This window comes from Ochotona curzoniae, unplaced genomic scaffold, assembly GCF_017591425.1.
Source record: "Ochotona curzoniae isolate NIBS_2020 unplaced genomic scaffold, NIBS_Ocur_1.0 contig_523, whole genome shotgun sequence".
Taxonomy (NCBI): domain Eukaryota; kingdom Metazoa; phylum Chordata; class Mammalia; order Lagomorpha; family Ochotonidae; genus Ochotona; species Ochotona curzoniae.
This window is the reverse complement of record NW_024466459.1, coordinates 6,765,660-6,908,943: the sequence shown is the minus strand read 5'-3', so window position 1 is coordinate 6,908,943 and position 143,284 is coordinate 6,765,660. Positions and strand designations below refer to the sequence as shown.

The window sequence follows — 143,284 nt, the reverse complement described above, 5'->3', positions numbered from 1 at the left end:
CTGAGAAGTTGAGGAATCTTGGTGATGGCAGAATGAGCAAGCAAGTGGTCCATGTGGGTGGGGCCATGTTGGGAGGGCGGGGCTGTTTCATTTCTAGAATGAGGAGCAACATTCCTGTCTGTGTCAGCGTGGTTTCTGTGGCTCTCGTTGCGGCTCTCTGCAGCTTCTGTCCCCATCTAAAGGCCCCAGATGTAGTCACTGGGTCATTTTGTCTCCTCTCCAGCCTGTGGGCATATCCATCCCAGGAAGGGATCATTTTGGTTTTGTTCAATGTTGCATTTCCAATTCCTGGGACACACCTAGCCAGAGCAACCTCCCTCTGGTTGGCCAAAGGACACAGTCCATAGTACCCTGATGAAGACTTTTCTCTTTTTCTCTCCAAAATTATCCCAACAATGACAAGGAACCTGAGGTTTCCAGGGGACACCTCCTGATGAAGCTGGGAGGTGGGTAAGGATTGGAGAAGGCTGGGGGCCTGGATCACATGACCCCGAGAGCACGCACCTCCTGTCGCTGGAGCTTTGGGCATCTCATCAGCCTGTCTGGCCAAGCACCTGTAGGTTCAGAGTTCGTGGTTACTGAATAGGGCTGACCCTGACATAGAGGTTTTCCATCCCACCCAGCACACACATGTTCATATGAATTCACGCACACCCACACACGCACCTGCACACTCACCCACACACACATTCACACACACTTGTACATATCGACATGAATGCCTAGGAATGTGCACACCCACGTGCTCACACATGCGCATTCACCACCAGCACACATTCATATGCATGCGTTCACGCACACTCGGAGACACACACACACAAACATGTTCAAGGACTCGTCAGAAAGACTGGGGAGAAAGGAGATTAAGAGAGAAGCTTATGTTGGTGCAGTTTTGGAAGCTGGTCCTACATTTCTGCTGAAATTTCTCAATTCCCTCATTAGATTGCAAAAGTGGCCATAGACAAATTTATAAACAACAGGTGTGGCTGTGTTCCAATAAAACTTGATTTACAAAGTCAGGCAGTGGGCTGGACTTGGCCTGTGAGCTGTCATTTGCCAGTCTGTTCTCAACAATTCTAATCCCTAACACATGTGGTCAAAAATCACCTGAAACATATCATTTTTACTTTATTTTATGTGTTCAAAAGACTGAGAGGGGGGTCTGACATGGAAGCCTAGAGGCTAAAGTCTTCGCCTTGCAGGCACTGGGATCCCATATGGGTGCTGGTTTTTATGCCAGCTGCTTCCTTCCCCTTCTGGCTCCCTACTTGTGGCCTGGGAAAGTAGTCAAGGATTAGCCCAAAGTCTTTGGACCCTGTACCTGCATGGGAGACCTGGAAGAAGCTCCTGGCTCCTGGCTTCAGATTGGTTCAACTCCAGCTGTTGCAGTCACTTGGGGAGTTGGGGAGTGAATCATCGGATGGAAGATCTTCCTCTCTGTCTCTCCTCCTCTCTGTAAATCTGCCTTTCCAATAAAACAATTCTCTCTCTCTCTCTCTCTTTAAAGACAGAAGAGGGACAGAGAGAGATCTCTTATTCATGGATTCTATTACAGCCAGGGCTGGCTGAGTCAAGCCAAAGCCAGGAGTCGGCAACTCTGTCTCGTCTCCCATGTGGTAGCAGGGACCCAGACACCTGAACCATCACCTGCTGCCTCCCAGGGTGCGCATTAGCAGGAAGCTGGAATAAGGAGCAGAGCCAGGACTTGAACCAAGAACCTTTGATAAGGGAAGTGGTATCCAGGAAGACCTGAGCCACTGGGACAAACACCTGTGTCCTGAGGAGGATCATAAAAATGCTGATTTCTTGGCTTTTGCAGGCAGTTTTTCCCAAGTCTGAGTGGAGGCCTCATAATCCGTATGCGTGAGAGCATCCAGAATCCAGGGCTCTTCTATGGTGGGGACCAAGGCACCGCGTGATGAGACCTCCCAGGCTTCTGGCTCATCCACGGAGAGCCTGCTTCTTCTTCGTGCTTCTGCCTGCTAGGCACCTGCCAGCTCTTGCAGGCCTGCCCAAGCCCCATTCTGTCTCCATCCTGTCTGTTCCCCTGTCTTTCTGACTCTGCTAGTCTTTCTGAGACAGTGCTGAGCAAGTCTCAAGCCTTTCAACTGTGGGGTAGCAGTGGGATGGAGAGGCAAAGGGGCAGGCAAGTCCCTTCTGGGCAGCAGGAGCGTGGCTGTGGCCAGGCTGCTTGGAGTTTTGGGCCTCCTCTCTTCTCATCAGCCACAGGCTCAGCTCTGTCCCCTGCTAAGCCCCCACCTCTCTGCTTGTGGTGGCCCTGGCGGGTCTTGCTGGCCTTGTTGTCACAGGGGAGCAGTGTGCTGTTCTCCCTACTTTCTGTTCTGCCAAGAGATGCTTATCACCTGGGCCCTCTCCAGGTTCAGGGGTGATGGCCCCTGCAGGGACCTTGGCTTCTGCAGGGTTGTTCTTAATTAAGTTTCAAATCAACTTGGACAAGAGGGCTTTGGGAGCTTGGTGGGCTGCGGGCCAAGGTCCTGAGCAACTGCCACAGACTAGCACCACCTCCCACAGCCCTGATCCCCTGACATGTGTGCAGATTACAGAGAAATCCCTGCACACGAGGTGGTGTTAACTCTTTAGCTGGGGTGCTAGATTTCAAATGCAATGCCATGTCTGGGACCGGGGAACCTGGCTTTTCTTGCTGGGAGTGTGGAGTTAAAGATGATGGAGGGAAATTAGGATCAGGATGCCCCAGGACTCTAGGCTGGGCAGGGGAGAGTGGTGTCTGATGGTCTCCAAGTTCTGAGCATGATTCCTGCCCTCTTCCTCCAAACTCCCAGCTATGTTTCCCCACCCTTGGTCTTGAGATTCCTAGGAAGTTATATATATTCAAAATAGAAAGTTTGGGGTATAGAGAAAGGGAATGGAGTCTGGTGATGGGGGCTCCCTGCCTCCATGGGATTGAGCTGAGTTTGGCCAGCCCCTGCTTAGACACCACCCATGGGATGCATGCTTTGAGCACCTGCGTGCTACGGGGTGTTTGTCATTTATTGTACACAGTCAAAGCTGTGCATTGCAGAGTGGTAGATGATGGCCCATATTGAAAGTGCACACACTGTCATGTGTTCTTAAGTCATTGCAACAATAGTGAGCATTGCCATATCTCTATGAAAGAGAAAAGACTGCGGCTCCCTGAAGTCAGGCAGTATGCTTCAGGCCATCTGGGTGGTAGGTGACCGAACAAAACTGAGGTCCCAAATCTGTCTAACAGCAGAAGAATTTGCCACATGTTACAGAGGCTGTCACTGTGATATAGAGGGTTAAACGGCTGCCTGCAGTGGCACTGGCTCATGTCCTGGCTGTACCACTTCTGATCTGGTTCCCTGCTAATGGCCTGGGAAAAGCATTGGAGGATGACCAGAGTGTTAGGGCTCTTGCCTCCCATGTGGGCGACCTAGATGAAATTCCTGCCTCCGGCCAGACCTATCTTTGGCCATTGTGGCCATTTGGGGAGTGAATGGAAGATCTTTCTCATTCTCTCTCTCTCTCTCTCTCTCTGTGTGTAATTCTGACTTTAAAATAAATACATCCTTTAGAAAAGGTGACAGGACACATGCCTTGAAGTAACCAGAAGCTGTTTTTGAGATCACCAAAGAGTAAAGGCAGTTTTGCATAGTTGGCTTTAGGGGGTGGTAGATAAGTCAGGCAGCAGATTATTGAGCGCTTGAGGGAGCAACGTGCATGAACAGGAAGCTGGATTGGAAGTGGAGTAGCAAAGCAGACACTCTGATATGAATGGAGACATTCCAATCAGTGGTTCACCTGTTGCGTCACAATGTTTGACCCTGCTGTGCTTTTAAAGGCACATAGACAGTGGGGCAGTGTTTAAATCAGTGATAACTCCTTTTTTCTTTCTCCAAGAAGGAGCCAGAAGATTGACCAGCCTCATGGTGTGTCATTGAAAAACTTCCTTTTTCAGAAAAGTGTGTGAATGAGCGCATGAATTTCCTTAATTTTCTAAGGAGCAAGACTTTGTATGATAATGAATCCTAAGCTCTAACTCAAAAATGTAGGCATCTGAGATTGCCACAGTGGTCCCCTGGAGTCCACCATGCAGTCCCAGGTGGCAAACAGGTGGTGGCCTATAGTGAGTTAGGGCCACATGGGGTTTTGTTCTTATGCATTCATGCACTTGTTCCCTCATGCTGTCTTGGTACTTTGTCCTGGGTGCTAAAGGGAGGTCTTGCTACTCAACCAGGGTGCTGTGTGTTGTAGACAAACCTTAACCCTCTCTAAGCCCTGGTTTGCTCATCTGCAAACCAGCAATTCCTAAGAGCATTGGCAGTGTGTGCACTGGGTGCTGCTGCTGAAGCCAGGTTCTAACCCTTGCTGCATGGTCAATGTATAACCACTTACCTGCTGCTTGCCATCCCGGAATCCAGAAGAGTTCCTAGCGCAGAGAAAGCACCAGTGGCTCTCTGCAAATGTCTCTTGAGTTCTCAGACTTGCCCACTCTGCATCTGGCGTATTTCTGAAATAACTAAGTAGGCTGGAAAGAAGGTGGCTGGAGACGGTGGTGTTTTCTTGTTGGGGATCTCCCTCTGTCTTCAGCCCATCCAGCTGCTGGTACCCTGTGCCAGGGACTTGGAGCCAATTCCCCTCCCACTTCTTCTGACTCACATCTTTTCATCGTGTCTCTGGAGAGTCGATCTGTCACTGCCTTCTCCTGGAGAAGGGGAGGACTGTGGGCAGAATCTCAGCCATGACTTGGAGTGGCCAAAGCTGGGCATGCTCCTTGGGTGATTTGCAGCACTGGGAGGTCAGCTTCTCATAGGGGAGCTGTGCTCATGTGGGTGGGGGTGCTTCCTTCCTTTTTCAGCCAGGCTCCATCTTTGCTTCTGTTGTGAAACAGAAGAAAACATTCTTGTTTCCTTTGCCTCTCCCTTCTTGAGTTTTGATTTTGAAGGGTATTTGGGCAATTTGTTTAGTAAGGAATTCTGTATAGTTTTGCTGGCAGCCAAGAGGTGGGTGCACTGAGGCCTGGCCTGAAGCTGGAACCACTGGGATCTTGTCTTTGTATGCAACTCTGATCCTCTTGCTGCAAAATCTCCAGAACCTGACTTTGCTAAGAAGCCAAGTAGAACCATTGCCAATGGGTTTTGGAGAATAGAACTCACACAGGCTTGCTAGTGCCTTCCTATGATTGCAGCTTGATCCAAGTGGTGAAAATGAGGAAGCCAGGACAATTGCTCCCTACATGCACCCCAAGAGATAGGGAGAGACTCCACTCAAGCCGTGTCAACATAGGAGTTAGGGAAAGAAATGCATTTCCCTGGTCTTGAGGGCAAGATGTGGTGCTGAGAACCAAAGGTAAGGCTTAGAATTTGGCGAGCCAACACTCAACCTTGTTGGCTAGACATGTCAATTCATATTGACATGTGAATTTCCCCAAATCTTACTCATTTCTCAGTGTTTATGTAGCTCAGTGTGTGCCAAACATTGTCCAAAACACTCTCCATGTATTAACTTATTTAATTAAATTTCCACTGAGTTTCACAGTTTCTAGATTTATGGAATTTTCACCCAAAGACTTTTAGTAAAATCTACGGTCATGCCTCACCCCCGCAAAGCTCTTGGAACTGTGACAGATCAGTTCAAAGTCCAACCCACACTTTCCTTTGTAAGCACCTGCGTCTATGTGGCCTGCCCTCTCCACCGGTCCTGGGGCTGCTGAGCAGCGTGTCAGCCTAGCAGGACAGGAGCTGGTGGAGTAGGAGAATGGCCACCTAGAGTGGAGAGTTGGGAGCAATTATTGGGACCTGAAAGCACACTCAGAGGGCGGCAGCTCCTGGCACATGGCAGGCTGTTTTTCACAAGGGCTGCCATGGAAGTGGAAGGAGATCTGTTCAAACGGGTGAGATGGTCTGGCCATGAGCTTCTGACTCAGCCCCTCCTTTCCCTGAGCTCATTCTCTGCAATCTCATGGCAAGGCAGGAACAAGGAGGTGCTGATGAGCTCATGCTCACAGGAACGTGAGGTAGGAGGGGGTTCATCTGCTCTGCCAGGGCCTTACCCCACTCCTGGAAGGGTAGGGTTGATTTGGAAGAAGGACCCAGATCAGCAAGATCAGAACAGATGCAAGAAAAAAAAAATTGGAGCCTGTGTTGCCTGTGCTTTTATGCTGTGGCACATGCCTGTTTATCCCAGAACTGCCTTCCTGTCTCTCCTGCTCCACGTGGCATCATTGGTACATTTGCAGTGCTGGGTAGCAAGGTGACAGTGACATTCCTGATCTCTTTTGACATTCTTCCCGTGAGTCCACTGGTGCAATGGTCGCATTAGTCCTTCTGCTCTTGGGGAGGGTTGGGTTCGAGGGGTCTGGAGCTGATGCAGACCCAGGGAGGAAGTGGCTATGACTCAGCTAGCCGGACTCCTGCCACCTGTGTACGAGATCTGGATGTAGTTTGTCACTCGCAGTCCTAGCTTCTTTGTTAGTGGAAAGGCAGATACATAAAGAGAGGGAGAGACAGAGGGGAATGTTTTCTGTCTGCTGATTCACTCTCCTAGTGGCCGCAATGGCCAGAGCTGAGCCTATTTGAAGCCAGGAGCTTCTTCTGGGTCTCCCATGCGGGTGCAGGGTCCCAAGGCTTTGGGCCATTCTCTACTGCTTTCCTAGGCCACAAGCAGGGAGCCAGATGAGAAGCTGGGCCACTGGGACATGAACCAGGGCTCATATGGGACCTTGGCCTGTGCAAGGTGGGGACTTTAGCCACTTGGCTACTGTCTCGGGCCCAATATATAGCTTTTGTACTGACCCAGTAATCTCCAGGTCCTGGATCTGTAGATCTGTACTGGTTTGCTTGACACATGCACACACGTGCACTACTGTTTGGGAAGAAGGAAAAACCCAGCTGTCAATTTGATGATTTGATAAAATCTTCTCCAAGACAATGACCCTTGACTTTGGCTGTCTTCTCATAGTGGCTTGCTGTAGAAACTGAGGGGTTAATGAAAAGGCCTCTGGAGTCTCTGTTTTTAGCTATTAGGACTCCTGGATGGGCATGGGGAGTTGGAACAGGGGCAGGGTGTGAAGAGGTTCAAGGGTATTCATGGACAGATCCTCTCCAGGAAGTCATCCTACATCCAGCGTTCCTCACCTCAAGCCCAGAACAAATGCCGTAAAATGGTCTAAAAGTTTTTAGGAGCCCTGACTCTATCTTAAGCAACAGCATGGTCGGGTTCTGCTCTTTCAAAGCCACTTCTTTTTTCCACCCTTTTCCCTTTGGCTTCATTCGCACAAGCATTGCTCATCTGAAGGCTTGAGGACAGCAGAATAAGCTCAGAGGCTTGAAAACCAAACTGGAATCAGGGTACAGCCCTTTGCGGCTTTCCCAGCCCGGGCCTGGCTTGTTGCCAAATCACATGCCCAAGAAACTGTAGGCAAGAGGAGCTGAACTGGCTACCCGGAGCCCCAGCTCCCATCTCCACGGGACTGAGCCACTTGCTGACTACTGCCAAGACCAACAGAGAGCTGCAGTGGAAGGCGATTTCAAAGGATCTGGCCAAGGAGCATAGGAAGATGGCTCATCTGCTGTCTGCGGGACAGACTTGCCATCTCCAGGAGCCGGATGTCCAAAGGGGAAGGTCAGAGGTCATTGGTCTTAGCATACACTGGGAGTACTCCGCGGGTTTGGAGGATGCTTTAACATCAGCAATGCTAATGGACAGTGAGGGCTTCTCCACTGACACTGATACATCTTAGAGGATCCAGTCTATAATTTTCCCAGATAAAATCGCCCCTCTTTGGGCTTGGCTGTTCCTATGAATATCACAGGTTTTTTTTTTTTTCCTCTTCTGTTGGCACATTTGTTTCCAGTTGTGTATTTTTAAAAAATAAAGTCTGGAAGTGGTGTTCCTTTTTTTTTTTTTAAATTCTATTCATCTATGACACTCACTGTGCCTGTATCTATGGCCCTGGGAATATAAAAATGAAAGAAAATGATTTCTCCCTTGGAGAAAGAAAGGAACAGGTGAACAGTCCTACCACAAGCATGATGTCTTGAAACGAGGAGCTCCACGGTCTTGCTGCATGGTCATGGGAGACTTCTCAGGGGGAGACATGTTGGAGCTATGGCGCTCATGGCAGGCAAGAGGGCAGGAGAAAAGGCATGCGTGGGAGCTTTTTATTTTACACAGGTGCAAGGCCACACCTTAAGGCACTGAGATCATCAAGCAGAAGATAAAAAGAAACACATACCATCAAGGAAGGATGCATCTTATCCAACTAACAGTAGGCACTCAAAAAGATTTTCAGATATATGGAATGAGATAGTTAGAGGTTAGAAAGCTGCCTTTGGAGGCCCACGGTCCCTGAAACATGCATGTAGGAAAGCAGCAGAATATGGCCCAAGTGTTTGGGTTCCTGAACCCATGAGGGCGACCAAGATGGAGTTCTTTGCCCGCTGTCTTGGACCTAACCAGATCCTGTCTATTGTGACCATTTGGAAAGTACCCAATGGTCTCTCTCTCTCTCTCTCTCTCTCTTTCTCTCTCTCTCTCTCCCTTCCTCCCTTTCAAATAAATAAGGTGAAAATTTTTAAAAAGAGAGAAAGAAAGATGCCGCAGTATCATGCACACAGGATGTAATACAGAGACTTGGGCTGGAGCTAGAAGGATCAGCTTAAAAGGGCATTGTGCTTGAGAGCACTGTGCAAAATTTCAGGCAAAGAAGTTGAGAGCAGTAGCGTGCAAAGGTAATGGAAAGAGAGGAGATGACTTGAGAGATCTTCTGGAGCTGAGATCAACCAGATACAATTTTTAATTACCTATTAGGGGAGAGAAAGGGGACCATTTGAGATGGCCCTTGTTCTGACTTGGACCAAAAGTGGCTGATGGCTCAGATCTCTAATACAGAGAGATTAGAAAGCACATAGTTGGGAAGGTGAGTAGAGAAGCCTTGGGCTTGCCTAGAGTAGCATGCTCAGGGGAGGCCCACAGGTAGATGTCTAGCAGGAAGCTGTGTCTTTTGAATGTGAAAAGCAGGAGGGGAGAGTAGGCTGAAGTATCATTGAGAAGTCATTAGCCCATGGATGATGAAGGCTTTGTGTGGTTGAGATTGTCATGAAAAGGGATGAGAGAGAGAACTGAATCTTGGGAATGCCCATGTCTGAGATAAGAGCCACAGAGGAGCACTTGGAGGACAAGAGAATTTGGTATGCATGGGGAGGGTGCAATATGGAAAATATGAAGTAGGAGAACATTCTGTTGATAGTATAACAATTGTAGCAGAAATAACAAATAAGGGGGATGATGTTGTGATGTAACTGGTGGCTTGGGATGTCTGTATTATATATTAAAATGCTGGTTCAAGTCCTATAAACTCCACTTTCAATCCAACTCCCTACTAACACACCTGCAAAACAAAGGATGATGCTCCAAGCGCTTGGACCACTGCTCCCCATGAGGGAGCCCTCGATGGAGTTCCTGGCTCCTAACTGTAGCCTGGCTCAGTCCCAGTTGTTGTGGCCATTGGGAGAGTCAATGTGCGATGCAAAGTCTCTTGGCTCTTTGTGTATCCCTCTCTGTCACTCTGCCTTTCAAATAAGTAAATTTTAGAAACTCAAAAAAAAAAAAAAAACAGGGGGATGAGGGACCAATAAAACTTGTATTTGAGAACTGGAAGGTCATTGTGACACTGGGGAGAACTATTTTATACAAAGGAGACGAACAAATCCAGTAAAAAGAGAAGTCATTGAGAGAGGAAAAAATAGAGATACAGATTACACTTAACAAAAACTTGATAGTATAATTGGAGTGGCGAGGAAGCAGAGAGGGGGAGAGAGTGGAGGTAGGGAGAGAAAGAATATGAGAATGTTGTTTAGAGGAAATGTAAGTTAATAAACTCGAGATAATAGAACAGTTAAGGATATTGTTAAGAGAATGAGAGACAGAAAAGAGAGAAGGAAAGAAAGAAAGGAAGATTGGGATCAATTGTTTATAGGAATTTATTGCAGAAACAGGCAAGAGTGTATGGATTGTTCCTGGACACTAGGAGTGGTGCAATTTGTGTTAGAGGCTGGGGAAGGAGGCAAGCAGGCAGGGCTGGGCACTGGGTGGAGGGAGTGCCCATCTGAATGTCTGGTTTTCTTTTATTCAGTGTCCTGTATTTTGAGTAATAACAGAAGGGGCTTGCAGGCCTAGCATTGCTACTGAGAAGAATGTGGAATGGAGAGGACCAGGAGGATTACAAAGCATCACGAGAAGCCCACGTAAGGCTGGATGTTGGTACTCTGTAGCTTGCTGGCGTGGGGCCTGAAGGCCATTCTTTGGGGTCAGGGGTAGTGGAGTGGGGAGCATGATCATTGGGAAATATGGAGTCAAATCATCCTGTGTTTGGCCTGGTCTGTGAAAGGGGTTGGATGTGGAAAAAGAAGCAGCATTGTCAATGTTTTTTGGCACAAGAGCAGCCATGGCCAACTGAGCTGAGCTGGAAAGAAAATGGCACCAGGAGCGAGGTGACACGCTGGCGGGAAAGGGAGGAGTTCAGAGTCTGGGGATCATGATGAGGTGAGAGAATGGGCAAGGAGAAAGAACTGGAAAGATAGGGCATTGTGTCAGAGGCCTCAGGTTTTAAAATGTCAGTGGTGGGATCATTTTGGGTGGTGGCAAGTCCGAGATGTGGCCATGAGAGTTGGTGAAGAATGCAGACAACAAAAAGCATTCCAATCAGTCAAGACAGCAGACAGCTTCAGTATTTATGGCACACTGATCTTCTCTTGGATGCAGGTAGGGTGGATGTGGAAAAAAGCCAGGAGATGGTAAGTCTGAGATGTCACAGCCCACGTGCACATCATCCTGTGTTAGCAGAGATGTCCCTAACTCTCAAGGCAGGATGTAGTCTCCTACTGAACACAGGTGAGGGGCAGGGAGAACCCACGCCTTTCTTTCCTTGCTCAGTTTCTGCTCAGAGGTGCCTGAATCTGGGCGACTCTGGCCTGTTGCAGTAGGGCAGGGACAAAGCTCATTAGTCTCAGCATACAGAGAAGTGGAAACTTCACCAAGAAGAGCGTCAGTGACACCAGCGAGGTGCTGACCTCAGTCTGTCACTTCATCTCCCTGTTCCTGGCCTGGCTTCTTTGCTCACCACGAGCTTACAGCTGCAGAGCCAGCATGTTGCAGCCTCTTCATTGCGTGCCCCATGGAGCTTGAGCATTTAGGTTTGATATAGGGATGTGGAGGGGAATTTTCCTACATGGCAATGTGTATGAAAATAAGAAGGGGATGTTTTGCCTACACAGCAACAAGAGGTATCAAATCATTCCTTCTTGCTTATCCTGTCCAACTCTGTGTCTATTTATGCAGGTTGAACAGCTCCAAGCTCAGGCGCTTTTGCTTGGAAAGGGTCTTCTCTTACCTAAACTCCAAGAATTTGCAGTAATTTTTCACTTCAGATAACATACCTTGCTTGGTTTCCTTTCTGCTTTTTTTAAAAAAAATGAATATGTATGCATTTACCTTGCACCAACCGAAACCCTACCCAACTGGGAGATCTTTGATGATCGGGAACTCTGTTGTGCCTTATTGACTATATGATCCTCCAAACTGGGCATGGGGAACCTTTATTTGGATATTCATGACATTCATTGGCCACACAAGATTATTAATTTTGATAATTAAAAAAAATCACCTGTTACAGTTAATTGAATTTCAAGTCTCAGCTGCTGTTGCTTTGGTGAGACCAGAGCAAATGAGCTCAGGCCCTTCTGCCTACTACAGGGTGGATGTTCTTCACTCTGCAACCTTGGCAATTCTCAGCACATGGCAAAAGTGTTTGTTGAATGAATGCATGGAATCCATTGTAAGGCTGAGTCCTCCACTCTGACCATTGCCACCTCAGATGGCAAAAGGGAAAAGCATCTGGACCCAGAACACCTGAGTTCAGTCCTGGCTTTCCCACCAGCTGTGCAGCCTGCAGAAAAGTCCACAAACCTTCCTGATTCTCATTTTCCTTGTGCTCACATCAAGAGTGATCACACCTCCTTTGTTTGATGGTGAGGCAGATTAACATGATTGATGACTTGTAGCCAGGTAACTACAATTTTGAAACTAACCCATTGAGGAAAGAGTCTGGTTTGGACTGCCATCTGAAGGTCACTGAATCACCCAAGACCTTGGGCGTGTGTCTCAGAAAGTGTGAATGGACGCAGAGTGTCTCCTAAAAGTTGGGAAACTGCTCTGTACGAAAGCATTGAGGAATTGATCTCACGGGCAGAACTCAGCACAAGTTCTGATGGTGAACTAAAAGCTGATGAGAGAAGCTTGCCTCTAAATAACAGTCCATCCTGTTACTAAGACAGCAGTCTGGCCAAAAAACATGAGGGATGCTGCTTTCCTGAAAGAGGGCTGAAGGGGAGCCATGGTGATGGCTAGGAGCCCTGGATGTCAGGAACAGAGAAGGAAGACAAAGTTTTCAACACTCACGGTGTTCCCAGGTTCTGTGCTAGTTGTTTTCCATTTGCAAACATCTTTTTGATTATTTAATAAGACTCCTTGCAGGAAACAGAAAACACAGAAACCTGTAAAACACCATCTTTAAAACTAGACTGTGTTTCAAAGAATGAGTGTAGAGTGACATGCTCAAAGCTGCTTTTACACAAACAGAACTGAAAATCACTGGGGCCGTCGTGGAGGGAAGCGTGCAGGACAGTAATCTAGGAGCTGTGTGCGGGTAACATGAGATCCGTGCTTAGCAGTGATAGGTGCTTCATGCAGGACTATGGAGCTGTGATGGCCATTTTGTGATCATGAAGGAAAACAAAGAGAATTTCAGGGAAGGTTCCCCAGATACCCACTGTATTTGAATTGCTGAATTAGTCTGTCCTGAGACCACCTGCTTTCAGATTTCTGGTTCTATAGCAGAATAAGCTTTATTTTACAGCCAGAAGCATCTTAACTAACCCAGTAGCCAAGTGTGAGCTTGGGCTTCATTTCAGAGTAGTCATACCCTTCCACAGAGAAGCACCTTATGCGACTGAAGACAGGTGCCTATTTCTTGGGGTAATCAGTCCCAATTTTTGGGGGCCCGTGGGTTGTTCTTCCCAACTTTTAAGCAAACTCAAACATTACATATTAGAGTTGAATTTCCAGCAGCGTGGGTGGCAGGGAAGGAACCTGGCAGTTTCGTGTTTGGCTTGTCAGGGTGCCATGTGGCATTGGGTGCCAAGGCCATGGTATGTGATCTGAGCCACCTTGCTGACCTACCCACAATTTCTACTTTTCCTTCTTCTGGAGAGTTTGATGAAGAATAACACCTGAACAGGTCCACTAGACATTCTCCCCCTTCCTTTTGCTTTTTCCAACTTAAACTAGCAGGCAGAGGGATACCACTGTGTCCTGTGGTTTCCTTGACTACTAAGCCTAGAGGAACATGCCTTGGATGAGTACATGTTGAGTGGAGACCTCCAGGAGGGTTTGTGACGTGGGGATGTGTTCATCTGTGTTTCATGCAGATTCAGTCACTCAGCTGCATTCTTCATACATACATACATTACCTTGACATGAGCTGGCTGCAGCCTACACACTGGACCCCTCCTGAGGGGACCCCAGACAGGAGGGATGAAGTGATTGTGCAATGAGACTTCCTCCTGGGAGAGGCAGTTGTTCCATTCAGGGTGGGCGAGTATGAGCCACATTTCCAAGAGTTCTGCAGGTGGGAGAGGAAGAGAAATGCGATGCCCATGTGTGCAGCCTGGCTGGAGTGATGGAAGGAAAGAGACGAAGTCTTTCTCATACCAACTAACAAGGTAGGGTGAAGTCTGGCGTCCCGGGGAAGAAGCACATTCAAGTGAAGCCAGCACCTGGGAGGCTGTTCTCACACCATGACTTGTCAATCATCACAGACTTCTTGGGAGGGGAGGAGCTGGGGGTCCCCTGGGACCTTCTGTGTCTTGAAGTTGCATTGTTAAGTCTGGAGATCTTATTTGAAGTTTGGGCCTGGTTGACGGTCATTAGTCTTCTAGTCTTGGTGAAATCTTGACACCCAGTTTCCCTTCTTACCTGTAAAGATCTAAAGATCTGCATTGTGTCAACCTACCCAATCTGTTGTAGTTGTTTTTGTTGTTGTTTATTCGGGTTTTTTTTGGTTGTTGTTTGTATGTCTGAAAGTAGTCTCAGATTTTTAGGAGATCTGTTATACAAAGAACTGTTTTCTCTGGGCCATTCGGGAGTAAAGTGCCAAGACACTGCTCCAGCACTGTGAAAACCTGTCTGTCACTGTAGCCATGCCCCGCTTCCCTATAGCGACTACAACCTATGTTGATGTCTGGCCACAGTGGGATATTAGTTGAGATATCACCACCACCTGATTCTCAGAGTCCATCATGCTTACCAAATGAGCATCTTTTATGGAAAAGGGAACAAATGATCATTTACTCATCGTGGCCCCCTTAGGTCCTTGGAATCACCACAGTTGCTCTGTCTACATTTTTGGACATCAACAGTTTAAAAAAAATATTTATTTACTTAAAAGCCAGAGTTTCAGAGAGTGAAAGAAAGAAATCTTCTATCTGCTAGTTCATTCCCCAGATGGCTTTAGCAGAAAGCCAGAAGGCCAGAAGCCCATCTGGATCTCACCAGTGGGCAATAGGGGTCCAAGGTCTTGGATCATTTCCCTCTTCCTTCCATAGCACACTAACAAGGAGCTGAATCACAAGTGGAACAGCCAGGATTTGAACCAGTACTCATATAGGATGCCAGTGTCACAGGCAGTGGCTTAACCTGCTCTGCCACAGCACAGGCCCCAACATCAACAGCTTTGAGGACCATGAGACAGCTACTTTTAGACTGTCTCTCATCTATAGTTGTCTAATGATTCCCAAGGACTCAATTTAGGAGGCATATCTTTGGCAAGGTTATAGCACAATGCCATGTCCTCCTCGTCACATGCCGACGTGGGGCACACAACTTCAAAAACTTGATTAAAGTATGTCTGCCAAGCTACCCCATCATAAAACTGTGCCTTTCCACTATGTCATTAATAAACATTGTGTGTGTGTGGTGGGAAGGTATTTTAAGACTATGCAAACGTTCTGTTTCTCATTAAACTCTCAACTTATTGGTTTATATCTATGTGAGGACCCAAGGATTCCTATTTCCTTCATGAGTCATAAGCTGTTACTTCAATATTTATTGTGTTGCTACCAAATGATCCCATATTTGGCAAGTGGGAGCTTCTTGGAGCTGACTTTTGTGCCCCTTTGACATGGCTTCCTCAGTTTCTGAGCATCTCCTTGATTTACGGAACCATACAACATCCAGGCTCATCTTATCCACTTCCTGGCCCATCCCTGATATCTGCCACTTCTCCAAGGAGCCTGGTTCCTTCTTTTAGTGGGGGAATACTGTGTGGAAGGCCGAGCTGGGCACCGAGTGTGCTGTGTTACTGTGGGGTGGCAGAGCTCCCGGGCCTTCTCTGTGCAAATGCCTGTGTGGATTTCTATGGGAGGGGCTTCAGCACACACCCCCACCCACAGTGCTGAGACTTCTGTGTGACCTGTGTGCTCTGACAACCAGGACACCTCGCCATCCCTCCCAGGCGTATTGTTTCCATCTCTTTTTGCTCAGACATCTTGTGCCCAAGCCCACAGACTGCACTGCTGTTTGGCAAATTTATGGGGAGGGGACAGAGAAGGTGTCTCTTCAGGGTGCAGAGCAGGCAGGAGAGATGCACAAACAGGAAGCAGAGATGCCCAAGAAATTTGATGATTCCATCCCCAGGGCGTCACATGGAAGCTGAGCTGAGGGTTTGGTTTATGTGCCCCCCTGGGTCTTCTTAGCTCGGACTTGGAAAGTTGAGAACAGCTGATTTAGTTCTGGCAGGGGTGGGGGTCAATGGAGAAGAGGGCTCCCTGGTGTGTTTCTGGGCACCAGCTAGAGGCCTCCGAGAAGGGCGGCGTGGGGAAGTGAAGGATAACTACCTTTCCATCTCTGGCCCATCACCCGCTTTTCCTGCTCCAAGATTCTTGAAGGAAGCGAGTCCTTCCCCAGAGAGCACCTTGGCATGATCATAACTTGTTAAAGACCGTAATTAAAATAGTTCTCTTATTAAGTTCATGATAAGACTTTTTTTTTCCTCCCCTGAAATTGCATGTTACCATTTTGTTAATTAAATTTCCAGTCCCAACAGAACTTCCATGGGTTCACAGGGGGCCTCTGGGGAGAGGAGCTGGTGGGGGGAGGGAAGGCTGCTCAGCAGGTCCAACAGGTTCTCATCTTTCTGGGCCAAATGCCTCTTCCCTGCAGAAAGATTGAAAGGAAAACAGAAGCCTCTTGATGGACTGCCTTTACAAAAGTAAGCAGAGGTAGCCAATAAAAACCAAGGGCACTCAGTTAGATTTGAATGTCAGAGACATGATCAATCTTTTTATAGTGTACCTTAAAAATTATGTGGAGCATACTTAGAGCAAAAAAAAAAAATTGATGGGGCGTTCTCTGAACTGCAAACTTAGCATGGCATCCTGTATTTTCTTAGGCAACCTCACACCTACACATATAAACTTTGGCTCACAGCTCCAAAGAAAAGAGGTTTTCTATTCTTTCAACATATAATGATTCCCTAATTATTGAATTAGCATTGGAGGTTGTTTTATTGTTTTGGTCAGCACCTTATTCCCATAATTGTAGATGACTTTACAATTATGTTTTATGAATTCTGTAGCATTGACTAATGTGGGTCCATTGATCTCCTAATCATTTAAATACTGTCTAGGACACTCCAGATGCTGCATGAAAAGCTAGAAGTACAAAGGTTAGCAAGACACAGATCTGTTCCTCAGGGAACTGATTTCATAGAGCAGGGATCTTGTGGTTCTCCAGATAACCTTGCAGGTAAAATTTCCCACATGGAAATCCCACATGGGTGCAGGGTCCCAAAGCTTTGGGCTGTCCTCGACTGCTTTCCTGGGCCACAAGCAGCGAGCTGGATGGGAAGTGGAGCTGCCGGGATTAGAACCGGCGCCCATATGGGATCCTGGTGCGTTCAAGGCGAGGACTTAGCCACTTAGGCCACGCCACCGGGTCCCCTGCCTATTGTCTTTCAACTCCATTTACTGAGTTGAACAGCTGTAACAAGGACTGTGTGGTTCTAGGAACCCAAAGCACTTAGTTTCTGACCCTAACAGGAAAAGTTTGCTCATTCTTGAGCTAGAAAACCAGTCAACCAAGTAAACAGGACCCACGTCAGTGAGAGGGAAACACGAGAAGAGGGGACCTAGTTGTGTTTCTGCAAAGGAACACGGCGGTGCTGACACCAGAGCTACATTTTAGAAATGTATGCAAGGGTGGGAAGTTTTGAATTCCAAGCACACGGGGCAGCATGTGCCAAGGCACAGTGGCTGGTTTAGAGCTATGTCCTGGGGGTATGGAAGGCTGTGCAGGGTGAAGGATGAGAGAACATCACATCTTGAAGGTCTCCATACGCTGATTATTTAATGTGTTGACATAGGTAATGCATGCAACAGATACTGAGGCTGAAATTGGCATTTGCCTTTTATTCAAGAGTAACTGAAGGCCCAGAGACTGTTAATTAGAATGTTCAAAGTCCCAGTGAAAGAAACAGAAGAGTCAGGTTGGTAACTAGTCAAGAGCCTAGTTGCCTGCAGAATTCAACTCCAATTTGCATCCTTAGCAGCCTAGAGTGCATTGTGATGAGCTGGTCACATCTGATAAGCTGTGGGCTCCTGGAGGACGAGGAGCCCGCATCACTCCAGAGCCGTGATTCTCAGCTGCAGCTGAATTCCTCTGAAGGAGGTGGACAAGTGTCCGGGAATGTTTTTGGTTGTCACAATTTTGGTGGGGCTGGGGGGTTGGGGAACATCTGGCATCTCGTGGGTAGAAGCGAGGAATACTGGGATGCACAAAGACAGCTCTCACAGTAAGAATGATCTGCGTCCATGATTGAGAAATCATGATGTACATTCACATGCCCAACACAGATGAATCCATGTTGGTTGGACTGAAAACAAAAATTGCTGTATTAGGTAATGGGTAAAGCTTAGAGTCATTAACAAATAGGGTGCACTGAGGGAAGATGGCGCAAGAATATAAATCGGAATTGGGTGGCAGGAGTGTTAATTTATTCAGCAGGCTTTGGAATATCAGGGAGGTGTTTTTTAGTTTAGGAGAGTGTCATGATTCAGTGTGTTTGTTGGAAAGGAACAGCGACTAAAGGTAAAGATAAAGAAGAGATTCCAGTAGGGACATCTATCAGGTACCCTCGACGAACGCAGAGCCAGTGCGAAAAGACAGGCAAGGCAATTTGGTGAGAGGCTAGAGAAGGTCGACTCAGCAGGTTTGGGTGTGTGAGGCGAGGAGGGGTCATGATAATACTTGTTTGAACAATTAGAACACTGACTGAGGTAAGGCAGACAGGAGGGCAGCCCAGGTGTGTGTGCATAGGTGAGTATGGAAGTGGGAGGCATGGTAATGTCAGATTTGCTAACTTGGACTTGGCTACTGCATTCCCTTTTCCCATGTGGCAATCTCCAGTAAGCCACTGGAAATTTGAAGCTGGAATTTTGAAAACAAGGCAAGAGTGAAGGCAGCAGATTATGCATGTCTGGTGTTTTTTTTTTTTTTTTTTTCTATTCTCACCAGCCTGGATCAGAGATGGCATAGAGGTTCCAAGCTCAGACAGGACTATCTTTGAGTTATGGTCCCCTTATGTCCTGGTTTTGTAGCTTTGGGATCCATTTTACTTATAAAATTTGATCAACTGTAAGATGGGGGACAACACTGCTTACCTGAAATGGTAGAGGTTTTAGCTACAAAGCATGCAGATGCCTCCGAAGAAGGTAGAAACTTAGTCTCTCAGCATCTTTCTCTCCAGGTCCAGCATGCATTTATGTACGCATACACAACCTGGCACAGGATTCTGAAAAGGTGTGAGGTTGTCCTAGATGCTAATTGTGTTTCCTTAACAAACAAAAATAGAAAAATTCATTACAAGGATTCATGCATTCTACGCATTGCTTTTCCAAATGCTTTTTTTTTTCAACATGAGATTCAAAAATGGAGAAAAGCAGGCATAAGGAGGGTATTACCCATTGTATTTTTCCTATGTTTGGGTCTAGCACACCATTATCAAAATTCCTCTTTGATGCTCTACTCCAATCTCACCTTCTCTTCAGTATGTTTTTCTTAAGGAAAGCCGACCTTGAGTAAACATTGTTTGGTCGCTTAGGCCTAATAAGACCTTTCTTAGATAATAAAACATCCTTGGTATATCAAAATATGTTCATACTTTTGTTTATTCGTGATTACTGAGATGTTCAATGGGAGGTGAGATGGTCAATTCAGTTTTTGATACTGGCTGGATCAATAGATTAATTGTCGTTTGAAATTCAACCCATGACTGGGCATTTGGCTTGAGACATCTGCATTTCATACTGCAGGGCTTGGATTCAAGTCCCAATTCCATACCCAATTCCAACTTCTTCCCTAACACACACCCTTGGTGGTGGCTTATATAATTGGGTCCCTGATGTCCGTATGGGAGACCTGGGTTGAATTTCCAATTCCTAGCTTTGGCCTGGCCCGGTTTCCAGATGAAACAGGCATTTAGGGAGTGAAGCAGCAGATGGAGGAACTCTCTCTATTTCTCTCTCTCTCTCCTCACAACGTACAAACTGGATAATGACAGTTCCAGCTGAAGTTAAGTGACACATTTAAGCATATGCATTTTGCAGCAGGCATAGCTAGACACCCATCCAGTAGTCTTAGCAGCAGCAGTGAGAGAATGAACTGTCTGATGTTTGCCATCAGTGGAAGATTTGGCAGAACCAATCTGCTTTGAAGGCACACTCCTGATTGCATATTTTAACTTGAGCAAAAGAGATCAGTTAGAGTGTTTTAAGTCTGTCCCACCTGGACGGCGAGAGACAAGTCTGAAAGGCTCAACTCCTTCCAAGGTAAGCAAGAATCAATAGGGTCTCATCTTGGCTCAGCCTTGGCCATTTCCAAGGCTGGCCTGTTGCAACTCTGGACTCCTGGAAGCTTCCCGAAGCTATGTCCCTGTCTGAACTGCCTTGGAACACACATTGCTCACCCTGTATGTCCACTTTTCTGGACTGCTTCCTCTGGCTCGCTTCTTCTCAGCCTGAGCACTGTCCTTACAGCAAGCTTATGCCATACACTTTATGGGTGTGTGAGGTGACCCCACGAACACTTCGTCCTGACATCCTGATTAAACCGACAAGGTAAATATGGTGGTGCAGCTGTAACAGTCACTCTAGGATAACTTTCAAAGCCCAGCTGAAGCCAATTTCTAATCATCTACCCATTGCTGTTGTTGATTTTCTCTTTGGTATATGATTGTACAATCCAGGAAGGAGATAGAAACAGTGCCTTTTTCCATAAACCAACAATGACTATATGCCGGGCACGGAATAGGCGCTTCCCTTGGGAGTTTCAGGAAGCAGCTCAGGTATCTGTCTTCTCCCTGATATTTCAAAGAGACGTGGCACATTGTCTGAGGAAGATCACGCTGTGGGGAAGCTATCCATGTTCTGCACTCTGCCTTGGGGAGTTCCTAAGACCTATGTTGAATTCTCCAGTCTCCTGGACTTTCAGGAAGATCCACCTAAGAAGGCAGAGCACTGTTGGGTTTTAGGTCTTCCATGTGATGTCTACTCAAGCTAGGCGGCTCTTCTCTAAGCCTGCAGGCTCCTTGTTGTCTGACCTGAGCCTTCTACACTTGCTTCAAATTATAGGTAGGACTAGAAACCAAGAGTCAGCCAAATGCACCATGGTTCTTACTGAGGGGATAAACCACGCTGCCAGCCAATAGGCTTGGCTAGGAAAGCCCAAGAAACAGCAAGCTTATCCCAAGAAGGCGTGTTTGTTTCTAGCTGCAGCTGTGCTCTCTGCAGAAGCTGCACATCTCGGGACAGGCATTTGGTGCAATAGTTCTGACCCCGTTTGGATGCAGGCATCCTGTATCGGAGTGTCTGGGTTTGATTTGCAGTTTCTGCTTTAGATCCAGCTTCCTGCTAATGTGCATCCTGGGAAGCAACAGGTGACAGCTCAAGTATTTAGGGCTCTGCCACTCATGGATTTCAGCTTGGCCTAGCCCTGACTGTTGCAGGCATTTGTGGGAGTGAACCAATGGTTCAAAGATCTCTCTTGTCAAATACATAAAAAGCATTTAAATAAAAAGAAAAGAAAAGCCATATAGCTCTTCCTACTGCTTTTCCATTTGGAAGTGGATGGTACTGTTGTGGATGCCAGTGAGGGCAGGTGACTAACGTGGCCTGCAACTAGGAAATGAGCTGACTTCAGTGACAATTCACATATGACCAGTGGCTTGATCTCCATTGGGTTCTGATAAGCCTGGCCCCATCCTGGAGCCTCTTATACTGCTGATCCAAGGTGGCTTCTCACAATCGAGTCTTCTTTGTCTAGAACGGAAGAACTAAGTAGAGGGGAGCATCATGGTGGCATTCACAACTTTACACACAAAGTCTGTGAACATGCTCCCAGTTCATACCATCCCATGCACACTTGGCCTACACTTTGTCAGTGACTCCATGTTGTTTAACAGGCAGGGGAGGAACTCCTCCAGGAGAAGCTGCTAGAGTTTCATCTCAGCGTAGGTGGGGAGGTCTGGAGACCCTGGAGAAGATTGGCTCTGGGCACCTGAGAACCTGGGAAAACTCTTGGATGCTGAAATTGTTGTGATGTGGTATATTTTAGAACCCAGAAATTCCAGCAAGAAAGAGCTGCCCATCCCATCCATCCATCCATCCATCCATCCATCCATCCATCCACCCACCTAGCATTTATTGTGCTTCTCCACATGGGGCAGGCACCAGGCTCCTGAATAAAGGCAATTGGCTTCTCAGGTAGGCTGGAGAAGGGTGATGGGCACATCTATAAAAAAGCCCTGGGCTGGAAGTCAGGAGACAAAATCAGCCTTGAATCTGTCTTGTACTTTACTGGTGATCTGGCGCAGGTATCTTCCCAAGCCAGGGCTTCAGGCTCATCCGCTGAACTTCCTTACAGACCCGAGGCTCTGTGCCTCTTCCTGATAAAGTAGCGAGGCTCCAGGCTGCTGTGTAGGGACAAGCCTCCCTCTCCCTGTGCTCCTGGCCAGATCTGGGCGGGTAGTTGGGAGTTCCACTCCCTTCTGGCCAGATCCCCAGGTTTTCTCTCTCTCTTTCTCTCCCTGGAGAGGTGAAGTACAGATGAACAGAAGAAGAGGGATGCAGACAGCAAGAAAAAGCCCCACAAGTCTGAAGGTTTCCTGTAGCAGGCAAGGAATATCAAATTTCAACCTAAACAAGAACATGCCTCTGTCCTCCCCTGCTATTGCTCGAGTTCAGAGCCCAGTGGTGCTCTCTGTCAAGTCAGAAGCTGTGGTTCAGAGAAGACCGACTTACATACACATCACCATGGCAACGTTTAGGCAGACTGGCTTGGAGGCTCTGGGCTGGGTATTATGGGATAGATTTCTTTTTCTTTCTTTTTTTCTTTCTTCTCTTAACACTAGCCTAAGGTAAAGAGCGGCTGAGCTGGATTAATTAAATCCTTTTTGGACATCTTTTACCTTTGAATATACTTGACACGGAAATAGACAGTGAATGCTCAGCCAAGATGACAGCCTGAGATGTTCTAGAGTCCTTGTGCCTTATTGATAACGAGGCTGTGATGGATGGTGGCAATTGTACATGACAGATAAGGTCACTGGAGAGGGAAGGGTCCTGTGTGCTTGTGTGTGTGTGCAGTGGAGTAGGGGTGCTGACAGAAACTCAGATTTGGCCATCCACATTTTCCAATCAGATGTCTTCTACCTGTCCTGGACTGCCTCAGTGATGGTCACATCCAGTGACACCAACTAGTCCCAGTTTGAGTCATTATGTTTTTATTAAATGCTTGATAACCAAGTGTATTTCTTTTTCTGTCTCTGGTTGACTTGGAAGGGAGTGTCACCCATGGAACAGGCTAAACAGACAAAGGGTTCGACTGGGAAAACCTCAGAATAAGCAAAAATGGTCTCTGGTTCCCTCCACCTTTCCCTGGAGATCCACTTAGCATATCCAAGTGGCCTGAATTTCTCTAGGCTGGCTTTCATAGTGGCTCAGGTCACATTTATTCTTTAGGAATGAAGTGCCTTTGCCAGAAGCACGCTCATTTTCACTAATTTAGGAGCTTCTAGGGTACAGAGATTCCTAAGAAACCAGGCCTTCTATCATCAAGTGCACAGCCTTTTGACCCCTATTCCCTTGAGAATGTGGATTTTTTTTCCCCCTCTCTAATAGTAAAACCCATTTTGGATTCAGGCTATCTGGTGAGCAGCCTTGATAGGAAGCGATAGGAACTAACCTGAAGAAAACTGCAGGGATCCTGGGCAGAGATGGAATCCATCCCAGAAGGCTTTGTGTCTCGGGGTTTGAGTCCTTACAGAACATCCAGGATATTCCCAATCTTTAATGGATAGTGACACTTTTCTTCTGGTCTTTCCTGGGCTCCAACCCATTTAAAGACAACTCCATTCTTGGCAATACAGTCTTGGAAGCCCAAAGTGGACTCTTGAATAGTCCAATCCTTAGGGAAACTGGAGCAAATCAGGCTGCTTATTTAGAGAAACAAAAACAAAACACCACACACACACACAACAGGGTGAGGTTCCCTGGGATGTGGTACAAGGATTGTACTAGAGAAGGAAGGACATGGTCCAAGCAAACACTGCTAAGGAGAAGTCTTCCAGCTGGACAGGGCTCCAGATAGCTTCTCTGGGCAAAGGGGAGATCCACTCTCAGATAAAGAGCAGCTCATCACCCTCTGAGCCACAGCTGGGCAGGTGGCCAGGCAGGGAGAACAATGATTTCCTCGCTTTGCGATGGGATGATTAGTTCATATTTATTGGAAGGCTCTGATGATGCACTTAGCTTGGTAGCCAGCATGCAAGGGGAGGCCGCCTGATGGGACTCATTGTTTCCTATTAGCTTGTCCCACTTTTCATCAACTCAGCAGCTCACCAGTAAAGGGGTGCAGAGTCCAATGTCGGAGCATCATCCTAGAGGAGCTGAAGTGGTTCTCATGGCCTGCAGTCCCCCAGACAAGCCCCCCAGGTTCCAGCAGGCTTATGCATGTGCTACCCCCACCCACCACCCTTTCCTCTATCAGTATCCATGAGGTGCAAAAGTGCTATTCTCCAAATGCCTCCAGGATTGAAGATTTAGTTATTCCCTGCAAAGCCACAGCTGTAGTGTTTAATATGCTGCTTTAACTAGCTTCAGGGATAGAAGGGGGGCGGCGGGAGAGAAGGTGTCAGGGTAAGGGACATTTTTGTTTCCTATTTGCTTTCCGGATTTATTGAGTGTTACTGTCTGTTTGATGAATTCTCTCGCTCAGTCCTCATAGCCTTCTTACGAGAGGGAGGCTTCTTATTGGCTTCAGGCGGCCAACATGAAAACCAAGGCCAAGAGATCTGAGAAATGTTGAGGCCTGGAAATGAGCACACTGTCTCCCCACTGGAGTCTCAGGAGGAACCTCCTGGCATGTGGGCAACGTAGCCTCAGTCTCTGGCGAAAACAAGGTAACCTCAAAGTTGAATGCTGGAGAAAAGCTAAATGGCATTTCCATGGTTCCTCTAGGAAACAGATTGGGAAACTGAATATAAAGTTCAGGTTTGTAGAAATCTTGATAATTAGAGGTCTGACTTTAGGGTTTCTTGAAGCTTGAAGCATCCATTCAAGAATGCATGCTTGTGCTTGAATTTGCTCCTGAGACCAAACTACAGCTCTCTTATTTTCAAACTGTGCTCTTCAGTGGTGCGTTCAAAAGCCAGCTTGTCACAGGGTAAACTCAACCTGCTGTGCAGCCAGAAATACAGTGCTTGCCCACTTGTTGAGGATTAGCTGGGGGCTATCCGAAGGCCGGGCAGTATTTCTGAGTCTATCCATGGGGGGACACGATGGAGACCTTGCCCAAGAGTTACTGGTTCTGATGTTACCTGAAATGGACTCTAATGGGGGATTGTTTTGACTTTTCTGTTTTGCCTATTAAATGAGCCTTGGTTGAAATGATTTGGATATGAGTAAGTGCTACAAGGGGTACGTGAGCGAGGCCAAGATTTTTGCAACACACTGATGTTTTTCTTTCTTCTGGGGATACAGTGAGTTGTGGTTTACAGCCAGGTGCAGGGTAGGGTATAGTCTGCCAGGAGGAATGGTTGCCAAGAGGGAGAGGGAGCTGGCGGCAATAAACAGTATCCTCTGGAGCGCTTCGCGGATGGCTCAAGGATGTTCTCAAGAAAGTCCAAGTCGAATGCAATTAAATCAAGTTTCCACATAAATCACTCTGAATCTAGAAGAGCTTTATTCTCTTAGCAGATTAATTAAAAACATGACTGGGTCCTTGGCTTAGTCGTGGACTTTCACTGGGATCTTACTGGAAGATAGAATTAAATATTTTCTCCAGGAGCTGGGTTTTTCTTAGATAGCTGGCTTTGGGTGGCTGCTGTGTGATATGGATGGAGTTATGAGTGCCCAGAAGGTCACTAGAGGTGATCCTTTCTCAAACAGCCCCTCAATGCATCATGCGAGAGTTGTGAGGTTCAAACCAAGAGCCTAAGCAATCCAGAGCCCTGGTGTGCTGATTCTGGCCAGTCAAGCAGAAGCTTCACCCCTGATTAGAAAATCTCTGTAGAAAGTTTCACAATGGTGAAGCTGATGGGGGAAAAAATGGAGAAGTACATGCCAGCTGCCATCAGCAGGGTCAAGTCTAAGATTGCCCTGCGGGCATTGAACTGGCTCTGATGAACTCTGTCTATCTCTGAAGTTGCTTAGGTTCAGCTGGGACAGGTCAGAGATTCATGAAGCGTTTCTTTTTGTAAACCTGAAGCCCCAATTGTCTATCCCAAATCCCTTTTTTATGCCATAAAACTTAAGACTGTGAAGTCTTGTATTGATACTTCCTACTGAACCTAGCAGGAAAGGCCATAAAGAATGAGGGTAAGATCGAGGTTACCGGTAGCTTGAGAATTTTCTTCTACGTGAACCATCCCTCTGTAAATCCTCTTGTCGCTGACCTTGCACTCACACATAGGAAGCAGCATTCTAGGAGTCTTGCTTTGATAGATAATCAGTAATAGTCCCAGTTCCACACAGTCTAAGAGAAGTTATCCAATTTCTTTAATTTTATGTTTCTGGTTGGTGCAAGAAGAACCTCAGAGCTGATTTTCATCGCATGGTCATTGGTTCCTAGCCCTTTCTGTGCATAATCCTCCTGCTTATGACCACCATATGCGCTTGTGCTCATCCAATGGCTTTTTCTCTTCAGGTCCATTTCCCAATCTTTTCTCCCCAACTCTGAGTCCCAGGAGGCTGATTGTAGGGACATCATCAATTGGCAGCATGGCTGGCCTTTGGGCCCCTAGCTGGATTTAGCCAATGAGTTAGAGGGAGCAATTGGGTTGAGGATTTTGTCCACTGAGCCTTGCCTTGTTGGGTTCCCTTGGATGAACTGCATGTCTCTGTCAGACCTTACGGCTCCTGTTTAATACTTCCAGCATGGTTTCTGAGCTCTTGTCACCTAGTACTGGGTAATGCACCTATGGTCCCTGCAGCTTCTACCCAAGGGCCCTGCACCGTCTGTCTACATTGTGGCCATTCATTTGTTAGCAGTTACTTCATTAATCTCCCCTTAAATGACCTACTTCTGGTACACTGTCTATTCCTTCCACAATGTTGACTGGTACATAGAAGTTACTAACAGGCAAGGAAATTTGGACTCAGATTGGGCAGCTAGGATAAGGGACCATACCTATTAAGATGGAGAAGAGAAATTCAGATCCAGTTGTTTCTGACCTCGGAGCCTAATGGCTGAGGACTGCATCTATAGGTTCCTTGCTGTATTGGTGGACTCTGAAAAGAAGCCACCGATACTTCTTGACCCTGAGCATTGACTGTTCTTAAGGGCTTTCTTGCTATGTAAGCTGTGTTTAAAAAGATGAAGCTGTGCAGACCTACTTTCCCCCTTCCCTCATCATCATCAGGACAAGGATATGAGCCTGCCTGGGGACATAGTGGATGAGATGCTGACTACACAGCAACATCAAGGAGCCATTCGATGAGACGAAACTCAGCTTCATTGTACTGAGAGCTCTGTGAGTCGAAGGAATGATGGAGAGCTGCTCCCTTGGCATGGGGTCCATTTCTGGGGGCAGAGATTGACTTTTGGGAGGCACAAGGAGTTGGCTCAAGCCCCATCCTGCTCAGCTTCATAACCAAGTCATAGGAAATGCAAGTCCGTGCAACTGAGAGGCTGCCAGGCACACACCTGATTTCCATCATTTTCATCATGCTTTCTCTTCCAATGGTGCTGTGATGCTAAGGGATATCGTTTAGTTGGTGAATGTGCCTGAAAAGTATCCTTTGAAAGAATGAACAAATAGACAAAATGATCGTACTTTGAGAATTCTAAGAAAGCAGGGAAAAGTGCTTATAAAATCATTTGATCACTTCTCCACACAGATTAAGGTCACAGCTGGCAGAAGAAATTGACTGCTAAGGAAATGAAGAGCAGCACTAGCTGTCATTCTGAGCATGTGCTTTGTCCCAGGCACCCAGCATGCATTGCCACTTTGAACATTGCAACTATGCAATGATGGGATTATCCCCACTTCACAGATGAGAAAGCCAAGTCCCCACGAGGCGATTCATGTGACACCCAAACCGACATTTCTGTCATGTGGCACGATGTTCAGGAAGAGCCAAATTGCCTTCACAGCTCAGAATTTTGGTTAATTACTCAATACCATGAGTTGGAAACCCGGTATTTATGGGCTGCCAGTTGGATCAGGGTTGTGTGAAGAGGACCGTAACATGTCTACAACCTCACCACACAAGGACTTCTCCCTGTAGGATTCCTTCTCATCTGGTCCTGCCTCTCTGGGGATTTCTTGTCGGTTTCCTCTTCAATCCGTTGTGAAACGGTTTTTCTCTCTGTTGCTGCCTGTCCCAGCCCTTAGGCGGGAGGCACTGAAATGGATTCACTTGCGTTTGTCCTGACCTGTCTGTCGCTCATCTCACACACCGCACGGGGTGATGCTGTGCCTCGCCGCAGCTTTATTAATCATTTCAACTTGACGTTGTGTGTGCTTTATGGCCTTTACTTCCGCCCTTCACTGCCCCCATCCAAATGTTTACCTTTCAAAGCAACCCTAGAAGCGAAAAGCTGTTTCTCCTGCCAGATGTTAAAAAAAAAAAGAAGAGAAAAATACCTCCTTTTTTTTTTTCCTTCCCACCACACACATTTCTGTCTCCACTTTTTCTTCTGAAACAAACACAGATACAGTGAAGATTAGCGATGCTGTACTCAGAGGTGAGGACCCACCAAAGCAGCATTTAATGCACCCACCTATGGAGACTTCCAGGCCATGTGAAAATATAGGTTCTGATTCAGTAGGACTGAATTGAACTTGAGATGCTGTGTTTCATGCCAGTGAGTTCCAAAGTGATGCTCTCAGAGGAACACCAAGGGCTTCCCTGCCTCCCTCTCCTCCTTCCCCTGTGTTCCTGATGGAACCAGCTCATCGTAGGACTTGTGCCCTTGACTCCAAATCTCTTCTGGCCTCCATCGCCCATAAATGCTGCGGCTGGTTCATAGCCTTTTATGGTTTAGGACCTTGTATGGTTTAGGCTGGAGACTGTCTGCTAAGCCCAGGCAAGGGTAACAGTTAGTTATGCCTGGCTAGGAGACAAAAGAAGTGCATTTTGTCAGAGCCAGTTTTCCCCGAAACACTAATGGTACCTTTATCTTGGGGGTAATTAAAGCTCTGGCTGATGAATGCGTAATTACGCATAAGCCCAACCAAAATGATCGCTTTGCTCTCTCATGTGTAGCTGACTTCATTTACAGTGGTTACCATCTTAGACATGCTGTACAGAATCGAGGTGTCTGTGTTGGGTGGAGTCACTTGGGGGCTGGTCACCTCCACAATTGTGGGTGGTGGTGGGGTGTGAGTGTGTGTGAAGCCTGAAGCAGTCTCTGTCTGCGTGAAGTAGAACTTTAGTAGCAGACAGGCATGGGGGAAAAGTCATAAAAGTTAGCAGGATTTGCCAGTCTGGATGCCAAAGCTGATCACGATCCTGAATCTAACTGTGAGCACTGCTGGATAACCTGGATGACAGGGTTCTGCTCTTGAGCCACTCTCTGGGAACAGGTGCATTCCTCAAGCTTGCTGCCCTTGACCCTGGCTATGCTGTGTCCTGTCATCCTGTGACCCTCTCACCTCTAAGTCAGAATTATCTTCAGGTCTCCATCTTCCTGGGCAGGTGCTCATAAGAACTCTCAGAAAGATTTCTCATCTTCAAAACACTCGCACAGAAAGAGACCAGCAGAGTGGTGGTTGAACCCAGAGCTTCTAGGTGCTGATGAGCTCCATGCCCGCCTGTCCCTCATGTTCGGTCTGCAGTAGAGGACCCTGTTAAACTCTTCTGAGCTGTGGTCCTTTCACATGTCAAGTAACACTGTCTTCATAGGATGGAGTAAGTGAAATAGATGTCTAGAGACAGGCTGTGGTCTGGCTCTAAATGCTTGGCAGCTCCTCTTGCGGGAGAGGACCCTTTCACATTCTCTGGGCGTGTGGACCGATGGAAGCCAGCCCTTGGGAGTGTTCTCTTCTTCCCTGACTTGTCGAAAACACAGCTGTGGAATCTGAAACCCCGTGGCATGCCAAGGAACTAATAGTTTCTTAAATCATGGGAAGGAACTTACTGTGAACTCTCATTTGATCTCCTCAAATACAGGGACAGTCACTCAAGGGGCAATTAGCTAGGCATAAAAACACAGCACAGAAAGGGAGAAATAAAGAGAGGTTGGGTGGGTTACTACTAGCTGCCAGGCAGTGTCTAGGTATTGCCAAGCACAGGAATGTGTCTTTGCCATCATCCTACATGGGAGATGAAAAGCTTCATCTGACATACAAGGAAACTCAGGCTTGTGTGTGTGTGTGTGGGAGGGTGTGTGGCTCCCCTTGCTTCCCATCCTGTCCAGAACTGTCTTATTCCCATAAAGATACAGACATTATGTCCTCTTACACTAGTTTTCTGGTTCTTTGTTTTTTCTTTCTTCAATGCATACCCAAGTTTCTCAAATGTACCTCCCTGCCCCTTCAGTCTTCTGAAATTAAGTTTCCTCTCTCAGCTCTCACGTGACATCATCACTCAGATTTCATCAAATGTCACTAATGACCTGTGTCACCATTGCCCTGAGTCCTTTTTTGTTTTTTTTTTTTTTTTTTGCTTTCTGGTATGTCTCACTATTGATGGAAGTCCATTCCCTTAACCTGCAAGACAGCATTCGGTACTGACATACCTTTTTCCTCTTGGTTTAGCCTTTCGCCTTTCGCCATCATCCGTTGCCTCTTTTCCATTATTGTGCTTACAAATTGAATTTTATCCTTTAGGATGTTTTAAATTTTGAAAAAAAAAAAAACTTGAGAGATAGAGAGACTTAGAGAGAAAACACAGAGTTCTTATTCACTAATTCACTCTATGGATACCTGAAATGGCTGGTACTGAGCTGGGATGAGAGATGGGAATTGGGAATTTAATCTAGGTGTGCCTATGTGTGTGGCAGGAACCAAATGACTTGAGCATCCTTCTTCCCAGGGGCTGCATTAGCAAACAACAGGAAGCAAATCCGGGCATTGTGATGTGGGTTGCAGGCATCTTGACTGGTGAGCTTATAGCCATTTGCTATACCACCTGCTCTATCTGCCTTTCTTGGAGAAACTCATCTAGTGGCACAATTCCTGCTCTTTCCTTGATGCTTGACATTTTCTAACCATGTACTAGGCACCTAACCGACTTCAGGCATATATGCCCTGGCTGTCCTCTCTCTCAGAATAGCTTACCACTACCATCTAGTTTCACAAGTCTAAAATAGAAGTCTGTGCCCTCTTGAGATTTCTCTCACTTTATCATATCTCAGTTTTTGCCAAAGTATTGAGGTTTGACAAGGAGAAGTCTCAGTTACGTTAGGCCACTTCGTACTCTGACCTTTATTATTGATGTCGTATTCAAAACTACACCTTGAGCTTCTGATCTCTCTGTGCTGGCTACTTTGTGAGGATCGCAATGCTTTTACTTTCTTCATTAGCTCTTTGGACTGAGACACCACACACCAGGCAGCCAGAGTACTCTGGAAATGCCATTTGCATTTGTTGTTGTCTTCCCAGAAAGCCTGCAAAGTGACACATGCCTCGACTTGACTTGAGAAGTTCTCCATGATTTCCATATCTTTCCAACCTGTTTTCCCACTGATCACTTACAGAAGCTCTTGGCTCAAGTCAACTTCAGCTATGTGCTAATTAGGATTAGGTTCAATTGCCAGTAACAGCAGAACCCAAAATAACAGTGACTTAAACTCCATGGAAGCTGATTTCCCCCTCATTTCAAACACCAAGGCAGCTCAGGACATGAGTGATGACTCTAGCCTACCAAGTGCCCAGAGTCCTGGGTTCCTCGTCTGGGTTTTGCTCTATTTCGTGTGGCCTCTGTCCTTGAGGTCACCCATGGGAGGGACTGACTTCTTCTGATCCAGAAAGAAGGAGCAAGCAGTGATGAAGAGCACAGTCCTGTTCCCTCTCAAGGGTGTTTCCTGCTGGAAGTTGGATACGTGGCTTCATTTAGTCACATGATCACCTGCAGGTACAAAGGAGGCTGGGAAGGCCACGCCTCTGCCTTGCTAAGAGTCAGGGTTTTATTACTAAAGCAGCGGTATTAGGGTATTAAGAGCAAATAGGCAACTCTTTCTTTATCCTCATAGGCTGTGGAGGTGGATGCGTTTGGTCACCAGGGTGTATATCCATCTCTTTGACCTGACATAGTCCTACTCATCCAACTTTGCTCATCAGAAAGAAGGTGTCATGGACTTGAACAAACAATGACCTTGAAGTCACATAGTGGGCTTCACCATCTGCAACTTGGCTGAGATCTCAAACTTGCTGAACATCTCTGAACCTGCCTTCTCCTCTGTAAAATGGCGTAACAAAATCCAAGTCATGGGTTTACCATGAAGATCACTTGGAGTGTCTTAGATGAAGCAGATAGCACAGTATTTGATAGAAATTAAAGTCACTTACCCATCAATAACCACGGTGAACACTGTACTCCCATTCTCTTAACAAGCTCAAGTTTTTTCTTTAATAGATAACTTTCTATCTGTTCTAGTTTAAGACAACTCTTCCTTATTTTGAAACCTTAGAATAACAGAAATACTATTTGAGACGGGTTGAGATAATGAATACATCCTGCTTGTGACATCTTTTCCTTTCTGAACTTTTTTTAAACCTCAGAAAAGTTGAAATAGTGCTTTGATTCTTCTCAGATTGTTACTTTAAGTGATTATCTCTTCCAGTACAAATGCCCAGTTTTCTCAACCATCTCTTGAAGGCACCGACCGTGTATTAAATAGGAAGTTTCTTTTGTTTTCAATCCTTTGCTTTTGTATTCTCTTAGTACCCCCAACGCTGCTTAATAAAAGGGGGGCTTTTCATCCCTGCCTGTCTTCCTTTGTCTTTGATGATTCCCATAGATATCCAAATAGCTAAAGGCAACAATGAATATGCAGGATGAGATTTCAGAAACTTGGCACAATTGTCCATGTTTGCTCGAGAATGGGCCCTGGTAGATGTGCCCTTCTCCAACTTCTTCAAATGCGAACTACTAGTGGTAATCTACTGTGTGTTGGATGCAGACACTGCCTCCATCCTTCATGAAACCTCTAAGGTAGAGATCGCTAGCCCAGAACCAGAGATGTTCTGACTACTCCAAGGGGCAAGAGGCAAGATTCGAACCCAGGTTTGTCTACTTCCAGATCGTTCTCCTACTCTACTGTGGAAGCCTCTCCGTAACTCTCTACTTATTCAAATAGGTTTTCCAAAACCCCAAGGTTGTTTATACAAAAGTAAGCAAGTTTGCTCTAGCAGGTGTGAGAACAGGAAGTGGACATGTAGCCATGTTACACTTCAGCTGTGTTTGGTTGCTGTACTGGCCCAGCTCTTGACCCTCAATATCCAGTGAAAGCTTTTTGCTGTTCTTTGTCCAGACTCCGGAAGGTAGAAATTAACACAGCCACTTATTACAACTTTTGCAATTATTTTTCCTTAGTGAAACGGCCTCTTTACAAAAAGTCACTGCTTGTCTTGGGAGGATAATCATAATTTGGTGCCGAAAGACAAAGCAAACTCTCACAGAGTTGGAAGCCCTTGTGTTCTCCTCTCTTTCAGGCACATATTACCCGTATTTTATAGTCAGTAATATACACGTAGACGTATGACACACACACATAATAAGCCGAACAGATATAGCACATTATTATGCCTTGTCTAAATCACCAAATAACGTGCCGGCTGAACAAAGACTTCCCGCAGAGAGATTGCAGAAAGTGGCTTCTCTTTTGTCTGCCTATCCGCTCCTCATTCCCTCCTTGTTACTCACGGCCCTCCACCTGCCCCTCCTTGTGCAGGGCTCAAAGCTCTCCGTGAAGGCCACAAAGCATCCCACTCCTCAACAGGTTTAATCTCCGCCACATTCCGGCAGGCGAATGATTAAGAGGAGGGCTGTGGAGAGCTGTGAGGGCGACTAGATGGGGACTTTTCCTGGATAAAGAGCCCTTGCCTGGGATTATCTTGACTTCATTTGTAGTAATCCCACCTGCCCCCTTAACTGAGTTTGCTGTTCTGGAGGCCCGGGTGGGGTGGGGGCAGGTGCACTGGTATGATTGCGAAGAGCTCCCCAGACAACTGGAGGGGGAGGAGGACAGCTGAAAAGAGTCATCCAGAAAAGAGGCTAAGAATTCTGCTGTGTAGAAAAAGGATAGACTTGGAGCAAGTCCCTGCTGCTGAGGCAGCCAGGCAAAGGAAAGGGCTTTCTTTAGGTTTCTTTAGTTTTCTTTTCTTTCCTTTCCTTTCCATTTCTTTCTTTCTTTCTTTCTTTCTTTCTTTCTTTCTTTCTTTCTTTCTTTCTTTCTTTCTTTCTTTCTTTCTTTCTTTCTTTCTTTCTTTCTTTTCCTTCCTTCCTTCCTTCTTTCTTTTAAAGACTTATTTATTCTCATTGGAAAGGTGGATTTACAGAGAGGAGAGACAGAAAGATATTCCTTCTGCTGCTTTACTTCCCAAATGGTCACAAAAGCTGGAGCTGGGCTGTTCCAAAGCCAGGAGCTGGGAGCTTTTTCCAGGTCTCCCATGTGGGTGGGGTCCCAAGGACTTGGATTGTCTTCCTCTGCTTTCTCAGGCTATAAGCAGGGAGCTGGATGAGTATGGAGCAGCCGGTCATGAACTGGTACCCATATAGGATCCCAGAACTTGCGAAGAGATGATTAGCTTGTTGAATCACTGCACTGGGCCCTGATTCACTTCTTTAGCATGCAAAAAAGAGGCCAAGCCATCCATGTGACTTGGAGCATGGCATTGACTGAGATCCAATGCACCAATAGCCAGTGCCCATATCCTTAAGCAAGCAATTGCCTCTTCCCTCCCTCATTTTGAATTATTTCCATCTTTTTTTTTGCTACTTTTATCAAAAAGAGACATGTTTGACTTCTCATATTCTTTTCCCAATTGTTTGATTATGTCCTCGGATGTTCATACAACTACAGACAACAATGTACATGCACACCTACATTTTAAAGCACTTCAAGTATGATTCGTATTTCTTACGAATGGAAAAAACAAGGATTGGAGGTGTAGAGGGAAGGGTTAGTTTCCACTGAAAGGTAGAACAATCACCAGGAAGTTGGGTTGTTATCCAGCACTGAGCAAATAACTGGTAAACTGGCAACACATGAAGTTGCTTGTGAGTGGTGAAGAAGTTGAAGATGTGATGTAGAACATACTGTGAGTGCTAGTTTGGGGCCCTGCTGCTGTGAGTCTGGTCTGGCTTCCTGCCAATGAGCCCGAGAAAGCATTGGGGTAGCTCAAGTGCTTGGGGCCTTGCCACCCATTTGGAAGACCCAGGTGGAATTAGAGACTCTTGGCTATGGTCTGGGCCAGCCTTACCATTTGGGGAGTGAATCAGCAGATGCAAAAGCTCTCTCTCTCTCCACCCCCCCCCCCCGCCGTGTGTATGTATGTATGCTCCTCTGGCTTTGATTAAGTAAATAAATCTTACAAGGACAAATGAAAAGACGATATGCCAAAGAGAATGAGAAGAAGGTAGAAAATCATGGAAAGCCATTTGTTTTAAAAGTGAACTAAAACAGGGATGTTATGAAGGGATGCTGATTTGAATGGTGATGACCTGGACATATTAAGACTCAGAGGAAAGTTTAGAGACTTACAAAAACACTCAACTGGCAGATGGAGTATGAGAACTTTACTCCTAAGTATGGGGCCATCTGTCCAAGGTCATAATTAAAGCTCTAACTAGGAATGAATAACCTCTCGTGGAGCTGGAGAGAAGAAACGTTGTATGAATTAAAGGCTCTCTCCTGAAGCGAGAAAATCAATACAAGCAAATAAAACCAAGAGGTACTCCATACAGCAAGTGTCCTTAGGATGGTGGACCAGATGGTGTCTGGTCAACTTGAAGACATTTCCATGCCCTTGCTGAGTCTAAGACCTGGTGGATTCCAGCACTGCTTCCCCAGAACTGTGGGTGCTTGGTGCAGAGATGGGGTCAGTGCGTTGTGACTTTTCATTGCATCTAATCTCTTTGCTGTCCTAGCGTTTTACAATCCTCATTTCTGCTCCGTGCTGGGACTGGAGACCCTCACTTTTGCAAGTACATGCAGACGCCTTTGGCTCAACTTGTCCTTCTCAGGGTGAAAACTGAAGAAGCGCATAGGGTGAGACGAGAGATCAGTGATGTAATTTTTCTCCGTCCCACTTTTCTTATCTAAACATCAAAGGGATTTTTTTGGAAGGCCTGTCCACCTTTGTTGTCTCACTTCTTATCCGTCTTTACATCTCCCGTTGTCCATCATCTGTAAAGCCACCCAGGAAGTGTTTGTTGAATGATTCATGAAGGTACAAAGGCCAGAGCAAGGTAGCATATAGGTTTACTCCCAGGCTTCAACCATTCTTCCTCCTTTCTTGTTTAGTTCGAGGTTTCCTAACACGTGTTCCTCGGAATCTACTACTGTGCTGTCAGTTCCCAGTGGTGAATGAGAAAGTTGGAGAATGTCTTAGTATGAGGACGCCATCTCCCATGGGAACATCCTGCCTTACTTTGGGAAATTCTTTGGGAATAAACTGGACTGTCTTCTGCAGGACATCTCAGAACCGGAAAGCTCATGGATATCTAATGTGAATTGCTAAAACCACTATTGACTGGGTAACATTTCCCACTTACATTTAATTGTTCAAATGACCCTTTTCCACATTTCCTTTTCAAAGAAGATTTTGAAGAACTCATTTTTATGCCAATTCCACTTTAGGAATCTCTCATTGGTTACTATAAAGTTGGAATTATATTAACAAAAATATGAGTTTACGAACTAAAGTTATTTGTTAAGATCTTTCCGAATGTCTTCTGTTCCCAAAAATGGATTTTGAGAAAAGAAAACTAACAAAGGCCTTTAATGGGTGAGCTATAGCATATTTCAATACTCGGATGTGGATTTTTGCAAACATATTTCATTTCATTTAGAATGGTACTGCAAGTTTTGAGGCTCCTGCAAAGAGATATTAAATCGAACTCTGGCAAACCCTGAGTGCTATAAAATTACTCGTGAAAAACTTGTCAATTAGCAAAGTGAAATAAAAGGGCATATTTTCCTGTTTCTTTATTTAAAAAGCCATTTCCCAACCAAGCAGTTGACACAATTCCATCAAGGACTGAATGGATTGTTTTCCAGCAAAGTTAAACAGGATGCTAAAACTAAGTCCATGGGTGGACTTGGGGCTTAGCTGGCATTGTGGGGGACATAGGGCAGTCCTCCAAGGAGCCCAGGAAGAGAGACTGTGCATATGGCCCCATCACTTCTGTGCGTGGCCAGCTCCCAGAGGCCCCTTGGAAAGCTGCCTTGTTGACCACTGGGGAGATTACTCCTCTTGCAGCCTCACGATGAGTGGGAAGAAGGAAAATCCTTGGGAGTGGAACTGGGATGCTGTTACAGCTCAGTTGAGGGACAAAAGGGAGAATCTCCATAAATCACCACATTTTATAATTTATAAGAGCTGGAAAACGTTTGCATTCACATGTAACAGGGAGCCTTAACCATAAGACTTAAGTTTTGGTTTGGCTGTTTACCCATTTGCGTGTCTTTTCACCCTCAGGCTTGCTTCCCATAGGAGTTGAGACCTACTTGGAGGCTTCCTAGTCACAGCACTTGTGCAGTCTGGGATTCAAGCGGACCCTCGGATCGTCTCAGCTTTTCATCCGGATGAGAAACAGGTCTAGAATTCTCCCTTCTGATGACCTCTTATATCATCTGGCCTCATTTTTTTCATCAGTCTCACCCCTGATGCAGCTCCTTTCCTGGAATATTTCCTCTGTTCTTTGGTGTTTCAGCCAATTTTATTTAACCATGGGAGGCTTCAAGACTCAGCTGATTGAAACAATAAATGCCACCTGATTCTCCTTCCAAACTGGGAGGCACGAACTTCATCAGGCATCACGGATTCTCCCAGTTTTGCTAAGACATCCTTTTCTTCTACTTTCCTCATATATGATTTCTATCTCAACAGCCTGTACTTCCCTCCTCTAGATTGCCTCAAGTCAAACCCTGACATGACTACAAATGCAAACTCTTGAATTAACTGCCTCACGTCCCTTGGGGTTTTGGCTTCCATACTTTGCCTCTCTCCCTTCCAGTTCTCTGAGTTGTCTATCAGCTTTTAATCTTCCATTTTGTTTCGACTGCTTTCCCTCTTCCTGTCTTGGTGTCAGCTCTCAAATCTGTGTGCTAAGAAGAAAAGCAAGAAAGTGAAGAGTCTGAAACATGATGCGCCACAGACCTGTCTAATCCTGTTTCCTGGTGTAGTAGGGGCTGAAAGAGTGATATCCCAGAACAATAACCATTGGACACAAGAAAAAGAGGGGGAGCTGGGCATCCCCTCCTTGTCTTTTATCCTGGCAGATGCTGTCAGCAGGTACAGGGGTGCCTGAGGGTCAGGAGATGAAGGCAATGCCAGATTGTTACTTTCTTTAGTATAATTTGGGAAGAACGTCGGTTGCCCTTGGACTGGAAATGGCCACAAGAATGAGAGTTAAACAGAGTGTTCTGTTCTGGCAGGAGGAAATCAAGTCAGGTTTCAGTGGTGGGACATAGCCTCAATAATGTAAGTGACCATGAAAGAGTCACTTAGTGCTGTTGCTCATTTCATCACAGGACACATGTGGGTAATGAGGACCTCACCGCACACCTCACTTACTGTAAGTTTTAAAAAAAAATGAAAGATGCAAAAGGACTTTAATGGATATATCGTATGAATGATGGCATAGTTATTTGTCTTGCAAGCACCACTTTTGCTGGTGGAGTTCTTCAAAGGGAAGTATTAAATTCCCAGGGATCATCCCCCTGGGCTATATTGTTTTGTGGTTGATTGAAAAGTCTGAACAATTTTGGTTTGCAGCTAATTTATGTAAACCTATTCCTACCTCTTTACAGACGTGAGAACGATCCGTTGGCCACTAATCACAGGGTTTATTTGAATGACCTGGCTGGCTAAACAAGCTTCCCAATCTTTAAAACAAATGTGCATCACTCCCACATCTGTGGGCTCAGCTGAGAAGAGCATTTTGTCCTGTCCAGAGAAGGCCAGTCTTGTGTCCAACTGTGTGAGTAGCTGACCTTTCCTTTCCATTTTTTTCCTTCTTGCTTGCTGTCCATTAGCAGTTTTGCAACATGCAGCACACCGCAGGGGACGCTTTCAGGGTTTATGACTTTGGAATTTAACTAGTATTTCATGTCATCGTCATCGGAAGTTCAAGGCCAGCTTTGTTTACAGAAGGAAGATCCCACAGAGTCACCTGTCGATGATTAGTTTGCAGTGAGGTAAGTGGAGGAGAGATGAGATTGTCAGTGTTGTCGGATTGTGACTGTCACTGCCCACCCCACTTGGATCTGTTTCCTCGGTTCAGCACGTATGCTTCCTGGATGAAAGGAGTCTCTGGAAGGAATCAAGCACAATCTGGGGCTGTCATTTTAGGTTGTTATTTTCAAAAGGGACTAGGAGGAAGGAGCTGTCATCATGTAAAACGGATACGACATCTTTGATAATAAAGTGATATAGATCCTCGCTTCGTGGAGAGCTTACTTCTTAGATAACTTCCAACACTTCTGCTGAAGAAGTTTGAGTAGAAAGGTAAGCTCCCACCATCTTCCCAATTCTTAAAGAACAAAACGAAACGAAAACTGGTATTACTTTCATTTCTCCTTGTACTCAAGTGTCTTTGGGGCCCATTGTTCTTACATAGTAAAAAATGGAAGCTTATCATCTCTCAAATAACTTAGAATTGTGAACACAAACTTCATGTAAATGGACGGCATAAGACATTTGCAGGCATAAATACAATCATTTCTAACACAAGGCCTACAGGGTTCTGGGAGCAAAGCCAGGTGGGAGAGGAGCCTAGGTCCCCTTTAAACTTGCTTTCTGCAGTGTTCCATCAAGCCCCCCTTAGTATTTGATAGAATATTAGTGTTTTGGACCCAGTGCCAGTATCCTAGTGGCTAAAGTCCTCACCTTGAACATGCCTCAGGATCCCATGTGGGTGCCGGTTCTAATCCCAGCAGCTCCACTTCCTATCCAGCTCTCTGCTTGTTGCCTGGGAAAGCAGTCAAGGATGGCCCAAGGCCTTGGGACCCTGCACCTGTGTGGGAGACTTGGAAGAAGTTCCTGGCTCCTGGCTTCGGATTGGTGCAACACTGACTATTGCGGTCACTTGGGGAGTGAATCACTGGATGGAAGATCTTCCTCTCTGTCTTTCCTCCTCTCTGTATATCTGACTTTGCAATAAAAAAATAAATAATTCTTTTTTTTTTTAAAGAATATTAGTGTTTTAAGACCTGGGTAGGGAATAAGTACAAGGCTGCCTCTGAACAAAATGTGTGAGCTGCTGTTTTAATGCATTTCTGCTCCAATAGCAAAGTGGTTGAGGTTGGCTAACTTACAAAGCAGAGATTTATTTAGTGCACAGTTACATAGACTGAAAGCCCGAGCAATACAGCACTGGCTCTCGTGTGGGTCCTCCCTAGCTCTACCGTCTCATGCTGGGCAGCATCAAAAGGATGGGAGCTCACGTGAGACAAGGGACAGGGGACAGGAGCAGGGGAGAGGCAGTGCCCAGATGCCCTTTTCATAATAACCCTCTCATGAACGCTAACCAGGGTCAGTTTCATCCAAGCCACAGCAGCTGCAGGTTCAGGGAATGGTGAGGAAGATGCAGGAACAATGTGTAGGCTAGGTCAGCAGAGAGAGGGCATCCCTCCAGGATCCTTGTGTCCCTAAGCTCTATCGTAGTTCTCAGTACAGTGTGGTCCAAAGGGGTAAGAGAGAAGACCCCTCTCCACATTGCACTTTGAGGTGTTGCTGGCCATGCAATGAGAAGAGGCAGGTGTTCAAGGATACGATTCGGGGAAGACAAGGAAAGCTGTCTACTTCTTGTCAACTTGGGAACTGGCTCCTCCCACACATGGGAACGGAGCGAGCACCGATTCCCATTCGTGTGGCTCACAAGCCAGGTCATCTCAGGATGGCACAAGTTGCTGGAGGGGCCTGCAGACCAGCGGTGGCTTAGGAGAGATATAAACAAATTCCAGACTCATTTCCTTCCCATGGGTGAATGAGGGCTCTGAGAGAGAACCAAGAACCATAATAACCCATGCAGGTTACTCCTGGGTGATATTTCCATGTTGCTTTCTTTCTATTCCTACCCTGACCTCTTTCCATTGCTTCCTGGTCTTTGTCTTTCATTTGGCAGCCAATATATGATTGAGGGCTACACATAGTGCAGACGTATGCCAAAGCAGTTTTACACAGGCAATGACAGCAATTGTAAGCTAAAGCGTAGCCTATTTAGTTCATCTCTAAATGAAAGGTAAGTAGCTCTTTAGAGACTTGTTTCAGGGTAATTGTGTTCAGCTGGATCATCAAGGTACTTCAATCTCTATGGATAAAAATAAAGGCATACTCCTGGGTCTTTTGTTTCTCCAGGGCTCAGTCAGGATTTGCAAAGGCATTGGTGGCAACATCCTTGCCCTGGTCCCTGGGTCTCTAAGTCCTGAGGGCGAGCCATCAGCTGGGCTTCAGTGCTTTATCCAGGAGTTCCCTCTCTTTGCCTTAGGAGATAGGACAGGCTATTACCTTAGGATGGTTGTTGTCGGTTTCTTGAAAACATTTGCAGATTAGAGCTACGGGCCCTGCTAGGTATAGGAAGGGAAGACTTTATGGGGGAGGAGCTCCTGCTGCGTTTAGCATTCATCGTTAATTACCATCTCCTGGTAATGGGTTGCTAATTTGTTATTTCCCTTTATTAGGTCACAGCCTTTTTAGAGCTTGGAGGGCCAGGAGCCTGCATCCTTATCAGTCTTACCTGATTAGGGTGTAGGGAACTGACAGTGGTTTTAAGAGCCACCTCCCCTTGCTTCTCTTTCACTGCCCTAGACCCCTGAGTGGCAGAGTTCACAATTCCCTTCCATCCCATATCCAAACAGAGCTGAAACAATCTCCTCCGAGTTCAAGTAGACGAGAAATGCTGTTCATTATGCAATGTTTTTATTCCCAGAGAGAAATTCATAATTCATTACCATCAACTCACTCGCCAGTCAGTTTTGCATGATGTGGGACCAAGTGGGAAGAAAATGCTGACTCCTGTTGCTTTCACAACGTGCTAGGGTGGAAACTCTGAGAGCCGGACCTGGCATCTGGAGACTGAGCCTCCGAGTCTGGGCGCTGCCACAGATATCTGGGAAAGTCGTTTCGGTTTCCCAAAGCTTGATTTCTTTATCTGTAAAATTAGAGTCATGATTTCTGCCACCACCTGGGAGGGAAGAAAACTAAAATGAAATATTTGCTGAGAAAGAAAGTAAAATGTACACAGCATAGTGGGAGTTTGAATAAACGTAATCCAAATTAAAAATAAAAAGATGCCTTCCCCAACTCACTCCCTAACGTGTCCCCTTATCTGAAGCTACCTTATGGAATGTTGACTATCGAGCCAGGAAATGTGGAAATTTTTCTCTTGGTTTGAAATTTCACACCCTCCGTCCATAAAGGGCTGGATCCACTGCAAGGGCCAATCTCTTGCTGGATGTTTGGGCTACTTCAGTAGACTCGAACATTCCGAGAGCGGGTACATCTCACTGATCTTTTGCTTCAGGGGCTTCAAATGCCCCTAACATGTCACAGCAGAAGTGACTTCCGCCGCTTCATGTTCTAGAAGCTCAAGGCTCCAGCAGTGACTCCGGTGGAAATGGAGGCAGATCTCAACAGGCTGATGAGCGGGCAGGTCCAGCACCAACCACAAGAACACCAGGCCGGTTGCCAAGTTTCATCCAGGAGGGAACATCTCTCCTGGAGTTTATAACCCTGCACAGGAGGGAGCTAATAATGAAAAGCTGCTCCACGCCCTTAATACCACAACATTACTCATGAACACCTTGCTGTTAATTAGCAGCGGTAAATACCACAGTTATTTCATTTTTTTTTTTCCTTACCCCTCTCTCAAGTTGCAACTCTGTGAGCCTCCTGGCAGTGGGATGGAGAGAGGAATTCATCCCCAGGAATTTTCGGAGGTCTTGCTGGAGAACAGAGGGAGCGCCCGTCATTCTGCCAGTCTCCTCATCTAGGGGCCGAATCATTCTGGTTTTCGCTGTCCGTGCTCTTGCACCACAGGTAGGGTGTATGGTCATGACTTCTCTGGAAAGCTCAAGTTAGAACCTGCTGATCTTTGAACACTCCAGCAAGTGCTTATTTGATATAAACAAGTCTCCAATCGCCTGCGAGCCTCCTTGCTTCCTGAGAAGGCCTCCAGAATGATGGGGTAGCTGTTACCCAGTGTTGACACGTGGCCTTCCCCTCGCTCCTCTGCTTGGAAGCTCTGACTCAGGGAGCATTTCCCAACTCTGCCACAGCTTCATTCCCCTCACCTAGAGGTGAGTCTGTGAGAGGTTCAAATTGGACACAGCTTGTAACAGGCTTCCCCCCCGCCCCCATGTTTTCTCCTAAACTCATGCTACATACTAAAGAGATGAGGAGGATAAGTAGGGTCTGAACCTGACCTTCAGCAAGTCTCAGCTGAACAAAGCACATGAGGAACAAGCTCAGCTTCAACGTTAAGCCATGCATGCAGTGATGCTGAGGTCCAGGTGCTGGGATCATCCACTCATAGAGCAGCCTTTGGTTAGAGGGGGCAGCTGTTGTGAGCTTTGGAAGGGAATAGAGGAGGTTTGCCGGTAAAGAGTGAGAGTATGTGTGGAAGATCTCAGGGTGCGGAAGAGCAAAGCACATTCCATACAGTGAGGTCACGGTCATTGTTATGGGTAATTGCTTACCCAGGGTGGGACATTCCCTATGGGTTTGCCTGCTTTTCTGAATCCGGCTTCCCTATAGAATGGCTCCCACATTTTCTGCATCTGATAACTTAATGCGAACACACTGCACATCCTTGAGACATTCTTGGAGATATCGTAGTACAGCAATACTGAACACAGACACTGAGGATTTTAAGTCTTTGATGTTTATGCCTTTTTCTCTTCATCTCCACGGATGTATCTTAGTCTTCCACGGGCTCCTAACAATTTTCACTTATCCAAGATTCATTGCCTTGGAAGGTAGCATGTTCAAATCCTTCTCTTCTAAAATCTGTCTCTGTTCCCAATTCCCTCTTCTTAACTGTTGCTTTGGTGTGTGGCTGGAGGAGAAAGGGATATGGCTCCCAGTGCCTTTTCTCCAGAATTTGTAACATACTTCCTTTCTCAAGTCCTCATGGGACAACTCTGTTTCTTCTGCAGTCACTTCTCCTAGTCTGTGGTCTCCAGTTCCGCTTGCAGCTTCCACAAACTCCACTTCCTGTCCCACCTCCATCCTGCATGGAGAGTCTTTGAGGGGGATCAACACAAGGAGCCTAGGAATGATGAGATTTCTTGGAGAGACCTATGATCAAAGGTGCATGCAGTATTTTTGACTCATTTATTCCTCCATTCATTCCTTCACCCTTCCTTTTTGTACCAGGCACTAAACCATCTGCTAGAGTTGCAGCACTGTGTCTAGCAAATGGCACCTGTCTCCTTGAACTTTGCAGTTACAATCTCTGATCTGTTTCTGCTATGGCTAACCATCATGCTCATCTTTGGAGACCCGATTCCCTAGGTATTTGACATGCATCCAGAAGGGCAGGCATTACACACGACAATACTGAAAAACCGTGCCTCCCTTTGGAGAGGCACAGAAACTACCCTTGATCTGGAGTGGCCGAAAGTTCCAGCAAGACTCCAGGCAGTGAAGGACAAGGTGTTACTGCTGGTTTTGGTTCTAGGCGACTTCACGGTGAATTTTTTTATTTAGGCCAGAGATCTCAAAATCCAACCAGCGTCTGTGTTGTCCTTGGAGATGGCAGTTTTTCAAACTTGGATCCCCTTCATCCACAGGCCTTGAAATGACAGATGTCTAATTCCCAGTAGAAGATCTTGGAGAGGGGACCCATGGAGCAAAGAATAACCTTAGAGCACAATGACTGATCTAGCCTCTGGGCTGGTGCTCTGTCCCTGAGCCTCTTGAAGAAGCACAGGTTCTGGCTCTTTCATCCACTGCCACTTCTCCAGTGCCTAGGAGTCTGTTTGGGACAGTGAGTGCTCAAGACATTTTTGTGGGATGAGTGGTTTGAATAATCATTTTGACCCAGACACAACCACTCAGCTGCCAACATCTTGTGAAAAGGAAGGCGAGGTGCTTGTTCTTCCTTGGCTTAATAACAGTCTACAGGTACTGTTGTCTTTTATATGCCTGCTTAGCTCATTTTGAAGGTCCAATAAATATTAATTGATGGACAAGAAACTCTGGGGTTTGGCTCCAGCCGGATCCAAGGACTATTTTTTTGAGGAAGTTTATAAGAGCAGGGGAATGTAGGATGTTATGTTGTGAGTCTTGAGACTTTTGGGACCCCCTCCTTCTTCTCCCAAACCCAAAGCCTGGGAGAAATGGGTGGGGAGAGAAGGGAAGCACCTCTAATTATATCTTCGGTTATATAATTACACGCTCAGGTTCTCACTGGTGGTGGGTTTTAAAGGAGCTTTGAGTACTTTCAATTTTGAAATGCTTTGTTTTCTCAGGCTTTGCTTGATTCGTCATTCTTGCTCCCTCCCCCAGTGCCTTCCAAGGGAATTTGTTATCTAGACTTGACAAAACTGAGATGCAGGATTTGCTGATGGTGGAACAGCAGGACCCAAATGTCCTGAATCCCCAGCCCCCAAAACCCCTCAGCCTGTGGAAGTACTCTTCATGGAAGGACATCATCAGGCACAAAATAGAGGTTCTCTTCATCTCATTCCCAAATCGGTGGCCTCAGCATCATTTGGGTAGTTTCTGGAAAGGCAGATTCTTGAGCTCCTCCCCGGAACTCCAACACAGGGTGGGACCTAACCATGTTAAGCATCTTCACAAACCCTCCAGCGGTTTCTGACGTGTGTTCAGGTTTGGAAATCCCTGCTCTAGATTTTAGAGTCCAGAACAGTGTTCCCCAGCTGTGGTGACTGTACGTAACAATGACCCCACCCCAGACTTGCTGAATAAGAAGCACCAGACTATTGTTTACCTCTATAATGTGCTCCACGGATGCTAATGCCGTTGCATCCTTGCTGTATACCACTGTATCAGAATGCTGCACTTTGGATTGAACACGTGTTACCAGGAGTGAAACATCGACAGGGAGGCAGATATGGTGGGACATAGGCAGGAACCTCGCACATCCTGTCCAGGAACACAACCAGTTCCTGCTTGTCCCCGTAGGAGTGCAGTGTCAGCCATGCTGCCTGTGGATATGCAGAGGCTGCAGTTTGGTGAAGCCATCATCCCATGGCTTCATGAGCAACTGAAATGGTCCCTGTGACATCTCAAGATATGAAAAGAGACAAGGGATCACCTACTCGGGAGCATACTGGGGGCCAACTGCTGCCATATCGTTCTGCCAAGATCTAGACACTTAAAGCCGTGGACTTTGCAGGGCCGTCTCTGCTGCAACTGCTCAGGAAAGAAAGCCACCGCAGACAGCATGCAACTGGATGCGCATACTTCTGTTTCAACCGAGCTTTATTGATAAAGCCAGAGAGTAGGGCGGTTAGCCCCTGAACCATGAACCACAGTTTCTTCTCTGTCATCGACTGGAGATCTCAACTCCAACCACACATCAGTCACTGGCAGTGGTTGCTGTAAATCAATGTCTGGGCCCTGCTCCCAAAGACTTGGATTGTTCAGAGGTGGAGTCTAGGAATTTTTATTTCCTTGGCTTTTTATGGCTCCCCTCTGACTCTTGTGCATAGCCAGGATCAAGAACCACTACTACATGTATCCATTTGGTAAGAAGTGCTCCGTCATCGTGTTCTTAGAACTTTCAAAGTGTGAGTCAGATCACACAACACTCTCCAGACTTTCGATAGTTGTCATAATAAAATTGACCTCCTTGTCTTGCAGCGTGCTTCAAGATTTTGCCCCTAGAGATCTTTTTCATTTCATTTTCCTGCTGCATATGTCCTCTGGCACCCTTTCCATATCTAGACTATTTCAAACATTATCATGTGCATGGTTTTCACCCTTGTATTCTCCCAGAAAAGCTTCTGTTGGAGTTGCAGCAAACACCTCACTCTGTATCTTTGAAGCAGTAGCAAACCATGAATTGTATTCATGAATCTACAAATTCATCTCTGTTTCACAAAACATAAGCTAGGGCATTTTGGCTAGGGTGAGTTCAGCTAAGCTGCTGGGCAAGAGCCCCATTTCTCTCCACAAAGTCACTTCCAAGAGTTTGAACTTCCTTAAAACATGGCAGCTGAAGACAAGAACAAGTACCCCAACAGAAATGCAAACTGGGAATCTCATCTGGTCTGAGCCCAGAAACTGACAAAGCGTGGATTCTAGTCTAGTCAATTAGCCCTAACAAGCACACAGCCCTCCCAGAAGTCAGAGCAGGGGGCAGAGACCTACTTACTTCTGTCCTCCATTAGAGCAAATATGCACATGGGATGGTACTTCAAAAGTTTGTGGGAAAGGAAAACTGAAAGATAAGTTTATTTTAGTGCAGAAAATTTGAAATCCCATGAATGAAAGGTCTTCAAAAAGTTTGTAGGAAATCCAGTTTAGAAAATAACTATGCGCACATTTCATTTATTTATATTTTCTACGAACTGTCTGAAGTATCCTTATACATTAATGACCCGTACTTCTTTGGGTTCTGTGTTCTGACTTGACTGTATCACCACACCTAGGCAACATCCCCATTTCTCATCGACACTAGTACTGTTGATGCCCTGGCATTGCTTTATGGCTTTCTATAGCCCTTACGAGTAGCAGATACACTGCATATTTGTGTATAATGAAACTGACTGAATTACTCTGTGCTGGGTGCTTCGTGAACTGAAAGAGAAACGCAAAGCCTAGTTCTCACCTCTAGAAGTTGTAGGTATAACAGAAGGTAAAGTATAAGATCCACTTCAGGGATTATGAGAACACTTGGAGTGTCTGGATCTCTATCGGTCCACAGATATTGAATGCTGTGAACGATGTGGGCCCTAGCCGCAGACACTTCACCATGCCACGTGGTATCGATAGTAACACACTGGCAACCGTACACCTCAGCTGGTTTCTTGGGAGACTTTTCTTAAGTGCAACACATGCCATGTTTAAACAAATGAGAACACTTTCTAATCCTAAAGTGTAATCTCACCTATAAGATGATACTCTTCAGAACGTACTCCCTTTTTTAAAAATTTGATTTCATTTTTGCCAAACATGTGCCAGCTGAATCAAGCACATCTTACTGACGAGACATGCCTAATCAACCAACTACGCTGTGACTCACCAGTGGTGGAATGAAATTCACTCCTTGCTTGGCCTTGGATGCCCCCTCCAAAGTTTATGCTGCAATATAATTGCAATATAATTGCCATGGTCAAGGGGAGGATATTGGAAGAAGAGATTAGGCGACCAGGACATTTCTCAATCAGGTCTAGTCCCCAGTGCCACTATTGGTGCAGATTTAGCTGTCACTGGGTGATTTGAGCATAGCTATCAAGACCCAAATGTTGTCCACACAATCCAAGCTTTGGTTGTTCTTGACCTAAAGTAGGTTTTGCATGGATATCCAAATGGTTGCAGTATTCTTTAACTACAATGTTCTTATCGCAACGTGGAGAAGACCTTGGAAGAGTGAGACAGCCCTGGGAAAATCAGAAACTGTTAGAAGTCTACTGCGAATACCCAGGTAGGGAATGGTGAGGACAAGAATCATGGCAGCAGAGTACAGAGAAAAGGACCAAGTCTAGCAAGTGAAGTCAATAGGGAATGCTGAGTGCTCAAATATACAACAGGGAGAAATCATCGCGGATTTCCAGGTTTCTGAGTCCGTGGCCTCTCAGGTGGCATGGGAGGGCTCTGAATGCATGAGAGAATGATTTGTGTGTATGCACTGTGGGGGCTCATTTGAACAGGCTGACTTGGAGGGGTTTCTGGGAGACCCATGGAGAACTGATGGCAGCCAATTAGGCAGGTGTACAAGTCCAAAGTTGGAGGAGAGCTGAGACTTACCACGTGTGCTTTGTAACCAGCAAGTTTTGGCCTGGGGGCTTGGTCAGAGGGGCAGAAGAGACTTGCAGGAGTGTGGACCCAAAGGGAAATGCAAGGGCTGAAAAATGGTGTCCAGAGGCCAAGAAAGCTGAGCTGTCAAGTCTGTGAGAAGTGCCAAGCAGGTCCAATGGGGTAGTCTGAAGAACAATTCCCATGCTGGTCCTTGGGTTAATCATAATGAGTCACCAGCAGCTTCATCGGGGTCATTGCTGTGGGCTCTTGGGGAGAAGCATGGTCCCTATGGATGGAGGGCAGCCTTGGATTTTCCAAGCATGAAACCTGGCCAGTTTGAACCTGGCTTCAACCCAAATGTTTGTCATCTGGTGAGACAGATCATGCCAGTGTCAGCCAGAGGACCTGGTAAACAATAGGTGCTCATAGAGTTGATATTTGTTAAAAGAAACTCCATTTGTGGAAAGTGACTTTGCCTCTCTGAGGAGCATTGTCCTGAACTGGGCTGAGTAGCAGGCTTAGTGTTGGTACGTTGGAGGCTCAGGAAAACATCCGGGGAAGACAGGTGCTAAGTGAGAACAGTGACCTTGAACCCAGGGCTCTCCTTCTTGAGCCTCAGCTTCCCCACCACCAAACGACCATGTAAAATCAGTTTGTTGTTGAGAATGTGGTCAGTTATAAAAAGCAATGATGACCACCACTCTGTGTTGAAATTATCACTGTGGTCAGCGTGGACTGAGAATACCTCATACTCCTCTCGGCATCTCTCCTGCCTCACAGCAGTCCTCTGGAGAAGTGACTAGAATCCTGGTGGTAGACACGAGAAGACAGAGCATGTCAAGGAGGTTCAGTCACGTGCCTCAAGGTCATGCTGCTGCTCAGTTCCCTGGGAATCTTAGTGTGAAGATCTCGGCCATCTGTTTCAAGACCCTGGTATCGCCCTTGTCCCTGAGAAGAGCCTGGAGTCAGAATGCAGCGAAAGTGGTGGATGTTACCCCCATGGTTAGATAATGGAAGAACTGTGATGTCCATCTTGCTTATCCTCTTTTAGTCTTACTGTGTGTGTCAGTCAGGGTGCTTCTCTCTCTCCCTCTCTTTCTCTCTCTCTCTCTCTCTCTCTCTGCAGAAAAAGAGATGAAGAGACAGCCTCCATCTGCTTGATCACTCCCTGGATGCCTGCAATAGTCAATGCTGAGCCAGGCTGAAGCCACAGGCTGCATATATGGGTCTCTCATGTTAGTGACAGGGGCTCAAACACTTAAGCCACCTTCCTCTGCTTTTCCCAGGCCAGTAGCAGGGGATGAATGGGAAGTGGAGCAACCAGGATGCCAAGTGGTGCCCATATGCGGTCTGGCCTTGCAGATGGCAGATTTATGTGCTATGCCACAATGCTGGCCCCCCTGTCCTCCTTTCTAATGGAATGACTCAATCCATGATAAGTTCACTGTTCATTTCCCTCTATGTGTCCACAACCTGGCCAGTTTGAACCTGGTTTCTTGGAGGAGAAATTGAGTTTTGGAACAGTCAGCCCAGAATCAGGGAACTGCAAACAGCACCGTGTTTGGAATCCAGGCCTCTTGGTCCCCACGCTAGAGGCATGGCTTCCCCAAGGTCACCAAGGCCCCTCTGCAGGGGGCATGCTCTCGCATTCCACCCAGCAGAAGACACCAGCAGTGTCTGGGGAAGGAATTCCTTCTGCAGAGCCCTCGGCAGCCAAGTCCTCCCGGCTGTCTGCACATCCACGCTAATAAACGTCTCAGCTCACAGACAGCGCCAATAAGGCGAACCGTGAGGAGAGGTCACGCCTGTCACTTTGGTTTTACCACGACGAGCAGGACCCGTCTGATGAGGCTCCTGGCTTTAGCTGTTGTCCGGAAAAGCAGACAACCCGACAATTTCTCCCTTAAAGACCCAGCCCTTCCCTTCCCAGACATCCTCTTGCCCTCTTTCCACTATTGAAGCATGCCATGGCCCTCTGCATGTGTGTCTGCGTGATTGCCACACGTGTGTGTGTTGTCAAGTAAACTGGAAGCAGTTCGAACTTTCTCTACTTGAAAAATGTTTCCCTAGAAGCAGTCTCATCTGTTATCCTAGGAAGTGAGGAGTGCAGGACAGAAGCAGGCGCTGGAGTACACGGTTAAGTTACCGTGTGGAACACCTGCGTCCCCATAGCGGTGCCGGTTTGAGTCCTGGCGATCTGTGTCTGGTTCAACTTCCTGCTGGTATTAGCACCTTGGAGGTAGCAGGTGGACGGACCAAAAACCCAAGTTCTTGTCAATCTCCTGGGATACAAAGAAGCGGTTTGAGCTCCTGGCTTCGTTCTAGCCCAGTGCTGGTGGTTGTCAGCTTTTGGGATGTGAACTGACAGAGGAAACATATCCATGTGTGGTAGGGGCAGGGGAGTGGCTCTCTCTCTCTGCCTTTTCAATAAACAAATACATACACAAATAAAGTTTGCCATGGGGCAGGGGTTATCTCCTTCATTTTACAGATGGATATAACAAACCCACATGTTACCTCGGTCCCCCAAGGTTATGCTGTGAATGAGGTGCACTTCTCACCCCCTAGGGGTCCAGAATGTTAATCTTTCTGAGACCCTGTCCTCCTGGAGAGTGAGTTGTCTCTTCACATCTTTTTCAAAGACATCCCTCAGGTTTCTCCCAGCTTCTGACTCTCCCCAGAGAAGGAGAACGGAGGAATGCTTCAAGTTTGGCCATTCTCCATGAACCTGTGAAGAAAAGGGAGGCAACGAGGAACAGGTCAAAGTTGCATCAGGGACTGGAGGAAATCTAAGAATCAGTTCGACCAGGCCTTTCCGTGATGAACTGAAACGCAGGTCATCAGGGAGAGATGGGTGCCTGGAGTCAGAGGGCAGGCCATGACAACATGAGCCCAGCTCATAGATCTTGACTTGGCATCATTTTTTTAAAGCAATTTTTTTTTTTATTTGAAGGGCAGAGCTATTTGAAGGATAGACCTTCCATCCACTGGTTCATTCCCCAAATGGCTGCAATGAAGCCTGGATCCATTTGTGCATGGTCCTAAGAACCTGAATCATCCTCTACTGCTTTCCCAGACCACAAGCAGCGAACAGCCAGGAGTGGAACCCATAGGGGATGCTGGCAAAGCTTGGCTTGCTACACCATGGTACTGGCCTCAAATTGGCACCATTTTGCTCCTTGTCACCAAGAGAGTTCTACAGGGCTTTAATGGAATGGCATCTGCCCATCGCGCGTCCCTTCCTGCTTCCTAATCTCGCTTCCCCCAGGAGCTGGTTCTTCCTTAAATTCAGCTAAACCAGATTTTCTCTATCTGCTTCACGGTGATTTTTACCCTCTGTTCTGTCAATCTTCCCCCGCGGCCCTCCCATTACTCCCCTTGCCCACCTCCCTGCTTCCACTCCTGGGGGCTTCACCTGTTGTGCTGCCCTCCCCCACCTCCTCGTCCTCTCCTTTTACCCTGTCAAGCTGTGAGTAATGGGCCCTCTCCTTCAAAGAGGAAACAAGATTGATGACAGAGAAGGAGGCCGCTGAAGATCTCCCCGCTTCCCACTGCTCCTGCAGAAAATGCACTTGTTCCTTGTGGATTTATGAAGTGTTCATGTCTTCCCTTTTGCAGATAAGGCCCAGCCCAGCCTTGCCCACCCAGCACCGCGTTGCCTTGCCTGCAGCTGTGGCAAGAGGGGAAGTCCTCCGAGATGGGTGTGCAAATGGGACCCCCGGCAGGGCGTGGAGGCTGCTTTCTTAGACCAAGGAGAACCCAGGCAATTTCTCAGAAGTCTCCTAGTCCTCCAAGCCAGCAGGAGCTCTGAGTGTGTCTCAGTGGGATTAAGGAGGTGCGGACCTTGATGACGTGAAGTGAGTGTTGCCAAGGAAGACACAGAACATCCAGGTAGGTTCAAAACTAGATAAACAACTGTCAAACGGGACAGGCGTAATGACTCATTTTAATAATACTCATTGGCCTCATTTTTTGATGCCACAAAACAGGATAAACTTTCCAATGAGCCAAGTAGACGAGTCTGGTTTTGTACATGGAAAAGGACTGAAGAAATTAGGAAAAACAACTGAGAAAATAGCTGTCCATTTCAAAGTTATTTTCCTTAGAAGGCAGGGAGAGGTAGAAACACAATAGAAAAACAATCGTTTGGTGAACTTCAAGTTGCCTTTGGCGTGAGGATTCAGGCAGAGGGAACTTCATACTCACTCCCTCTGGAAGTGGCTGGCAGGGGGAACTGGGTTCCAGTGTGTTGGAAAGTCAGAGAAGCGATGTGCTGTTTTGGCATGAGTGATGGTAGCTGGGTCTGCTGGACCTTGGAGTCCAAAGCAGTGCTCTCCTGATACTGCTTACTTTTTTTTTCTGCTCTTTTAACGGTGTGAGTACATACAAATGCTATAGAAAACATTCTTACATGCTGGATCAGGTAACCCTAGAGCTCCGTTGCCTGGATGTGTTTGGTCTTATTCCAAGGATAAATTTAAATGCATTTTCGGAAAATAAATTTCCAGAGGTCAGGAAGAAATGGGCCTTTTTTGCATTTTCTCCTACACCAGGTTCCCATAACCCTTTTCCTCTGCCTGGCAAAGGGAGGCACGAGCCATTGAGTTGGGCTTGCTCAAAGTCAAGGGCAGTGACTTGGGAAGCAGACGGCCTGTTGTTCTGCAATGCAGGTGCCCCAGGGGACACTGGAGACTCTTCTGGCTGTCATAATTGGGCAGTGTGCTACAGGGGTGCTGCTCAGTGCCCTACAAGTGCACACAGAGGCACCCACAAAATCTCTCTCTCTCTCTCCTCTCTCTCTCTCTCTCACACACACACATACCACCTGGCTCCAAGAGAGACAGTGCCACCGTTAAGAAAACCTGGGGTGGACCACATGGAGTGGAGATCTGGCATGAAGGCCTTTTCCCCTATCAGAGTACTGGGGTTCCAGTCCTGGTTCCACTGGCAGCTCTAATATCTTGCTTGCTCCTGCATACCCTGGAAGGCAGCAGGTTCGAGACTCTTGGCTTGAGCATGTTCCAGCCATGTTGCAGGAATTTGGGGGAAAGACCAGCAAATGAAAGACCTCTCTCTGTGTTTTTCAAGTAAAATGAAAATACTTAATTTTTTTAGAAGTGTAACTAAAAGTTTAGTATTTAATTATAAACCTACAACTCTTAAAAGTCTTCCTGGTCACTAGGAATTGGGCCCCGGGAGATGTGGCCCCACCCTCTGCAGGACCCTCCCTCTGATTTCCTCAGATCGCCCCTAGGTACTTGTAGCAGAAGTGAGGCAGGGAGAGCTGCCCCCACCAGGAAAGCTCAGGCCTTTGGCAAACTGTGTGGAGCCGAGCCACTTCTCTTTGGCAGGATTGGGGAGAGAATTGCCAGCCCTGCCCTCCCATTTGCCTCTTCAGCCTTTGCGTTTTCTTACTGGCTCCTCAGCAGAGAGGGAGAGAGCAGAGACCTCACGCAGCTGCAGTGAGCTGGCTCAGGATGGAGACACCGAAACAACCCCCTGGGCTTCTTTGAGAGACCCCACAGGACAGCCAGTGCGCAAGATCCAATCCTCTGTTTAGACTGCAAAGTGAACAAATGGAGCAAGACAGAAACGTAAATAAGCAACAGAATAAGTTGGGGGCTGGGAGGGTGTGTATCTTGCTTCTTAAGTAAAATCAGATGACAAGCAAGTTGGACTTCCTATTCCGAACTGGAAGAGTTAAAGCAATGTTCTGGTCTTATAAATTCGATTTGGCTTCCCACAGACTCCTCCTCCTCCTCCATCTATTGCTGGTCAAAGAAAGTGCATTTTATGTGGCTGTGACTTTCTCTTGCAGCCAGGGACAGAAGTGGCCGCCAGGAGGATTTCAGGTTTCGGTGAAGAAAGTCCTGGGTGGAACTCGGCCCTCCCTCTTCTGACCCCTTTCTCTGTCTGCCGCTCGCTTGGGCTCCCCCCACCCACCCTGCCCTTTCCAAAAGATTTATAGAGCAGAGTGGCTTGAGAACAAATGAGTAGACTCCAGGCTGATGGACTCTGCATACTAATGACCAGACACTGCCTCGGTACCTAAGGGCAAACCCAGGTCAGGCGGGTGGAGCCATAAACTTTATTTATGGGCTTACAACTTTGCAGATTCAGTAGCTGTGCCCCATCTCGGGGGCCGAGGGCTGTTTCCCTGTGGGTTGTTGCATATGTCTTTAAATGAGTTTGAGAATCTAGGGGCAGATGAGGGAAGAGAGCTGGTAACTTTTTTTTTTTTCCAAATCAGGGCAGGTATCCAGTAGAAGCATTTGTAGCTAGCAGCCATGGTATTCTATCTTCTCTGTAATTCAACAGTAGCAATAATGCTTCCTCTTGGCAGGGGCAGACTCTCTCTGGTACTTGAGTGTTTTTCACAAGTTCATTTGCCAATCATGAGCCTCAAGAATTAAGCACCTGCCTCTCCCTGCCGAGGTCCTTCTAGACTGGACCAACTCTAGGGCTTTGGAGAGTTGGTCACTCATGCCTAGATACTAGAAGTGCTGAGCTCAGTGCCTGCCAGCCTTCCTTCCCTCCTCTCTCCTGCATTTTGGTTATGAGAAAGCCCTCAGGACCACAGGGTCCATGGAGGACCAAACTTGACCTCGAAGAAAATGAGCCAAAGGATAGAGATGGAGCAGACTGCCCCGGTCACTCAGTAAGAGGGTATCGGTCACCTGCTAGGTACCAGGTGCTGCACAAAGGCGATGCTGTGGGGGTAGGGTAGAGCATCTTTTCAATAAGTGATACTGAAATAATCAGAGGCTCACTTTGATTTGACATTACACAAGGCATGCATAAATGAAAGTACCATACAAGCCATAAGTATGTATGACTCACATGTCAACATTTTTTAAGTTTTAAAAATTCATACAGTGTTAGCTGAAAATGGAGCATGGTCCTAACTGTGAGATGAAAGCTACTAGATTCCTGAAGAAAATGTAGGAGAAAACATATGTGACCTGCAATCTCTGATGAGTTCTTAACTACAACTCCAGGAGCATAACGCATAGGAAAAAAATGCTGTCAAACTTTATAAACATTGAAAACTTTTGTCGTGCAAAAGACACCCATACGAAAAGAAAAAAAAATTATAGACTTGGAGAAATATATTTGTAGGATGCATAGCCAATAAAAATTTATGTTAAGAAAAAAAAATAGAGCTCTTAAAATTCAATAATAAAGAACTCAGTTAACAACTGGCTTAAAGACATAAACAGAACTCACTGAGAAACACAGACATGGCAAATAGGCATGGCAAAAGACGTTCAGTGTCACACGTTGTTAGGGATTTAAACACCTGCTATTAGATTTAAAGGGCAGAAGTGCCAGTATACTCCTGTGACAGTGACTGAAATCCAGTAACGTATAATACCAGCCTCTGGCCAGGATGTGAGGCAGCCGAGCCGCGCTCATTGCTGTGGCAATGCCAAGACGTCGGACCATTTCAGGAGAGAATCTGATAGTTCCTTATAAAACTTACACGTTTCTCCTAAAATCCAGCAGTCATATCCTAGGTATTTGCCTCAGTGGTTTAAAAACATCTGTCGCCACAAAAACATGCACATGAATACCAGTTTTATTTGTAATTGCTAAAGCTAGAAACAACCAAAGCATATTCTGATAGGTGAGCGAATTAATGAACTATTGTCCATCCATCCAGTAGGAAGAGTATGACCTATTGCATACACATCTTTTTCTTGAATTATTTAGGGCTTTGAGGGATCCCAGGATGGAACTGAGATTGTGAGAAGAGAATGTGAATGTGCTATGAATGTATTAAAGAGCATCAGTGAATGGAATCAGGGAGTCAGGTACGGTGCTGACTGATGCTGGGAATGAGTGGAGACCCCAGCACTAAAGACAGAAGAAACTGCACAGCACTGTGTTGCTAAGGCTTTTTCTCCATGGGGTGGGGGTTAGCGATTCTAAAACCATTGCACAAATACTCTGGACTTGGACAACAAAGCAAATGGATGGATGATAGTGTGATCCAGTGAGAGATAGCAGATAAGCAAGGAAGGACACTGGAACACTCTATGTGGCAATGGGTTAGAGCATTAACTCGTGTTTGTCTTGAATACATTTGGTCCTATGTGATATGAATATGGAAGGAATCGCCCAAAGATTTATTAGAATGTGTGTTCTTTAAAGCTTGTTAGGTATGTATTTATTTGAGAAGAAGAGAGAGGAGAGAGAGAGAGAGAGAGAGAGAGCTCATCCATGCATGGGAACCAAACTCTTAATTCTGGTGTCCCACGAGGGTGGCAGGAAACCAACAACGTGAGTCGCCACTCTTGCCTCTCAGGATCTGATGAATCAGAAGCTGGAGCAAACCATTAGACACAGGTACTCACCAATCCCTGTGTCAACGGCCACATACTTTGACTCTATGTAGCGTTGATAGGATGTGAAAAGAACAATGCCTTATTTCTGTGTTCCTTCTGCCCTAGATGTGTTATCCCAGGCTAATCATGAGAACCAGAAAAAAACGACAATGAAGAGGCATTCAACAAAATGTCTGGCCAATGTTACCCAGAACTGCAGGTCAGAAGAACAGAAGAACAGAAGTCTGGGAAGCTGTCACAACCCAGAGGAGCCTACAGAAGCATGGAGACTCAATGTGCCCTGGGGTTCCCAGGTAGCATCCTGGGACAGGAAAAGGACATTAGGGGTAAAACGAGGAGATACACATCCAGTATGGACTTCGTTAACCCATCAGTGGGCCTGGTGGCGTGGCCTAGCGGCTAAAGTCCTCACCTTGAACGCCCTAGGATCCCATATGGGCACTGGTTCTAGTCCCAGCAGCCCCACTTCCCATCCAGCTCCCTGCTTGTGGCCTGGGAAGGCAGCCGAGGACGGCCCAAAGCTTTGGGAACCTGCACCCGCGTGGGAGACCTGGAAGAGGTTCACCGGCCGTTGCACTCACTTGGGGAGTGAATCATTGGATGGAAGATCTTCCTCTCTGTCTCTCCTCCTCTCTGTATATCTGACTTTGTAATAAAAATAAACAAATCTTAAACAAACAAACCCATCAGTGTCTGTTCGTGAACTGGGACAAATGTGCCATGCCAAACCAAAGAACATGTTCTAGGGAGCAGACAGGAAATAACTATTCCAGATGCTGAATAATTTTGAAAATATAAAATTGACCTAAATATACACTTAAAAAACAAAATTAATAATACAGGTAGCAGTCTAGCCTTGGCTCCCAGGCTGCAATTTGTTGACTCCTAACCTAAGTCAGTGTTTTGTTTTCTTTTTCCCCACACTTTGCTCATGAGATTCACCTGACAAACTTTTCAAGCTCTTGCTTTAAAATTTAGTTTATTTAAAAGGCAAAGTGACAGAGAGAGGGAAAAGCAGAGAGGGTGATTGGGTTGGAGAGATCTTCCATCTGCTGGTTTACCTTTCAAATGGCCACAATGGCCAAGGCTGAGCCAGACTAAAGTCAGATACCTTGAACTCCATCCAGGTTTCTACATAACTAACATGGATCTAAGTAGTGGAACCGCTTTCCACTGCTTTCCTGGGAGCATTCGCAGGGAGCTGATTGGGAAATGCAGCTCCCGTTCAACTAGGACGCTAGCTAGTTGTAGGCAGCCACATAACTTGCTGAGCCAAATCACTGGACACCCCTCCCCCCCCAAGAACTGAATTTTTAAAATAGGTAATTATGGGCCCAGCCTAATAGCGATCATGTAGTGGTTAAAGTCCTTGCCTTGCACACGCCGGGACCCTGTATGATCACCGCTTCTAATCCTGACGGCCCAAGTTCCCATCCAGCTCCCTGCTTGTGGCCTGGGAAAGCAGTCGAGGACGGCCCAGAGGCTTGGGACACTGCACCTGCGTAGGACACCCAGAAGAGCTCCTGGTTCCTGGCTTCGAATTGGCTCAGCTCCAGCCATTGAGGCCGCTTGGGGAGTGAACCATTGCAGAAGATCTTTCTCTCTGTCTCTCCTCTCTGTATATCCTCCATTCCAATAAAAAAAAAATGTTTAAACATAAATAAATAAGGTAGTTATGTTTGAGAAACAAAGACACCAAAAACGTTTTGATTGAACCCGTGACTGTTGGATTTTCTGTGAGTCCCTGATCCCTGTAGTCATTACTTTCTCTATTATTTTCTTCTGTATTTTTCAAGTGTTTCTTTATGCAAACACCACAGCTAGGAAATATATTCTCGATTTTTCTCCCTTTCTTATGCAGACAATAGTTAATATGAGTTTTGCCTATTTCTTTGTATTTCCCTTCTGTATATCCTAAAGATGGTTTAATGTTAGTGTAGTGAAAATTCTCGCTCTTTTTAAACAGATGCATACAATTCAGAGTTTGAACTAGAATTTACTTAGTCTTCAAGGAGTAGATATTTGGTTTGCCCCAGTCTGTGCAATTGCGAATCATACTGTAGTGTGACATTGGGTATGGACTGAATTAGAAGACTGCAGAAGTCCATGTCCAAAGTTGCCTTCCACTTGAAGCAAATCCAATCAGAAATCATGGGCAGACTCTGGACCTGCTTGTTCACTAAAAACAGCAAATAAATAAACGAATAGACCTCCAGATGGTTCTAATGGGCACTGAAGGACGGGCAGCACTGCTCCATGACAAACACATCCTGGACAGGAAGAGGACAAGGACCATTGAGCTGGTGATGACAGTTGACTCAAGTAAGAGCTAGGCAGCAACATCCATGCTTGATGCTCACCTCTGAAAGACCAAAGAAGGAGCAGTGGGGGCAGTCAGTTTTTTTCTTTTTTTAAATTTTCTTACTCGGGTACTTCAAAAAGTTTATGGACAGTAAAGTTAAAAGATAAGTTTATTTTGATGCAAATAAAGAAATGAAACCTAAGTAATCCCTTCCAAGGATTCATAGAATATGTATTGTTATGAAAAACCTGTGCACTGATTTCAAAACCTTGCTCTGCCCAACATAAACTTAGCTTTCAATTCCAATTTCCCATGAACTTTTAGAGAAATGTTCTCTCTTGTGATTCTAAATCAAAGTTTGGGTTGAAAACCAGCACCCTAAGGGAGAGCACATACAGGGCTTTAGAACTGTTTGTTGCTTCTTGCCTTGCGCCTTCTAGCACACTCCCTGCTTCCCTCCCACGCTCTGCCTTGGGAAACCATTTGGAGGTGGATGGGATGGCAGGGTCATGGTCTGTGCCCTCTGTACAAGGGTGGGGTGGTGGGCTTGTCTCAGCCCACAGGCAGCACGAACATGAAGGAATCACCCGCTGTTGGCGGGCACACACCACTGCCCATCCGTGAGCTCCAGATTAATATTTTGCCAGCCCTTCATGAACTCTGCTTTCCTTCCGGCAGTCTCTTTTCCACCGGCAGAGCCCATCCGTGAGCTGTGAGGATGCCTCTGTCCAAACCCCAACCTGTCTTTCTTCATCCTTGGCTTGAACTCTAAGACATGATGCTTTTGGCCATTGCTTTGTCGTTGTGTCGTGGGTAAGAAGCTGAGAAGTCTCTTAATGATTGACATGTGTTGAATGTTTGCTTGCTCATCCTGACTCCGGATGTATGACTCATCCCCACTTTGCCATGAAAATTGAGGCACAGAGAGGTCAAGGAATCTGTCTGAAGTGACATGGCCAGGTGATTCCAAGAGCCTCAGGAATGGTGTCTACCTAGGTCCAGAGAAACCAAGCTCTCTTCTCTACCACCTGTTTTTAATGAAGATTGAGCTTTTTATCCTGATTTCTGTGGATGCCTCAAGCTTACACGTGGGAGCGTGTTCCCCTGTTGATCCATGCCTGATGGGATCCCTCTGAAAGGAGTTTTTGAATTCTCTGCCTTTACTCCAAGATTAACTTGCTGCAGGGGGATAACACCTTGCTTACACCTTCAAGGAAGCCACGGTGCTTTAAACTTTACCCCCGGGGGGTCATCATGGGAGCCAGCTGCTCTAACAGTGGTAGAGTAGCCATTAGAGTCTTCAGGTGCCGGGAAGTGCTATCCCCCTTGCCTCAGTGGGTTCATTCTCTGCTTGTTAGGTAAGCAGACGGCGCTGTGAAGTTCAGTAACTTACCCAAGGCCAGCCAACTAGGAAGTGGTAATGCCAGATTCACATTCTAATTCCACTGGACACCAGTGCTTGTGCACAGATACCGCTGCCCATTTTTGAAGGAAATGTTTTTGGTTTTGTTTTTGTTTTCACTCCCCGGGGAGTCTTTCTACCTTCCCCTGCCTTTTCTTAAAGACATTCAAAACTTTTGAGTCTCTTTTTCATTCTTTCCCTACACAAGCCAGGGAGAATCAGGCCACAGCAGATGGATGGATGGATACACGGAGTTAACCCACGTGTCTTCCCCAACCATGGCCAGAGAAGTTCCAGACATTAGGGCAAGGAGCTCAAGTGAGAAGCCCAGGGTTAATATGGCTATAGTGGGAAAGTTATCTGCTTTGTTATAAAACACAGCTTCCCAGCTCTACAGAAGGGTCTATTAGCATGCAAATGTCTTTTACCTCCTGCTTTTTAATGTTTTACTTCTCTTAATTGCTGGAAACCGGTGGTAATTTCTGAACAGGGCTGGCTCCAGGGAAGTAGTTTCCTTTAAAAGGAACTATCATTGCACCGGGAAAGATTTGAATTCTAATTTTATTAATGGGCAATGCATTTTTTTTTCTTGTACTCTTCAAAGGAGAGACAAAGAGAGAAGTTCAGGTTCGTATTGAAAACCTTCTCCACGTGCCTTAGTGAATCTCTTGATTTTTCCTGAAATCTTTGGTTTGCAACTTGATGTTCTCAGGAGGAGATGGAAAATCAGACAGGTGGTTTGGTAAAGAGAAGAGGTATTTTATGAAAGACTGTGGCTATTGGAGCCTTGGTTGTGAAGTTGCAGTGGAAGACATTTCGGATTTTCTGTTCAATTTATTCTCTCATACCAAAGCTTTCTAGATGAGTACATTTTGGTAAGGTGACTTCTTGTTTTATCATTTATGCCTTTTCCATGAAACATCTACTCTGAGCAGTGGGAGTGGTAGGCAAAAGCAACCTCTGCTGAGATAATTTAAATATTGCTTCTAATACCAAGCAAGCCGTGCTCAGTCGGTGGGAGAAAATAGCCACTTTTCCCCCTAACCACACTGACATCCCAACTGCATTTTTTTTCTCATGAGTTGGTAGTGAAACAGAGACTTGGAAACTCTGCATGGACTTCTAGACCTTACGTATAGATGCCCTTGTTGGTTGGGGCTTGAGACATCATCCATGGAAATTGTCCACCCTACTCCCCGCCCTCTAAACTTGGGTTTAGGTCCGCCTCCTATAGCAGAGGTGTCAGGAACAGCAGTTGCCATGGTGATCCAGACTGTTGATGCCCATGTTCATGTGAGTACAAATTCCACCACCGCAGAGCTCATCCCTACATTTCATCATTGACTGCACAAAAGGATTACGGGTGTCTTGAATCAGACTATTTCTTCTCTACCATCTGTGGGTAGTTCTCCTGTTTGCTGTGGAGCTCTGGGCTTGGGAGATCCAGGGCAAGAAGCAATGACCAAGCACTTGCGCTAGTGACTCTGAGACAGCACAAAGAGCAGGAGGCCCACACCGGCCATGGGTCTGACCCATCCAAGTCTCCACTTTGCACCCTCGGGATACAGCCCGAGGTAAGACCTCACCCACAGAGAGGTCCATGTTAGTCACAGCACGGATAACAAGAACACACAGGGGAACAGAAGTTTCCACGCTGGTTTATTTAGGCACAAGTTCCGGGTGCTGGGTGACAGTGCTTGGAGCCGAAAGAGACCATCCTCCAAGTCAGAGGGTATATACCTCCTCTGGGTCTAGCTCTGCACTGAGCTTCTCAAGGAAGCGAAAGAGAGAAGACTGTAGCTGCCAGTGAGAGTAAAAGGGTGAGCTTCAACAAGTTTGCCTTTTTACATTTCCTCTTAGGGAGCTGGGAATAGGTGCAAGGGCAGTGAGCAAGAAGACCGCCCCTGCCTGCCACTTTCTAAGCGTCCCTTTATGCAGGTGCTTTGCCTTCGATGACCAGGCCTGTGACTCCAGGCATTAGAAAGAACCTAAGGCTCAGAAAGCAAGAGGACACAGCAATTGTCCCAGCGTCCAAATGTTCTTCCTCTACACTGCCCCAGGGGGACCAGTACCTCCCAAGTATCCCAGCAAAGCTGTGGGGGAGGACTGCGGGCGGGGAGGGTTCCTGGAAGGTGGCGTGGCTCTGTCCCCAGCCACCCACTGGTCCTTCCCCTCCCCAGCAATTTCAACTTGTTCCCTTTGGAGGAAACATGACTTTCCCATTGATGGGACTCACCGGCCAACAATGCACCTGGTGCATGCCCCCTACTCCCTCCCTTCCCTGGACCAGGCCTTGACACTGGCTGTTCCCTTTCCCCCCCATCACCACCCCCAACTCCACCCCACCTGCCCTGACCTTGCTTCGGGGGAAACTTTCTGCATAACAATGTGTGGTCCCTGCTGCCCGGAGTTGCCCTTTCACTATTAGCACCTAATGAAAATGTAACCGTATTTAACCCCCCACCGTCCTGGAAGGGCCCCAGAGCCCAAGTGGGTTTGAATTCCTTTGTATGATAAAGCATCCTGCTCTCCACTTGGCCGGTCCATCCCCTTTCTCCCAGGAGAGGTGGCTGAGCTGTGTATGGCTAACTCAGACCTCTCAGCTGTCCCCGGGGAACAATGGGGAAAGTATCTTTTGTGGCATTAACGGCTTTGGGGGAGGGGAGAGGCGAGGGTGTGGGCTGGTGGGGAGGGGGTGCTGTTGAAGAGGAGAACAATGTGTGAGAAGCTGAGGTTGTGGGTTTCCCACACGGAGCAATATGTGCCCCCCACCCCCCTCTGGGAGAGACAGTTCTCCAGCGACCAGCACACAGCTGATCCCGGCTTGATTGGCTTTTTTTTTTTTTTTTCATTGTGCTCTCAAGGGACGAAAATCCTTTTGTGGCGTGAAAGGAGAGGCGTTCCTGCCGTCCCCTCCCTCGAACTGATTGGCTATGTCACAAGATGGCCAAATCCACCCGGATTAATGTGCGGCCGGCCGGGCCGCGGTGTGCGGATGTCTGAGTCCGCCCCTTTGGGCGAGCGTGTCTGCTGCCTTGGGAGCAGATGAGGGGGACATGGAAGCGCAGGCCTCCACTTTCTTCGTATTTATTATTCGCGCCTGCCCCCCACCCTCTAGCTCCACAGGAAAGTTTATTCATGGACCACATCTGCTGGCTGGCAGGCGACACATCTCTTGTTGGAAAGGATGTCTGGGAGTCCCTAAGGACCCAGGAAAGTAGGGCACATTCCTTAGCACCCGTCTTTTGGTGGCTCCTTGACATTTGGGTGCACCTGCTCTGTGAGCCCTTCCAGGGGGCCCAGTCCCTGATCAGAACCCCCAGAACAACTCACCCGGAGATGCTGTCCTCTTTGCTGCAGCCAACACCACCAGGCCTGCACCCTCTCCCTGCCCCTACCTTGTCTGTGTCCCCACTACTTGAATCACCTTTTCCTTGTGTAGCTTCTTGGGTAAATAAAGGCAGACTTTTGCAACCCAGCCCACAGTGTGTCTCTTGAACTCTCCTAACCAGAGGAACATGCTTCTTCCTCGCATGTCTCACCTTCTGCACCTGTTGCATCACACTGACATTCTTAGGTCATTGTAAACCGAGGATACGTATCCCTCGTCTCCCAACCCAGAAGGCCCCAGAAAAGGAAATTTGTCTCATGGATCACCCTGTCCTGCCTCCACTTGCTCTGAGCAAATACTGGTTACACTGGGGTTTTTGGGGTGAGATGTCACCCATAGCTGCTGAGGGACTGAAATGAATGAACGTGTGCCTGTGCTGGGAGCCGCACTTTGGGAGTCTCTCCTTTGCATTGGATGTGGATTCTGGGATTAGTCTGGTGGGGATGCAGGGCCATCTATTTCATTGAAAATGATACTGGGTTTGCTCCCGTGTGATTTTCCATGTGTCTTTTTTTTTTGTGCAGCTTCAGCTGTACTGGGGAGCTCAAAAATGTAGGCACCTGGAGAAAAGGAAGACGCTAACACACACACACACACACACGTGCGTGCGCGCACATGGGGGCGGGGTGCAGAGAGAGAGACTCCATTGGGGCAGTGGGCAGTGGCTGGTCATTCTGTCTTCATTCAGGACTAGCTTCATAGTTGCTTTTGGACCGTATGTTATAAGCTGCAAGTTGGGGATGTTTGTGCTGTTTTTGACCTACTGAATGTTAACTTTTGTTTTAACACAGTAGCCTACAATGTTCTTGGGAATTTGAGCAAGGAAGGAAGGAACGCAGAGGAAAATGATGGTGTTTGGTGGGTGAGATGGGGAGCTACCCAGGCCCTAGTGCAGGAGTGACAGCAGACATGGCTGCAACGGATCCATGCAGTTCTTGGAGTGCAGCGGCCTGTGGTTTGAGCAGGTGGAGGTGGGAGGATGCTGGGAGGACTGTGGCAAGGAGGTGGGCTCGATTCTGAGTGAGGGGGCAGCTGGGGCGTCTTTCACATACGGTATTGAGGGCCTGGAGAGCTGCTGCTTCCAGGAAAACCTGAGAAACGGAGCAAGATCCCTTTCACCTGCAAGTATTGCTTACGTATTGCACAACTGTGTCAGTCATTTACACTAATTCAAGCAACTTGCCTCTTTCTTCATCTTAGCTGATATCAGCTCCCTTAGGTGATGGGAACTTGATTATTAAAGGAGTAGGCGTGGGAGAGCTTTCATTCATGAAAAATACCCCCCCCCCACACACACACAGAGCAAGGACTCCAGGGGCAAGGAAACTTGAGGGATGTGTTTGCCAGGCAAATCTTTCTGTTTTGGTCAACATTTGGCTTAAGATCATTCTATCTGAGAAAAGTGACAAACTCACTTTTTCTATTCCTCTCCTCCCAGAACCCTGCATGCAATGGTTAGAGCCACAACATTGCCCCTGCTAGGTTAAAAAAGATTTGTGAACCAAAAGCATTGTGTGAAAAGAAAGAACAACCACACACACACATACACACACACACACACACACACACATACACACACACACGTAGTTTGTGTTGCAACTACGCCTTATGAAGTACGAGTTGAAACACTGTGGAAAGGCATGGTCCATTTCCATCTTGGGATGCTTGTTTGGACATAAGGAAGCAGGGAGGGTCAGGGGCTGGAGCGAGAGGCTGGACTCTGACGGCTTTGCCTTTGATTAACACAGAACTCACAAGATTTTTTTTTCTTCATTTTTGACAATCTTTACATGGTTAACTGGGGCACAAAGGTTCAAGGGCTACAGGAAAGTGGATAAGACTATTATTTCCACATTCTCTTCTTTTTCTGTATTTGTGGTAAAGGGAGAGATAAAGGGAGAAGCCCCACTCAGCCTCCTGCCCATCCCAGGTCCCTGATGTGGGGCATGCTCCAAACGTCTTGATCAAGTGGTTTTGATAGTTCAACAGTTATGAATTGCTGCCAATCTCTCCATTCCAAGCACGATGAAGTCACTGCAGAATCCACTGATTGACGTAGTCCATCCTAGATTCTCGGTTTGCCCAGTTTTTCACTGCCAACATATGGCTGGAGTAATTGATTGATTAGTTCTGTCCTCTGCTGTGGTGCCAGGCATCCGCTGCAGGTTCTGATAGACTGCCATATCCTCCACGTGCACTTGGTTATGCTGTTCACTGCTCTCTCTTTGCCTCTGAGGAGGCTCGGCTCTGGCACTTGTACTCCATGGCAGACCATGGAACCTGCACTTCTCTTCATGGTTGGGGTTCTGAGTCCGGCAGTTTGATTGGGGAGATCCCCAAAGAAACTTTGTCCAAGGTGATCCCAGACCAGATTCTTGTGTGTACTTGCAAGTACAGGGCCTGGTACAGTCCATCGCCCCAATCAGCTGGTGGCTGCAATTGCTGGGTCGGTTTTGTTTCCAGCCCTGTTTTCCACTGGAACCAATGAGTGTTGCAGTCCAGCCTGATTCTGCCCAGCACACATTCGGCCCTCACATAAACCAGTGGGGAGCTGCAGCCTAGTCAGAGTGACCCACAATAACCCCCATCAGGCCCGCCCCCTGCCCTAGTTCCTGTGCTTGCCAGTATGTACAGCAGACTAGTCCAGTCTGTCTCACATCCCATTCAGCTCTCATACATGTCAATGGGCATTGAAACCTAGTTTAACCCAACTAGCTCCGCTATCCAGCCCACATACATGCTAGTTGGTGCCATTCTGTCCAGCCACCCCTGCCACAGACCTGATTTTCATGCTCTCCAGTGGGAGTGGTAACCCAAGAGGGAGGTGCCCACCGTTTCCCTCCCAGACCACTCACACTAGAACTCACAGGTTGTACATAGCACTCATGCTGGTGGGTTATCCTGTGCAGACTTACATCAGTTACTTCCTAGGGAGTTGGGACGAACACACACGTCTGGGTCCCCAGTGGAGAGCCACCTCCTCAGAGTCACCGGGAAGAGGAAACAGACAGATGGGTCTTCTATCCACTGGATGATTCTACAAATGCTTGAATGAGGTGGAACTGGGCTGGCAGAGGTCAGAAACCTGAAACGCAAGCTAGGTCTCCCGTTGGTTTGCCAGGGACATAAGCACCCGCAGCATCATGGGCTACACATTAGCAGGAAGTGCAGTCAGGAGCAGAGACTCGAAGTAGGAATGCAGACACTGTATCCTGGTGTAAGGGCCTCTGCTCAGGTGTAGCTTCGTGGCTGTGCTAAACATTTGCCCTAAAACTTACGTCTTCACAAGTACCCGCCCCGCCGGATGAGAGCTGTCTGTGCTGACTCTGAGCACACAGCCACACGCAGGCCTGCTGACGCCCAGAACAGAGGCATTAACAGGTGGTGAGTCAAGCAGCCTTAGAAACGACCTGTGCTTCCCACTGAAATATATCTCTCATTCAATCCACTAATTCCAAGAGCCTACTTTTAAAATAAAGATTTTTTTTTATTAGAAAGACGGATTTTACAGAAAGAAAGTGATTTACAGAGTGGGAAAGCTGTTCTATACACTGGTTTGCTCTCCAAGTGGCTACAATGGTTGGAGCCAAGCCAACACAAAAACCAGGAGCCTCTTCTGGTTTCCCATATGGTGTCCCAAGAACTTGGGTCATCCTTCACTGCTTTCCCAGGCCACAAGCAGGGAGTTGGATGGGAAGTGGAGTCTTCGGGATGTGACCCAGCGTCCATTTGGGGTGCTGGCAAGTGCAGTTGGAGGATTAGCCAATTAAGCCATCAGGTGGCTCCTCCTTTTTATTTTTATAAGAGAATTAGGACCAGTATTGTGGTGTGGTGGCTGATGATGCCAGCATCCTACGTGAGTGTTCACTGCTCTGTTGCCCATCCAGCTTTCCGCTGATGCACCTGGAATGGCTGCAGATAATAACCTAAGCGCTTGGGTCCCTGCTGCCCACATGAGAGATCTGGACGGAGTTCCTGACTGCCAGCATTAGCCTGGCCTGGGCTTAAATGTTGTGGCCATTTGGGGAGTGAGCCAGCTGATGGAAGATCTCTCTCGGTTGTTGCTTTGCCTTTCAAATAAATAAATATGGTCTTTAAAAATTAGTAAAAATGGAATTGGTTTCAACATAGAATGAAAAAGTTAATATTCAAGTGTGAGTTCATTTCTCATTGCCTAGAAGAATGTAGGAACTTGTGAAAGTGATAGGATAATAAAATTGCTGAGAAAAAGGTTCTTTTTAAAATAAAGCATTCGTCTATGAAGTGAAAGTCTTTTGTTGTCATTAAATATGTCTTGTATAAGACATTAAACATGTCTGCATGTAATATAATACATAAATAATATATTAATCACGAGCTTTGTAATAACTCAGAATTTATTTAATTTTTGAAAGATTTTTTAATTTTTCTTTTTATTGGAAAGTCAATATACAGAGAGGTGGAGAGACAGAGAGGAAGATTTTCTGTCTGTTGATTCACTCCCCAAGAGGCTGCAACAGCTGGAGCTGAGCCTATCTGAAACCAGGAGCCTGGAACTTCATCTGGGTTTTCCATGCTGGTGCAGGGTCCCAAGACTTTGGGCCATTCTCCACTGCTTTCCCAGGACACAAGCAGGGAGCTGAATGGGAAGCGGGGCTGCTGGATTAGAACCAGTATCCATATGGGAATCCCAGTGCATGCAAAGTGAGGACTTTAGTTGCTAGGCTATTGCACCAGGCCCAAAAGAATTTTTCAAGATTTATTTATTTATTATTAGAAAGGCAGATTTACAGAGAGAAGAGACAGAGAGAAAGTTCTTCTGTCAACTGGCTCACTCCCTAAGTGGCCACAACGGCCAGAGCAGAGCTGATCTAAAGCCAGGAGCCAGGAGCTTCTTCCAGGTTTCTCAAGTGGGTGCAGGGTCTCAAGGCTTTGGGCCATTCTCTACTGCTTTCCCAGGCCACAAGCAGAGACCTGGATGGGAAGTGGAGCTGTAGGGACAGGAACCAGTGCTTGTGTGGGATCCCCACACATGCTAGGCAAGGATTTAGTCAACGAGCCATCAGGCTGGGCCCAGCACTCAGACTGTAAGACTTTGAAGGGGAATTTACTTTGAATTGGGCATCACTCTGGATCCATTTTTTGAGCGTATTACTATGAGGTTTGACCCTGAAGTGCAGGGAGAGGAAGGTTAGGGAGGAAGTGGCCCATGTTACACTAAAAAAAAAAAAAAAAAAAAAAAAAAGAGAGAGAAATTTTTGAGTAAGTTTTAGTTTATCCAAAAATAATATTGAAATTACTATTGTTTTTCCAACATTAGCATGTTAGGCTTTTTATATGTAAAACTATATTTAGTTATTACTATTATTATTATTAATGAATAAAAACAAATGTAGCTCTGTTCCTGTTCTTAAGACAATCTGTATCCCTTTTGTGAATGTCAAGTTCATGAGAGGCAGGCTGATGATGTCATAGCGGATTCTTTCTCACCGAAGCGAGTCAAGAGCCGCTTCCTAGGGCAGAGTGGACAGCCCAAAGTGGACAGAGTTCTCCAAAGAAAAGAATTCCATGAAGTAGCTTCTTACGACATTCTGTAGCCCAAGGTTTTAAGCAACTAGGGGGTTAAAATGGTACACACCTGGAGGTTGCTAAGAAATTCCAGGGACTTTCCCATATATATATATATATATTTTTTTTTCCCACTACAGTCATGCCTCCAGATTTCTTGCTTCTTTTTTGGAAGTGTAATAAAATACCTACTGAAAACAAGCAGCAATTCTAGAGGAACAGCCTGGCAGAATTCACCAACTGAACACTCCTGTATAACCATGACAGGCTGTGGACAAAACTTTAGGGGGGCCCTTTCCCCTTCACTCTAGCTCCCCTGCGTCCCTCCCATCAAGGCAGACCCTTATGCGAACTTCAATCATCATACATTCACTGTATTTATTTTGACCTTTATCTGGATAAGGTCACACCCCGTGGATGGCTTAGGGCACAACTTCTACTCAAAATTTAGTTAGCTTGTTGCACACAATCCCAGACTTCCTCATCCTCATTTTGGCAGAATGTTCCCTTGAGTGAATGGAATATCACCATTTATTTTTCCTTTCGATGGCATCGATGTTTGCACAGTTTACGGCTTACACCGTCAAGACAAAACAAATGCAAGTGCTGGAGTCTTCTTCAAACGAGTAAACGAAAGTTTTTACGAAAAGTAGATTTTTTTCATCAGCACAATCCTGTCACATTTTTCAAAATATGATGCTAAACATACCTCCTGGCCAATTTCCATCTTGCAAATGACATTGTGAGAGGTGTTGTACGAATGGGACAAAAGCAGGAGTTGTCCTGACCTCCAGTGATCCTTGTGGATGCTCTTCTGCGTGTGGTACACCCAAGAGCGGCTTCTCAGCAAAGCACAGGTTGCTTTCTGCTCACAGTTTGGAGGTTGCAGTTCAGCATCAGGTGTGTCCCCCTGCCCTGTGTCTGGAGGAGGCTGTTCATGGTGAGTGCAGGGGAATAACACGTGGCAAGCCAGGAAGGGCAGGGAGAGAGAGTTTAGTGAGGCAAAACTTGAGTTCAAACCTCCCTGGGAGGGTATGTCTCCAGTGAGCTAAAGACCACCCACCACACTCAGCTCCCAGCTGCCACTGTTAGATCAACACTGAATCCCTCAACCCTCAGTGTGGAGACAGCAGAGTTGAAGTGTCTCACATGAGTTTTGGTCAGCTAAGCTTCACTCAACCCATAACATTGTGTAAAAGAGACAAGAACCTCGGCATGACCCAGCATCTTAATAGGTACGGGATGAACAGACAATAATATAGAGTGAATGTACACAATTTTTGCTTTAAAAATTTTGCATGGGAAAATGAATGGCATGCACATTCCAGGGTTTCCAGAGGGTTTCGTTTGCCCTGACCTTGCTGACATCAGGAAACCCAGGAAAACACTACAGATTGGGCTTCCTTCTACCAAATCAGGAGCGAATGGTCCCTCATTTTTGCTTGGCTTAACCCACCAACTTTAGAATCTCACTTCAAAATTCCCTTGATGCTTTTCTTCAAAGTCTGTGCTACTCCATGGTCCTGTGCACTTGGCTTTGATCAGCTCCATGTTGACCCAGACTTGAATCTACTTCTTCACCTCCTTACTTAACTCTGCCAGCTGATTGGTGACACGTCATTCTCTCCATTGTCTAACGCATTGATACCCAAAGGTGGACTTTGCTCAATCCACGCCACTTGTGGTCTACTGGTCATTGTGGACCTAGTGTGGGTCCGGGAATCTCATCAGAAGTAAACTGGGTGATTTTTACCAATCACAGGCAGGATGCTATGAGTGCCAATTTCTCTGGAAGGGCCAGCACGTCAGTTTGGAGCCTAATGACCTCCATAATTTCCCACCAGCGCTTGAATTTCTGCAAATTACTGAGGCCATCACTTCATTCCGCTCCGTTGTGTTTCTGTTGGATTTGTCACCAAAGAGAAGATTCCTTGTACAGGGTACTACGGAAAGTCAAGTGCATTCTTCGGATGCTTCACAGGCACCATTATGCCAGCACAGGATGAAGAGAAAACCCTCAGACCTTGATAGTGTTGGCCCTGCACCTTTAGCGTCATCATACCAGAACCATTCTAAAGGTGTGTGAACTAGCTCTGCCTGAGCACACCTATGGGTATGATTCCAAAGTTACCTGCATTGGGTGGGGTGAGATTGGATAAGGATCACGTTTCTTTCCACCCTTCTAAGAATGAGGCTGGGACCCTCCAGTTGCTTCTTTGGCCTGAGATGTACTAATTTCTCTTTGAATACTTCTTTTCCTGCCTGGAGATGGCACCTTGCAATCATCCATCACCATCATCATCATGACACTTGACGTTAACATCCAGCATGGGCTAGTTTTACACATTTATCTAAATGTAACATTTCCCATGTTGTCATGCTGTACAAGAGTACACACAGGACAGCACACCTGCAGGCAACAGGCACTAAGGAAGTGGTGTGACCTGTTTCAGGAAATGATCTCAGATACCATTCTCCTATTCCCACCAGATACATGGCCGTAACACAATCATCACATTTGAAGAAGAAGAGCAGACACATCCCTGACCCTCACTGAACTGGATGGGGGCTTGGCGTTTTTATGACTAAAAACATTGCTGCTTAATACTAGGAAGGACTGTTGTTCACAAATCTGTGATCCCTTCTGCTCATCTTGACTCTGATGAAATTCTGCTTTTTCCAAAAGTTATATATACACACATGTGTATGTGTACATTTGTGTATGCACGTGTACACACATCTGGATATTGTGAAATGGAATGACATATGCACACATGTATGTTTGCATACATGCTGGCATGGAAGCTTGTGTGTTCAGTTGGTGTGTATCATTTTGTGATGGGCCAGTATGACTTGCTGTTCCCATGCGTTTCCTACAATGTTGAAGCTAGAAGAGATGTTTTCTTCAAGAAGAATTAGTTATTTCTTTATTATATTTCAAAGACAGAAAAAGAGAGAATCTCCCAACCATTGCTTCACTCCCCAAATGTCAGAAGTTGCCTTGTCCTGGGGACCAAAGCTCGCCCTTGGAACCCAGTCCAAGTTTACCTCTTGGTTGTAGAGACCCAATGACCTGAGCCATCACTGGTTGCTTCCCACAGTGCACGTGATAGGACCTGGACTTGGGAACAGAGTCAGTTTTCAAAGCGAGGCACTCCCATATGGAATGCAGGTGCCCCATGAGCGGCTTTTATTGTTAGGCCATAATGCTAGGCTCTGACCTTGCTTTTAAAAAGAGAAAGTGTAGCATAGGGGGCCACGATGATTTTTTCCTAATGTCACAAAATGAGCGAGCAGGAGCAATGAGAGCTAAAACTCAGGCCTCCTCCATCCCAAGCCAGTGTATATCCCATCTCCTTTGGCTACCTCCTTTATGCAGTGGGATAGGGAGGCCTGAGTGGAGGGTCAGGCAGAAGGACTCTCCCTGTCCATGACTCTCCTTCCTCTGGGGAAGAGCAGGTGACTAAAGAGTGATCGGTGCCAGGACCCACCATAGGAGGCTGATCAGCTACGCTGCCACTGCCTGTAAAGATCTTGCTGGGTGGCTCAGAGGATGATGCGTATCTGTCCTCTCAGTATCCTCACGTCTGTCTCGATGCTTGGGTCGCAGCAGAGACCCAAGGACATGTGCTGGACCAACTTTCTTGTCAAACAGCTAGATAAGTATCCACTGATGGTGAGATTGGCTTACGCTTTTTAATTTAATCTATCCCACCGCTTAGAGGAATGAATGAATATTGAGAACAGGTTTTATATCAGGGAGGAGCAGGGAGTGCGGAATCACTGGCTTCTGGGAATGAAGAGACAGAACAAGTACATCAGAGACCATGTTGAGCATCACACCAGTTGCACCTGACTCAGCTGCCAGAGCCGTGGTGGCTGCCCAAGAGGCCTCTCCCACAGCTGAGCAGTACCCTGGAGGCAATCCAGACCACACTCTCCATTTCCTGGGCATTTGCCCATTTCCTATTTCCTCTGAGTTATTAGCTGTTTCCTTTCTTTCCCTCATTGGTTTTAATGTCACCATTAGTCATTTGAGACCAATTTTTCACCCTTGAGTTCTTGCCTCTCAGTCAACGCTGCAGTTATTGTGAATCTTATCCTCCCATATCCTGGTAATGACCCTCTGACCCATTACCTACTCAGCGCCATCCCTGTCTACCCAATGGTGTTTCCACTTACTGTGTGTGTGTCTCTCTCTCCACATTCAAGTCTCATGCAAGGTCTCTCTCCTCAGCCTTAACATTGAGCTCTGCCCTGACTCTAGCATGTCCTCAGCATCTGGACTATTGTGTCAAAACTGTCTTCCCGACAATCGTTGAGGAGTATTGATCAATTCTGGTGCCTTTTCCTTCCGTCTAGCAACATCTTCAATTCAATTAGTTTTAGGAGCTTTGGTAACTTTGCAATGAAATATGGCATGAGGGATTTGGTAATATTCTGATGCTATTGAACAGGGGTTCATTGGGTAAAGAAAGTCTTGGTTTGGGGGTATCCATGTCAGTCATTCAATCATCGGAGCGATTAAGCACCTGCTGTACTCAGATACTTAAGCAGACACTGAGGACACCAATATCGGCAGAATCCAGTGGTTCCTTTCCAGGCCTGAGGCCTCCAGCTTTCAGCCTGACAACCTTTTCTAGATCCCTTATCCTGAAACAACTTAAGAGGACTGGTTTGAGTCCTGGTTACTCCACTACCCATCCAGCTTCCTGCTAATGTACCCGGGAGGCGGCAGATCATAATCCAAGTACTTGGATTTCTGCCACCCACTTGCGGGTCTGGATAGTGTGCCTGACTTACGCATGGCTTTGCCCTGGTCCAATGCTGTCTGTTGTAGGCATTTGGAGATCAAATCATTGATTGAAAGGACTCTCGCTCTCTCTCCATTTCTATCACTTTGCCTTTCAAATAAATAAACTTTTGGAAACACAAGGACTTGGGAGTATGCCAAGGTCAATCATCGTATTAGGCTCCCCTGCATAGAGCTGATTCCCTCTCATTTAGGACCCCTTGACTTTTCTGGCTGCCCCATTTCATTTTTTTTTTGTTACTATAATGAAATGTCTGAGGCAGGATAACTTTGCAGTGAAAAGAGGTTTATGAAGCTCACAGTTTTGGATGCCAAAGGTTCAGCTAGCATGATGCTAAAACCCTAAGGCAGATGACAGGGCTATAGATGAGAGCAGGTGAGGTCATCGCATCTCAAACCAGAATCCTGGGAAGGCGGGGTGGGTAAGGCTCAGATTTTACCACAGCTCACTCTCACAGCAGGATCCCACCAGGCACACCTTAAACTGTTTGAGAATATGTCCCCAAATGACCCATGGACTTTCCACTAAGCCCCATGACCTGCAGGGACCAAGATCCCAACACACCAACCTTTGGGCACATAAACAAAAGCCACACCACAGCAGGTCCCTGCACAGAAGTGACAGGCTTGGAGACAGTTCTGCAAAAGTTCAGGGCAGACTGTTGCTCTGTGATATGAGAGCAACACAACAGTGACCCCACTGGCCAGAGTCCTAAAGGCTCATCTTTCGGCAACAGTTTGATTGGTCAGTCCTTCTAGGATTCAGAAAACGTAAACGGAAATAAACAGTGGTCCAACGAGAGCAGAGAAATGGGAAGTTGAACTATGGAACTGATTTTGATGTTATTTAGTCTAAAGAAGAATGATTTGAAGGGATTTCTAATCAGGCTTAGCCCTCTGGTTCCCACAATAACTCAGTGAGATGGGTGATACTGTTAACCTTTCACACATGGGGAGACTGAGACTCAGAGAGGGGAGGAGGCAGGCTGTGGATATTCATCCTGACGGCAGAAGGAGAGGTTTTGGATCTGATGGGCTTAGTTGCAGACAGAGCTGGGTTCAAATCTTGTCTCTGTTAATATTTTCCAAATGATGACCTGCATGTTCTTTGGCAAGTCTTGGGCCTCATTTTTCCATCTGTAAAGTAGGGTTGTGAAGTTTCAATAGTATGAGTATAAAATGCAAACAATACTTAAACACATGACATGGGTCTTGTCACTGGTAGGCATTGAGACTGTCAAGGTCTTTGCTGGGTTGGGCTCTGTGATGGGTTGGTCTCTTCTGGGGAAGTGATGGGGACTGGGATACACAACCACCTGCTATGTTCACTGAGCCTCCTTCAAGAGATTCATGCAGTGGAAAAGCTGTTATCTGAATGCTCGGAAGGAACTCTGACCATGCTGTAGTATGGATCTGTCCCCAGCAGTTTATGAGTTGGAGCTGAGTTCTCATGTGCATCTGTTGGTAGTGACTGCAGGTGGGACATGGACAGTGAGGTCCTCGTGATGGCCTGAGGGCCTTGTAAGCCCCAGTGTGCTTACTCCATTTCCCCAGGGAATGTCTTCTCACCAAGTCAGGGTATGTCAGGAAGGTCCCCTCCAGATGGCCAGCAGGGACCTGCACCATCGCCCCAGAATTCTCAACAGGAAGCTCTGTTCTTTATAAACTACCCAGGCCATGGTGTTTCATCAGAACCCTTGGAAACACTCCACAACAGACCTTTTCCCCTCCAGTTGACTCATTTCAGAACAGGAGCTGTGGGAGACAGCTTGGAAGCTGAGGCCCTACCTTCCTTCACTTTCCCCTTCAGAAACATGTCGCCTTGGTGTGCTGATGCAGGCAAATCTTCTTGGGACTCCAGTTGGTGAGGAGCATGATTGGAGAGCATAATGCAGGTGAAGCTGGCCCGTGTGCGCTGATATGGAGGTCAGGCTCTTGGCGGGGATGGTGCACAGGTTCCTTTCCAGGAGAGGAACCACAGATCGCAGGCCTGGGTGGGAACAGCCAGAATCCCCCACTTGCAGCTAGGGGTTCCCCCCAGAGCTCAGACTCCTGGGAGCTGCCCTAGTAAGGACCCCAACACCTGAAAGATTTACCCCAGGTCGCGACTATGTGAGAATGAAGCTGGTAGAAAAAGAAAGATGAAAGAATAGCACAGTATTCAAGTTTGAAGGAGACCTAGGAGTCTTCAGAATTGCAAATAATCCTTTTGCCTTGTCCTTTGAGGATGCTAAATTTATATGCAAACTTAAGGTTGTGGTGGCTTGGTGTTTTCAAACCACACACAAACAAATGAGCATGGACTGTATTTAACACTTAAAAGTACAGCGGCCATGTGTCTACGCTCACGTAGAGATTAACTCTGAGTGTGAGGTGCTTTGGAACCTCAGAGGCCCCACTTGTGACATGCTTGGCTGACCAGAAGAAATCTTACTTCCACGCTTTTATAAAGGTGTAGGACTCCTGGCCCTTTAGTAACCTGTTCACTAGCTAAGAAGTGGCGGATGGCTTGGGGCTGGTGCTCAGCCTCGGGTTTTCCAGCCCAAAGATTGAGATTTCATTGGCATGAGACAAGAACAGCAAAATCTGAAGCCCTGGACCCCACTAGGAACCTCTGCTGGGGCTGTGGACCCTATCCTAATCCTTGTACTGCATCCCTCTTTATTTTCTCCCTACTGCAGTAACACTGGAACCCTGCAAATCCCCACATGTTATGATTGAGCCCCTGGACGCTGCCCGCTCTGGAGCTGATTTTCCGATGGAGGTGAAGTGGCCTTTGGGGCCCGAGGGAGGAGGCGGTGGTGGGGAGGCAGTGGGCCGTGGGGGCCCAGCCCGCTAACTGTGTGAATGTGGCGGGCCCATTGTTCCTCAGCTTTATTCTTCAGGCCTCGATGGGGCTGATTTAGAAATCGTAATGAGGGAGCTCTCGGGCTTCCCGGGTGTGACACAACTTGAGCAGCTCTGGGCGATTCTTTGTTCTCTGATGACAGCTGACTTGGTCGCCAGTGGGAACAGTTTGAGTATAACCCTATACTGCGTGCAATGGCAGCTGCAGCTTTAACTCTTTGTTAGCCACTTCTGAGGTCCCTTCCACAGTCTGATCTTTCCTCCAAGTGACAACACCTCTGAGATCCTTCCCCTGCGCGGAGGCAGAAGGAGAGATGCTGAGTGGCAGGGGTGTGTGTTGTGTTTCGTGCTGGAGACCTGTTTAGAAGCTTGAAGTGTCTCCATCCTGTTCAGGCCCACTTGTTGGTCATAAACGCTGGCTGAGGCCAGGCTGCCTACCAGAGTCTGTGGTCATTCTCCAGCTGCAAAGATACCGGGTGAGTTTCATCCAAGCTGGCAGAAGTGACTGCAGGGAGACAGGGATCTTAAATACGGACTCATGTGTGGGGACTTCTGATCTAAAAATAGAGCCAAGCAGTTTGAGAAACATGAAGGCCACAGATGGAAAGCATGACCTGGGACTTGGGGCAGGTAGGCCCTATGCCAGGATGGCAGCATCTGGTTGACCTTGGGCAAGTTATTTCACTGCTCCAGAACTCGGTCTCTGCACCTGTCAAAAGGGAGGTGGTTATGATGATAGCACGGCACCCTGGATTGCTGGGAGGACCAACTCAGATAGCACAAGGGAAGCTCATGGGCATGCTGTTTGCTGCTATTGTTTTGACTTTGTCCACTTATGTTTGGTGTCAAGTCAGTTATTCACTCGGTAAGCTTTGAGTTTTAGCATCAAGGTAAGCATAGAGATGAAGGAAGATGACTAAGATATGGACCTGCCTTCAGGAAGCTGAGATGGTAAAAGTGGGTGCATTGTGAGGGCCCTGGGTTGCAGATAGAGAAACTCAGCTCTAATTAGCATACATGGAAAGAGGACCTGGAAGGAAGAGAACTGGGATAGCTTGTGGAGTCCAGGGAGGCATGGAAGACTGATGCACTTGAAAGCAAAGAGATTTGGTTTTGCCTCAGGCACACCTGGGACCTGAGATAGGAGTGTGTTCAGGCCCAGCCCTTTGTACCTTTTAGTTCTCTCACTCTCTCATGGCAGGTTCCCATCAAACATAATGGGAAACATAAGTTAGAGTTGTCCACGAGTTTCACTTTGCACAGAGCTCTTGGAGAGGAGGCTTGTCGACATAACCATGGTCCATTCCCCACTAGGACTGAGCCTAGCCTAAGGGAAGCCTGGTGTTCTTGCACAATCAGCCCCTCTGAGCCCCTGGGAAGGGAGATGGGGCATGTGGTCAATTCTCATAAGAGTTACTAGAGAGACTACAGGAACAAAGGTCAGATAATGAAAGAAGCTTGGGTTTTACATCTAGAACAAAAGAAACTCCTGAAAATTTAAATAGAGGAATAGACTGGTTATGTGGATATATTTCAGTTGTGAAATTCACAGCCAGTGCATAGAAGAGGGGCTATTTGGGAATTAAAGAGACACATTAGTGGGTTATTGTGAGGATTTAAGCTAGTTGATATGGTTAGGGTTAGTTTTCTTCCAGTAAAGTTTCCACCTGCCATCATCTTTATTTCTATCCATCCATCCATTCATCATTCACTCATTCATTCATCTCTCCCTTCGTCTACCCATTGTCATCCATCAACTCGTCCATCCATCCATCCATCCATCCATCCAATCAACCAATAAATCATTATTTCTTGAATACCTTCTATTTTCTGGATTCTGCATGTCTGGATAGTCAAAGAATAAAACCCAATTTCGAGCATGGATTAGTGGAATATGACTTTTCAGTGTCTGCTTTTATAATTGCTCAGAGTACGTTTGAGGTTTTCCTGCAGATGACGGACAATCGATGTCTACTTTTTGTGGCAAATAGTTTGATTCCAGTAGAGTGCCTAAGTGTTTTTCTCAGCGACTGGTATTGGGATTATTCACATTTTACATTTTCAATGGCAAATTCAGATAGTCATTTTCTATATGGGTTGCTTGAGAGACCTTAACACTCGGTTTTGACAGTGGGTACTTGCTGCATTCATCGAATCTCAGTCCATGTTAAGGTTAACTTCAGCCACACAGGAAAGTGGATCTGCTTCAGAGTGCACACAGTGCCCTGCTATCGGCTCTGACCTTTCCCCCTCCACTTCAGTGAGGCCCATCGAGAGTTGATAGACCTTGAATACTTCGGACACTGTAAGCCCAGTGCAATGGCCTGATTGACTTCTCAGCTCAGACCACTCCACGGAGGCGATCCCATCTATCACCTCGGTCTCCATGGCTCTGAAACTTCTTTTGTTGATAATTGGAAGTCAAACGGTCAAGCAGATGACAATTTGGGGGAGAATATTGGCTAGGCTTTTAAATAAAACATTGTAATAGGACTATTTAAAGACACACACCAGGGGCCAGTATAATGGCTCAACAGGCTACACCCCACTTTCAAGTGCCAACATCTCATATGAGCACTGGTTTGTGTCCTGGCTGCTCCATTCCCTATCCAATGTCCTGCTTTTGTGGTCTGGGAATGCAGTGGAGGATGGCCCAAGTCCTTGGCACCTGCACCTGAGTGGGAGAGTCATAAGAAGTTCCTAGCTCCTGATTGGCTCAGTGCTGCCTTTTCAGCCATTTGGGGAGCGAATCAGTGGATAGAAAATTTTCCTCTCTTTGTTTCTCCTTCTCACTGTAAATCTGCCTTTTCAATAAAAATACATCTTTAAACACACACACAAATAAGTAATCAAAAGGACTGGGAACCTTAAACTGACTTATGAGATAAATTTATTGCTTTATATTATCGGAAAGCTAATGGATAAAGTGGAATTCAGGGTTGGTTTGATCCAATTAATAATTAAGTCATCGGGCTTTGATTTCTTTTGTCTCTATATACTGTGCTCACTGTGGCCACTTTAATCTTCAGGCCAATTTTTTTTCAGGCTGGTGATATGGCTGGGATTCTAGGTTTGTGGTCTTTAAACCTGTCCAAGAGTGAAGAGGTTGGTTTTTTTTTTTTTTTTTTGGTTTTGATAGTTCACTCTGATAAAATCAGAAACCGAAAAAGATTTAACTGTATTTGAAAGGCAGATTTTTACTGAGAGGAGAGACAGAGGAAGAGAGAGAGGAGAGAGAGAGGCCTGCGATCTGCTGATTCACTGACCAAATGACTGCAAAGGCCAGAGCTGAGCCAATCCAAAGCCAGGGACCAGGAGCCTATCCTGGGTCTCCTACAAGGGCACAGGGACTCAAGAATTTGGGCCATCCAGGCCATAGGCAGGGAGTTAGATGGGGATTGGAGCAGCTAGGACACAACTGGTACCCATATGAGACACCGGTGTTTGTCAGTGGAGGATTAGCATGCTGTGCCATTGAGCTAGCCAGAAACTTACTTTCTCAGATACCCTAGCAGGAGTCGAAGGAGGAAATGCCAGGTGTCACTTGGCATGGACTTCATTTACCTGAACCAATCATTGTAGGGGGAAGTCAGGAACTTAATCTCAAAATGGTTCAATTTTTCAGCTGATGGGTAAGTTTCCAATTAATCCTGTGACTATTACACAGTGGAGCAAAAAGAGAAACTGTTGAGGACTCAGCTGTAATTTTTTTAATTCAAGTTAACGTATGCCTTCTACATTGTTTAGTATTGAATCAACCAGTATGTGTTAAATAATGAATCCTCCTAGGTTTTTGGCTACTGACTACAAAAATGTTGATCTTTGACCTTTATGATTACTGAAATAGCAAGGCAGTGACCTAGAAGTTTAGAGCAATGGGCTGACTCTGTCCTCCAGCTTTTGTGCTGTGACTACGGAGAGTGGCTGGTTCTAAGAGTCATGGTGGGCACCTAGGATTTGAACAATTCAAATGACTGAATTTCAAAGCACCTAAATAGGAACATGCTATTTGCATTAAAAAGAAGTTTCTTCCCTTCCTCCCATGTGTATGTTTGATGGCAGGTGTTTGGGGGAGATTATGTCCACTGGACCTGTTGGGCTGTGGTACAACTCCAGTTAATATTTAACTGTTGGCTTCCTGTTGCTCAGAAAACTAATAACGAAGACAAAACCACAACATAAGCTAAGCCTCCTCTTTTCCTTCTCATGCTCTCACTTTTGCGCTTCTGTCCTTTAAAATAAATGCCTTTCTGACTGTAAATCTGGAAGATCTGCTCACTGTCTGTGGCAAAGGGAGGGCATTTTGCTGGTACTTAGGTCTTGTCTCTTTTCCAGCGTGATTGAAGCAGAGGATTCCAGCTGGTTTCACAGCTTCCTGAGCATATATCCAATTGCATGGCTTTGTGGTTTCCAGGTTGCAGGTGCAGCAGATGAGGAAGTTAGGAATGGAAATGGAGGAGAGAAGGTCTTTAGCAGATGGTGTCAACATGTATCAGAATGGTAGGTCTCCCAGAGAGAGACATGAGGCTTCCGGTGCCAAGGAAAAAGCCCAACTCTTTGCACCTTAGTCCCTGGTCTTGCCCCATGACCTGTCTCCCTCTGACTTCAGGCAGAATTAAAGGTCTTGGAGTATGGGCTTCCTGAGCACCTGTGTCCATTGGACCATCCTTCATGGATTCTTCCTGATGTCCAGGCTGTGGCTGGCTGGTGTCTCCATGGTGACAGAGAGTGGGGAGGGGGATGTGAGGGCAGCTCAGTCCATTTGTCATCAATTGCCACTGTTTTGTTCCGCCTGGTGTGTGCTCTCAATTGTGTCATGGAAGAGGCTAGGCACTGCAGAGGGACCCAGCTTGGGGGCTGCCTCCATCCTCTGAAACTGGGGGTGGGGCACAGAGCCCATGGAACTGTCTGCAGAGAGATTAGAGCAGAGTGGACTACTCTTCCTGGGAGAGTAACTTGTTTTGCAACTCACATTTTATGTTTTAGGAGGGAGTGACATTTGTGTATTAGCTTCCAGATGTACTTTTTTGATTGAAACAAAAGGTAGAAAATTCAGATACAACCTCCCCATAGTCTAGGCCAAGGTATTATATTTCTTAACCTGGCTTGGAATTTTGCTTAGGAAAATGGTGCTTGGCTTTGCTGCAGTGAGCCTTGCTTTGTGTTGTCGTTGCAATATGTCCGTCACTCATAGAAAGTCTTCTCCCATCAGTTTACAGAACTCAAATGTTTTCCACTTAAACATTTCTGATTGACCCAGGCGATAATGCCCCCCTCTTGCCACTGTTCCAGGTCCAAAGAACGTTAGGTTTACTTCAGTCTTATTTTTTTCACTTGGCAAAGGTTCAGATGTACTTCCTTCCAGACGTACAGCAGGTTGGCTGATGTCCCTGTGTCATTATGGGAGAACTCACTAATGTGGCCACATCTAATGGCTGCTCTTCCTCCCCGTGCACGTGAAATAACTCTGGTGTCATTTACAACACGCTGTCACTGTTGCTCTGGGACATCTCTTTTTTGGCTTTCTGGTTTTCCTTATTTTTTTTCTTCTTCTTCTCTGTTGTTTTCTTGACCGTTCTTCTTGGCTTTTGTTTTTGCTCTCCTTCCTCTTTTTAGTTGTCTTTGACCTTCTCTGCACAGTGCTCCCTCCCCTTGCCATGCCGTCCCACGCTGCTGCTGTGAGTTCTGAGGCTGGAGCCCATTCCTGCCTCTCATCCGGGTCAGACTCCTCAGCCACCAGTCTTAAGAGACTACTTGACACAAGTTTGCCCTTCCCTCCTGCCACTTCCTTCAGTGGCTCTAGACTTTCAGTTCTTCAGATTCCAAATCGCTAATGGTTTTTAACAACGCCACTACAGAACCTGATTCTCAATGGCCTCATCTTTCTCCCCTCCCCTCCCCTCCTCTCCCCTCTCCTCCCCTTGCCTCTCCTCCCCTTCCTTCTCCCCTTCCTTCTCCTCCCCTCCTCCCTCCTCTCCTCCCCTCCCCTTCCCTTCCCTCTCCTCCTCTCTCCTCTCTCCCTCTTCTCTCCTCTCCTCTCCTTCCCTCCCTTCTCCTCCTCCCTCCTCCCCTCTCCTCCCTTCCCATTCCCTCCTGATCCTTCTCACTTCTCTTCCCCTCCCCTCCCCTCTCCTCTCCTCCCCTCCTTTCTCCTCCCTTCACCCCTCCTCCCCTCTTCTCTCCTCCCTTCACCCCTCCTCCCCTCCCCCTCCCCTCTGCTCCCCTCCCCTCTTTTCTCCTCTCCTCCTTGCTATTGATGCAGCCCATTTTTGCACACCATCGCCCCTCATCTAAACCGGGGTCCATGTGGTTCCAGTCTCTCCTTCCACTTGTGTCTTTCCTGAGGTGGTTGACACCATGCTCTGCTCAGAAACTCTCACTCCTCTCGGATCCCTAGAAGTCAAAGTTCAACTTTTGCTGTATGCCGGAAGTCCCCTGGCTGTGCAGTGCATGCTGCTGGTCCACAGATGTCTTCCATGTGGAAGGTCATTGACTGAGAATGCAGGGGGACCCAGAAAAGATACATGGTTTGGTCAAATACATTTAAAAAATGATTTCAAAAAACCCTTGAAAATCTTGAAGGTGTGATTTCACTAAGCTATTTCATGCTCTGAAAATTATCTTAAGGAAATAATCAGACAGCTGTATAAAGACATTTGTAGGAAAAGCCTCATGACAGTGCTATTTTCAATGATAAGAAAAGTAGTGCCCAATGGTAGTCAATGTGATCGAACAGGAAACAGCCCAAACAAATAGCATACACCTGTTTGCTGACATGGAAAGCTATTTCTAGCATTTTTGTATGTTGTGAGTAAAAGCACAACCTATATACATTCACATATGATTCTTGTGCATAATATTTATGTGTATCAAGGTAGAGAGTGCCAGAAGGATGTTTGTACACACACACACACACACACAGTGGCTTGAATTGTACCTAATAGCTTATTTTTTCTTATTTCTTCTGAATACTTTAAAAAATTCTACCTTGAGGATGAAATAATTACAAGGTAACAAATTGTTAAATTTAGTAAAGACCAACTCAAAGCATTTTAAAAATCATTAAAAAACAAAAAGCTAGTCCTCTGGAGTTTTGTCCCACGGCATTTGTTAGCCTCATTATTGTCCCTATGTGACGTCACCGTCGTAGCTTTCTGTCAAACATCGTCCATTCCTTCTGGCAGGGAGAAGCCAAGGGTCTGGCAAGAGAGGTCTGGGGTCTGTGACTTCTTCTTTTCCTTCCTCTGCCAGGCTGTCTGGCTGCCACGGTGGGAGGGTGATAAGGCTGGATTGGATAATGCCTGTGAGAACTCCAGAGCGGCTACAGTGTCTGGGAACGTGATTCAGTGTCATTACTAAGGCCTCTGAGTCTCATGGACCATGGCCACACAAGGGTCTGGCACCTTTTCAGTTTTAGCCATGAGCCCAGCATGGACACAGCCCAAACTTCACAGGGGTCTGAATCCTGTCCCCCACCCCCTTCCCGGGGTTGGCTGAGTAGGTAAAGGGGAGGGGTTGTTTTTCCCCAAAGTGCCCTCAGCACTTCCTGTTCCAGGTTTGCAAAGTGAAACTTAACCCTAGAAGTCATGGAGAAAATGTCTGTTAGATGGCCACCGGAGACTTCAGGGGTGCCAAGCTGTCTCTCTGACTTCTGGTACCATACTCAGGAGATTTTCCTGGTCCCTAGGAGCCAGGACCCCCAGTGCTGCTGGCTGAGTGGCTGATGAGTGAGGCTCCATTTCCCATCACAGCCTTGGCTGGAGAGCAAGCTGGCCACTCTGTGTGTTGTGTGTGTGTGTGTGTGTGTGTTGTCCAACTTAAAGTCTCCTCTTGCACAAAAGAGCATGGGGGCTCTCTCATGTTGGTGAAAGTGAGTCAGTCCTCAAATCCACCTACTCAAGCTCTGAACAGTTTGAGTGGGAAGGAGAGAGCAGGGGAAGAAGGAAGGAAGGATCTGAGAGCCATGCTGGATTGCTCTGGTGCAGGACACAAACAGTGGGGTGGGTCCTATTGATCCCAGCGCGCTCATTGACCTATAGGAGAAGGGACAGCCTCCGGGGGATCCAGGGTGAGTCTGGGAGGTGGGCTGCCATCCAGGAAAAGGGCTTGGAGGCATGGAGAGGATGCAAGAGTCTGAGATCATTTGTCTTGGCCTGGTTGGGAGGCTGCTTGGCCAGCCTGGCTGAACCTGTCAACAGCTCCAAAGTGAGGTCAGCTGGGGCTGGAGGCCTCGTTAGCTATCAGCAGAGCTTGCATCTCAACCTCTTGAATCATCCATGATGAAACTCTTTATCAGCCTGGGAGGAGGCAGCCCCAGGGACTGAGCCTCCTGTAAAAGGCTTCATCTTGAGCAAGGCTACATCCGGATGGACTGGCCAGGATGAGTTAGCCCCAGTACACACTCCAAGATAACCAAACAAGTTGACTTGCTGAGGGGAGTTATTTAGTAGGCTCCATCTGGGATCGGGGGAATGACGATGTTCTTCTTGAAAGTCAGACTAACTTAACCCTCCCTGTACCAGGCTGCCAAGTTCCCAGCTCCAACTCATCTCAGCTCTCCCTCCTTTCTGTCCTCCCGTTCCACCCCCGACTCTTCAGGGTCACTCACAGAAGCCACCAGTGTAGAGCTGGGGGCATGGAAACAGTTTGACGTCTTTTAGAGAGATTAGGGCTCATTATGGAGTGGGGAGTGACAACATTGCTGGGGGAACATTGGAGTTGTCAGAGATGTTTTGCTAAAAAGAAACAGTTGCAGGCCCCAAGCTACCCATATCTGAGAGATAGCACTGGGGGAGAATGTCTTGTTCCTCTAGTGTCTCCAAATGCTTTCAAGGCCGTCCCAAATTGTACGATGGAAGAGCTGGCCTCAAGGGCCATCTCGTGAGTGACAAGGAGGTATCAGGGGGTCCCAGGTGGTAATCCTGGGACTGGAACCATGAGGGAGGCTGAAATTTATAGCTTAGCCTTAAAAGAAAATAGCCCACCTCATCTCAGCTATGGGACTAGGATAGGAATCTTGCAAAATAAAGAAAATCTGTTGTCTCTACTGACTAGGCACAAATTGTTACTGGAACGGCAAGAGGGAAAAAAGTGCCAGATAGGCTTCTCCTGCTTGTTTTCCATCTTCTCAACCTCGTGTTCCTTATCAATGTGTTTCTAGAAGAGTCCTCAAGGGAGTGATTGCAAGAAGAGCTGTCCGGGAAAGAAGTTTGGAACTGGCAGGAACTGAGCAGAGGAGTCTTGCAGAGGGTGGCCTTGTGACACACTGGGTCAGGATTCCCACATGGGGAGGTCTGACCACCGCAGAGTGTGGACTGGGCATCTGCATTCAGTGCAAGGCTCTCCTGAAAGGCAGAAATATATACACCTGCACAGCCCTTCTGGTTACCTGATGCCTGATGCCGTAGGCTTCCAGAGGGAATTTGGCTGCCATACGAGTCATCTGGTATACAGTCCTGTAGGAAGTTTGGTTTCTCCTTGGAGCTTTAAGTGTCCTGGTCTTCAACATTTTTTTTTTCTCCTCCTAATCTCAAGGGAGATGGTTGCAGAGGGTTCCTCACATAAAGCGCTCCAACACTCCTGCTGCTGTGGGCCTTGGCTGTGTGGCCGACTCACGCATGTTGGTAATTTCACAACCGAGGGTCTGCACGCTGTTGAAGACCACTGGAGTCTCAGGCCAGTGAGAAGGGCCAGGCTGATCACCTGAAGGAGGTACCCATCCATTGCATGGCTGATATAGTGCTGCCAGACATGTGACAAGTGGAGCTGTGGCTGCTGAAGGACCAACCTGGGGATGAGGGGCTGCGAGGGTGAGGGCTCTGGGAGCCCCAAGCAGCTAGGGCAACAAGTAATGGGACATGCTGTGACACATGGACACAACTCAGGAACCCTGAGGGGCATGGTTTGTGGAAAGTGTCAGCTGAAGTGTGCCAGCCGCTTAGCGGATACGGTCAGGACAGAGACACAGGAGGCTAGCTGGTCCCAGCAACAGGTTAGCATTGAAGATTCAGAGAAGTCAGCGTTATCAATGGAGAGCTGGCTAGTTGTCTAATGATTGTTTTCATGGTCTTCTTCTCCCAGCCTCCCTTTCTCTGTCCTTGTCTTTCTTTCTCTGTGTGTGTGTGTGTTTGTCTCTCATTTAAATTCTAGTCTCAGATGGCTGCTGGAAACAAAAGAAGAAGAGGTTGGTCATTCTTGGGTCAGGGATCTTAAGGACACACTAAGTCACTGCTGGGTCACGTGGTTGTGGCTGTGAGAGTCAGAGGGAGGAAGGTGTGGCGGAAGAGGGCCACTCAGGAGAGACAGCAGCGTGGCTGGGTCAGCCTCCACGTCCCCACCTGGAGAGCTGGCTTCCAACTTTAAAGCCTTAGGAACTGTGTGTTTTGTTTGAATAAAGGAAGTGATTTCCCTTACATCCTTTTAAAAATAAATAAACAGAAGGCCGTCACTCAACTCACAGATGCTGCTACCAACAGAAGTTCGGAGCTCTGTGGCGTTTCATAAAACCAGAGGATCAGAGAGCAGGGAGTAGGGAGGCCCGGGAGGATTTTTGAGGGAGGAAACTCCAGTGAACTGCTTTTCCTAGGTATCAGGCACTGTGCCATCCCCATCGCCACCAGCACACTGTCACCACCATCACCTGCCATCACCACTGCCACTGCTTCATCACTACCCTTTGCTACCACGGCTGTTGCCACCACCAACTTCACCACCATCATCATCTCTGTCACCATCTCCCCCTGCCATGTTCCCTGTCCTCATTCCTCCTACGTCTGAGATGCTCATCTGCTCCAAGCCTCATCATCTAAAAAAACAAGGAGCCATGGATAGAGGCTAATAAAATGTTTCTTAACTGCTGCCTTAGCTCCTTATAGTCTGTGTTCACACTTGATTTTCCTTTTTCTCTAGAGCAGGCAAGTTCATCCTGGAACCTACATACCCAACATATGGACCTCTGTAAAGATGGGGATGACAGCAAGGGATGGAGCAGAAGTCTAGCTCCTCTGGAGAGGGAGGCTGGACTTGTGCGAGGTCTAGTGAAAAGAGCAAGCTTCATTTCTTGTGTCCTCCTGGAGTGCTCAGAGGGTGAGCAGGCAAGAGAAGGCCCAGGCTTCCTGGAACAACCAGCCAGCTTTGTGTTGCAGCTGCTGACTGGGGAGCTGGCTCCAGAGCACTGTTTGCTTTGGCCAGATGCTCTACACGGAAACGGTAGTAGGACATTGTTGGGGGAGTGGCAGGGAGTGGGGCAGAGGGACCCTGTGCATTTGTAAGAGGGAGGAAGCCTTTTTTACAGGTATGCCAGGCCTCAGGCTGCCTCCAGGGTCCAGCTGCTGGTGCATGGGGACACAGCATCCTGGGCTCCAGTGTGGAAGGAAGAGCAGCCGGGTGAGAGCAGAGATGTACAAAATCAGGTGATGAGCTTGTGGGAGTATGCAAGCTCAGCCTCTGGCTTGTCTCCATCTGAATTTAGTTTGCATGGGTTGGTGATGAGCTTGTGGCTGCTCCTCCACGGAAAAGGAGTTTTGAAAATGTTCATGGAAAATGCACACTGTGGAAAAAAAAAAAACCATGCCTGGGCTTCAAAATTGCTCACATCAAAAGAAACTTGTCAACTAATTAGTCCACGAACTTTTTGAAGTCCCTTTGCGTGTGGCCCTGAGTGAAGAAACAGGGGCCCTATGACCACAAGACAGCAGTGGCCAATGTGGCGGGCCCAAAGAGGGCTTCTGGTTCTCACTCCTACCACGTTTAACCGTGCTGGCAGGAGTAAGACAAGCAGGATTTCTTGGGTGCATATGATATTCAAAAGGTTAGTGCATTTCACACAAAATTTCACATCTATATATGAACTTAAAGAAGATGATCCTAAAGCTCAAACTTCTCTGATGATGGAGGTCACGTAGCTGATACGAGGGAGAGACAGGGTCTGGGGTTTTGTTGCCACCTGCAATGCTGGAGACCCATACTGGAGGACTGGTTCTAGCTGGTCTGTTTCCTATCCAGTTCTCTGCTGATATACCTGTGGAAGCAGTGAAAGATGGTCCAAGTGGCTTCTGCCACCCGCATAGGACACCTGGGTAGAATTCTGGGCTCTTGGCTTTGGCTGTTGCAGTCATTTGTAGACTGAATCAGTGGATGGAAGATCGTTTTCCCTCTCTGTGACTCTGTCTTTTACCTAAATAATACAAATCTTTTGAAAAAGCAAGAAGAGAAAATTTGCACAGAGAGCTCTCTGCCTGTCAGCTTGGAGCCCGTTATGCTGTGCCTGGGAGTGACAAACTTGTTCTAGAAAGTTTAATCGTTTACTCTAAGGACCACCCAGTGGTGGGACCAAAGCAGGACTGAAGATGTCATGGATGGAGATACAAAGCGGAGGATTTGTGGTCAGATAGGCGCTTGATTCCTCCTCCTTTCAGTCCTGGGAAAAGGGAGTTTTCTTCGCCTTTGGCAAGAGCAGTATCTTTGAGTATCAACCTTAATCTGCAAGAATAATTTGATTTCTTTCTACACTTATGGCTGAAGGGAAGAAAGGGCCCTGTGGAGTGACAAAAGAGACGCCTTCACGCCTCTCATTCCTGAAGAAGTGCTGAGGTTGCTCCAGTCTCATGTTTCTTCAATATTGTGAGCAACTCGGAACAGCGCGGATCTTCTGTGGGAGCTGAGCCAACTGAGGAAATCCCAATCAAGTTTCTGAGGCTGTTCCCTCTCCTGATAGAAACCAATGCACAGATTCTGGCTCCTGGGCCATGAACTCTGTTGCCCTCTGGGGGAAATCAATACCCAGGAAGGATTTTTCTACTTACTCTGCTCTCTCAGGAGAATTCAAAACAGCTGGGAGGGGAAAGCAGTAGCCTTTGCCTGTTGGGGATGTCTGGGGGCCTCAGAGAGAAGGAGATGAGAGGGGGAGGTTAGAGAAAAGACCAGCAGCTCCATCATTTGCGAAGAACCCGGAGTGTGCATCTGCTTAACTTCGGGTCACTGCAATGGGTCTCTCCCTCCTGCCCGGTCATTGTGGGCTGGTCCCCGCAGAAGAGCTGACACCCCCATCCTTTTTGGAGGGAGGGAATTCAAACTTGAAGGCTGTAGCCCAAAGCCTGACCCCTGCCTGCTACTCAGCTGTAATCTTCTCCTCCCCCTCTTTCCTCTGGTCTGACTTTCTGGATGTCTCGAAGAGGGGGTTTCAAAAATCAGAGGCTAACACATCCTTGGCAAGTGCTGGGAAGAGGAAAATGTGTTTGACACATGCTCACCCGGAGTGCACAGAGGGCTCCCAGCAGGATACAATTAATGATCAAGGAGGAGGAGGGATTGCAACAGTATGTTTTTATTTCCCCCCACTCCCAGGTCCCTAGTTCCTGGAGCTTGGCAACATTTCATGGTGCAGGGCATCCCCAGGATCTGTAAATAAATAGCAGGTGCACATTGGTCTCAGGTGTAAGTTGAAGGAAGCCCAGAGTATGCTGCCCATCATAGAGTGGAAATCTAAAGATTCCCAGGAAAATCAGGCTGTCAGCTGGAGGCTAGCTAGAGAGCAATAGGAAATCTTCCCACAGGATAATCTTTTGAATCTGCAGAATAATTTTGAAAATCAAAAAGTAATAGAGCAGTCAAGTAGGGCAAAGCAATTAAAAAAAATGTTCCTGTCTGTGCCAAGGCAGCCACAGGCTGCTAAGTCTTGCTGTGCCTCAGCATCAAGTGTAAGGACAGGTCTTCCATTCCAACTCTGAGAAATGTAGTTCAGTCTCTGGGCACCTGAAGACTCTAGGTTTCCAAATCTCTCCTCTTTTTGGAGAAAAGTCTTTGTCTTAGGGTACAGAACCCCTGTGGGTTTTCTTACATTCCTAGGCAAAGATGCCATGGAGGGAGGGGCGGCCACTGACCTCTTCCCTGCTCATGGACCCGACAGCATGTAACGGAAAGATCGAAATCCCTAACGCCTGTCCTCTTACATCCCTAAGGAAATAAAAGATGAAAAGCAAATCAATCGTAATGTGCTGTTCAGAGCAGCTCTCCAATTACAGACTAGTTTGGGAACAACTTTAGGGGACATTTTTTTTTTTCTGGGGATGGGTTAGACCTTGGTAATAATGACACCTGACATTTGTCAGGTCCCCATTAGCACTCAAGGGATGGCATTCATGATTCCCCACTAACCTGTGAGAATATGCAGTGGAGACTTGAAACACCCAGCTGTAAGAAGATGAGACAAATCCATTTGACTCAAGTTGGGTTGCAATGACTTGAAGGTGCTCCACACTGTGAAGGGCTGGGTTAGGCGCAGATACCAGGGCTTGGGTTCTGCCTGTTTGCTTTACCCCAGTCCAGTTTTACTGCCTGTCAACCATGGCACACAAGCATAGGGCACTGATATGGAGGATTTGATCATAATGGTACTTCAAGCCAGCCAGACGGTGTCAGGCCCCAGTCTCTCCCTGTCCACTTGCTCTTCCCACTTTCTCTCAAGGCAGCGCTTTCCCAGAAGCCCAGTGTGATAAGGGGCCCCTAGTGCCTTGGCACTCTTTTGCATATGTTGAGGATGTTGTAGAGAAAGAAGCAGAGATCTCAGGCACTGGTGTCCCAGCTCCCTTCATGAGTGCCTGATCTGCTCCCCGGAGGTTGCTATCTATTGTTGGTTTTATTTTATCTGGAGTAGGTCCATGGCTCCATTGTCATTGCTTCCATGATATTGCTTGGGACAGTGCAGAAGCTAAGCCTAGGCTACCTGAATGCATATGCAAAAGACAGTGCCAGGCTAAGGCAACCTCTTCCCAGGCCAGAAACCAGGGCACATTTCAGAGACCAGCCATAGAAGAGTCAATTGTGGATGGGCGGCCCGTGTGAGAATGGTCTAGGTTGAGCTTGACACTAGGGTTTGGAAGGTGACAGTTGGCTTCGGCCAACACTCTACACTTTTGCTTCTTACCCAGGGACAAGTTATGATGAGAGAGGTTTAAACGCAGGGGCTCAAATGATAGCTGACACGGGAAGGAGGTAGTGAAAGAGAGGCTTGGGGAGAAGTTCAATCTAGTTCCCTTCCTGCCCTTTTCCTCATATGACAGTCACTGTCACAGAAAAGCCATCCACAAATATTTGTGCAACCAGGGAATCTGGCTACAGAACATCTTTGCTTCCAGTGATATTCCAGGGTTTGGTGAGGCCAGCCCTTGGGTGCCTGGTACCCCTGCAGAGGTGTAAAGAATTCCAGAACTGGGAGTGACCTTGAACTACTGGTTATCCAACCTCCTCGTGTGGGAGCCAGTGCCAAGTACTGCACACCCCACCCGGGCCCCCCATGGTTCTCCATCAGCTCTTGTATCCTTTTCACCAGCCAGTATATAAAGAGCTATTTTAGGTGTCCTGAGCTTCCAAACAGTGGGGGGTTGAACAAAACTACTGTGGGTGGGACAAATCCTCAGCCTTAATCTTGGCTCTTGAAGTGAGGGGCTGCTTGAATACAATGTGCTGCTTATGCAAATCCCATGCAAATTGGGGCAACTGGATTAACTGGGGGAAGAAAAAAAAAAACATGATTTTTTTTTTTCTGAGCCTTCCCAGCATCCCATGTTGGCGTTTTGTTTTTCAAGTGCTGTTTTGGAAGCTCGTCTGTGGCGCTGGAGCTTTGGCTTGGTCCTTCCCATCCACGGGGTGTCTGTGTGAACAGGGAGGTTTGTTTTGGGCTCTGTCAACAGGGACCTGTTGGAAGTCACCACACCTTACACAGGCTTGCCAAGGTCCTGGCAAGGAGTGAGCCCCTGGCAGCACCCAGGGGAGAGGGAGGTTCCTGCTGAGGGACTTGGGCTCAGACTGAATCAGCATGTTTCGCCAGAACTGGGACAGATGAGGATCCTTTGGGGTGGGAATCTTCTGACTCTTGTGAAACCCTGAAGATCCCATTTGAAAACACATCCAGTTGCCATTGGACATCCTTGGAGACTCCAGCTTAGCTACTCGGCTTGCATATTTATGCAAAACAGAATGTAAATGAGTCCATTGAACCCTTTGTCTCTCTGCAGCCAAGCTGGGAACCTGGGTCTGTAGACAATCTCCTCCTCCATGCCTTTATTCTGTCCAGAGGAGTTTTTCTAATTTGAATATGGAGTCCCTAAAAACCTCGCTAGTCGAGGGCAATTCCATGCTGTTATTCAGTTGCTTGAACTCCTACTAAGTGCAAAGCATGATGGCAGGTTTTTAGTGTGAGGCTGAGAAGAAGAAAGAAAAGACAGGCCCCCTGAATAAGAGCTCATGTTGTCTTTAATTAGAGATTTCCACTTTGGTGAGTCTCTTCATTATTCATTCAACAAACATGGACTGAGCTCCTACTGTGTACCAGGCCGTTTGTCTTGTATAGAATGAGTGCAAGGTGCTGGTGAACTTAAATACTCCTGGAGAAGACCAAAAAAAGAAGCAAGACACAAAAGAAGAGAACTAAACAGCATGCTAGTGAGTGCAAAGAAAACCAACAGAGTACTGTCCTAAGACTGCCGAAATGCATCCCAGGGTAGTCTTCTTAATCAAATCCTATTTTTAACTGATTTAAAATTTTATAGCCTCCGCACTGAAAGCTTAAGGGCAGACATATTTTTTGCTTTTCACAGCACTCTTGCTTGTCTTCATTAGCATACGGATGTTTCCTTTGTCAGTGAATTCCATGAATTGTGTTTGGAATGCCTCCTTGCGATGGGAATGTTCTGGATCCTGAGGAGTCATGAGCGAGCCCAACACACAAAGTGCCTGCTCTTACAGGGCTCAGAGTATGGTCACTAAGCTGGTGAAGGTGATACAATACCACGTGAGATCGGATGAGGTAGCACGGGGCATGCTGGGTGTGGCAGGTGGCAGGGGGTGCAGAAAATGGTATCAAAAGACAGTGTAGCCTTGGTGCTGGGGGCAGTGGCAGCAATGGAAGGGCAGCAGAAGGGGTGACTCGCTAGAGGTGAAACGGCCCAGGTCTGCTGGGACATAGGGATCAAGTGGAGGTGTTCAGAATTCATCAGATGTGGTAAGAAGCTCTTGATGGAATTCTAACCCAGGAGAGTAAGGTCTGGAGAAGAGCAAGGTCATGGCCAAGGCCACACTACTGCCTGAGCTGCAGAGTCTAAGCTTTGCTGGCTTGCTGCTGTTTACCTTTAACAAGAATTCTGCAGAACTGAACTGGATATGACCCAAGACGACATCAGGCTCACTGATCCTGATTCTTTGCAGATTGACCGAGTCCTCTAAGGCCAAGGAGCCAGGGCTGGGACTATTCTAATTTGCAGGCTGCCTGAGTTGATCATTTCCTTCCTCAGTTTACCTACGCATGACAAATGGATCCATCAGAACATGAAAGAATAGGTGGAAGTGTGGCCCGGTTCAGTGCATCTGAGTTCTGCATCTGCCTCTGAGTCCTGACTCCAGCTGCCTACTGAATCAGACTTTGGGAGACAGCCATGATGGCGCAAAAAATGGGATCCTTGCTAGCGACTTGGGAGACCTGGAGCGAGCTGGCTTTGGCTTGACCTAGCCTCAAACATTGCAAAGCATCTGGTGAGTGAAGCAACAGATGGGTCCCCTTCTCTTTCTCTCAAATAAATGAATACAGATTGAAAAAGAAAGGGAGAACAAAGCCAAATCAAAGGAAAGGCCTGTTGAGACCATAGAATGCTTTTGCTTGTGGACAGTTTGGAAGGCGGGATCTGTTAGCATGCAAAGCGCTTCTGCAGACATCACCTCCACCCCAGCACCATCATCTGTCCACAGCAAATCTCACCTTAGAGGGCACAAGATTTCTTCAGAGGTCAAGGGCAAACCCTTGAATACAAGTGCGTTACCCATGTAATTATAGATGGCTGTATGCTAAGATAGGACGAGAATGTGGGCATTGTGAAGTTTGTACAGCTCTTGGCTTGCTTCACAGGACTTTGTTGCCTACAATGGAGTTGGGGGATGTTTCCCAGCCTTTTTGCAGCTGAAAGTAGGACAGCCCTGGGTGAAGAGGATGACTCCAGTTTAGATAAAAAGCAGGAGCCAAAACTAAAGCCTGCAGTGCTGAGGGTCAGTTCAAAGCCAGCTAGGGCACTGGGGGACAAATGATGCTGGACAGCAATTGGACCTGTCCTTGGGTGCCATGTTCTTATCTAGGGCCACCCTGGTAATTCTGTACCTTGCAAAGGCAACGTGTCTTCCATCTGTGATGCATGTGCCAACAGTTCATCAACAAAGCAATTAAAACCATACACACACCCAAAGATACAAAGAAAAGGGGGCCGAAATATTAAGTACCGAGCCTGGCGCCTAACTCTACGTCCTTGGACCATTCCTTCCGTTTTTCCCACAAGTTTGAAAAGATTTCTACCAAAAAAAAAAAAGAAAAAAGAAAGCACTTTTGAGTGGTAAAGCCACCGCTGCCTCCTTTCAAAGGATAAAAGTATCTAGTACCAACTGAGATTCTATAACTCTATTACAGTTCCACGGTAAAGGTTGCTTGGTGCTAAGAGAGGCATACACTCATGTTTTGGCAAGTGAAGAATTACTAAGGTTATCAGTGAGAAGTAGGGGAAACTTAAGACCGAGCTCCACCCATAGAATAAAGACGAGGGGAGAAGACAGGAGCAGCTGGTGGCAGGGGACGGCTTCTGATCAGGCAGGTGGTCGTCTGGGGTTGTGTGGCAGCAGCAAATGCAGCACATTACATGTTTCTTTTGGGGCTTCCTCCACATGGAAGCTGGAGGTGGAGATGGGAGAGGAAAATGGGCTGAAACATACAGGAAGTCAAGCTGTTAGTGGAGGAGACGGGTTGTGAACCTGACTAGGCACAGGGATAAGCCTCTTCGTGAAGCAATTAAGACAGCCAGAGCTTTAAAACAATCGCGATGGCCTCTTAGTTATTCATTTTTAATTTCTCTGAAAATTTGAGAAGCAGAGAGAGGTAGGTCTTACCCATTCTCTGATGGTTGGGGGCCAAAGCCAGAACAGGGCCTCTCGTGTGGGTGACAGGCACTCAGCCGCTGGAGTCAGCATCTACTTCCTCTTGGGCTCTGCATTTGCAGGAGGCACGAGTGAGGAGCCAGAACGGGGCACTGAACTCAGGTACTCAGACATAGGTTTCTTAGTTGCTAAACACCCACTCTAATGGCTTGGAAATTGACCAAAATGAGAGATATATAGACTCATGGCTAGGTAGAGGCAAAGGCGCAAATGCTGGTAAAAATGTTCAATTGAGCAGACTTGAATATCAAGGTGCCAAGAAAAGTGTCTGACTTTGCTGGACCTTGACTGCAGAGAATCTTCTGGAGACCAGGCCCAGAGCAAGCTCAACATGGAGGCCCAGAAATGAAATATTACTACTAGGGTTTCCAAATTATACCCATGTGTGTATTGCTTTAAAGGTACAATTGTTAATCATTTTTATCAAACTGTCACTCCATGGAGGAAAATCTTCACCAAGAAAATATTGTGAAAACCCAGCATTTTTTTCTATATTCAGATTAAAATTGAGGCAGCTACTGATAAATCTTAATTGGGCATTGCTACAGGCATCATTGCCCCAACCAGGCAATTTTGCAATTTAGGCAAAGATCATGGAGTATGGATATAGTTAAGGACTTGAGTTTAGGGGCAGGCGTTTGGCCTGGAGGTTAAAATGCTGCTTAGTGTGTCAAGATTACCCATCTGAGTGACTGGCATCGACTCCCAGCTGTGCCCCCGATCCCAGCTTCCTACTAAGGCCAGTTGTGATGGTTCAGGTAGTTGCATTCGTGCCTTACACAAAGCAGCTCTGAACTGAGTCTCGGCTCTTCAGTTCAACCTGACCTGGCACTGGAGCTATCCGAGGAGCAAGCTACCAGATGGGAGCTCTCTCTGGTTTTTTTTTTTCCCCCAGCCTACTTGCTTCTCTGTCTGACACACAGAGAGATCTGTCATCTACCAGTTCACTTCCCAAATGCCTGCAAAAGCAAGGCTTGATCAGGCCAAAGCCAGAAGCCTGGGACTCAATCCAGGTCTCCCACATGTGTGGCAAGGACTCAAGTGCTTAAGCTATCATCTGCTCCCTCCCAGCGCAAACAGCAGCAGGAAGCTGGATCAGAAACCAAGACTCAAAGCTGGGCACTCCTATATGGGATAGGGTTAACCCATGCTAACTCTCTCCTCCATTCAAGAACAGAATCTGAATTCATGCTTGGACAGACCCACGAGGGGGTTCCAACTCCATTTGCCCATTGCATGTGAAATCTTAACTCTACGATCCCGTGTCAGTTTCCTCATCTGTAAAATGGGACACTCCTCCTCTCATCTTCACAAGTGTGTGGCTTCAAAGTGTCTGCGCAAGAGTAGTCATTAGCCCGATGTCCAAAGAGAGCGAGCTTTCACTGAATGTTATCACTAAGCTGCATGCTTCCAAAATAGACTTGGGCTCATCCACCTGTCCTGGCATGATCTCATCCCAGTGCGAAAGTAGACCAGACGCAAGAAAACTCGCTTCGAGGACTGCTTTTGTATAAGAACCTCCTGAGACACACGTGGCATTCATTCTTGTAGGAGGATGGCACTGGCTAAATGGTTGGCTTTCGATACACACTATTTTTTCCTCTCTCAATCACATGCTCCCATTTAGAAGAACTTGAAAATGTCCATGGTCTTGGAATCTGGGTTAACACCTGGCATCAGGTGAGTGAGACAGCAGGACTTGAGTTGGAGGGAGCACGGTGTGAAAACAAGAGAGGAGTATTCTGCCTCTGCTCAGGAATACCTGGCCCTCAGCGCACACTTCGGGAGGGCAGGTGAGTGAGGAAGGGCACCGGATGCTTTATGGCACATAATTACCATTGCAGCTGTGCAAGCAGAGATCAAAGATCAAATCAAATTTCAAGCTGCAGGGACCTCAATCTGATCACCTGCAGAGGTCAGGGAAAGGAATTTTTCTTCCCTGAAGAGCCCCAAGATTGGCTGAATTCCCAACAGGGGGGTTTGGCGCTGCCTTGAAGGATCACGTTACTGGCTACTGCCCAGAAGCAAGAGGATGTGGCCTTGGGGTTGATAGAGCTGATGGGGCCATTGTATTGTTCCTGCCACAGAAAGGAAAAACTCAAAGTCTGGGGACGTGGCATCTGGGGCTCCAATGCCCACAAAGTTTCTGTTTGGGTGTCCACTCTTGAGATTAGGATCTCGCGTGCTAAATGTTCAAGTTCGGTGGTGTGCTGTTGCTTTCCCTTGCATCCTTCTTTTAAAGGAAGCGTTGCAGTTGATGAATCCTGGGAGCCCTGGGTGGGATGGGCCTTCTGCCAGGAGGAGGATGGGCGGTTGACTTGTAGGGCCATCTGCACTGCCTGTGTGCCATCCCCTCCCTCCCCACCCACCCCGGCACACACAGAAGGAAAGTAGCCGAAGCCAGGAAGCTCAGACCTGGCTCAGCTTTGTGGATCTTTGCTCTGTGCTCTGCTGGAGACAATTCCATTTGGTCAGAATGAAACCCTGGCATCTCTCTTTACAGTCAGAGAGAAGCAGGTGGTCCATGCTGGCTTGGAAATGCTTTCCGAAGCTGTCCGAACCGGCGTCTTCAACTCCAACTGTTTCTCTCTGCCTTGTCTCTCCCCCTTCCCACTTGATGACACTCCACGTTGGGGGAGAAATGAGGAAGATTTATGGTAGTGGGAAGAGGATTTAATTTGATGATAAAGACAGAACAAAATTTAATGCTCAAGAAATTTAGTAGGTGGTTTTTAAACATCCCCCACACAGTCTTTATCGGAGGCTTCTCTTCAGGGTGAGGAGGAGGTGTGTATTAGCCATGGGGGACATGTGGGGTGGGTGGGTGGGCGTAATAGAATTAAACGTATCATCAAGTGAACAGGGGGAAGCCAATGAGGGTGAACTTGGCTGCTTAGGCTGTGGATGTCAATCAAACTAATGTGTTGGGGGAAGGGGGAGGAAGTTTGTCACCCGTTTTAATATCAGAAATTCCTTTACGTGGGTGGTAACTGGGGAACAGCTGCAGGTAGCTGAATCACAGCCCAAATCCTTGCAAAAACGCTGGTGGGATCCCCGCCAACAACTGAGCAATGGCTTTTCAAGCTGGAATGGAGCAAGTTGGACTAAGTAAGGCAAAGGGAGGGCTGGGGTGGGGGTGGAGGGGAGTGAGTTTTTAAAAAGCTGAGTTTTGAAGCCGGTGCATATTTAATGGGATTAGAACACATGAGTTAGAGGTTGAAAATTCTCAACCTGCCTCGTTAAACAGCCAGCCGGTAGGAAAACCCGACTCTCCAAGCTGTGACCAAGGAGTAGCGAAGGAGGAAGGGACAACAGCTGGACCCTTCCAGGGGCAGTCTTTAGAAGTGCTTCTCTCTCCTGCATTCTTGCTTCCCATTCTGGCCCCAGTTAGGTCCATGAACACACCCAGTTTGTCAATAACACCCACAGGCGTCGTGGCCCTGTTTGATTTGGCCAGGGCTTGTCCACCCACTGCCTTGGTCGGTGCTTGGGTGGAGAAGCGTCTCCTTCCACCTCCCTAGGCCTGGCAAGGGGACCCACCCTCAACCTCTCAGCTCTCTCTGGCACTTCTCTGGATGTGTCTCAGCGGTGACCCTGAGCCTGGGATTTTCAGGTGTCCAGTGGTGTGAAACGGGTGGTGTGAGCTGGGATATTTGTCTTCTAAATATGGGTTTTTATTTGTTAGCTTTAGGTTGTGAGTTCCAGAATGCTGTCTTCATCCCAGACCACTCAGCTGGACAGCACTTGATGCCTGAAGGGAGTTAGCTTCTCTGGGGCTTCGGGTCCTGACATAGACCTTGGGAGTGAGTTCACAGAGGACCTGCCACCTCTTAAACCTCTGCTTTCTGTGTTTTTATTCAAAGGCCACTGACTGTCCAAGTCTTCCTTAGAACACTTGCCATATAGAGATGAGAAAGTAGCCCTAATAATGCTGTGGATACTTGGTCCAAGAAACTGTACATCAGACAATTGGGGTCATCGATCATAACTACAACGCTGTTGATAAGCTAGAGGACCTGCTTAGCTGCCATGGCACCACACTTGTCTAAACTCTCACCCACCTGTGAGGGCTTCAAGACCTCCTGTGTTCCATTTTTGACAGTTGAAAGAAATCATCTTCCTGAAAATAATGGCTACAAGTGGTTGAGGCTTAAGAGTTCTTGGTCACCACCTTCCTTGATCTTTCTCACTGTACCAGCCATCCTTTTTCCACACTCGTATGTTGGAAGGAGAGCTGGCTTGCATTTTTCTCAGTTTTCACACCTAAACGTAGGTAGACATGGAGCACAGAGCAAGACCCCAAGTTTTAGGACTGGGGGGCCTTGGAACCAAATTTTGGCACCCACATATTAACTATGCCAACCTAGGGGAGGTATGGATTGATCTCTTGTTTAAATTATTATTATTTTTGGTTAGAGAGACAGACAGAAAGAGCTCTTCAATTCACTTAGGTCACAGCCTGAAATGCCTGCCACAGCCAGGGCTTCACCAGACTAAAGATGAGAACTGGGAACTCAGTCAAGGTCTCTCGTGTGGGTGACAGCGACTCAACTGCTTGAGCCAACACCTGCCACCCGCCTCTCAGAGAATGAGTTATCAGGAGGTTGGAGTCCAGAGTGGAGTCAAGGTTAGGATCCAGGCACTCTGACATGCCACTTGGGTATCCCAAGGGGCCGTGATGTGCCACTCTTTCTACGCCTCAACCTTACTGTAGAAGTCTGTGAAGACTTGTGAGAATCACACACAAAATTCTATGTGTTGAAGACATACTTTGCAAGCTACCCCACACCTGCTGTACTGGAAACTGTAGCCGTCATTATTAGGAATTGTAGTAATAGACGACCAAGGAGTTTTTCCCACAGGTCAGGTGCTGCGGTTCATATTTTAAATGATTCATTCATCTGCTAGCCTCAGCCCAGCCTCCTACTCATCTGTCCCTTCTCTGGTCTTCCAAGTCCTCCTTTCCAGCTGGACAAGCCCAGGCCCAGCATTTGTTGTAGAGTAAAATCTAGACCCAGCCTCAGAAGATCCAGGAGCCCTGGGCTTGTGACAACCCAAGGGGACTCTTGATTCCCCAGTGAGGGGCGGAGATGCAGCACCCGGATGCGGGGGCTCAGGAATCCGGGGAAGCAGGGACCATTCCGCTAACTCTGGGGAGCCCGGAGTGAACAGTGTGTGTCCTGCCGGCTGTGTAAACACAGTAACCAAATACACTGTGGGTTTCCAGGGCCCACCAGATGGCAACAAGCACAGTGGGTGATGCGGTTTCCGTTTCCTCTCCTCTCTTGTTATTTTCTTTTGCTCCTTATGCCTGGGGGTAGACAGAACGTGAGGCACCCAGGAAGCTTTGCCACAATCTTAAGTCTTGATGGATCTGTGCCTTTCCTCCCATTACCCTTCAGCGTTTTTTACTCACCCATCATCCTCTCCACGTAGCTTTCTGGGATCCAAATCTACCAGCTCTCAGTGATTCACATTCTCCCTACTGTCTTTCTCACAGCACTGGTTAATGGACAGACCCCATGTTTCGCAATGATTCCTTTGTTTTAAAATTTCCTGATGTCCCTCTCCTGCACCAGAACATGAGTCCCTTGAGGGTAAGAGTCTTTGTCTTCTCATACGTTTCCATATCTCGGAGGGGTTACAGCAGGAACTACAGTGTTTGGAAAGCCTGTGCCTGTGCTCCTCTTGGCCAGGCTGCACACGAAGCTGAGTCCTGTTCCCATTTTTCCAGAAGCTGAGGGATATTATATTATCAAATGCTTCCTTTCTGGACTTTTCTAGGAGGCCTGAACAACGTTGGTCAACACAGACATTTTCACATTGGGGATTCTTACGTAGTTGGGAGTCTTTGGCCCCAAGGCAAAGACCAGTCAGCATTCTGGAGTTGAGCAAATTGGCACTACCACTGGCAGCATCCACCTTTGGGGCAGGTGCACGGGTAATGCATGGAGGATGCCAGTCAAGATGAAGGATGCTACAGTGACTGCTGTTTCCATAAATGGGTGATGGTCTGTCAGTGCCATTGATCTTTCTGGAGCCTGGAGCTGGTGATTGGCCTTGCAGTTTTGTCCTCTTTTAGTGAAGCCCACAACACTGGAGGCTCCCACCCTGTTCTTTTGTTCTGGAACAACCCATTAGCTCTTGCACACAATTGAAGTCTGTTCTTATATTTGATTGCATGTGTGTTGTTTCGAGTATGTTCGGTGACGAGAGTGGAGACAACAGCTATGGCCAGTATCTGGGATGCTGACTCCAGTCAGCACATACTTCTGTCTCTGCTCAGCAGGGTATTCATCCAAGAAAAAGAGCAGAGAAAAAAGGAAGTGCCCCTGGCACTGATGGAGCCATTTGATCAGAAAGCTGGGGAGGTGAGGAGAGTAGAGAGGGCAGAGGAGAGGGGAGTAGAGGAAGAGAGGAATAAGGCAGGCTGAGCTGAGGTAGGGTGGTGGCAGGTTGGCCTGTGTTGGTGCAACTGCCAGGTGAAGCAGCCTGGGCTGGGTCTGAGAGTCCTGATCTCCCAGCAGATCTTCCTGTGGCTCCAGGGTAATCCCAATCAAAGCCCAAAGTGATTTGCAGTCCGAGTTTGGGCTCTTTTCTCTTCATTCATTAGCCATGGCCAGCAGCTGCTCATGGAGCAGGGTACAGTGATGCTGCAAACTGTGCTGTCACTCCAATACAGGCTCCAGTAATGCAGCACAAGGAAAATGCAGAGGCCAGCTCCATCAGAGAATGGTCAGTGAGAGGTTGAAGAACTTGTCTTCCTCTCTTTCATATATCTTTTAAACTTTTATGATGAGGAGATTTCCCCGGGCTGCAAACTACTGGCATCCACTAACGTAGGATCTCCATATGCTCCCTGCCCCAGATCCCGACAGACTCAAGCACACACTCTACTCAATAGTGACAGGTCACGAATTCTGAGGACACGGAGTGCTGGTAGGTGAGTAAGGAATAGCTTTTCAGGATTTGCCCAGCAGCCAGAGGGAGGAGGTCACAGCCCATGGAGAAAGTACAGCCCGTCTGGGGGAACAGCTGGTAGGGGCAGTGGTGAGGTGTGAGGAGTTGACTGTAGGGTTGGGAAACTTGATCTCAGAAGTCACAGGGGCCAGGCTGGGACCCGTTGTGGTTGCCTCTTTAGCATGCTGAGCTGATTCTGTGGCTGAGTGCAAGGCATGCGATGGTTTGTCACTGTTGGATGATGCAGGAGGTCTGTGTTCCCGAATATGCAATACATAGGGTGGATGGAAGGATGTATGGAAGGTGAAGTTTTGGGAGGGAGCCTCATTTACTCCTTCATGAAGCAAGAAATTATAGAGACCCTTCTAGGCACAGACATTGTTCAGGTTTTTGGGATGCAGTAAGATCTCCCATTAAGGGATTGCTTTCTAGAAGAAGCCAGCAACTATATGTATGTGTATATATATACACATACATATATAAATATATATGAACCAAATTTATAATGTACTACTCAACAATATATGCTGCATAATTGTGATTTTTATCATGGGAAATATGAAGCTTATTTCAACAGGTGAGGAAAATGGTAAAGAGGGATGATGACCTGCTAGACCATATGACCAGAGAAGGGTTCTTTGAGAGATGGAACTGGAGCAGTGAGCTGGATGATGGGAGGCGCCCAATGCAGTCAACACTTGGGGAATATTTATAATATTTATAATATAATATTTATAATTTAAAACACGTGCTTATTTGTTTATTTGAAAGGCACACGCACACAGAGGTACTAAGGAGAGTGTTTTTATCCATTCACTGGCACACCCCTCATGCTACCCCCATTGTCTGGGGATGAATTGAGTCAAAGCTGGGTCTCCATGTAGGGGACCTCATAACCATCGGGGCTATCATTTGCCTGCTCCCAGAGCATTGCATTAACAGAAAGCTGGAAATCAGAAAGGGTACTTAAAGTAGCACCCAGGCACCTGACACAGGAGGTGGGCATTTAGCCATTATGTAGAATGCCTGCTCCTGCGATAATTACATGAAGAGAATAGACATGGTCCAGATCATTTGGTGATGATCGATACAGAGTATATTCCCAGGTGAGATTCTAAACTCTGCTACCTAGGGGAAGGGTGGGGAGGGAGAGGGATGGGAGATGGGAGGTGTGGAAGGCTTGATACAGGTCTGATTTTCTGGCTTTGTCATCAGGCGGGTGGTGGTATCATTCACTAGGACAGGAAGTGATGGGAGAAGTATTTCTGGAGGAAAATGACAGATGTGTCTGCCTTCAGGGCTGGTGGCACATCCGGCACTCTACTTTTTCTGATTATTGTTCCAGATCCTGGGATACTTTTTTAAAGGTGATTCTTTTTTAATCCTCATGTTCCTTCAATAAAATAATTGGAGCATCTCAAGCTCAAATATCAAGCATTAGGGACTGTTCTAGGATTTTGCTTGGCTTCCTTTCTGTTTTTCTCCCTCCCTCATTTTCTTGTCTGCTTATTTGGCTTCTAGCCACTTAGCAAAGTTCTTGGTAGACCTTAGCAGGATACCATGCAGATGATGTGTTGAGATCAGACCGTCTGCCTTTGTAGTGTGGGATTTCCGCCAGCCAGAGTCCCAGCTCCACTACCAACTGGAGTTCTAGTCCCCCCTCAGCACACCCCAGGGCTGCAGACCAGCGGGAGAACTTCCTGCTGTTCTGGGGAAGAAGATGGCCTCTGGGTCTCTTGTGTGCTCGCAAGTGCCTCTTAAGTCCTTCCTTCCCATTGCAACTTTGTGTCCCATTGAGCTTTGTGTCCCTGTCAGGCCTTTGAGAGGTGTCTGTCCCTGACAAGGCCATGAGCTTTATGAGATCATGGGCCAAGAGGATCTGCTCTCGCCTTTTTCTTTTTGCTAGGTGAAGAAATGAAAGGCTATGAATGGATGGATCACTTGGGGAGCTTGGTGTTGGAAAATCACCCTAGCTCGGGGGTCAGCATTTCAGCCTCACCAGCTGGGGCTCAAAGAGAGATTCCTTTCTAATAAACAGCATAGCACTTAGTTAGGTTAAAGCTCCTTTTGGGAAAGGAAACTCCTGGGGCCAGCATGGTGGCTCAACAGGCTGATCCTCCACCCTGTGGTGCTGGTATCTTGTACGAACACCGTTTCATGTCCCAGCTGCCCCACTTCCCATCCATCTCTTGCTTTGAAATGGGAAAGCAGGAGAGAACAGCTTGCGTTTTTACGCCCCCTGCACCCATGTGGGAGACCTGGAAGAAGCTCCTGACTCCTGGCTTCAAAGTGACTCAGCTCTGGCTGATGTGGCCACTTGGGGAGTGAATTAGCAGTCGGAAGATCTCTCCCTCTCAGTCTCTTCTTCTCTCCATAAATTTGCCTTTGAAATAAAAATAAATAAATCATTTTTTAAAATCTTGTTGAGACACTCAGGGGAAGCATCACCGTGAAGCCCCGGTTAGTTTAGCCCCCTGACTACACAAGCTTCCACATACATGCGTTCAGCAGGATGCAGTGTGGCGGTCTTCACCAGCCAGGTCCTGCTCTCCGTCGCCCATCACGAGGGAAGCCCAAGAATGATCTGCTCATTGCTTTTTGCCTTTTTTTTTAAAAAAAAAAATGTGACATATGCCCAAAACTAAGAAAAAAAAAAGCCAAAACCCAAAACAAAACAAAACAGAAAATGAACTACCACCTCCTTCTGCCAGAAGAAAAAGGAAAAATGAAAGTGGATCAGATGTTCAGCCGCTATCACCTGCTCGGAGCGTGTTCAACAGGCGTAGGAGAGTGGGGTTTTGGGCGGCCGACTTCCTTCTGTTGGAAACCTGATGTCCTGGGCTGTGCTGTGGGCGGCTACAGACAGCCCTGGAAAGGCAGCCCTGCCTGCCTATTCCTAGGGGAGAGGGAAGACCCCCAGCTTTACAGCCCTGTAAAAAGCTGCTTATCACACTGACTTCCTCGCGGCGACTTTCATCTTTTTATGCTATTTGTCTTGTAACTCCTTAAGCCTGAAAGGACCTTGGAGTTGAAAAGCAAATTCTGCAGAAGATAGGATATGTTTGCCTTGTGGCTGGGAGAAGCAGAGGGTGAGGAGGGTGGTACTGCTGTCGGAGGGGCACAGACCAGACATGGCCTCAGGCCTGGGGAAGGGTCAGCAGGCCTTCAAGGTTTGGCCGAAGCCTCAGAACTTACTAGAACACAGACTGTGTGTTGGGTACCCTGAATCTTATGCCTGACCTCGGCTTTTTTACTTGGAGCTCTCTTGAGGTCATCACCACTGTGTTTAGCCTTAAGATCCCTACCTGCTATGAATCATCCTCAAGAACAATGTTTAGGGGTACAGGGCCATGAAGGGGAGCCCCTGAACAGGCAGGTTTTGGAGATGCTAGATGGGAATATGCGTGATTCCCGACGGTTGTGGAATGGTAGGCTGGAAACGAGGTTGAGCCAGGATTCTAGAGCCTGGAATTCAAGTTCTGCTGTTTCTACCACAGAAGAGCATGGCTAATCACATTCATAAAGATGCTGTTTGCTGGATCCCAGGTCTGGGGACAATCGGATCAGCCGAATGATCTATCCCAACCGCTCCGCGATGCCCCTGGCTGTCATTGGAAGGAAGCAGGCCGAAGCTCATCCCCATTGGTCGTCTCAGGTGAGCTCCATTTTGAAGATCTGCACATGCGCCAGGTGTACAGGCGTGTCCTGCCTGTGCCTATGCAGAGCTGCGTGCGTGGCCCTCATAAACGGCGCATGCTCTAGATGTGTGCAGCTGAGTCAGAGTCCACGCTCGTGTTTTATTGGCTCACGGGGCCTGTATAACCTAACAGCAGAGACACGGGGCTTTGAAGGCAGGACCAGAGTCCAGTTCCTCTGTGTTCCGTTTGCATCCAACAACTGGAAAACACCAGATCCGAGCCTGGGTCACGAGCATTGTAACCGTGTAGTGAGCAAGGGTGGAACGCCCTAGGGAGGGTCTCTGTTTGCTGAACAACCAGAAACGTCTCCCCTCTACTTGCCTTCTCCTGCGCTCCTTCCCCGTGTGCCCTCCCCCCCTCCCACGCTCCTGGGGTTGTCTGATTTGCAGAAGGAGGTCTGGCCTGGTTTACTGCTCTCGCCCGGTTGCTGCTGCGCTAGCCTTGCAGAAGCCCAGAAGGCCTGAATTAAAGGCTGTTACTGGAGCCAGAAGGTTGCAATCAGGAGTTGGCTGGTGAGGCTATGGGTCACCAGAAGGGTCACTCCTGACTTATTTCCATGTCCCCCAGTCCTGTCAGGAGGTCCACGGAGGCACCAAAAGCAAACAGCGCAGAGCGCTCCAATCAGAAACAGCCTGTGACCTTCTCTGGCCTGAAGCAGGGACCACAGTCAATCCTTCCTGTAGCTCATTTAGGAGGGAGAAGGCAAAGAGTGCATATCCGTGTGTCTCTGGGTATTGTCTCTGCTTTATGCATTTTTGCAGATGCATGCAAATTGGTTCAAAACACGCATGCATTGCGGGAGAGCGTGTGACACTCACGGAAGAGAGCTTTCAGGGAACACAAAAGACTGTGAAAGTCTTGCGGGTGGTGCCAGCAAGTTCAAAGTGACCAGCCTCATTGGCTTGGTCTCGCTGTCCCCTGCTCTTTTGTTAACGGCTTGAAGGAGCCATCCTGAATAGCGTGGCTAATGGACAAGCGGATCAGTCTGCCTCCCTGTCACTCAGTGGATTTGAGCAATCAATCAGTATCAGGTCTGATCAGTATGGGAAGGCGATGGAGGAGAACTCACTTGAATACGGCGTTGAATGGGATGGGGAGACGCAGCCACAGTCCTGGGTACTGATTTTCTCTCTCCTATTGCCTCACTGTCCCGGATTCATGCTTGGTGACATTCTCTGGCTGCCATGTCCTCTTGGACCATCAAGATTTCTTTTGGAATGGAAGGTCCCCTGCCAGTCTTATGGGCCTCTGTTGGGGAGCTGTTGTCCTGTACTTTTAATATGCATAGTACCTCACCTATTGACTTCATATAATGGTTCCAATTTACATGTTGCTTTGCATATGATTTGCATTACATTAGGTCACCCCGCCTTGCAATGAATATTTATCAACAGTCACATACCATGGAAGATACTATATAATGAGAACAAGGACTTACGATACAAAATCCTCCACTCTAAATCTTTGTTGCTTTGCACCAATAGCTTCCAGCCCCTTTCCAGTCCACTAATCCATCTCTCCACCTACTTCTCTTCGACATGTCTTCATACATACAAGCGGGTAACCACTTGGAGTTTAGCTGGGAATAAATACCTGAAGAAGTTAGAGCTGCTGAAACTGTGCACAGATGAAATGATTGCTTGAAATGATTCCTTCCGATAACTTCATGGATTTCTTGGACTCTACCTTTCAGATCCATCAGGAGTTTGCTGTGCAGCTCTCCCATGCTGACAGCACTGGGACAGAGAACTGCAAGCCATATTCTCTGTTCATCAAAGAAAACAGCAAACACATGGAGAGGAGAGCCTTTGGAGGCCTTTCCCAGGGGCTATCACACAAAATCCATGCCCAGCTTAGGACTAGGCTAGATTCAGCTCAACAAGTATTATTTGGATTCTCTTATGAATGAGCGTCTGTTGAATGGAAAGGAAGACATGAAAAAGAAAGTATGTCTCTTGAGAGTTTGTAACACATCTTCTCCATCTTCGTGCAATCTTTGTGAGTTTATTGCAGGGTCATGCCATGTTCTTGATGGTTTCGTTGTACACATGGGCATTGGAGAACACTTGGTTCCTGTTGCTTCGGTAATTCCCCCACTGGGAAATCATGGACTCTCTCTGAAATGCAGATTCTACGTGAGTCAGAGCACTGACATAATCCAATATGGGAAACACCTCAAGAGTATGGCTGAGAGTGGCACACATCACTTCTGTCAGTATTCCAGGACTCAGTTGCAGACCAAGAAGTGCGGAAATGTATACAGACATGAGTAGTCGCAGAGTCAGCCGTGGGTCGCAGACAATCCCCAGTCCTTGCCAATGTAACATGGGGATCCTGTCTCCTAGCTTGGAGAATTCTTGTGAGCAATTAGACAAGTCCCAGAACTGAAGTTAAAGAAAAAAACAACAACAGAAAAGTTCCCTTTTCAGGATCACCCCTGCTGGTCATTTCTCAGAGTGTGCAGGAAAAGAGGGGGCATGATGGCGCGCATATGGTTTCAATTGGCTCCATCGGGCTACGGGGAGTCTCTGTTTGCATTCTTTGCTGGTCTTCTCAAGGCGGATGAGTAATCTCTATGGCCGTTTGGAAAGCAGAGGCCCTCTAGGCCCATGGCAAGCCCTTCCTCACTGCTCTCGTGGCTGTGCCTGCCTGTTGTGTCTGAGAGCAAGCAGGGTACTGCCCCTGAGCATGATGGGGCGAAAGGGAAAATCTTAAAAAAAATAATAGCTGGCTAGGTCGTCCCTGCAAATCACACAGAGAAAACAGGATTCATCTCCTCTGAATTATTAACGCAGGTGCCAGAAGCTGGCTCTGCGGCACTGCTTCCTGGGTAAGCTGCAGGTGGGTGGAGGCTGTGTATACAGATGGGCTCTTTCTGACTCAAGTCTCAAAGGTGTTGACACCAGGGGCACAGTTTTGGGAAATGCTCTACTTAGAAATGTTTGGCTGATGGCCTAGGCTGCATTCTCTCCATCTAGTGTGTTAGAAAAGAGAATTTGGAAGTCTGCTCTTCTGCTTAGAGGTGCTCAAACCTCCCCATGCTAGCTGACATGGGATGTACTTTTTCTGTGACCCCATCTAGAATGTAGTATCTAATAGTAAGATTTCAGATGGGACCCAGTGCAGTAGCCTAGTAACTAAAGTCCTTGCCATGCATGCACCAGGATTCCATATGGGCACCGGTTCATGTCTTGGCTGCTCTACTTCCCTTCTGGCTCCCTGCTTGCAGCCTGGGAAAGCAGCAGAGGATGGCCCAAAGCCTGCACCTACATGGGAGACCCGGAAGAAGCTCCTGGCTTCTGGCTTTAGATCAGCTCAACTCTGGCTGTTGCAGTTACTTGTGGAGTGAACCAACAGATGGAAGCTCTTTCTCTCTCCTTCTCTGTGTAAATATGACTTTCCAATAAAAAATAAATATTTAAAAAAAAAAGATTTCTAGTGTTGGTGCAAAAATAAGTAGGCAATGAATAAGTATTATTTACTGTAGGGAATCGGGGGAAAGGGAACATGTTACATACATGTTTCACACATATCTTAGGGTCAGGTGTTTGAGTCTCCACACCTGCTTTACTGTGTGTGAATGAATACTGACATCAGCCAAGAAAACATTAAAACAGTAAAGGAAACCAGCACGCTTCCTTTTCTTCTTCCTTCTATTTTCTACAAAAGATCAGGGTTTTAGGAAGTGCCCAAGAATTTTCTTGAAAGATCCCATTTCAAAATAAGACATTAGGTCCCAATGCAATGACTCAGTGGCTAAATCCTTGCCTTGCATGCAAAGGGATCCAATATGGGGTACTGGTTCACATCCCAGCTGGCTCCACCTCCCATCCAGCTCCCAGCTTGTGGCCTGGGAAAGCAGTGAAGGATGATCCAAAGCCTTGGGACCCTGCACCCACATAACAGACAAGAAAGAAGCTCCTGACTCCTGGTTTTGCATCGGCTCAACTCTGGCCATTGTGGCCACTTGGGGAGTGAACCAGCAGATGGAAGAACTTTCTCTACAGATCTCCGTCTCTCTGTACATCTTCCTTTCTCATAAGAATAAATAAAATCCACCTTAGCAGAGTGCTTTAGGTCTCTATCACAGTTGATTGCTAAGATGCAACTAACTTTATTGGTTATACTCATGACAGATACCCTCCACAGCCTTATTTGAATACATCTAAAATCCAGAATACTGTCATCTATTTAGTTAAGCCTTAGAATTTACTCCTAAACTTAAAAGTTTCTAATCAAACTGATTCTAGCTTTACAATCATGTCCCAAAGCTCTCTGCTGAGTTACTGTATAGAGTGTACCCCAGATTCTGTCTTTGTTGCCTTGGGGTGTACACAGTGATTTCAGACATGTGCCTGTAGAGGAACCAGCTTCTATGCAGGAAGCCCCCCAGAGAAGAATAGCTGGTGGGTGATGGAACCCATCAGGGAACTCTCGCCTTCACACAGCTGGGAATACCTGTCAGTGAATGGGACAGCTATTGGAAGGAGACCACTGCCCAGAAGTAGTTACATTATCATAACCCCAGTTCCCCCAGGGCTCTAGGACAACCACGCGTGAATACCTGGAGAATTGATCTGTATGGGTCTAGGCTGGAAGCTCCTGAGAATCCCAGGTTCTCACATTACGCAGTGAGACTAGCGGGGAGCTGATATGCAAGAGGTTCGTGAGGGGCAGTATTCCACTGATGGTTGAAGCAGTCAACTAGCTCCACTAGGACGCGATGTTGCTAGCTGTCCTTCTTGACTAAAGAGCAAGTCAGGATGTAGCCACAGCTGGAGAGCACCAGCAGGTGTATTCCTGTTATGGGAGATACATCTTCCTTGTTTTGTTACTTCCTTACTTTGGTTCCTTCAGTCAAGCTTGCAACCTGCATGGATAGGTTGCAGAACCTGGTTTCAGATGTGAGAACTGAAGAATTTGAAATTTGCATGTGTTTAAACGACAGATTTAAATTTGCAAATTGCTACCACTTGATCAGGACTCAGAGTTTAGAACTGTGAAAACACCTTCCTGACACAACACATACACACATACACACACACACACACCTCACAGTGCTTTGGTTCCCCAAGGTAGATTCTAAATAATTTAAATATTCTTGCAAATTAATATCAAAATAAGAGTTAACATTTACTTGCCATATTTTTTTTTTCTCTTGAAAGTCAAAGTTACAGACAGAGACTTTTTGCATCAGCTGGTCCTAAAGGCTGGCTGCAACGACCAGAGTTGGGCCAATCCAAAGCCAAGAGCTTGTAGCTCCCTCCAGGGCTCCCAGGCAGGCACAGGGCCCAAAGTCTTGGACCATCCTTTGCTACTTTCCCAGGTCGTCAGCAGGAAGCTGGATCAGAAGTTTTCCAGCCACATGGGATGTCAGTGCATAGACAGATGACCAGCTTGTACACCACCGCTCCAGCCCCGAGACATTGAAGCACAATGCATGTCATTCTTACAAACTTTTAAGGTAAGTGTCAATCCTTATTATGTATGAAAAAAAAAGAAAAACCCAGGGAAGTTAGGTGACTTTCCCAGGGCCACATAGCTGTCTCGTGGCAGAACCTGCATTTGAACCCGATTACTATGACCTCAGAGCCAATGATCTGAAACCCACATCCACTGTCTCTGAAATGCACTTGACTTTCGCTCAGTTCTCTTTGACCGGAGGGGAAGAGAGCTCTAAAAGCAGCAGCACTGGTTTGCCGTCTCCTTTCATTCAGGTTCAAGTTTCCTGTTTCTCTTCCACAAACCCTCAAGGCATCAGACTCCCTCCTGGATCTCTCCATGTCCCCCTTTCCAGTCTGTCTTCCGCTTCCTGATCCTGTCCACTGGGCCGGCATTCCAAGGGCAATGAGAAATGTCAGCTGGGGAGACCCAGTTGTTGTTGTTTTTCAACTTCCTTTGATCCCACTTTGTGGTTGACTTGGCCTAAGTCCACATCTGTCACCAGTGGGTTTAAAGAGGCTGCAGCTCAGAGCCCGTATCAGATCTGACCTCAGCACAGCCAGTTCTGAGGCGGGCGTTTCCTTGCAATGCTGGCCCAAGCAATGGGGTTTCTCTTAGTCAACGGGCACCTTTCTCGCTCATGGCTCTCCCTCGCCTCCCCCTCTGTCAACCTTCAGCGTCAGGAAGGACCTCAGTGAACTGCTATTGCGGCATTCGCTGTCTCCTAATCCTTCCTGTGTTTGCTGTAGGTATGGCGCCCATCCAAGACAAATTACTGATGTCCAGGAGGTCACCAGGGCGTCGTTCTGCTCCGGGAGCGGGAGGGAGATGTCTCCCCCGAGACACTCCTGGGGCCCCGCCTCCGCCTACTTCTTGGCCTGTTTGGTGTTTGCTTGATGCTGAAGCACTGGACTCTGAGACCCCAAGCTGCGAGCTGGCAGGAGGATACGGAAGAGCTGGCTTTCACCTACTGGTCCCGTCATTTGATGAAGCAGTAGCTGGCTTGGGGCAGACCTCGGGCAACAGATGTTGGTGGAAGACCTGCCAGAACTGTGCTGAGGGCAAATGCGTGATGCATATGTTACTTGACACGGGAGGATTAGGGAAACCATGAGGAAGCATGCTTCGTCCCTTCACACCGTGACACCTTGGGGAGGGGGTTTGTGAATGATGAGGACAGAGAAGTGCAGTCAAAGCACAGAAAAGGGGGTGACGGATGAAGGGCGGGCCGCTGGAATGACACCTTTGCTTTTTCTCTCCCCCGACAATGACCCCCTGCACCCCTGCTGGGGCGATTGGCAGGCGTGGGGAGATGCATTGTCCGAACAGCCAAATCAAAAGCAGGACTCATATGATGGAGGAGCTGCTGTCAAAGTTGTCTTCCCTCTTTCTAGCTTGCTTTCCTTCCCTGCCCAGCTCCACCACAATAAGGGTCCCCTATACTTGACTCTGCAGATAAAGGCATACAGCAGGTGACCTGAGCGTGCAGTCATCCCTCTGCTGAGGGCCTCTAGGAACACGAACGCTAGGTCACCAAGTCCAGATCCCCAAGGGAAGCAGGCAAGGGAGCTGCAGGAGTGAACACTGCGCTACATGAGAACAGGCAGAAGGTGGGAAGGATGGGGCACATTCCAGCGTTGTATCTTCTCTTTGGCAACAGCTTTTCTCGGGTCTCCGTGTTCTCCTGGAGGAACAAGAGGCAAACAGGATACGCTGGCAGCACTGGTCTGTGCTCCTTTCTCTCCCAGTGGTGGCAGGAGGCGGCGAGCAGAGAACAGTGAATGCAAAACTGGTCTTGGGAGAAGTCCATTTTAGTGATAACACAGCTTTCAGAATTGACCCCAGAACCTCCTTTTTTTCTCCCCCCTCTCTCTGCCTCTCATAAAGCAGGGAGCAGGAAACCACCACTGAGTTCCCTGGCTGAATCAGTGAAACCACAGGGTCCTGACTGGCCAAAAGGTCAACAAAATTTATTATCACCGAATGAACAAGACTCCGAATCCGTCTTTACCATTTTTGCTTTAAGAATGGGGCAATAAGTTTTTGGTAAGTTATTGGTAAGTGGTATTACTGATACCACTTATCAATAATCATGGCTATTTAATTGTCTGCCTTGTGCTTGGACACCTGTTGGATACTTGGATAAATTAACTCTCATTCTCTCAATGTTCCCGAGTCTGACTGTGAACTTCAGTTCACAGATGAGCAAAAATGTGGTTATAGAGTTATCTGCAATGCGGAGACATTAGAACCAAATACATCAATTTGCATGCTGTAAGTTTCTCACTCTTAACTTTTTTCTGCTCTTTTAGGGTTTCTTTTTATCTTGGTTCTTTGAATTTGAAAAATGGACTTGGAAGAGCCCAGATAGTGCTATGGAGCCTAGTCTTGTCCCACATACTTAACCTGTCCCGATGTTCTTCATGTTTCTATACCGCCCTCCAAACAGATGCCATAGGCAAGGACAGGTGGAAGAAGACATAACTGGAACTCAGTGTTGGCTTACATATTATCTCAACAACAAACAGGCTTTGTAGCCAGACACAAATTATATGCAAATCAGATGCAAATCTGAATGTAAATACTTTGGGCCCAGGGAAAAAATTCTCAAGGAGGTATTCCCATTCCCACTCCCCTGTTTTCTAAGCTGCATTTTGTTTTCTGATTGGTTAGGTGGGAATTCATGATAAAGATTGACAGGTAACTGTCATTCTCACAAGGAATTTTGTTTCACTTGATCATCAGGGAGACCTCAGTGAGGTGCTCCTGGACCCGAGCTCACCCACTGAAACAGGGCTGTCTTATTCTGAGCTCAGCTAGAAGAGTCAGCAAGCGTCCATGCCTGTGGGTAAGGCCAGGCAACAGCAAGGCCAGCTAACCTCTCCTGGGGCCTGCGGCTGGGCTGGGGAGCGTGATGTACCATCTGCACCTTCCCGAACAAACGTGGGGCGGAAGGAACACCGCTTGCTTCATTTTCCTGGAGCCTGCTTGTACCTTCCATTTAACTAGTGAGGGAGTAAGCTAGAGAGAGGGGCGCTGACTCCTTTCTCTGTCACTCTGCCTTTCAAATACACAAATCTGAAAAAGACAAAAGGAAGCATGAGCCAAGTAGTTTGGGGTGAGAACAAAGATGGTGGTGTGAAAAGAGAGCGAATAAGACTCTATCATTCATGTATTCTGTGAAATTATATTGGAATTCCCCTGGGTGTCAGATGTTCAGCTAGTATACAGAATCCAGTCTGAGAAGATGAATCAACGACACCGGCTGATAGTTGTGCAAAATCCTTAAAACACGCTAAACATTGCTTTCTGAAGTACGCGTTGGATGTTTGGTCCTTATAGCGGACTGGCAAATAGGGCAAGTAACAAATATTACCCCATTTTACACATTTGTGAACTGAGACACACAGATGATGGATCAGAAAGTAATTACCCCAGGCTATACAATTAGGATTAAGGTAGGGGCAGAACTGAAACTTGTTTTTAAGTCCCCAGCGGTTTGTTGTGAGCTGTGCTATGCATGGCTCTGGAAAGAGGAGAGAGGGCTAGTTTAACTTTACACTAAGGGGGTCAGGAGCTCAAGGCAGGGCAGGGTCGGGTATTGGTGAGAAGGAGGGTCAGCAGAGGGAGAGAGTGCAGAGCCCTCTTTGCAACAAGACTGAGGCACAGCTTTGCGTTCACCTGCTTTTGGCCTTGTCCGAAGCCACTCTTGTTTATTTACTCTTTTTCTTGGCTCCCACACTGGAGTTGACAGAGAACTCCCCTCGGGGCATAAACTAGCCTCAGCCTGTAAGTGGTGGTCTGGTAACTGACATTACACCTGTTACTGTTGTGGCCTGAGTCGGAGGCTGGCAAGACCGGCGATGCCAAGGTTGGCTTGCTTGATGCCCACCGGTTGCGGGGAGGGAAGGAAGCTTCTGCTGAGATGTCCTTTTGGTGGTAGGACAGAGAGGAGCTGCCACTCTGTGGAAGCTTGGAAGCTGTGGTCTGTACCCATCTCGGGAATTATCTGAAGTGCTGGCTTCCTCTGGTTTCATCTTCTGGAAGACTGTGTTTCGGGTGTGGGGTGATGTCTGCCGCTGTCTACGGGGATGCAGCGGCGTCTGGAGAATGCCTCAGAGAAGCAGCTTTGCAGGAGTGAAGGGGAGAAAAGTAATTAATGGTGGAGAGGCTGCTGCTTCGCACGGACGGGCCAAGGCAGTGTGAGAAACTTCCCCGCGCTGGGGCAGGGTTGTCCAGGAGAAAGTGTTGTCATCTGAATTAATTTGCATGACAATGGACCAGCCTCTTATTATGCATCGGGATGCAAATAGGCACCCTGCGCAGTGCATTTCCATGGGAAAAGCCTCTTCCTCCAAGGGGGTAACCTCTTCTTCCTCCCCCTTGCCCACCTCCCCTTCTCTCCCCGCTCCCTCGCTCTTCTTCTCCTCCTCCCCCTCGTCCTCAAGCTCGCAGTGGAAAGCCCCAGGCTTTCACCCAGACGAACATCCCTGCACGGGGAGGAAGGGGTGCCACGAGATAGAAAGTGTTTTGCCAAACCTCCCCAGACCCACGTCTCCCTCCAACCTCTTGCGAAATGACCCAGAAGGAGGTGTGAGTGTGTGTAGTGTAATTGGAAACAAATGCATCCTCAGGGTTGCCAACCTTGTTGTAATTGGCGGTTTGGGAGGGAAGCCGCTTAGTGGAGCAGGTGGGGCAGACGATAGTAAGGTCCAGGGTGGGAGTGCGGTCCAGGGTAGAAAGGGTCGAACGTGGCCTGGACTTTATTCAAAGATCTTGAAATCTGTGTTGGCACAAGCTCTTCCCTTGCAGCTCTCTCATCAGCATTCCCATGAAGCAAGACTTAAAATGCAGCTTGATACTGTGGGGCTCCGTCTTGCTTCCATTTGCACACTTGGGGAGGTGTAGGATTCACGTGTAGGGCATAAAGGTGATAGGTCTAGGTTTAAATCCCATCTCTGCTGTTTTACCTGCTGTCTGACATTGTCATGGTGACTTACTGATTTTTTGTCCTGCTTTCTTTATAGGTAAAATTGGCCTGATGGGGTGTGTTTCCCAACCAGGCTGTTGCTGGGTTGAGGCGAGGCAAGCAAGGTGCTTGGAACATGGCCGGCTCATTTCAGTGCACACTGAATATTCACTCCAGCCGCATTCCTTTCTTTTCCACTCCATGATTCTGTTCTCTTCACATTCCTTTTAAACCTGATCTAGGTGGTCTCTAGGCTGGTAGCCTTAATCCCCCACCCTTCCACCTTGAACAGGGTAATTTAAGTGATAAAATAAGTGCAGACAAGACTTGGAAGATGGCTTATGTTCAAACGGTGCCCTTGGGAACAGCATGCATTGTCCGCATGTTGTGACTGTGGAGGCCAACAAGGCGCCTAACTCCAAAGGCTACATGTTCTAGAAGGCTTATCACTTGGGAATCTCATGGTAAAAAGTATTCTTGCTTTCCCCCCACAAGATGTGACTGTGAAGCTGAAATTGCTGCCTTCAGAGGTAATTTGGGGTTGTGCTTATCTTTGGGACGAGAAATACAGATATCTCCTTCATGGAACTTCCGACCTCCCCACAGGCTTGAAGAAAGAAATGTGGACATTTTGGCTGTATTTTTTTTTACTCAAAAAATTTTAAAGATTTTATTTCTTTTCACTGGGAAGTCAGGTTTACAGAGAGAAGGTGAGACAGAAAGATCCTCTGCCTGCTGACTCAGTCTCCAAGTGGCCACTGCTCTTCCAAAGCCAGGATCCAGGATCCCCCACCAAGTCTCCCACATGGGGGCAGGGTCCCAAGGCTTTGGGCCATCCTCCACTGCTTTCCCAGGCCACAAGCAGGGAGCTGGATGGGAAATGGAGCAGCTGGGACAGGAACCGGAGCCCACCTGGAATTCGGGTACGTGCAAGGCGGCGACTCCAGCCACTAGGCTATTGTGCCAGTCCTGAATTTTATTTTTTTTAATTTTTAATTACTATTATTTTCCATGATATGGTTTTATAGGTACAGGGATTTCAACCTTTCCTTCTCAGTTTTCCTCCCAATTTTCCCCTCTTCTGGTTCCCTCCTCCCCATATTATTACAGTATATAGTCCTTTAGTAATAGTTATTAGTGTAACACTCTGCTATTTAAGTGCATCAAGGCATTATAGGTTTAGACAAAGGTAGAAAATCTAGTGTTTCTTTTATGACTTCATCTAATTCTTACTGGTTGCAATGTTGAGTAGGATCAAGACGCCAGGCTTTGATACAGCTTCGGTTAGAATCTTGCTGAACAGCAGGACACATAACAGCTTTGCTGCTGATTTGCAGACAGAAGGACAATCCAGGCCTAATTACCTCCAGACTGTACAACTGTACTGTCTGTAGACCCTGCCCTTCACCTTGTTCAAAGCCTTGTGTGCAATATGTCCTGGACAGCTGCCCTGGGGGAGGGTTGGGAAAGAGGACTGCAGGGGACACCATGAAGAAAGATGCTGAGAGTGGAGGAAAAAGACAGGGATGGTAAATTTCAAACATAGCTAGATTTGCATTTCAGAATTTTTTGGTTGTTGTGTGGTTGTTACGGAACTTGATTACAAAACAGACTAGTAATCTCAGGTGGAAGCCTATAACTGGCGTTTATAAGGATTCCTGATCAAAGGTGGAGGGGCTACACTGCATTCTATTGGCATGTCCAAACTTGCTACTTTTTGTTTTCTCTATTGTCCAAAGGTCTTTGAATTGTTGTATCTTATGGCAGGCATGATCACTGCCAGGCCAAGGGAAAGAAAACAAAACAATCTTATAGTGACTTCTAGTTTTTAAATTTTGCTTATTTATTTGGGCGACTGGTGAAGATGGGGAGAGAGAAAAAGAGAGAAGGAGCACTCCCATTTGCTGGCCTCCTCCCTCAAGTGCTCACAGTGGCCGAAAGGCTGAAGCTGAGGGAGATGAGCTGGGAACCCCCATGTGGGTGGCAAGCACTCCACCTCTCAAGCCATCATCACCCTTGCCTCCCAGGGTCTGTAGCAGCAACAGGCTGGAATAGAGCCAGAGCTGAGCAGCAAAGCCATTTGCTCCCAAATGGGACACAGGAGTCTTAACTGGCAGCTTAACCAGGAGGCCACATGCCTGCCCCCATTTTGAGCTTTTAGGAGGGTTGAAAAATCCCTTCTTAATCAGAGGAAATTTCATTGTGGCTTATTTTTTTGCTTTTATTATTTTCTGCTTTCTGATTTTCTCGACACACCCACTTTTCGAATATGGTTAAAATAATGTGTCATTAGTGAAGTCATCTCGTCCTGAGAGCCCCTGGCCTGGGGACACAGGAACTGGTGTGTCTCCAGTTCTTCCAACCGTGCCCAGATGAGCCAAGCACAGCGCCGTGACTAGAAAAGGGTCCTTGGCCCTTCTCAGAGCTTGATGCTGTCATTCTGAATGTTTGGAAGAAGCAAAAGCCTCAAGGATTCAGAAACAAACCATTCCACCGGAGTCTCATATTGCTCTGATTACACATATGGCAGTGACCGATTGCTCTGGTTGCAAATGTAAATAAAACACTGACATCATCTTCACAGAAGGCTCGGTGTCATGGGAGAAGCAAGTGCAGAAACAGAGGATTGCAATAGGATACTGTGAATGGGGGCAGCTGTGACCAAGTGGTCTGAGAGCACAGCAGGGAGGCTGCCCCCGCTCAGCAGAAGACAAGGCTCCCGAAGGAGAGGACCCACATCGCCATGTGGAGGGTGAGTAAGGAAGACACCAGGGAACCAGCCGTGGCCACAAGAGTCAGCAAGGACTGGCAAGTACTATGATATTGCTCTCACCTAAAAAAACAAAGCGATGGAGCAGAGAGAGGCCAGGCTGCCACGGAATTTGCAGGCTGGATCAAAATGGATAGATTTTACTCTGTAAAGAAGACAAACCTTTGGAATATCTTAAGAGATAGATCAAATCAGAATTGCTTTAGAGGGTCTGGCATTGAGGTACTTTATTTCACCGTAATTTCACAATGAAGCACTAGTTGTTGGAGTCCTGGCTATTCTGCTTCCAATGCAGCTTCCTGCTGATAGGCCTGGGGAGACAAGAGCTGATGCTCCAAGTTTCGAGGTCCTGACACCTACGTAGGAGACTTGGATAATGTTCCTGGCACCTGGCTTTGGTCTGGCCAAGTTGTGGCTGCTGTGGCCATTTGGAGAAGGAAGCAATGCCTGGGAGTTCTTTTTCCTTCTCTCTTGGCTACCCTACCTTTCAAATACATAAATAAATATTTAGTCAAGGATTTGCTTTGGAATGGTCCCACCTTAGGCAACAAGGAATAGGAATGGCAAGAGCAGGACCTTGAAGTTAGGGAAACTGGTAAGAGGCAGATGCAATCATAATCCAGGAGAGAGAATTTAGGAGCTGTGGCTATGGTGGTGCAGAGGCAATATGTACTGAAGGTGTAGAAAGTAAAATCAGGAAGTCTTAGAGATTGGGGCATGGGTAGGGAAGACATGAGGACGCTTATGGCTTTTAACTGGCTAATTGGTGGAGCTCCCATGTTAATGGAGAAACCAGAGTCTGGGAGACAAGATGCCTTCTGTCTTGAACATATTGACAAGTGTGTGCAGATGAATTAATCCAGCCACTGTTTGTTTGACTATAACTTTGCATTCTCATCAAAGTGTTAATAGTTCTGTAGTACATCTTTCGTACCGTGTCCAGGGCACTGTCCTATCCACAGTAGATTTAGCAGGATGAGTTGAACATGACTCTTACCGTCAAAGAAGATTCACTCTACTAATAGGACTTAAAAATGTGAGTACAAAAGAATATCTCTTTAAGGAAAACTACTTACTGCTATATAATGAGATCTAGGGCGAATAACGAAGGGTTTCATAAACCCTTGCTTACATGTCTCCTTGAAGTTCAGGTAGAATTTGAATACAGAGCGACAAGAGAAGTATCCCGATGGAGGCAAGAATATAAACAAGATCAGAAACAAAAGATTTAGGGACAGAGGAAGAGGAGGGAAAAGGGGAGAAAGAGATGGAAAGATGAAGGGAGAAGAAAGACAAGGTCTTCTGGTATGAATGGAGAATAGAATGAAGAGTGAAAACTCAAATCATCAGCCAAAGCTGAGCCAGGATTACAGCAGGCTTGCCTGGATGTCTTTTATCTGTTAGCTTCCTACCATCTTGGCTCATGAAGTCATCTGAGTCTTAATCGTCTGGCCTCATCCTTCTTTGATAGGTGTACCTGCTGCTGCGTTGCTCCACTGACTTGCCTCTCATCTGAGCTGGGCTAGCACCCCGATACTGCAAGTGAGAGACTTGCTCTGTGCTAGGGTGTCCCTTCTACTTTACTACATGGGTGATCCCTATTTTGAGATCACACTAGCACCCTCTGCCACAGCCACAGGGCCACTTTGCCACCTGCTCCCAGTAAGCAAGACAAACATTTGCACAGAAATTTCCAGAGCCAACAAGGCTATGTGGGCTGGATATCTTGCCGAATTGACTCGAGAAACTTGTTGCAATGAAGTGTTTTGGACTAGGAAAAAATGAAATAACTGGTGAATACTATGACTGACTGATAACCTGTGTGCACATGTGACATGCGCCTGGTCTCCCCCTGCTATGACTGGCTCTGTCTCCCTTTCTGGACTTCCTCCTGTTTCCATTCTTTCTCTGAGAGCTAAGGAATCTTGCTCAGCCTTCCTTAACATAAAGGGTTTTGGACATGAACTTGAATGGCAATTGAGCTGATTTTCCAGCTGACAGGAGATGGTTAATTGCATGCTGTCTATAGGAGCCTTAAAAAAAATCTGTCTGGCCACATTAATAGGGGCTTGAAATTTATGGCTTGAGACCATTGGGGCAATAGGGAACTCAGGGCTCTGGCAACTCAAGGTAGTAATCTCTAAGGTGGAATCTAAAATTCAGGGGGCAGATCCTGGAGTCCTACAAAGAAAGATGGTGAAAAATAAACATAGTACAATTTTAGCATCTCTGATGGGGTTACCTTCTATCTTGGGACAACACCTGTCACTTAAAATCTAATACAGGCAGTTAAGAGTAGGAAGGGAAGGTGGGGACTGCAGCATGGCCTGCTCATACGTGATAGATGGGGGTTCTGCCCCCTTCTCAGGAATCCGCCGTTCCCTGATGGAAGTTTTGGAAAGGTAAGAGAGGCAATTTATTATGAATGCAGGAATGGATCAATGGGGGAGTGGAGTTCTCTTTGCGTCCAAAGCCAGTCCCATCCATGCTTTTTGGAGGATTCCAGTGCTCTGGGAGGCAGATACCACAAGCAGAAAAGGAAGCATTTGGACAAAGTGTTCATTCTCCAATGCTTTCTATAAGAGGTCATCTGCTATTTCATCCCCTTTCCTTCTTCTCCTCTCTTCACCCTCCCTTCCACTTTTCTTTCTGTCCTTCTCTTCCTCCCTCCCTCCCTCCCTTCCTTCCTTCCTTCCTTCCTTCCTTCCTTCCTTCCTTCCTTCCTTCCTTCCTCCCTTCCTCCCTTCCTCCCTTCCTCCCTTCCTTCCTTCCTTCCTTTCCATGATATTTACTGAGCACTTGCTGTCTGGCAGGAACTTTGTGAGAACTGGAATGCTGTTCTCATTGCTAAGTGCTAGGGATGATCCCTGTAACTGGGCAGTGCACAGGTTCTGTGGTCTCCAAGTCGGAGAGCTGTTGCTGCTTTGGAGCTGACTCTGTAGAAGACAGCAGGGAAATGGTAACAAACAAAATACATGACCTATCAGGATGCTGCCTGACCAGCACTAGAAATGACTGGTAGTTTCTGGAGAGGGTCTGAGATTGTTGAAACTGACATCTCCGCGGAGAAGCCAGGGATGCCGTGAACCACCCTGTAATCTACAGTACTGCTTCCGCCAGCAGAATGCCAATAGCTGGAGACTGAGGAAACCTGCATTCTAAGAATGAATGATCCACAGTGCAATGGCTGCATGAGATGGATCCTCCAGAGAGAACCCAAGGGCTTCCTGGGCTCTGGGTAGTCTTTGGGACCCAGGGCTGTAGGTTTCTGCCCAGTGCAGAAACTTGACAGCTTAGATGACAGCAGAAACAAGGTCATTGCACCGTTAGCATTGCCCTGTCAGTGGGTGGCCCCGGGTACTTGACTGGAGTGGCCAGCAAGATGTACCAGGTAATGAAGGAGATGCCACCTAGAAAGTCTGGGTTGCTTCTACCTGACAGTGACCTGAAAGTGCTGGCTTTGTCCTTCAGGCCTTAAGGAACTTGGCCTAACAGTGTCTTTCCTCCCTTTATCCCTCCCTCACTCCCTTTTTCTTCCTTCCTTCCTCTCTCCCTCCATTCCTCCCTCCCTCACTCACTCCCTTTTGCTTCCTTCCTTCCTTCCTTCCTTCCTTCCTTCCTTCCTTCCTTCCTTCCTTCCTCAAAGCAGTGCTAACTCGCTTCACTTTCAAGGGAAAGCTATTCTTTTCCTTTTCTCCTAACTTGTCTTAAAGCCTGATGGGATCTAGACTTGTGATCATTTCTACCGTAGTTTAAAGCACTTGCTTGCTTTGTGTTTGTTTTAATAGAAGAACTTAAGCAGAAACAAACACTAAACAAAAAAAGTCCTCCTAGGAAGCAGACCTGGTGTTTTGCTGGGAAGGCCTGGCCGGAGCAGCTGAGGCTTTCTGAGGACACCACCTCTTCCTGGCGAGGCCGCCTCTCACTTCAGTTCCCTGGGGTGTTGATGAAGGGTGATGTCCTTTCTTGGTTCCTGTTCTTCATTGTCTTGAGAGCAACTTGCAGCGGTCTGGCGTGGAGTGTGTGTGCACGCGTGCATGTGTGTGTTGTGCTTCTGGGAACAGTGAAGAGGGTGAGAGCGGAACAGATGGGCCCCCTGAACTTCGCCTTGGCTTGGAAAATGAAAGGCGGAGAAAATTGTAATAAAAAACGGAAACAGCTGTGGCAAGACAACAGCAGCTTGTGGGGTGGGCCCAAGCCTGGGGGGTGGCAGTCTGTCAAGACTGTCCTCCTAGGCTGGGTGTGAATCACCAAAAATAGTGCTCTCTGCATAGATGCTGCCTACCCTGAAGGTCGCTGTGTTGCCCTATGCCCATCCTCCACTCTGCAGCTAACCACCAAGTCAAACAGAGACTGAAAGGCTTTAAACAACAACAACGACAACTATTACTTGGAAGTCAGAGAATTTCTCAGCCTCTCTAGCTCACACTACAAATACCCAACAGGGGTAGGCCAGGCTGAAGCTAGAAGCCAGGAACTCCGTTCAGATCTCCCACGTGGATGGCTCCAGTGCTTGAACCATCATCTGCTGCCTCCCAGGGTGCTCATTAGCAGGAAGTTGGATTGAGTTAGGGTCGCTGGGACATGAACCAGGATTTTGATATGGGATGTGGGAGTCCCAAGTGGTGACTTAACAGCTGCACAAAATGCCCATCTTTTAATATGCCCAAGAAGAAGACTGACAAACACGTCCCACAACTTCTGTTGGGGTTTAACTCTTTGCAGTGTGACTGATATTTCTTCAATCACATATAAATCCTTCCCCCCCCCCCAACGTGTTTAAATCTGTTTTCTGGTAGGTCACACATCAAATCAATGGCACGTTAATGCACTGCTTACGGATGACCAGGATCCTACACTGATGAGCTGAAAAGACTTTAAGTCGTAACCATTGGCTCCCATTCAAGTGCAATTGGACTTTTTCTCCAGAGGGACTTTTGGGCTGGAGAACTCTGAGAAATCCAGAGTGAAAACGTGACAGCTTAAAAGGAGAGTGTAAATATCATTTCAACACAGATGCAGAGTTTCCGGGAAAGGAATTTGCCTTGTCTTACCTGTATCTTGCCACCAGTAATGAATGGCAACAGCGATTTCAGCCAAATCACTAAGGCAGTAATGAAATATAACTTTGATGTAGTGTGATTCAAATGCTAACCAAATGGTAAGTGGTGCCCCAAATCAGGCTATTGACTTTTTTTCATTTATCCATCTTCAATTCAGTATTTAAATACAGTGCACACGTAGAACCTAGAGAATTTTAGAAGCTAGAAAACTCCTGACTGTATTTTGTACCTCCGTTTTTAAGGAACAAACACAGCTTCCTGTATTTATGTATTTGGCGCATGTGTGTGTGCGCGCACACACACACACACACACACACACACACACACACACGCACGCACACACACACAGAGTTCCTATCTGCTGATTCACTCCCCCAAATGCAGCAACCCATCAAGGAGAGGGTAGCCTTAACCAAGAACTCAGTTCCGGTCTCCCACGTTAGCTGCTGCCTCAGAGGGTCTGCATCAGCAGCAAGCTGGAATTGGGACTGGCATTCAAACCTGCGTTCTCTAATACAGGATGTGGGCATGCAAGTAGCATCTTAATCACTCCCTCAAATACTCTCCATCATTCTCTAATCAACATTCCTAGTTAATGTTAGTCTTTTCCTGCTGGGTATGCTTTGTGCCCCTTAGCTTCTAGCCCTGGACTTTTCTGGTAGAAGATGAGCAGGAGACATTTGTTGCCATGATGATACGATCTTTCAGCCAATTTGGCCAAAGAGACCGGAGCACGCACTGCATGCCATGGGGATTGTTTTGACTGACAGCTGTAGGTGCTGGACAGCTGAACTTTTGTTCGGTTCCATGCCCACTAATCAGCTACTACTTATAGCTGTTTTCTGATGTGCTGTTGGCCCAAGTTACTTTCCTGCCAGCTCAGTTTTGCTGTTCTGCATGAGGTCCAGTTTTGGTTCTGACATTGAAGTAAATAAAAATGATCAGATAGCACAGATGAAAATTAGAGGGAAAGGAGTCTTGGTGGGAATAGTAGATCAAGGGGCAGGGACATTGGGTGGATTCAAAAAAATGCCATATCATTTTTTTTTAATCCCAGAAAACAGCTGCAGGTGGAGACTAGGATAGATCTCAAGCGTTCTCCACAGAGGCAGAGGTTCAGACAGGGGCCAGCTGGGCGATGACATTGACTCAGAGGTCAGATGTGCTCTCATGTTCAGTGACGGTTTCAGAAATTTCAGGGACTTTCAAAATTGGCTCTGCAGGGTGGTGGATCTTGTTGCCTGGGGAGACGCAAACTGGTACAAGATCCCTCTGAGATCTGGGTCCACCAGCACAGGGCAGGGAAGGGAGGGAAGGGGATGAGGGGAGTAGTATCAAGACCCCTCCCTTTAGCTCTGCTTTTGGGTAAGCTGCTGATTTGTCCCACTCAGAATAGGAGCAAATCTTGCTGTTTCTAAAGGCTGTGAGTTGTCAAGTGCACAAGTCCCAGTAGTGTCTTCTCTCTGCCAAGTCCTTTATCTGCATTGAGGTGAGTCCGCCCCCGCAGGCCCAGAGGTCTTTAAGTTTGTGCATCATTTCTAGAGTCCAGGTGTTTATTTGGTTTGCAATACCTCTCATAGCCCCTGATCACTTGATTTCTTCTAGCTCCCAAGCTGCCAATAAATACACCTGAGTGTCTCCTATTAGACATCCCTGGATTCCCAGCCCTGCTCGTCTCCAGCTGGACCTGGGAAAACACCACATTCTGCTCTCTTGCTGATCTTGGCATCTCCCCATGGGGGGTGTAGCTCAATTTACACAGCGCTGAGGCAGAGGCAAAACTAGAAGAGACATTAAGAAAGATGGGTGTCTAATCCCATCCCACCGAAAGAGAGGAACAAATCTGAGGATTACAAAAGTTAGAGCCCATCAGATCGTAAGTCCCTTGAGCTCTCTGATGTAAAACAGTAAGCAAGGGAAGGAGGGGTGCTGGAAAAGTGAAAGAGGAAGGCACCATTTCGCATCCACAAAAAGGGGTGTCAGCGACTTTAAAAGTCTGATGATAAGTGTGGGTTTTGAAATAGAACTGTTGGCAGGAGGGTGAAACACCACTTTAGGAAATGGCTTGGCAGTTTCTTGAGAAGTTGAATACGTATGTGTCCCGTGACTCAGTGGTCACGTTCCTAGGTATTTATCAAAGAGATTTATATCCGCTTGTTTATGATAAGCTCCTACAGGAAATGGTGCAAATATCCATGAGCGGGAAAATGGATAAGAACCTGCCTGTGGGTTCACATGGGGAAAGGGTATTGACTAAGAAAATGTCATGAGTGAGGTACTCATGCACACAGTGACGTGGGAGAACCTCAAAAACGTACACCGGGTAAATAAATTCAGATATAATGGGTACTATGACATAGTTTCATTTACAGAAAGCTCAAGAACAGGATGTAGTCTATGTTGGTTGAAAAGAGAACGGAAGTTATCTATGGGAGGTGCGGATTGATGCAAAGAGGTCACCTGTGTGTGTTCTGGGGTGACATGTATGCTCTTTGATTGGGGTGATGATGACCCAAATGGATACAAATATAGAAAACTGAGCTGTATTCTTAAAAATTAAAAAAAAATTATCTGAAAGGCAGAAACAGAGCGAGAGCAAGAGCGAGAGCGAGAGCGAGAGCGAGAGCGAGAGCGAGAGCGAGAGAGAGAGAGAGAGAGAGAGAGAGAGAGAGAAAGGCAGCTGGGCCAGGATGAAGTCAGCTCATTTTCACATCCTTTCTGGATCTCAAGCCACACCTCCCGTGCAGGTGGCAGGGACCCAAGTGCCTGAACCACCACCTACTCCCTGTTTCCCACTGTGCAATAGCAGGAAGTTGGAGCCAGGAGCAGAGTCAGAATCTACACACAGGTACTATGCTGGGAGATGTAGACCTAGCAAGCGATGTCTTACTGTGCAAAATACCAGCCCCAGGATGGGCTCTTAAGATGCATGCTTTCACTGTGTGTAAGGGCTTATTTTCCATAACAAAACAAGAGAGGAGGAATCTCAGAAGGGAAGAGCTTTCTATAAAGGGTGATTTTAGGATGGGACTGTCATTGCAGCTTAGGGAGAAAAGCTGCCATCCTAGGCGCCAGCATCCCATTATGGCATCAGTTCCTGTCCTGGCTGCTCCATTTCTGACCCAGTTCCCTATTATTGCCTTGGATCCTGTCTCTCTATCTCTCCCTCTCTTAGTGTAACTCTGTCTTTCAAATCAACCAATCAGCCAACCAATCAATCAATAGCCCCCTTATTTCAATTTTTTAAAAAATTTATGATACAGTTTCGTAGACTCTGGGATTTTCCCTTCTCCTCCTCAAATCCCCTCCTCTCACTGATTTCCCCTATATTATTACAATAGTATAGTCCTTCATAAACAAATGCTCCCCTGTCTTTAAAGGATGCCTTTAGGAGTTCGTTGCCTTGCAATGGATACTCACCCTGTCTTTGATCAATGAACTCCAAGATGAGAAAAATGGGACTTGGAAATAGGTTATTTTCAAAGCTCGGAAATGGGTTGTTGCAAGAGAGAAATCAAGAACTGGTGCCTGGTTACAGAACCTAGGTGACCCAAGGCAAAATGTGAGACATTAAGACATCTGTGCTAGGAATGTGTTTCCAACATCCATATGTGGGTCCCTGAGAGAGAACGCAGGAATGGCATTATCATCACAGGTCTTGTTTCGTCACCTTCAGGGACAAGGAGCCCTTGGCAGGGAGAGGCTAGCAGTGTCCTGAGCATGCCCAGCAGCCGGGAAAGAGTTGAAAATGACCTGTCTCAATAGTAAGGAGTTGACCTGAGTCAAAACTGCCCACACAGTCAGCCCTGATCATGTGCCTGATCCATGAAGGATACCGGCTATATCCATCTGCTAGGACTTGACACTGTCCAGATAAACTTCTCCTCCCTTTGGCCTTGCTGCCCTGCTTGCTTCATTTCCTTTGATGCTGTTGGGCAGAAAGGAAGCAGCAGCAGCTGGTGGCAGACGGGGAAACAGAGAGTAAAGAGAAGGGCAGGTCCACTTGCCTTCCCCATGGTGGATTTTGATCCCTTTGAGATAGTGAGTTGAGAAGATTTAATGCTAAGCCCGCATAGGCATTTCCTGGGTGAGACATTTTCATTCATGAAATGAAACTTTATTTTCTGAAAATGAGGGGAACATTTTCACCCCCTGACCTTCTTACTTCCCTCCTCCCTCCCCCAGTGAATACTCAGCGGGTTGGGGCAAAATCACAGCTCAGAGCATCTGAACGTGAAACTGATGCGATGTATCCATGATCCGTTAGTAATGCCTAGACATTGAACTCAAATACTTCTAGGAACTAGAGATAAGTTGGGATCAAGACAAGATCTACAAGTTGAGTTGGAGGAGACAAACACATAAATGACAAACATTATTTCTGGGAGTGACCCTGTGACAACACGGAATAGTAGTTTAGACACTGGCTTGTTGACAGTATGGGGCACCGTGTCCGGGATGGACACACAAAATCCATCGGAGTCAGGAAGACAGGAAGGGTGCTTGGCTGTCAAGACAGCAGTAAAAACACTTCCCTGAGACAGCAATGAGCTTGAACATGAGAATGAAACGAAAGAAGTGGGAGCTGAAAGCTGAGCAATGAACAGAGTGGTGGCAAGTGGTGAGGGGCCAGAACAAGCTAGAACTTACTAGGTTGTCTAGGGCCACGGGTCAGCAAACTTTTCCATCATGAGGTCAAGTAATAAAGATTCCGGGCTTTGTCAGCCACAGTCTCAAACCTTGCTTCGTGGTAGGAAAGAATGCAGACAACGTGTAGACCAGTGGACGTGACTTTGTGTCGCTCACACGTTCTTTCTTGCAGCAGGCGATGGGCCGGATTTGGCACGTGAGCCATAGTTTGCTGACCCCTGGAGAAGGGAAGTTGAACCTCACCGTGAGGAATTTAGATTTTAAGTGGGACATTGTGAACAGGACATGTCATGGTCAGATTTTGCTTTCAAGAGATTTCCTGAGATACAAGTTACAATATCAGAGTTGTATTTCTCCATTTATTCTTTGCTCGTTATGACCTCTATTTTGATCTATTTTTTTGTAAGCTGAGGAGTGGGGGTAGTAGCTGTCTAAGGAAGTTGCTTGTGCTATTGACTAGCTATGTGACCGTAGGTTAATTGCTAAATCTCTCTGAGCGTCCGTTTTCTTCTTTCTACAACTGTAATAATAACACCTGTCTCTATGGGTTATTAAATGGATTAAATGAGATCATGCATATAAAACATCTGTCACAGGGCCTGGCAAAGGAAGGGCTCAGTGATGTAAATTCCTTTTCCTCTTTTGCCTGCCATTCAGCTTGCATATGTTGTATTTCAGTCAAAACTGGGTAAATATGAAACTTGGTAATAGGTTTCAAAAAAAAAAAAAAGCCAATGGCACAACTGCAGGACAGGAGAGCAGTTGCTCACCGTTAACTGGGTGATTTGGCCGCTGCGCGAGCTAATACAACTTAAATTTGTATGAACTGAACCGGTACTTCTAACTGTAAGAATGAAAAGTCTGTTTGTGTTATGTCTAGCTGTGGCAGGAGTCCTGAAAAATAAGTCTTGGGGTGAGAATCTAAGTGAAGCACCTTCAAAGAAGAATAGCGAGACACGAAAGGGCTTGGGAATTGCAGTAGAGGTAAAAAGTCTTAAGGCGAAAGACTTCAACAAGTCTGGAAAATTGTGCAAGGAGTTCAAGGGTTCTCATTTGCGAGAAAGACCCAGCCATCCTGGGGCAGCTCCGCAGGTCCCTGGACCCTAGGGTCCAAATTGCCGAGATGAGCATCTTCCATCATGGAACATCTCCATGGCAGCGGAGTGAGCTGTCAGTCAGGGCGTGTGCTCTCAAAGAGGCTTGAACAGTGAAGGTGTTATGTTAGGGGTTTCTGCCTGAATAGCACGGCTGAGTCTGTAAACCTCCAAATCTCTGGAGATCAAGGGGCACCTTGGGATATCAAGGACTGACTGGAGCATTTTCAAAGGATCTCCAGGAAAAAGAGGTATGTGCATTCCTGGCTCGTCCATAAGCAAATACCAATGTAAGGGTTACTGCAGAGGGCACGAGGAAGTCGCCAAGGGATGAGTAAATGGGATCGCGTGTATGTAAATAGGGCAGTCACTGAAGATGGATAAAGACCAGGAGAGGCAAAAAGAGGCCATCAGGTTGTCACCCAAGCTACTCCCCAATCAATCAACTACCCTGTCCTCGTGCCTTGCCTCCCAGGGGCCCTAATAAAGCTTTTTTTTTTTTTTCTTCAGGGAATTTTTTTTTTTAAGGATTTATTTTTATTTCTATTGGAAAGGCGGATATACAGAGAGGAAAGACAGAGAGGAAGCTCTTCCGTCCGATGATTCACTCCCCAAGTGAGCGCAACGGGCCGATCCGAAGCCAGGAGCCTCTTCCGGGTCTTCCACATGGGTGCAGGGCCCCAAAGCCTTGGGCCGTCCTCAACTGCCTTCCCGGGCCACAGGCAGGGAGCTGGATGGGAAGTGGGGCCGCCAGGATTAGAACCGGCGCCCATATGGGATCCCAGGTGTGCAAGGTGAGGACCTTAACCACTGCGCCACCGCGCCGGGCCCATCTTCAGGGTATTTAAACAGCAAAATACCAGGCCATTTGTTTATGCCACATGAAAATTGACGTTCATGAAGGTAGTGTTTCTTGCTCACTTGTTAAAGTCTGATCCAATGGAAGGATCTCAACAAGTGCTTATGGAAAGCTTAAGGGGGTGAAAATCTTCTCAAAGTGGAGCATGGCAGAAGGGTATAATGGAAACTGAAAGAACTGCCATATTAGAACCTAGAAAACTCAAAGGATCAATCAATTGGTAGGTTCATGATGATGTCACCTGGTTATTTTCAACGAGTACAAATTGAAGCTGTCTGTTCATGTTGCATGTGGTCCAGAAATGCAGGGGCAAAGAGTTCCAGGTTGGGAATGTTGGAATGTGCTCATCATGGCCCAGGATTGGCTACCCGAGTCAACAAGACATGGCCCAGGATTGGCTACCCAAGTCAACCCTAAGAAAACGCAATGGAGAAGAGCATAAGACTAGGGAGGGCAAAAAAAGGAGTGGGGTGATGAAAGTGATGAGCATGGAGAGAATAGGTGCTTCACATTTCTTACCCAATAGAACCCCTCTTCTACCTACTAGATAACTTCACTTAAGAAATGAGAGTTGTTTGGGTCTCAGAACAAGGTGGAACTTGAATAAACTTAAGAGGCAGAATTGCTATGGTAGATATCTTAGTCAATTCTTTTGTAGTCACCCCAGCAGGTTCCTGTTCACACTGAAAGGCTGGGCTTAGTTGAGCAACTCCTGGATGTCAAGCATCTTGTCCACAGCCTCTGATGCTGCAGTTTGCTAACCAACACTGAAGGTCATGGGCAGACAGATCCATGGTTGTGGGGCCTTCAGCTCATAGGGCTAATTATTTTAAATGAAGACCCTTTAAGAAAAGCAATATAAAATTTAAAAAGATGAGCTTGTGCTTTTAAGGAGTGCAGAAGCTTGCCCTTTGTTTCCTGTAAGGCCATTTCTGGCTAAGTGAGGTCATGAATTGATGTAACACGAAGGGAAGTGAGGGATGGAGTGGGAGGGAGCAAGAGGGAAATTAAACAGCTCAAACGAATCCATGCGACTCTGCTCTCGTAACAGGCCGAAAGCTGGATTCTAAAGGAGTCTGCCGTTAGTGCCGTTCGCTTACAAAATCCTCTTTTCCTTAAAAAGCGTTAAAAAATTTCACACTCAATACGAATCAACAGGTAACCTTGGGTCTACTGAAGGCCTTTCTCAGGTACTAAGGACTCGCGCCTAGGTTTCAGTGTGTTGCTGTTGCCCTGGGGGATAAGCTTGGTGTTTTGGATTTAGAAGAGAAATTCCTCTGAAATATTTCATAATCTGGTGATATTGGGGTTTGACTAGAGGTGGAGGATGGGAGTGAGTGGGACTCTGAGGAATTCTGAGGTTGTGAGCTTGTGGAAAATCTTTGTTTCCTGGGTGCTACTCCCCAAAATTCTAACACAGGGAAACTGCCATAAGAACAGGGGGTAGGGTGGGACACGGGGTGGTGTGTCTGATGGAGTGAATTCCCACACTACTCCTTGCTAAAAAACTTCCTTGACGGCAACCCTGTGACATCCAGCAGGAGTTGTAAAATCTTCAGCAAAATGGGAAACTGAGGCACAAATGGCTAAAGCACCAAGCATTTGGGATCACCTAGCAGGTGGACATCTGAACAGTACACTCCCAAGGCAAGGAGAGTGCCAGGAATCACAGCCTTTGGAAAAGAGCTAATTTCTAGGAGAAGGGAGAACAGGTGGGCACACAGTTGTAGATTTGGGAGGGGGGGGAGAGGTCCCAGGAGGATGATGTGTGTCAATGTTAACAAAGGGATTGGAACGAAGAAGACAGATGAATCCGTGATCACCACAGAGCCTTATGGAAAGGGATTCCGGGAGTGTTGGCAGGGGAAGCTGCAGAGGAAACAAGCGGAAGAGATGGTGGGCGCCAAGGGAATGGACAGGGGGATGCTTGGGCACACGCAAGGAGCAGAATCCGCTGTCTAGAGGGGCCGGAGGGCTCTGCGGTCACCTGCTGATCCCAGGCCCTCCATCAGTGCTTGCTGAAGGAATTTGCAAAGGAGGCTGAGCATGAACGTGGCCTAGATTTGATAACTACCATTTTCCCGGTTGCCATGATCCTGGTGTGGGATGCGAGCCAGGAATCCGCTAAGCAGCAACAGACAATGCGAGCTCAGAGCCAAGGGCCTGGTGAGCTGTCACATGCATGTGTGTGTGTGCGCGCACACATACACACACACACACCCCGGGTAGGTAGTCCAACAGCCTCAGGTGGCAGAGCTGACTTCCTCAGGGACACTTCCCCGACGGTGTCACCGTGGGAGTGGTGCGGTGGGCGGGAAGGCGTGATTTCATCTGTTTAGTGAAAAATGACCTGAATGGTTCTCTGAACCTGGAAACTCCCCATCTCACGGAGGCCAAGGAAAACAGGCTTAGGCCTTCCTTTGCTGATGCTTTCTGCCTCTGCTCAGAAGGAGTTAAACTGGAGGGAACAGTGGTGGGGCTTGGTCTCTGCAGAGAATCCTTCCGTGGGCTCACAGGACCTACAGGCTTCTCTCTGTCCCCTGCACACGGACTCTGGCCCCCGCGTTCCGACACCTCACTTCTTCAAATTCTGTTTCTCCTAAGAGGAACTTAGCCACATCCCATGCAGACAAGTGGGTGACCCCTCTGTCATTCTACTAACACAATGCTCACATTTCCAGCCTGATAGTCCCACTGACTTCGTCCTGCAGCTCGAGGGGGTGTAAACCAGAGTGGGTAATGGGGACTCCTATGGGGGTCGTGCTTTGCAGGGTTTCCTCCGCTTAGATGTTTGCGGGAGACCAGGTGTTTTCTTTGGTGTCCGTTTTAGGACTGACCCAGAATGCAGGGCACGAGGCAACAATGCAAGCATCTCTTCTGTGCTGTGCGTATCACATCCCCTTCCAACGGCCGGGACCCGGCAAATAAATCCATAGGGTGCTTTTAATGCAATGTATATTTATTGTAAACAATAATATACAAAAAAAAAAAGAAGAAGAAGAAAGGAAAGGTAAGTTTCACAGAGAAGAACAAACGGTTTGGAGGGCAGATAAGTGAAACAAACAAACCACAAACACAAAGCAAACCTTACCTAAGTAGACAAAATATGATTTAAATGCCAGGTTTCTTAAGTTACAGAAATATTTTTTTTAAAAGATCTGCTTTTATACAGAAATTGAAAGATGCCATATCATAAGAGTGCTTTTAACATTTTTTATTCTACTGACTTCTAAAACTGTTAATATATCTTTTTTTTAAATAAAAAAAAAAGTCTGCTGTTTTTTAAAAAGCTGTCCTGCAAGTCTGTGGTCACAGCAGTCGCTAGGAAACCAGGGATGCCAGCGGGCCGCGTCCCTCCCTGCCGCCCTCTCTGCCAGAGCGCACGCGGGAGTCGATGACACTAACATTGTTTGTGTCACACCACATGCACGCACACACACTCACAACTTCGGCAGCCCAAAGGTCTGCGGCAGAGAAGCACTGCAAACGACTCAGTGACACACTCCATTTGCAATCTCTCATTTGTACAAAAAAAAAAAAAAGAAAAAAAAAAACCCAACAAATTTCCAGTTTGTTTTCAACAAAAACAACAAACAAGAAGATAGGACGGACGTAAGGCATTTGTACAAATCTAGGATGAGGAATCCTAAGAAACTTGCTTTTAATAATAAAAAAAAAAGATTAAAGAGATAAATAAAAAAAACTGGTTACAGTTAAGAACATAAGTTAAGAGTTGACCATACCCTATGAGGAAGGTTCCAACAACCTATTTTAAAGAAAGTAAGTTCAAAAAAAAAAAAAAGGAAGATTTTTTTTTTTTCTAATTAAAACCTCTCCTTACAAAATAAATAATTTTAGCACGTGGAATGTCTTGAAGGTTAACTGCTGGTGTTCAGAGAGGACAGGCGATGACAGACTGGCTGAGTGGGCCGGCTCCAGCATCTGCTTGCCACCTGGGGCCCGGCAGGCAACCAGGGGGCAGTGCCCGGGGCACTCTGCTGGCCGCTACAGCATTCCCCAAAACACATTTTCTCCTTGGCTTGCCAAAGACAGGAGACCACGCACTGCCAGGGAGTGCAAGCGTTTTTCCAGCAGCACGGTTTTTAAGGCTCAAGGTTATCTTTTCTCTCGTTTTGAAAAAAAAAAAAATATATGTATATATATATATATATATGTGATAAAGCTTACCAAATGAGCCGTCTAGACTAGTGTGGACTCTCTCCTATTCGCAGAATAAGGCCTGTATTTGTTTTTAAGGCAGCTCCTCCCTGGATCGGAAAGCCTGAGGAATTCAGCAAAGCTCACCCCCTCCCGCCCAAACTGACCCCAACACAGAAACTATCACTTTTGTCTCTTCAGGTTAAAGGGACCACAAGCTTTTTGTTGTTGTTGTTGTTTTCTTTTTTTTTTTTTCCTTCTTGTAAGAGAAAGCAAATCTGTACAAAAATACTCTGGTTGCGAGAAAAGCTAGGGCACGCTGGTTCAACTACGGATAGTTTAGCTGTTGGAAAAATAAGAGTATTTAATTTTTTTTAAAATCTAAAAATATGTATAAATCCCCTCAAAATGGTAATGGATCATACACAGTACATACTAAAAAATATTTAAAATAGAGAATATTCCTCACAGAGGACTTTTTCTTTCTTTAATTACTGCTAAAAAATAATTACAAAGTCAAAAAACAGGCAGAGAGCTGGAGCAAGGGGGTCAACGCGCTCTCCACCCCACTTCTCGCTTGCTCAGAAGGCTGCGCAAATCCACTCTCCTTCACTTGGCGGGTCCAAGCAGCCTGCCTCCCCACGCTCCCTCCTCCCCCGTGGGGAGAGTTGGAGAGGGCGGCCTGGCCACTGGACAGGTTAAGTGTTTCTTGGAACGTGGGTACCAGTCACCTTCGGTTTCAACGTCTTTAAGGTACGAGAGACAGAGAGAGAGGAGAGAGAGAAAGAGAAAGACCAAGGTCCAAGAGAACTCTGATGGGGCTGTGTTTCTTTCTTCGGTTCCTTGGAGGATCGCCTTGCGCACAGGGGTCTCCTCAAGGCCTGGTGAGCTGTGTGTACACCGGCTGCTCCCAGTGCTGCGGGCTGTGCGTCTGCGGGATGGACGGCACCCCGGAGGTGTCGGCGATGGGGGTGTACATGGGGCGCTGCGCGGGGCTCATGTAGGTGAAGGTGGAGAAGAGACTGGAGCCCTGGCCCGCCGCGTGGCTGTAATAGGAGCCCGAGTTCTGGTGGTCTGTGTAGTCGAACTGCGAGCGCGTGATGGGCGGGTACGAGGGGCTGTAGTGCGGGAGGTTGAAGGGACTGTAGGCGATCTGCTGCGGCGAGTGCTGCGGCTCGCTGTAGTGGCTGGGGCTCAGCTGCTCCGTCTTGATGTGCGTTCTCTGCGCCTGGCCCGGCTCGCTGCTCAGCGTGGTCAGCGTGTGCGTGGGCTGCGGTTGCGGAGGCGCCTGCTGCGCGGGCGGGGGCCCCTGCTGAGGCTGCGGGGGCGCCTGCTGCGGCTGCGGGGGCTGCGGGGGCGCCTGCTGCGGGGGCGGCGGCGGGGGCGCCTGCTGCTTGGACATCCACACGTGGCCCGCGCCCGCGCCCGGAGTCGCCGCGGCGCTGCTGCTGATGCCGTAGCTGCCGGTGTAGGTGACCTGGCCGTGCGTGGCCGGCACCCCCGGGTGCCCGTTGGGCGGCAGGTATTGGTCGAACTCGTTGACGTCGAAGGTCTCGATGTTGGAGATGACGTCGCTGCTCAGCTCGCCGATGTCCACGTCGCGGAAATCGATGGGAGGCTGCCTGCCCCCCTCTGGCAGGGGGCGCCCCTCTCGCTTCAGGTCAGCTTTGCCTGGCTGCACGTCGGTTTTGGGCGTGGTGGGTGGGGTCGGTGGGCCCTGGGATTGCCCTGCGCGCACGGAGAGAGGGAAAGAAAGCAAGGGGACAAAAAAAAAAAAAAAAAAAAAAAAAAAATCAACCAGGCTGCTCCAAGGGCCCCTCCCGAGGACCCTCCCTCTCGGCCAAGGTGTTGATTAGTCGCCCAATGATTAACTCGCAGGTACACAGCAGCAGCCTCCATCTACTGGGGAGGTCCTCCCTCCTACCCGTGCGGGTCCCAAAGCCATCACTGCTACTTAGGACTGGTTTGTGTGTGCTTTTGGGGAGGGGGAGTAGAGAGGAAGAGGAGGCGTAGGTCTTGTAACACCTCGCAATTCAAAATTAAATTTGAGGGGCTGAACTGACAAGGTGTGTGAGTGTGCGCGCGTCTTGGCGAGGTTGGATGGATACGAGGGGGTGGCGGGGGTCGGGTTTCCGAGCGAGGCCGCGCGCCCCTGGCAACTGCGCCCTCCCCAGTACCAGGGCAGAGGGTCCCAGACGCAGACCTGGGGCAGAGCTAGGCGGGTCCCCGCTTGCGCTCACCCGAGTGCTCGCCGGGCGAGTGCACCTCGCTCATGCCGGAGGAGGAGTGCGGCGAGTCCGCCTGCAGCGCCTTGAAGATGGCGTTGGGCGAGATGTGTGTCTGCTCCGTGGCCTCCTCGGCCTCTGCCTGCCCGTTCTTAACCGACTTCCTCCGCCTTGGCTGGTACTTGTAATCCGGGTGGTCTTTCTTGTGCTGCACGCGCAGCCGCTCCGCCTCCTCCACGAAGGGCCGCTTCTCGCTCTCATTCAGCAGTCTGCGGGGGTGAAGGGTGGGGGGGGGCGCAGAGAAAAAGAGGGGAGGGGTCAGTGAAAAAGTCCAGCTGTCAGGCCGCCGGGGACAAGGGCAAGGTGGGGGGACCCCGGTCGCTGGGCTCCCCTCGCGCACAGCACCCCTCCCATTCTGCCTGGTCCCCGTTTCCCAGTCTCTGCAGCAGTTTGTAACTTTTCTTAAGAAAGAAAAAAAAATGGACCCAGTTCTTGCAGTGCGACCTGGACAGCGGTCATTGCCCGCCCCCCTCCCCTTCCCGTCTACTTTGGAAATCCTGGAGATGGAAATAGCTCCTCGCTGCTGCGGCTTTAAACGCCTCTGCTACTGGAGGCAGCCCGCTCTGCACCCCCGACACTCCTTGCAAAAGTTTCCCCAAACCACCCGAAGCTGCAAGTAACAATCTCCCACCCAACTCCCGCCAAACTGCCAGGACCCATCCGTGTCCAGCGGCCCCAACCTCTGACCCCCGTCCCTGGCAGAGTTCTTCTCCTCCAGGACCAGCCTCCCCCCTCCGCTCCCACTCGGTGGGTGTGGGGCTGCCCAGGAGCAAGAAGTCCTGGGTAGCAGAAGCGAGCTTCGCTCCCCCCGCCCCCGACTCGTGAGAGCAGCCAGGCGGTACCCTCCCCTCCCCGGTGTCTCCTTCAAGTCTGCTCCCACCCTCCCGCCAGCTCCCCCACCCCGCCCCCACCTTTCCCAAAGGCCGCCCCCCTCCCCGCGCCGCCTCCCATGACTGCACTCCAAGAAGTTGGTTCAACTCCGAGCCAAAGTTCCACCTCGCCCCCCGCCCCGGCCGCTCCCCGCACTCCAGTTCCCGGGCGCTGGGCGGCTGGGCGGGCAGAGGTGGCCCTGGCCAGCGCGCAACACCCTCCCCCCCCCCGCTGCCGCCGTGCAGCCCACCTCGCCGCGCCGCGCCCCCCACCCCCATTTCATACACTCCGGGTCCTACCTCCAGAGCTTGCCCAGCGTCTTGCTGAGTTCGGCGTTGTGCAGGTGCGGGTACTGGTCGGCGAGCTTCCTGCGCGCCGCCTGCGCCCACACCATGAAGGCGTTCATGGGCCGCTTGACATGCGGCTTGTTCTTGCTGGAGCCGTTGACGCGCACCGGCATGGGCACGAGCGTCCAGTCGTAGCCCTTGAGCACCTGGCTGACGGCCTCGCGGATGCACACGGGGAACTTGTCCTCCTCGCTCTCCTTCTTGAGGTCCGGCTCCCCCTTGGGGAACGTGTTCTCCTGGGGCCGGGTGTTCTCAGTGTCAGAGCCGGAGCCCGACGGGCAGGGCGAGCCCGCCGAGTCCTCGGACATGGTGGGGCTGGGGGCGCCGGACAGGCCCTTCTCCTGCTCGTCGGTCATCTTCATGAAGGGGTCCAGGAGATTCATACGCGGGCCCGGAGCCGGGGGCGGGTGGCCGGCAAAGGCGAGAAGCCGAGGCGGCTCGGGGACTCGAGGCGCAGGCTCCTCTCCCTTCGGATGCCCGGACGCGGAGCGAGCGGCTCCCGCGGGGGAGGCTGGCGCGTCTCCCGGCTGCGGCGGCGGCGAGCACCCGGGCAGTCACGGAGTGGTCAGTCCGCAAGCTGCCCGCTCCGAGATGGGGGGTTGGAGGGTAAGGCGAGGTGGAGAGGAGGAGGAGGAGGAGAGGAAGACAGCGCCAAAGCGGGGGCGCTTGCACCCCTTCTCTTCTCCTCCTACAAAGAAAAAGCTCCCGGGGTGAACTTGGCAAGTCGCTGCGTCGCCGGAGTTTCCAGTCGGTTTCGAGCTCCGCTGTCGGCTCTCCAACTCCCAGCCCGGGGTCGCTTTAATAAATACTACCCCCTCACCTTAGGGACGCCGGGCCAATCACGGCGCGGCAGTCCCGGGGTTGGCAGGCAGCTGATTGGGCCGGATTTTGGGAGGGAGGAGGAAGACGGTGGCCCTGGGCTGGGTGACGAGACGCGAGGGGAGGGGAGCGCAGCCCAGGGGTGGTTGGGCGCGGGGCGGGGGTGTGTTTGGGGGGCGCGGAGCGGGGGGTGGGGGGAGCGGGGGGAGCTGTGGGGTCCCGGGACGTCCAAGTGTGTGAGTGTGCCGTACTCTCGGAATGTCAGAATGTTGGTACCGTCTCCACGCGGATATTTTTTTTGCGTGTATGCCACTGTGAGTGTGCGTGCGCGCTGGCGCGTGTGTATAGAGTAGAGCTACCCCCACCCCCGCGTCTTGTCCCGCCGCCTCCCATCAACTCCCTCCCCCCTCAGTCCTTTTCCTTGCTTTCTTGCTCCCCGATGTCCCGGGGACTTCTGCTGGACTTTGCAGGATTGGAAAAGCCGCCGGTCGTTAATGCGTGGCCGGGTTTGCGCGCCTAGTGCCCGCCTCCAAAAGTGTTTAGAAATGGCTTTTTGGAAGCAAACGTTTTGGTGACTCAACGCCCGCTGCTCTTCGATAATAATCCGTAGAAATAGATTAACATGCTCCGGTTCGCCGGGGCCGGCGCGGCTGGTCGAGCTTTCTGCTGAGCCCGAATCAATGAAAACCAAAGCCGCGGTCCCGGCCGAGGCGGGCAGTGGCCGCAGCGACCGGGACGCGGTTGTCTCGAGCTCCCGGGGCCGCCCCGCGCCACCTCCCCGACTTTGAATCCCAACAAATCTTTCCCGGGTCCCCTCGTCGACCCCCCGCGCCCATCCTCCCGGTCCTGCTCCCCGCCCCGACGCTCCCAGAACCCGGGCACGCTCTGCTCGTCGCCTACCGGCCGAATCAGTAAAGCGGCGGCGGCGGAGCTACCCCTTGCAAAGTTCGTCAGCTGCGCTGGCTTTGGGAGATGGACCTTTGCAAAGGCGTCAGTCCTGGGCCCGCGTGGCCGAGGCCGGTCCCTGGGCTACACAAGGCCACACGGATGCGCCCTGCCGCGGACGGCGCTCCCGCTTTGCAGAGCACCTGGAAAGGCGAGGCGCCGTGGGTTTCGACTTCAGCCAGTCTTTTGCACACCCGCGTGCGGCCGGGAGTGCTGGGCGGCGGGGTGCGAGGGGGTAGCAGCCGAGGTGTCGTGGTGCATTTCAGACGAGATCTGCAAGTGCAGGAACCACCCAGAGCCAGCCAGGTTGGATTCAGTGCAGACTTATCTTTGAGAGCGAAAGGAAAAAGAAAAGTGTTGGTCGCTTTTGGGCTGCATACCTGAAGAAACACAAATACCCGCACAGCATGGAAAAACTTAATTTTAAGTTCCCCATTCGTGTTTGACGCTTTTGCAAAAGTTCGCCTTCCATTAAATGATTATCAGTTGGCCCACCGAGTAATCAGACTTGGTGCCCCCCGCCCTCTCTGGGACGCACAGGCACCATTACAAGAGGTTTTTCTTAGAGGATTTTAAACAATCTCGTTTTCTTAAGAAGAGGACAACATTTTTTAGAGGGAAAGGTAATAATGTACAGCCTTGCTTAAAAGAATTAAAAAAAAAAAAACGATTCTAAACGAATGTAACTGGCATTGGATGTCTCTACTACCCTATAGCATGTTCACCGGGTCAGAGACCTCCTTGCCGCAGCCTGCTGGTTACTCCAAATGTGCCCGAAAAACTCCGTGTCCGCCTGGACGGAAGAGAGCCTCGGGTAAGGTGGACACTGCAGATCTGTGTCCTCGGGGAGGGGACATTGCTGTGCGTTGTGGTGTGGTTTAGAGGCACCTGATGCGGAGGAGAGCAGCGGCGGGGTGTTCCACCCAGGCCACCTGCCCTGAGCTGTCTTTGATCGCAATGCTCCTGTTTATCGGCTCCAGGGTAGTGGAGGCTAGTTGGTAACCGCCACCTCCAGATCCGCTGGACTGTTCTGCTCAGTATGGCTTAAAAGGTATGCAGGCGCATAGGTAAATACACCTTGAAGGAAGCCACGTGGTGAGGGAGGCATTCTGTCGTTTTTTTACAGACACCATCTGCGGTGCCTGCTACGTTTTCTGCGAATTTGACGCGAGCCATGTGTCCTCTTGTGTCGCTTTGAGAACTTGGGAGTAAACAGTGGGAAACAGATTGTAATGTCCAGCTGCATCCAGAGGGGGCGGCAAAAGCCCAGAAACTGTCCCTAACTCCCAGAAACTGCGCAAGGGAAACTGGTGGCCGCGGGGCGCGGGCTAGGGGCGCAGGGCGGGGGTTAGGGGCTGCCGGCTTTGCTGGTGCAATTCCTCTCTGCAGGGTTTTTTTTTCTCCCCCTCCAAGTTGTGTTCCCCACTTCCCTCCCTGAGCTTGTCCACCTCTGGACAGCCTGGGTTGGGGGACTTGGTGTGTGTGCACCTCTGTACAGGGTCCTCGCCAGGAAAGAGCCATGTAAGGTGCATGTTTTGCGCGGACCAGTGGGGCAGGGGACCCAGGCCACCGCACCGCTGGGCGCCAAGACAGCCTGGCGGGGCCAGGATCAGGCCTCGTCCCTCGTGGGCACCGTCGATTTGCGAGTGGGTCAGTCCTGATCTTTACAAAAACATCCCTGTGCTGGTCCCAGCGAAATCTCCCACCCCAACCCGATCCCTCCTCATTCCGGGGTTCGGTTCGAAGGGGTGACTAACTCGGACCTGGGAAAACCCCAGTAGTTCCGGAGGAGAGAATTTGAAAGTCCTAGGGAAGGGAACCCGCTCTCTACGTCCAGGTTACAGATCGGGAAACCGAGGCTGGAAGTTCTGGCGAGATGCGGACACGCCAGGTTCTAGCATTGGGCAGCGGACAGGGAGAGCTAGGGGCAAGGGCAGATGGCGGAGGGCGCCTCGAACGGGCCGCGTCAGGCTCAGGCAGCTGCAAGAGGAGATGCGGCGCAGGGAGGGAATCTTCCAGGGGACTGGGCTGGGGCACCTAGC

At 47.7% G+C, this 143,284-nt stretch overlaps 1 protein-coding gene across 2 annotated transcripts; it reads right to left on the bottom strand.

Moving 5' to 3' along the window:
- Positions 1 to 136,850: 136,850 nt before the first annotated feature.
- Positions 136,851 to 140,036, bottom strand: SOX9 (SRY-box transcription factor 9). 2 transcript variants are annotated; one of them, XM_040989404.1, is made up of 4 exons: positions 139,431 to 140,036; positions 138,217 to 138,470; positions 137,344 to 137,704; positions 136,851 to 137,220 (listed from the first exon to the last, which is right to left on the bottom strand). In XM_040989404.1, the coding sequence occupies exons 1-4, from the start codon at positions 139,859 to 139,861 to the stop codon at positions 136,851 to 136,853; spliced, it is 1,416 nt and encodes a 471-aa protein (XP_040845338.1). In that variant the 5' UTR covers positions 139,862 to 140,036. The 2 variants fall into 2 exon arrangements, with proteins under 2 accessions (XP_040845338.1, XP_040845337.1); XM_040989403.1 differs by having other exon boundaries at positions 136,851 to 137,704.
- Positions 140,037 to 143,284: the final 3,248 nt, after the last annotated feature.

Excerpts from the sequence above, each read along its gene's own strand:
- SOX9 (XM_040989403.1), bottom strand. The coding sequence starts at position 139,861 with ATGAATCTCCTGGACCCCTTCATGAAGATGACCGACGAGCAGGAGAAG. Across the intron at positions 138,471-139,430 it reads ACGCTGGGCAAGCTCTGGAG|ACTGCTGAATGAGAGCGAGA; the intron begins GTAGGACCCGGA and ends TCACCCCCGCAG. Across the intron at positions 137,705-138,216 it reads CTCGCCCGGCGAGCACTCGG|GGCAATCCCAGGGCCCACCG; the intron begins GTGAGCGCAAGC and ends CCGTGCGCGCAG.